This window comes from Mytilus edulis, chromosome 9 (assembly GCF_963676685.1).
Source record: "Mytilus edulis chromosome 9, xbMytEdul2.2, whole genome shotgun sequence".
Taxonomy (NCBI): Eukaryota; Metazoa; Mollusca; class Bivalvia; order Mytilida; family Mytilidae; genus Mytilus; species Mytilus edulis.
Window position 1 is genome coordinate 70,624,832 of NC_092352.1, and position 144,179 is coordinate 70,769,010.

Sequence of the window (144,179 nt, forward strand, 5' to 3'; positions counted from 1 at the left end):
TTACAATTATGAAATATTTACTAATGTCAATTTATATTTAAGAACCAAAGTAGTATTTTGTGTCTTTTAATTGATATCTAAAATTGTTTGTTTCGCCTTTTATTAAAAAATTGATATGCATGTAATCATAAATACTACATACTTGCGCGACGCCTTTTACTTTTACTGAAAACTGCGCAGACTATGAAATGTTTTTAAAGGTGGAAAATGTTCTTTGATAGATATCATTTTGTCAGACACTTTTCTTTTTTTGATTTAATTCTTATAATATTCCAAAAATCTGTATATTTGATCGAGTTTAACATTAAATTGTGCGTTTTACTCTTAACAGACGTATAGCCAACCCGATTAACAGACCCACTGCCGATATAGCCACATACTCAATATAGATTAACCGACCAATCTCTCGGTTAGCCGAGTGTCGGCCGTGAAAGGTAAACATTTTGTTTATCACTATTAATACCCGATACCTTCTTCAAACATATCTTTGGACAGTTATTAAGTACATTTATATGCGTTTATATGCGGCCAAGGTTAGCGAAAGGTAGTGCGACGTAATCAGTCAAACAAACTTGATTAGTTAGTTAAATAGAACACGCGTACTATAAGTTGAATGGACTGATTCACGTCTCAGATTCACGTAGCCGTTCAAGGTTGTTAATTCCTCCATCGTCGTATTCACGTACATTATTGTGTTCTTGATTATCCCATAGCAATTCTAGCTTTTCAATGATACATGTATGTGCATGTAAAATTCATTGAATTTATAATTTTGTGCACTAGTAAAATTTTAAACTTTAAAATCTTAAGGTTTCACATCGAAATGTTTAATTTAACTTTCTCCTCTCAGTTGTTTCTGGATTAAGAGATCTACTATTTTATTTTGATGGGAGGGTGGACTTTGATGAAACAGTTAGTTCTTTTTTCTAAGTTGTATTTTCTGTCCTGTCTTTCTATGTTTAGTCTATTTGGTCCTGCCCATAATGGCATTTAGTTTTTATTAGTTTGTCCGTCGTCCGTCGTCGTCGTCCGTCGTCGTCGTCCGTCGTCCGTCGTCGTCGTCCGTCGTCGTCGTCGTCCGTCGTCGTCGTCCGTCGTCGTCGTCGTCGTCGTTAACTTTTTACATGTTGAACTTCTTCTAGAGAACCACTTAGTGGAATGAAACCAAACATGGCATGAATGTTCCTTATGAGGTGCTGACCAAGTGTTTTTACTTTGTAGCCGATCCATCATCCAAGATGGCCTCCAGCAGGGGACTTAGTTTAACATAGGACCTGATGGGAAATGCATACAAATGACTTCTTTTAGAGAAGCACTGAATGGAATGAAACCAAACATGGCATGAAGTTCCCTATGGGGTGCTGACCAAGTGTTGTTACTTTGTAGCCGATCCATCATCCAAGATGGCTGCCAGCGGGGGACTTAGTTTAACATAGGACCCTACGGGAAATGCATACAAATGACTTCTTCTAGAGAACCACTGAATGGAATGAAACCAAACATGACAAGAATGTTCCTTATGAGCTGATGACCAAGTGTTGTTACTTTGTAGCCGATCCACCATCCAAGATGGCTGCCAGCGGGGGACTTAGTTTAACATAGGACCCTACGGGAAATGCATACAAATGACTTCTTCTAGAGAACCACTGAATGGAATGAAACCAAACATGACATGAATGTTCCTTATGAGGTGCTGACCAAGTGTTGTTACTTTGCAGTTGATCCATCATCTAAGTTGGCCGCCAGCGGGGGGACTTAGTTTAACATAGGACCCTATGGGAAATGCATACAAATGACATCTTTTAGAGAACCACTGAATGGAATGAAACCAAACATATCATGAATGTTCCTTATGAGATGCTGACCAAGTGTTGTTACTTTATAGCCGATCCATCATCCAAGATGGCTGCCAGCGGGAGGCTTAGTTTAACATAGGACCCTATATATGGGAAATGCATACAACAGTCGTCTTCTAGAGAACCACAGAATTGAATGAAATCAAGCATAGCATGAATAGTCCTTTCTTTATGAGGTGCTGGCCAAGTGTTGTTACTTTGTAGCCAAATTTTATCTGTTCTTATATGATTTCAAACCCAAGTAGAGTCAGGTGAGCGATACAGGCTCTGGAGAGCCTCTAGTTTTTTTTGTTTTTTTGTTGTTTTTTTTACAAAAATCGGTATTCGGCCTGCTCATTCTGCCTTTTTATATCTTTCGCAAGTTTTAGGTATTCGACTAAGAATAGTGTGATTTTTTTGTAATTCAGTTTTGCATGCATGTGAGTTGGATGTTAGTATCATAAAAAAAGGTTTTATTTTTTACTATATTTAGAATAGACCCTCCTTTCTAAAAGTTGTCACATCGATGCTAAAATCTCGTGAATTTAAAAACATTATATAAACCTATTTCAGAACTAATAGTTTTGAACTTGTTGTATTGAACAAATATATTTAGACAAAAATTTAAGTCCGGATACGTCACAATGTAAAGAATGTCACACTCCTTCAAATACTACTAAAAGTAAAAAATTTACATAGCGGAATTTAAAACTTTTATCTATATTAGAATGACAGTGTCAAAACATTTCCAACTCTGACAAGCTGGTCCTGAAAGGTGTTACGTACCATGTATATATTTTTATTGTGATGTCCTCCAGCATTTTTATGTTACATATATATATATATACGTACATATATAACCGTGATAAATAAAACCGCGTATCGAAATAATCTAAATTTGTCTGATCTATCTTTTTCTTGAAATCAATAAAAACTCAATTATAGATAAACACATGTAGACTTAAAAAAAGGAGTGTACTTATAGTTTCTTCACGCACTGAAAACTATTTCTACTGTCCGCATTGAAACTACAGTTATATCGACAATCACAATTCTCTTTTTGGGATTTACCATCCTAAAAATAAATAAATAAACATATCACAGATAATGGTGTAATATATATTTTTGTGGAGCCTGTGATTTTTGTAGAATAGCGAGACAAGGCGATCATACATTCTCCACAAATACAATCTAATTGCCACAAATATTCACTCTGTGGTTATTTAAAAAAAATAATGTTAATCACTTTCTTAAAATACCCTTGATCTGTACCAAACTTGGACAGAAGCTTGTTTGTTGTTTATGATAAAAAGCTATAGTATCTAATAGAAAATTTTGTAAAACTTTATTTCCTGTTCTTCAGTTATATTACTTATATAAATGGACTTAGATTTTCATCCAGTTAACATTACATACAGTCTGCGGTTAAAGTTTTAAAAACATTTTTTAAATTCATAAACCATCCTGGATTTTTACCAAACTTGGACAGAAGCTTGTCTTCTTACAATCAAACGATAGAATCTAGAGGGAAACAGCTTATTTTTTTCCTATTTTTGTTGAGCCTGGGACTAATAACAAAAGAAGGCAAGTGGGTTTCGTCGTACTCTTACGATTTTTAAAATGACTGAATGAGCAATTGATTTCAAAATCCTCATTTTTTATAAATTGTCACTATCAGCAGAGATTTCATATAGTACGAAAGTTCATCCCGCTCCACACTTTCCCTTTCGAATGCGGTCTTCAACATTAAACTAAACCTCAAGCAGTGATGGCAGTTTCGGATTCTTATTATTTTTTTTTAATTTCATGTGTGCAGTGAAACAAAGTCAACAGGGAAAGGGGTAAAGCTGTTTTGCATATAGTTATATTTTCAAATTTGATCAAATTGATCTGAAACATTTTCAAAATAAGCCGAGCCCCCTTTCCATATGTCTTACTTAATCAATCTCTCCTGACGACCACAAAGACTTATATCATAGATCTACAAATCATGAAATTTGTTTTTTTTATTTGAACTTATTCACGTTATTCCAATATTTTCGCGTATGCTTATAACTCCCCCCAAACCGAAGTTGAAATAAAACGCGTTCGAAAATACCATTGAGAAATCGAACGATATACATTGTCTGTAAAATTTTTATGATTAACAGATCAAGCATGATAACGGTAGAGGTCTCAAAACTTTTCTGATCGTCTACATTGTCTTGTTTCTTAATGAGATGTTGGTTTAAACTGAGGTAGGCATTGAACATGTTGAAGGCCCACGATTTGGTTTTCTGTTCAGTAAAAAGTTTACTCATCACATTGCAATGATCCCATATTTTCTTATTTTTATTTGTAAGGTATCTGACCAATTGCAAACTGATGTCTGTTAGACATTATAATAATTCTGCCAATAATTTCATAGTTATTCATTTAAGTTAATTGTTATCATAATGGTCACATCAACGATTTTGACTCATCCACTTTCACACTTAGGTACTTTCAGTTTGGGACAGGACAGTTTTTTTCGGCCCTAACCCTTTTTCAATATAAGTTATTTTTTCGTTTTCTATTAGTTTCAATTATTTTCGCGCTTTTCTGTATCACGAGAACATAAATATACTACAAATAACTTGTATTTGCTATTTACTATCAATTCCAAGAAAGTGACCGATGTGGATATATATATATATATAGTAAACTATATGCCGCTTTCACACTAAATATAATTTTATCATCTGTGATCATCAGTCAAATAAAGTTTCTGAGAGTATAACCACTTTATTTTATACTTCCTTTAATTCGATTTACAGAATAACAATACTTCAAGAAAACCAATGTACCATACTCAAATTTAACACAATTTACGTCCGGTTGTCATATGATGAGATCTTTATTTTAATAGCTATATAGACATTGTTCCATTTGTTCACACGCAAATCGGAATCGTAAGTCCGGAACCGATTATTTTTTATACACGCTCCTCCAACTTCCTATGGAAAATGCCAAATCTCACTCTCATCAACAGTTGACAAAAAATGACAATGGAAAGTGACACAGGGTTTTGTGATTCTCCATTTTTGGTAAGTAATTCACGAAATAACATTATGTAATACGAAAAGTTGACATACTTTACGTTCATGACGAAATGCTGACAAAAACACTAGTATCATCCCATCATGTTTCCATAATTTTGCCGGCATCGAGGAAACAAGAGAAACCATAATTTACCGCCTCTTTTCTGGAACAGATTATATAAAATGTTTGTTAAATAGTTTTCGATCTATTGGTTAATTTTTTGTTGTTGTTAATTTCTGATTAACCAACAATTAGATAACAACAGAACTGTAGTGTGTAAGGTCATAATGACATTTAATCTTCCAACACATGGGGTCCTCTTTATTTTAGATGACCCAACAAAATTTGGAATATGGTAGATTAAAACCAGTGCCTATACTTAACCAAATAAAGGAATACTATGACCTTCATCCTTCAGGCTGTGTCCCTCTGTCTTCAAACATGAAGAAAATGTGCCCTTGTAATTTGTTACCAAATACACCTTATCGCTATTTGTCTGCCATTACTGGATATCACACAGGTTCCTGTAAAGTTTTGACGGTATTAAACAAAATGTCTGACACCACAATGGAAAAGTGATTGTTGTATGTGTCAAAAGTTCAAGTTTAAAGTGACAGAAATATTTAAAATATACATTGAGTAATTATTAGAAGAATCATCATACCATTTTCTTTGAAATAAATGTTTACTGATAAACATGATAAATTGATACATAAACATGATAAACATAATAAACCAATTACATTAAAACAATTAATTTTATTTTTTTAAACATTAATTTTAATTTTATTTAATTTAGGCAAAGAAAATAACCATTTATGAACAAAAAAAGCAAATAAAGGGACTATTACACATTTGTGTGTATTAGTCAATGTAAGAAAAAAGTATGTTATAAAAAAGATTGCTGTGCTTAGGGGACTTTTTTCTAAGACTGCCCTCTGCTCACAGTTTCTACATTTTTGTAGCTAGACCACTGAACATCAACGCTTACCAATACATGTGCACTACCTACATGACCTAGCTGTAAATCCTAAACCTTTAAGGTGGTACCTAACACTACAGGGAGATAACTCTGTAAAATCAGCTAAACGTTTTAATTACGTTGTGTTGTTAAAGGGAAAATTCGTGATTTTTTACTTATGGTTTAAATATGTTCATTATGACATAATATATATATATTCACAAAGTTTTATCGCTATAATTGCAGTAATAAAGGAGAAATTCAATAATCAATGAAAAATATTAACAACTTCCTGTAGGTCGTGACGTTTTCTCCTGGTTTTTGCATGCCGGGATTTAAAATACAATCATTAAAAGTCTTGGTTTTTAATCATATTTTAACGTTATCGTAAGCGCGTCGATGACTTCTGCTTTATCTAATAACCAGCCGATAATAAGAAGATAAAACGCACAGACGTGCAATTGTACATATTCATGAGATAAATTTTCTATGTTAAACATATATATTCAAATTAATTTTTTAGACAACACAAAATGTTATAAATTTATTTTTAATTAATACATTTTCGGACTGATAAGGTGAACAAATTAAAGTACAATAATCTGTAGAGACAATATGTTGGTGTACTCTTATTGACCTTTTACTGTCTCTGCTATGACTAGGTTTATACGATGTGTGTATTCACGGTTCTGTGGCAAAACTCGTAGATGGCTTGTTGAAAGGTAAATTGTTATTTGCACTTCGGTATCATGTTAACCACGCCTTTAGGGCACACCTTGCCATTTGTGACTGTCTATTCGGATCAGTGGATTATAAAACAAGGGAGCATTTAATACACACATTTAAAATACATATTCAAGTTAGTGACAAATGAAAATAGATCGCCGTGGAATTATTTAATTATATTTGGTGCTATTATTTATTTGAATTCAAATAAATTAATTTACTAAGAAATAAACAATTTTCGGTTAAAGACAGGACTTAATTCATGTGTCAGAATGAAATGATATAAACCTCTTGTCCTTGATTTATGTCTCATAAAAAAGGGGAACTTAGAAATTAGAAATAGCTTTACCAAAGCATTTTGATTGTCTTTATTAGGCAAAAAAATGTACGAGAATACTTTCATTTAGACTTTTGAAAACCATGTATTAATTAATATCTGAAACTATTTGAAGATAACTCTACCAAAGCGGAATATAATACGTACAAATAAAGAAAAACTACTGTTGTTTTTTATTCTTTGCACATTAATGATTAATTATTGTTATCAATAATATTGTTCATTTAATTACTTAATTAGTACCTAAAATATGTCTACCGCTTGGCATTAAATCTCGGTGTGGTAGGAAACGATTATTACATATAGATTATATTATTTGGATGAGGATTTGAGCTAGTCTATAAAAACACATCAATTAGTTAACATACATTCGAGACCAAATACAGTTGTTGTAATAAAACTTATATTTTAGTCATGCACAGTGTTCTCCCCAGAAATTTTGGATAGCATCACATTTTGCGTAAAAAAAAACAAACTATTTTTTTAATGTCATTTGTCGCGTCGCGTCGATGTTCTTTTTCCTTTATATGTTTTAGTTTATATTGTTATATATTCATAACTGAGAATACAATTAAACTATAACCACAAAAACAGTTGTTTCAGTTTATGTTTTCTTTATTCATTTATAGTTACAGAATTATTTTTTTCCTCTTGTGGTTTCAGTTACCCAACAATAAGTCAAATGAATGAATGGTTCATTATAGTGCAAGCTGTATATATAGAAAACTAAATATCTAGTACACAAAATTAACTATTTATATTATATTAAATAAAGATAAAGTAGCAAAAGTGGCAAAAAAAAATCAATTTAAAAACTTTTTTTTGTTTTGTTTATGAAATTCATTGTTTCATGGCACTCAATCAATTAGTCCCAGTTGATTCTTATCTTTACATCAAAATGATATGTATTTTAAACAAAGTTATCTAACAAATACTAAGTCTGTTAATGCGTAGTTTTTTCTCTTGGTATATTTTTTCGATCTGTTGTCATTATCGTGAAAATGCGGATTTTTGTCATATCTGGTCCGGTTCCGATCCGTAGTTTTCCCAAAAATGTGCAATGGCGGCCGTGGAAAAACTTACGAAAATGAGTCCGAGAATAAACATTGTTTGACAAGAGATTGTGAATGAATAAGACGCTTTTAATGCATTAAATAGATTAAACATAAACTTAAGCCAATTATGATAACTTTTGAAAGAAGTATTAAACTTATTTTAGCTCTAAACCAAAATTCTCGCTCTCAAGAGAAAGAAAGTAATTTTTGGAGAGTTGCACAAATAAACGACCTTTTATTAAAAAAATAAAAATCGTTCCAATCTTTGCCAATTTCGTAATACAAAACGTAGATTTCGAATTGTTTTGTGATTGCATTTTTCCATGTCAAAATTGGTGATTGCAGACACGTGCCGTGGAATTAGTCATGTCATAAGTGTCAGCTTGGGATATTCGCATCCAAACAGTTATCACCCTGATGGCAATTAACACCTAGCTATTTAATCTCTTAATTGCCTGTAGTGTCCGGCTTAAAGGGATTACAATTAAAGGTGATATAATGTTTATGATCATAATCGATGATAGATGAAATTTCAAAATTGAAGACAAGTAAAAAAGCATCTTCAAAATAATTATAGCGTCGCGGGAATAATTATAGCGTCGCGGTAATTATTATAGCATCACGGTAAAAACATATAGCGTCGCGGTACCGCGACGCTAAAACGGCCTGGGGAGAACACTGATGCATTACGGATATTGACGAAATTAGAATAGTTCGTCCCTACATCGTTGTTCTTGAAACAATCATTATTAGTATACATGTAAGTTTCCTGACATATAAGCGCCATTGGGGATGAGCTCCAGAGAAAGCAGACTAGTAGCGTTTCGTTAGTTTGTTTGTTGGGAAAGGAGAGGAAATGCAACCAGTTGTACCGATAACTTGAACGACAGAATAACCATACAAGCATATATAGTCAACACAACCAGAAAGAGTTCCAATCGTTGGACGGGGAATATGAAGGCTTCCAAGACTATGAACAAGTGACATGTCTAACTCTGAACAGTTAGAAAACGGACTATCGACATCGACCGCTTGTTCTTGATATTTGAAACTGCATGCATATATACGTATACGTTTATGATAGTGATGAGTTCTTGCGTCTGACAAAAACTAAATTCCTTCAATCATGGTTATATCTTGCCATACGTTTATATTGGTTCGTTAGGGGATTACTCAAAATTGTTATTTAAACATCCTGTTTGTGAGATGTAGATTCATTTCAATACCGAAATTTCGTCTATATATTAAGGTTCTTGTGGCGTTCACCTTAGACATACATCTTTTTAACGATGTTTTAAAAAAAAAAGACAGAACCAATTTATTGTCATATTTCCCTATTTTTTTTAATATAACTAAAAGTCTTTTATCTGACAAGAATACCCCTATTTAGCGGACAAGAAATTTATTTTTATAATAAGTGTCCGTCCAGTGGCATATATAACAATTGTGATGACGAATTCCTTCCTTTGTTCGAGAACAATCTTATTGAAATATAAATCTGTGATTTTACTATGTCCACAACTTCGATGAACCAAAGCAAGTTATACATCGACCTGTATTTAAATCAAATTGGTTCTCTTCTTCTTCTTTTGGTATACAATAGTCTATCGACATTCGATGATTACATACTGTTGGCATACGTGGACTAGTCTATTTACAAAACTTTTACCCCAATTTATTCAAAATATATATTTTTTTCTTATGTTCAATGTATACATGTATATATTTTAAATTGCGCTATAGTTCCGTAACTTTCTACCCAGTCGTATAAACGAATCATCGACAAGTGCGTTCATTTTTTAAATCAATATTTCTGGTACGTTCCACTCTGTCCTTCACTATTGACAACGAGTATATATTACATTTTTCCAAATTCACCCTTGGAAAAAATATTTAAATAGATTTTAATTTCATCAAATCTTATTTTTTGGGGTATTATTTATATTTTTATGAATAATATTCTTTACACCAGAAATGTTATTTATAAACAAGCGTATGAGTTTAGTAATGACAAGTAAGACAGACTTGTATATTATACATCTGATAGATCAAAATGGAAAGTTATAAGTTATCGGCCGTGTACACTGATCAATACCTGCAGAAGTGAAACGATGCATGAACTTGCAAGCCCGACAGGAAATCGCTTGAATACCTGGACGTGTCACCTCACACCCCTCACAATACCTTTGGAAGTAATACCTTTAGCCATGCTGGTGATCAGATGAGGGAAGATCAGAATTTATTTGAAAAAAGTTTATTACTTTAAAGAATTATGAACAAATTAGATTTTCGAAAACAATTTTCACGGAACACTTATTTATGATTTCAACTTTGACTTTTTACCTAATTCCAATATTAACAGTTCAAAAACAACAGATCATGGTAATTAAAAAAAAAAAAGAATATTTTCCGTATCAAGTTAGTTAGTCGGATAAAACAACCGTACGAGTGACAAGATATCGTCACGCAATTACGACTACATCGGTTACTGTCGTTTTGTTCCTTTGTGGTTTATAGACATATCGTTGTTATTAATCGAGAAAGAAGACAAAATGGCCGAACGCAGAGAATTGATACCTTAAATTTAAAATCGATCGTGATCGCTTATCTAGCGGAATAAAACTTTAATATGTATCTATGAATTTGAGCATTTGTATACAGAATGAACATAATATCAATTTTTGATTTTTTTGCGAAGTTTCCCTTTAAGGGAATATTAAGCTTCTCAATGATCAAAATAAGTGTTTGTCAAACTGCTATTAACCAGTGTAATTTTTCTGATAAAATGGTTGGTTCAAATTTTATTTTTTTTTTATATTTTTGTCAAAGGGTCAAAGTAGATACTTTGTCAAAATTTCAAGCAAATTAAACGAGCCAAATTAATTTTAGTTCAAGTGTTGGGTACCACCTTAATATTGTGAAAATTCATTGAATGTTATAATATTATGATACAATTAGCTGCAATATTGTGATTTGAAGGGTGTGCTTTAAAGTAGTATCAAATTAATTCAAAATAAGATCTTCCTTAACTCAACTTTATTAGACTCCCTTTAAACCTACAATTGTACAGCAATAAGTGAAAGTCAAGGATGAATTGCACAGTACATATCAGTATCAAATAATTATAAAAATATGTACAATGTGTAATATTTCATGACAATGTACATGATGTATAATTGCCAAGGAGACAATTATACAAGTCAACAGTACCAATCATGCCAATGAAGCAGGTTTGATCTTGAAACTATATAGGTTTGGACGAATTCATGATAAAAAAAATATTGCCCCATGGCTTTTATGAGTATTTTTCATGTAAGAAACTTACTATAAGCTATACATGACATGCACCTTTGAACTCTTGACTGTACTATATCTTCTGTTTAGATTAAATGTTGTATGTTTCATCAGAAGTTTATAGATGTAAGAAGATGTGGTATGAGTGCCAATGAGACAACTCTCCATCCAAGTCACAATGTATAAAAGTAAACCATTATACATCATGTAGGTTAAAGTATGGTCTTTAACAGGGATCCTTTGCTCACACTGAACAGAAAGCTATGAAGGGCCCCAAAAATGTAAGGTATACAATGGAGTCTGGAAATATTTATTACAATATAAATGTTTTTCTTCTTCATAGATATAGGATGATGTGGTGTGAGTGCCAATGAGACAACTCTCCATCCAAATAATAATTATAAAAGTAAACCATTATAGGTCAATGTACGGCCTTCAACACGGAGTCTTGGCTCACACTGAACAATAAGCGATAAAGGGCCCCAAAATTACTAGTGTAAAACCATTCAAATGGGAAAACCAACGGACTAATCTATTTATAAACGAGAAAAGAGAAACACATATAAATTACATAAACAAACGACAACTACAGTACATCAGATTCCTGACTTAGGACAGGTGCAAACATTTGCAGTGGAATTAAACGTTTTGATGATACCAAACCTTCTCCCTTTTTCTACAACAATAGTATAACATCACAACATAGAAAAACACACAATAAAATATCAATTGGCAGGATTAACTCAATCAAAAAACATAAAAAACACACTATTATCGAATAAATTTGATCTGCGGTACCTGAATGCAAATACATCGTTAATAAAATATTAGGGACAAACATTAAAGGCCAAAAAGCAAACAAACAAGTCCAAACAAAGCCATGGCAAGACACCACCGGGAAATACTTAATAACCCTTAGAAAATAATCACTTTTGAAGAAAAAAAAAATGGTTTTCATAATATACAAAGTTAAATGAAAAATAATTGTCGTTTTAGGTTTACTACTTCTGTGTACCGGTATATAAAATTTTTCATAGTATGAGACGAGAAGTAAAAATTTATCATCATATTAATCACTTATCAAAGGTGGAAAACATTAGAAATAAGTAAACAGTAAACATGGTAAATAACAAAAATGCATTACAAATTGATCAACAGGTCAAATTAATGCAAAAATAAAATTTGAGAGTACTCACATTTACTGAAAGCAATTTAAAAGCAAAAAACAATAAAAAAAAATCATATATCAGAGACTGAAATCAACTAAACACATCCTTGGAATATTTTTATTTTTCAGGCTTTAAATGAAACATGGAACACTGTAGATCCAGATTTCTCACCCTGTTTTCAGAAGACAGTTATTTTATGGATACCATGTGCCATTCTAGTCTTAGGAACTCCAATACGTATATTCCAGCTGAGTAAAAGCCAAGTTCCTGCCTTGCCATTTACATGGCTTAATATAGGAAAAACAGTGAGTAAATCATAATGAAAAAATACCTTCACCTTGACAGCAACCAACCAATATAAAAAATCTGAAGGTTGCAATGTGCTGTTTGTCTGGACTGCAATAAATACATTTAAGCTCCATTATCAACCGAGGTTCATATTGGTAGTGAATAGATTTTTGGAGATTACTGAAATTTATTTCATAACCCCCATTCAAACTCTCACAAAACTGTGCATTTGAAGTCCTTAAAAAAATCCACTTATGTACTGGTCAGGCGATAAATAGATTGAAAGATTTTCCAAGTAACCAGTAAGTCAAAATTGGTTAATTTGACAACACTACTTTGAAGTCAACCAACCAACAGGGCATTGAAACCTCCATCAAAAATAGTGTAGAGAAAGTTATCAAAAGACTATCAAGATGAGATTTTGCATACATGAAATTATATAATTTTTGTCGAGCCTTGAACTTTTGTTGAAAAAGCAAGACATAGCGAATCTTCATTCAGTCGGCGGATGTGTCCAGAAATATCCACTCTGTGGTTAAAGTTTTTGAAATTTTTATAACTTTCTTAAACTAACCTGGTTTTCTATCAAAATTGGACAGAAGCTTGTTAATTAATGATCATAAGATAGTATCCAGATATATATATATTTTTAAAATCCATTTACCGTATTTATCTTATAATTAGACTTAGTTTTTCTACCAGGAAACAACATTCAATTCACTCTGTGGTTAAAGTTTTTGAAATTTTAATAACTTTCTTAAACCATCCTGGATTTGTACCAAACTTGGACAGAAACTTGTTTATGATCATAAGATACATGTAGTATCCAGATGTAAATTTAATAAAAAAAACAAAAAACATATCCCCCCCCCCCCATATTTTACTTACGGTATAAATGAACTTTCTTCCAGTTAAAATTACATACAGTCTGCAGTTAAAGTTTTTCAAAACATTTATTAGATTCATAAACTATCCTGGATTTTTACCAAACATGGACAGAAGCTTCTTACAATGAAAAATAGTATTTAGAGGAAATTGTTTTCCCTCGTTTTGGTTGAATATGCGATTAACAGCAAAAGTAGGCAAGACACTGGGTTCTGGGGAACCCTTACAAATTGTTGTATATTGAAGACTCACTATTGTTTTTGTACATTTCAGATTTTATCTATACTAATAGCCCTGTTAGCTGTAGCCAATATAGGGAAAAGTATACATGAGTTAGCCACTGGAGATTTAGTGCCAACAGTAGATTTTGTATCACCTTTAATTTTATGTCTTTGTATGGTAAGTATTGACTTGGAATTACATAAACTTAAATGTGTTAATTTGACAAATTTGCAATAAAGGGAAGTAAGATATCAATGCTAAATGTAAACTTATACAGTTGTCTCATTGGCAATCATACCACATCTTCTTTTTTTATATATTGGTCATGTTCCAAAGCATTTTGATAAGTCAAAGGTCCTGCATGCTTGCTTACATATCTGAAATTTTCTTATCTAATAATTATTAAAAATCAATCAAATTGTTTTAGAAATTATCTTACTAATACATATGGCATCAAAAAAGCTTGTGGATCCCAAATATTTAAAAAGATAAATGTTTACCATCTCTGGTATAAAGGTTTTTAACCGGATTTTTGTGACAAAAATGTCGGTTATTGATTTGGGGATGTACGGCGGGCGGGCGGGCGGCAATCAAATGTTGTCAGTGCATTAACTCATGAACCGTTCAACCAAAGCTTTTAAAATTTTAATATGTTATTACTGACAACTATACAAAGGTCAAGTTCAATAATGACGATTTTGACTTTTACCGTTCAGGAGTTATGGTTCTTGAAAGATTGAAAAATGGAGTTTTCAGTCGTGTCCGTGCATTTACTCATGAACTGTTCTACTAAAGCTTCCCAAATTTTAATATGTTGTTACTGATGACAGAATGGAGGTCAAGTTCAATAATGACGATTTTGACTATAACCGTTCAGGAGTTATGGTTCTTGAAAGATTGAAAAATGGAGTTTCCAGTCGTGTCCGTGCATTTATGCATGAACTGTTCTAGCAAAGCTTCCGAAATTTTAATATGCTGTTACTGATGACAAAATGGAGGTCAAGTTCAATAATGACGATTTTGACTTTTACCGTTCAGGAGTTATGGTTCTTGAAAGATTGAAAAATGGTGTTTCCCGTCGTGTCCGTGCATTTTCTCATGAACCATTCAACCAAAGCTTTTGAAATTTTAATATGTTGTTACTGATGACAAAATAGAGGTCAAGTTCCATAATGATGATTTTGACTTTTACTGTTCAGGAGTTATGGTTCTTGAAAGATCGTAAAATGGCGTTTCCATTCACGTTGTTGCATTTACTCATGAACCATTCAATCTAAGCTTTTCAAATATTATTATTTCAAAATGTTGATACTGATGACAAAATGGAGGTCAAATTTGATATTGATGATTTTCACTTTCACCATTCATCAGTAATGGTTCTTGTGATATTGCCAGGACACGAATAAATGTAAATAAATCCGGTTTGCTGTCGTTGTGACAGCCTCTTGTTAGCTTATTTAATGTTAGTGTGTCTTGTATATTTATATACTTTAAAGGAAACAACACAATTTTTTTGCAAGGTAGTTTTTCATGATTAATATAAATTCAATGTATATTACATCTAGAAATATTAACCCTCTTCTTGTTTCTGTTAAGGGAAATAATTCACCATTTTAGAATCTAATGCATTCTTGGTAATATTTTGGAAATCCTAAACAATGGACAGGGGCGGATCCAGCCATTAAAAAAAAGGGGGGGTTCTTTACCCAGGATAAGGGGGGGGGGGGGGGGGAGGGGGTGGGGGTTCCAACTACATGTTCCCATTTAAATGCATTGATCGTCCAAAAAAAAAGGGGGGTTCCAACACCCGGACCCCCCTGGATCCGCCACTGATGGGTATATAATTACCAATTGCATAATGCTATTTCCAATTTGAAATAATTGTCATTCCTTTAGACTTTGACATAGTAAATCTAAATATTTTTGTCAATTACTAGATGTCTAGTGAATTAAAGTTGATCTCAAGATTACATTAATGAGACAGCAACTGAACAACAGAAAAAAATAAATATAAGGTTTATTTGTACCAGATTTCAAACTCAAAATCGTCACAACTTGAAATGAAAAGGTATGACATCACAACCTCTTATGAAAAATAATCTATTTTTAAGATCTTAATATCCCCCTTGTTAATCTTGATCAGTGGGTCAACAAAAACACACAAAAAATACATTAAAAGTCAATACATGAAAGAAATATATTCATAATGTTTGATTATTTTTTTTTTATTATTTTACAGATATTAACAGTATTAGTGATACATCATGAAAGAAGAAGAGGTGTATTTTCTTCTGGATTTTTGTTGTTTTTCTGGTTGTTACTATTTATAGCAGGAATATTTACATTCCAGTCGTTAGTTAGATCAGCTGTTAAGGTAAGCATCAACAAGGTTATTATCTAAAACATTACCATATATGGTACTGGTCATTTAGATAATTCTGGGGTCAAGCTTTACATTTTAGATTTGAAACTTTAACTGTCTCTAAATGAGAAACATATCATATTTGATATAATAGAAGAATCTATGCATTTAAACCAGCTCTGACTTGTTAGGTAAATTTTGATAAACCACATGTTGATTAAATTATTCTCTTATAATTTTCTGTCATATCCAGTTGGAACAATGACTACATTTTCCTTTAAATTATTTTAATAAAATTCTAATTTTACTGTTGACTAAAATATTTGTTCACCACGATAAAACTTTAGAACTGAGGGTCTGACAAGCTTATGATTGAGTTTTTATTTAATAAATGAGAGTAAACATCTTCCTAGGTTTATATCTTTAATAATAAGGATGACTGATACCTGAAATATATATATATACACAGTACATTAGTAAATGATTAGTTATTTAACATAAATTTGTTAATTGAACTGTTAGAATATTTAGGAGATAACTGTATTGTATTTTAAGCTCCGAAGGCATCAGTTGGGGATTTGATGGTCGCAAATTAAGTTTACTGGCGACGCGTTAGCGGAGACAGTAAACAGGTATTTCCCACCATCAAATCCAAAATTGATGCCGTCGGAGCTTAAACAATATTGTTATTTCCATTCTAATGAAACTGACAGAAAACAACGTTAAAACATGTATTTAAAATCTGTCATATGCCATTTGCGCTTGCGCGTACGTCCCATAGCATCAATTGTAAATTGATGCCATGTAAGAAAGTGACGTTATCCAATCAAAATGAACGTTACAAACGTTGTTGCATTAGAAGTTCTAATACATGTATATTGTATTATATTGTATTTAATTGTATAATTGTTTGTTTGTATTGCTTGACCCTTATGGTGTAATTTTGCAATAAGGAAGATGTATACATGTAAACCATAAATTTCTTAGAAACACTTGTATATAAAAATAAGGAGATAATTTGGTATGACTGCAAATGAGTTTCCAACTTTTCACCAAAATTCAAATGAAGTGGATGTAAGCAATTCTAGGCAACAGTACAGCCGTCATCAATGAGAAATACCATAAAGTTGGCTATTTAATGGCCTGACATGAAATTTGTACAATTAAATTGAGAAAACCAACAAACAACCTAATTTATCATGTTTATAACAATATAATTTACAAAAAAAATATGACGTACCTGAACCAAAGACAACTACTGAACTACAGTCTCCAGACTTCAGATAGGCATATAAAGAATGAGTCAAGGTTAAACATGTTCATGTGTGCTCAACCCTCCCTTTATCTTCATGATCGAGGACAGTGGTGTATGCATATTTTGGCAAAAAACACAAAATTAAATTTCCATGAAACAAACAATTTTTCTCAATTCACCAAAATATATCAATCCATTAATGTATTTCATGTGTTCTGTATTTTCAGGATGGGGTATCAGATGTGTTCCGTTTTGTTATATTTTTTCTGTATTTTCCGTTAATTGTTGTACAGCTAGTTTTTTCAGCATTAGTAGATGGTGGAGATGGTATATATCAAGTTAGTCAAAGTGAAGTAAGTCACAAATCATTTATATACTGCAGGGTTTAAGCTAGGATTTTGAGGGCTTTAGTCACTTTTGCGCGCTATGAAAATCAATATGTTTTTTTGGTGTAACAGCAAGGGACCAAGGATTTATATTACTAGCTTCATCTTTAACTATGTAAAATTTTAAAGGACTTAGGCATGATTGGCAGTCAGTATTGTATGTTTTGACTATATTGGTCCTTATAATTATTATGAAAGATTCTGACATGGGATGTGGAAACTTAGTTCACAATTTCTCTCCAGTTTGTTCCAGAGGACATTCCTGATCAACAAAATTTGGTTCATTTTTTTTTAAACAAGGAATCACAGCAGAAATTAACTTGCAATGATTATATCACTGCATAATCCTTATCCTTATAAAACATCTAAATCTATATTTGGAAATCATTTCTATTAAGTTGGAACTGTATAAAATCCTTTTTGGTATGAGTATAATGACTGCAAGGAGGTTGTAAACAAATCAAGAATAGATCACATTTACTACTTTCAGTTTTAAAATGAAACGAAAACGGTAAGTCACATGTGGATGATAAATTAAAAATGAGTCAGGATTCATCAGGAAATTATCATTTTTCGGTTTAATTTCTTTTAGTAAGAGATATATTTGTCTCTCTCGTTTAATTGATTCTAAATGATTTCGTATTTTACATTTTAATCAGGTCATTAATACTTTCACGGATGCGTAGCACACAGCCAGTACAGGAAGCACCTGTTTAACTTGTGAAGAAGACTTCTCTAAACGTCTTGAATAAAGTTTTATATTTTAAATGGAAATAGTCGAAAGTTTTTGATGGCAATTTATATTAATTATGACGAAACACATTTTCGTTATGCTTTCAAATCACGAATCTACGACAAACGAACTTCAAATTGTGATTGTTTAAGAAATATTGAAATTCAAATGTGAACTGTCCTGGGGTAACAATTTCGATCAAATGATGAAACTATAGTATACTCCTGGTTGTTGAAATGCCAACTGACTGAATTTCCTGGGGAAATAACTATGATGGTCAATTAAGAGTTTTATTAATAATATTAACTGATTAGTGACCTATCTGGTCCGAGACCACAATTATTTCGTAGTGCATTTCTTTTAGAACATAAATGAAAATAAAAAAAATCCCACCTGCGCTTTCTCAAAGAAACTTTTACAGTGTGTTGTACTACTTTTGGAACAAATTATATCAAAATTATAGAAAACTTCATCGCCTCAAACTCAAAATATGGACAATTTTATCTTTAGGGCGTCTTGAAATCTTTTGACAGCTTGCGAAGTGCTATTTTTCAACCTTTTTAGCTCACCTAGCCCGAAGGGCCAAGTGAGCTATTCCCATCACTTTGCGTCCGGCGTCCGTCGTCGTCGTCCGTCGTCGTCGTCCGTCGTCGTTAACTTTTACAAAAATCTTCTCCTCTGAAACTACTGGGCCAAATTGAACCAAACTTGGCCACAATCATCATTGGGGTATCTAGTTTAAAAAATGTGTGGCATGACCCGGTCAACCAACCAAGATGGCCGCCACGGCTAAAAATAGAACATAGGGGTAAAATGCAGTTTTTGGCTTATAACTCAAAAACCAAAGCATTTAGAGGAAATCTGACATGGGGTAAATATGTTTATCAGGTCAAGATCTATCTGCCCTGAAATTTTCAGATGAATCGGTCAACCCGTTGTTGGGTTGCTGCCCCTGAATTGGTCATTTTGAGGAAATTTTACTGTTTTTGGTTATTATCTTGAATATTATTATAGATAGAGATAAACTGTAAACAGCAATAATGTTTAGCAAAGTTAGATTTACAAATAAGTCAACATGACCGAAATGGTCAGTTGACCCCTTTAGGAGTTATTGCCCTTTATAGTCAATTTTTAACCATTTTTCATAAATATAAGTAATCTTTTACAAAAATCTTCTCCTCTGAAACTACTGGGCCAAATTAATCCAAACTTTGCCACAATCATCTTTGGGGTATCTAGTTTAAAAAATGTGTGGCGTGACCCGGTCAACCAACCAAGATGGCCGCCACGGCTAAAAATAGAACATAGGGGTAAAATGCAGTTTTTGGCTTATTACTCAAAAACCAAAGCATTTAGAGGAAATCTGATGTGGGGTAAAAATGTTTATCAGGTCAAGATCTATCTGCCCTGAAATTTTCAGATGAATCGGTCAACCTGTTGTTGGGTTGCTGCCCCTGAATTGGTAATTTTGAGGAAATTTTTGCTGTTTTTGGTTATTATCTTGAATATTATTATAGATAGAGATAAACTGTAGACAGCAATAATGTTCAGCAAAGTTAGATTTACAAATAAGTCAACATGACCGAAATGGTCAGTTGACCCCTTAAGGAGTTATTGCCCTTTATAGTCAATTTTTAACCATTTTTCATAAATCTAAGTAATCTTTTACAAAAATCTTCTCCTCTGAAACTAATGGGCCAAATTAATCCAAAGTTGGCCACAATCATCTTTGGGGTATCTAGTTTAAAAAATGTGTGGCGTGACCCGGTCAACCAACCAAGATGGCCGCCACGGCTAAAAATAGAACATAGGGGTAAAATGCAGTTTTTGGCTTATAACTCTGAAACCCAAATCATTTAGAGGAAATCTGACAAGGAGTTAAATTGTTAATCAAGTCAATATATATCTGCCCTGAAATATTCAAATGAATTGGACAGCCGGTTGTTGGGTTGCTGCCCTCCAATTGGTAATTTTTAAAGAAATTTTGCTGTTTTTGGTTATTATCTTGAATACTATTATAGATAGCGATAAACTGTAAACAGCGATAATGTTCATCAAAGTAAGATCTACAAATAAGTCCACATGACCTAAATGGTCAATTGACCCCTTAAGGAGTTATTGCCCTTTATAGTCAATTTTTAACAATTTTCATTAATTTGGTAAATTTATGTAAATTTTTACCAAATATTTTTCTCTGTTACTAATGGGCAAAGTTCATTATAGATATAATTGTAAGAAGCAAGAATGTTCAGTAAAGTAAGAACTTCAAACACATCACCATCACCAAAATACAATTTTGTCATGAATCCATTTGTGTACTTTGTTTAATATGCACATAGACCAAGGTGAGCGACACAGGCTCTTTAGAGCCTCTAGTTTACCTGGACCAAATCACTACTTTCCTTTAAAATTCTGGACCCAAACAATTTGAGGCATAAAACATGGAGAAATAAATTTGGAAGGGGTATAAAAATTAATGGCAAGTAACCCACTGTCAACACTAGGGACTATATTTGTGAACAACGAAAATCAAGGGACGACAATGGTGGTCTCGGACCATCTGATGACGATAAGCATATTAGTTGTAATCACAACTTCTAACACCTGTTGAAATGTTAATGACCTCGGGGGCATAATCTTGTCAAAAACATAAAGACAAGTAGATTTATGGTATTTTAATGCGAAAATATTTCTACACTTTCAATATTTAAGTGACGAAATTGATTTGAACTACTTTCGTCAATGTGAAAATATTTCTACACTTTCAATATTTAAGTGACGAAATTGATTTGAACTACTTTCGTCAATGTGAAAACTCTTTCGTTAATTACAAAAGTGACGAGCGCTAGCAAAGTCACTGATATACTGTCAGGAAACTACAGTCAAATCTGTACATAATGGTCACCCTTCATGCACCCTTCAAACCAGATGAAATGACTTTATGATAGAGATGACCTTTCAATTGATTGATTGGTTTTTTATGCCATTTTCAACACTATTGTGATATTTCTTGGTGTCAGTTTTTATTAAGTGAATGAAGCTACATGTAGAATTCATAATTGTAGAATTTATGCAAACTATATGAATGGTAGAACGTTTTTGTTAAAATTCTAAAGTCAGTTTTCATTTGTATAGATACTTTTACAATTGAGGCAAATTAAAAATTTTGGAAAAAAAATGATATTAAACTTAAGGTAAAAAGCTAACTTCTCCCTTTTAAACCATAAAAAAGCGGAAAGATTCACTGTTTTACAACATTTTACCATTTTCCTTTTTCAGAATCCTTGTCCAGAAGAAAGATCTTCATTTTTATCAAGATTAATATTTTGGTGGTTTAATTCGTAAGTACTTTATCAGTGTATGTAGTGTATTAAATGTATTGAATGGGCTCTGTGTATTACTAAAAAAACTACACAGTAACTATTTATTAACTGTCAGTCTTATATATGTATAAGAAAATGGTAGAGATTAAAACTGCCATTTTTGGTAAAAATTTAAATAGCAGGTGTTTTATTCAGAATTCTCATAGTCAATAAACTCATCATAGATACCAGGATTGAAATTTTGTACTTGCGCCAGATGCATGTTTCATCTACAAAAAAAACCTCATCAGTGACACTCGAATCAAGAAAGGTTGAAAAGGCCAAATAAAGTTCGAAATTCAAGAGCAATTAGGACCAATAAGACAAATTTGTGGTCAGACACAAAAGGACCTTGAAACCAAATAAGTTTTAAAAGTTTTTGTCTTTTTAAATGCCTTTTTACTTTATTTTTCAGTATGGTCATACAAGGATATAAACGTGACATAAAGAGGGAGAATCTCTGGTCGTTAAATCACGAAGACAACTCATCTTCCGTGTTTCCTCGATTTGAAAAATACTGGAAGAAGGAAGAAGAAAGAGTTGAAAAGTAAGTTACTGCTTTAAAAAAAAAAAAAGAAGACATAAATGAAAATATGATTTTTCTCTCATTGTGGACCAGTTGGTAGCCTTCAGGTGTTTTCTGCTTTGGTTTGGTTGTTGTCTCTTTCATGCATTCCCCATTTCCAATTTGAATTTTATAAATAAAGATGAGATTACTATATATTTTGACCTGCAACATGACATATCCGTGTCATTATCCCAACTGGGCCTCAAAGTGACAAGCAAAAAATCTCCGTTCTTTCCATCACGATATTTGAAAATTACAAAAGTAATTACCCTGGTTTAATTATTAAGAAAAGCTCCTTTAAGTTTATTATATAAATTTCTGTTTTAACATTGAGGATAATGGAGCTTTATTTAATTGAAATTGTACAAGTCTTCCATTTTATTTTTACAGAAAAAAGCAAAGACGACCTGAGAATGGTGAGGTGGCTAACACCAATGGCATTGAAATGAAAACAAGAACAGAAGATGGACAATTATATACAGAGGTCGAGGTCAAAGATGGAGCAAACAAACCTCCAGAGAAGAAACTTCTAATCTGCTTCATCAAAGTGTTTGGACCTATCTGTCTCTTACATGCATTTTACAAGTTGTTATTTGATATACTCCAGTTTATTAGTCCACTTATTTTGAGGTAATTAAAAATAAGATGTTTTGGAAAAATTCTCATAAACCTTAAGAAATTTTAATTGCACGACCTTTTTATATACTAATATTATACTGTACTTGTTACAGTATATACTCCACCCCTTCTGATATAGGCTAAAGAAATATATCCTCTACTGTAATGTTATTTCAAAACACCAAACCATTTCATTGTTTTTTGATATTCATTTAATGGATGGATTTTGGATATAATAATATATCTGCACATCAGTCCACATATTTTTAATATTTTCTTGACAGGAAATGAACCAGTAAGCAATTACAATAACAAAAAAAAATATTGTTATGTCCAATTAATGGGCATTATGTTTTCTGGTCTGTGCGTCTGTTAGTTCATCTGTTCTTCCGTCCGTCTGCCCCGCTTCAGGTTAAAGTTTTTGTTCGAGGTAGTTTTTAATGAAGTTGAAGTCCAATCAACTTGAAACTTATTACACATGTTCCCTATGATATGATATTTCTAATGAACATAAAAATGGACACATTTTTGTTTTTCTAAGTTAAAAGGACCTATTTCCAAATAAATTGATATCTTTATTTCATTGTTTTTCTTTTTTAGTATTCACCTTTTAAACAACAGAAAAGATGTCGTCATGGTTACATATTTATTTTCAGATTGTTAATTCGGTTTACCAAAGACAAGGAAGAGTATGAATGGAGAGGATATTTATACAGTGTTTTAATGTTTCTTGTTGCTGTTGTACAGTCGTTAATTTTACATCAATATTTTCATGGTGCTCAGTTGGTTGGAATGAGATTGAGGACTTCTATTATAGCTGCTGTTTATAACAAGGTATGTTTCCCTAGGAAAACAGTATAAGAAAATCATTTATCCATGTTATCTCTGTAGTTCTTGTATACTGGTAAGTACTATGGAAGCATTACCAGTTTTTTGTTTGTTTAGAGACTGACCAATTTTTATACAACTGCAAAAAATAGTGAATTGCTCAAAGGCAGAAATTTTTTTTTAAGTTCATTAGACCACATTCATTCTGTGTCAGAAACCTATGCTGTGTCAACTATTTAATCACAATCCAAATTCAGAGCTGAATCCAGCTTGAATGTTGTGTCCATACTTGCTCCAACCGTTCAGGGTTCAACCTTTGCAGTCGTATAAAGCTGCGCCCTGCAGAGCATCTGGTCTTATGGTTTGTATCCATACTTTGGTGAAACTATGAATTCCAATATCCATGAAAATACAAAATTTCCATAATCAACATAAAAATGATACCCATGATGATGATAATTACTTCTGTGAAAGTACTTTTATTCGTGTGGTACCATTTTTTGTGGTTTTGTGGATGATTTTATCCACAAATTTAAGTGTTCAAGAAATTAAACAACCGATGTCAAATCAAAACATTGAAATATCCTTACGTAGGTTTGACTACTGATTTGATCTAGAGAATATATTGAATATCGCTAAATCTGAGAATTCTATAATAGTAGTCACAGAGCAAACGCACTACATGTATGAACTACAACTGATTGCAGGATTATACCCATTTAATCTTTTTTTTTTTTAAATAACCTAAACTGTACAACTTTTATCTTGTAATTCTCATAAAAAAATATTTTTGATGATGAAAGTCAGATTTCTGGTATTGATATGCTATGATAAAGTGTTCATTTTATATCCTCATAGTTCTTGTACATTGGGGAAATAATAATTTCATGCTAGGCTTGCTTTTGATAAGAAATATTTTCCAATTCACACCAAACAGCAAGCGATAAAGGGCCCAAAAATTACTAGTATAAAACCATTCACACAGGAAAACGAACGGTCTAATCTATATAAAAACTCATAAAGATGATTCTCCTTCGGAATAGTTTTATTTCTGATACAAAGATGTTCATAACAATTTAAGGTGGTACCTAACACTACAGGGATATAACTCTGTAAAGTCAGCTAAAGGTTTTAATTACGTTGTGTTGTAAAAGGAATATTAAGCTTCTCAATAATCAAAATTGTTGTTTGTCAAACTTTTATATAACCAGCGTAATTTTTCTGACCAAACCGTTGGTTCAAAATTTTGAAATTTTTATATTTTTGTTAAAGGGTCAAAGTAAATACTTTGACAAAATTAAACGAGCCAAATTAATTTTAGTTAAAGTGTTGGGTACCACCTTAAATAGCTCAAAGACCTTTAATCTATTAGTGTATTTGGGACACTTGACTTCAGAATTTCTACACTTGAACACTTGACATCATACAACAGTCACTTTCAATTTGTGGTGTCAAGTCTTAATTTTACAAGAAAGTCAGTGATGTCCATCAATGGTGAAAAAAATAGCGATAATTTGAATTCAAATGTTAAAGATAATATTTCTGATATAAAAGAATTTCCTTGTTCTATTTATAGATGTTGAAGTTATCCAGTTCTGCAAGGAGAGCTGCTACTGTTGGAGAAATAGTTAACTTAATGGCAGTCGATGCCCAGAGATTTATGGACCTGATGACCTACTTTCATACTATCTGGTCTGGACCATTTCAGATTGCTCTGTCTTTGTACTTCCTGTGGCAGCTTCTTGGACCGTCCATCTTGGCAGGTTTTGGTGTTATGGTGCTACTGATACCTATTAATGCAGTCATTGCCAAAAAGTCTAGAGATTTACAGGTATCATAGCTGTTTCATGAAAGTGTTTGAAAACTTGATGTATCGTTACAAAGTTATAAATAAATTGAAGGAAGGGATTCAATCAACCTCAAATTCTTTGAAGAAAAATTAAAGCATTAAGGTGGTAGACCTTGGTTCAGGGAGATAACTCTTTAAATCAGTCATGTGTTTTATAAAAGTTGAATTTCATCAATGTATTTTAAGCATTTGTCTAAAACAGATTGGAAAGAATCTATATAACCTAGAAACTTAGAATATATTGATGAAAACGGTTGACATTAACATACTGATGATTTTAAGAGTTAGTTATTTCCCTTAACCTAGGTATACCTCCTTAAGATATGAGTAATGTAAATCACTAACAAGGTTCATGGGATCGACCATAAAGCATGCTTTTATGAAATATTGTAATCTAACACTCGTGATATAGAAAATATAAAAATCTGTACCTCTCAGAACATTTCAGCAGGGTCATGAATAAATGAAATACACAAAGGAAACAAAACTTGTGTTTAAAATTTTATTGAAAGTTTATTTTCAGTTTTGTGTAACTTATTGTGTTTTCCACCTGAATTGATTGTCAAACTAAAGTATGTTCACTTGGTAATTTTGCTTAGAATTTGAAGGATTTTATTAACCAAAAGATGAACTTATATTTTTCCAGATGAAGCAAATGAGATTAAAAGATTCAAGAATCAAACTGATGAATGAAGTTTTAAATGGTATAAAAGTGAGTAAAGTTAACAGAATGGAATAAGAAATTGCGTATTGTTATGCGTTTACTTTTCTACGTTGACTAGAGGTATAGGGGAGGGTTGAGATCTCACAAACATGTTTAACCCCGCCGCATTTTTGCGCCTGTCCCAAGTCAGGAGCCTCTGGCCTTTGTTAGTCTTGTATTATTTTAATTTTAGTTTCTTGTGTACAATTTGGAAATTAGTATGGCGTTCATTATCACTGAACTAGTATATATTTGTTTAGGGGCCAGCTGAATGACGCCTCCGGGTGCGGGAATTTTTCGCTACATTGAAAACCTGTTGGTGACCTTTTGCTGTTGTTTTTTTCTATGGTCGGGTTGTTGTCTCTTTGGCACATTCCCCATTTCCATTCTCAATTTTATACATGTTGATAAAACACAATTTCTGCTATGATATACCACAATATGAATTATACCAACCTCTTGCTTTGACCTTAGTAAGTACAATGTATATATGATATAATATTTTGTTTACTGTAATAAAAATAAATCTTTGAAACGCCAGATTATAACTAGAATTCCTAAATCTAGATTGATGGGACCAAAAAAGTCAGCCATTTAAATACATTTATTTATTTGTTTATTTAACGAACAGAAATACAAAGATAAATTCACAATTTTTATTGGAAATGATATAAAACTCTTGACTGATTTAAAATAAAAAAATTCGGTATAGTTCTGCAAAAAGAGTTCAGGGAATTATATTGGCTTAGATAGTACTCTCAAGAGTTTTACCTTTCAAATAAAGGAAAACTTACAACATTGTATGTGACAAATAAAGTGGTATTTTTACTCTAGTTTGTATATGGCCTGTATTTAGGTATATAGCTAATGGAATAAAAGGAAATGAAAAATAACAACTTTTCACAATTAAAATTTTTCAAAGTGAGCTTTGAATTATAAACTTTTATTTCATTTTTAGGTTCTTAAACTGTATGCCTGGGAGCCGTCATTTGAGAAGCAGATTTTAGATATACGTAACAAAGAATTAGTTGTCCTAAGGAGAATGGCATATCTAAATGCTGTTGTGTCATTTACATGGACTACAGCCCCATTCTTGGTAAGATTGTCGTAGGATTAAAAAATGTCCAATAATAGCTGGTTGAACTTTGACCCTATTTTGGCCACGAGCATCACTGAAGAGACACGTATTGTCGAAATGCGCATCTAGTGCAAGAAAATTGGTACCGTTAATTTTATTGACCCTGTGACTGGGTGACTTGACCCCAAAAAGGATATCTTCATGATCTTAGAAATCAATCATAGGTTTCTATTAACAAAATGTGTTATGTATAACAAGACCTACCTATTGTATTTATTGTGAACTTGTTCTCGTCCTGAATATGCATGAAATATTTGCCACTGAACGTTAAGCAACCACCAATCAATCAATCAATGATAGGTATATGTTTATATGTTAATGAGAGAGAAACTTAACAGCATAGATACCAAAAACCAAAAGGCATTTGTTTATTTGGTACTGATAAACATGTATGCTTTTTATCAATAACCGTTTAAAGTCCATCTTGCACAAGGGAATTTATTTTATATCAAATAACACAATCATCACACAGACTCCCTGATGGATGATGGCTGTATCATCAATAGTTAGCTAATACTAGGAAAAATATAGAGATGCTATGAAATAACAGGACCTTAGTTTTAGTTTAAACAATATTTATTCAGATAATTCATCATGAAACGATATTATACAAATGAAATAATATTCAGGATTCAGAAACAAGCAATTTGCTTTTACAAATCTGTCTCCTTTTACAAAAATAATGCACTTATTGAACAATACATAAATATAAATACTGGCATGCTCTGTAATAAATATATGAATATGAAAATGGTGAAAGAAGAAGAAAAAAAAAAGATCTTTTTATGACCCATGTTTTCAGCTGTAGTGCAATATCAGACCAGCAAGCTTAGCTCTTTGTCTGACATCCTGTGTTGGTGTTCAATATCTCTTACCCTTGGTTAAGTTGTAAAAAATCAATGTGATTTTGCAATATTTTTTTTCCTTTCTGGATAGACAAGTTAACATTTTGATATGCTCACTAGAGCATGAATTTAAGGGAAAAAAAAGTTAGATACCTTCCTAACTGAGAGGAGTAATTTAGTATTTTACTCCCAACTAAAGTCAAATGTATATTAACTTTTTCTTATCAATTTGTGAAATGTATGTTTTAGGTGTCTTTGGTGACATTTGCTGTGTATGTAATGATAGACCCAGCTAATATCCTGGATGCTGACAAGGCTTTTGTCTCACTCTCTCTGTTTAACATTCTAAGATTTCCACTGTCTATGTTACCTCAGGTCATCTCAATGTTAGTACAGGTAAGTCAGATATTCTTAGATTTCCCCTGTCTATGTTACCTCAGGTCATCTCAATGTTAGTACAGGTAAGTCATACTTTGATATTTCACCTGTCTATGTTACCTCAGGTCATCTCAATGTTAGTCAATTGTAAAAAGAATTTTCCTCATTGAAAAAGTAAGTTGGTTACCCCTCAAACAGGTGCTTAATAAGAAGTTTTTCATCACGTCACTTTATGAGATACGGGGCATTGATTCTGTGATTTGTTGAAATGGGAAAAGTGTAATCAACACAGTATGACATTTAACATTCTATTCTTTTTGTGTGGATTTACTATTGTTTATAGATACCAGTATTTACTGATTTTGATTGATAAAGTAAATTACAAATTTTTATATTCAAGGAAGTACAAATTTTCTAAAGCATTGTCACAGGGCTTCCAAAAAAACATTTGAGCTAGCCGGACATTTTATATCTGATCCCGATTTTAATTCCTTAAGACTAAGTTACAAAAGGCAATTATGGTAATCAGATGGCCATTCCAATGATAATGACATAAAATTAAAAAAACGATTTTAAACTTTACTTTGTTTTGGATTTTTGGATGTAAACTGCTAAATTGGCAATCTAATTAAAAACCGATCTCTCATCCCTCGTGTTTCTGATATGTTGCGTGGGAGATCTAACGAAACCTGCACATGTGACCTCGTAGGTGTGTCTTTTTCGACCAATGATATTGAGTCTTCCACGATCTTGGAAGTTTAACGTAAGGCAAAGGGATGTAACTCCTTTTATTTACGACGAAATCGTCAGTCAAAATAATTCATAAACTTTTTTGATTGGCTTATTAATAGGTCGTCAACTCATTTGCATATCTTTATAAATTCATAACTTTTAGTTCACTCACATGTGACCTCAAAACCGGTTTCGTTAGATCTCCCACTCGACATATCAGAAACAGGAGCGATGAGAGATCGGTTTTTAATTAGATTGCTAAATTGGCAGTGCATCATTTAAATTGTGCACATCAGGGTGCTCATATCTGTCATAGACTCTTTATTTGTGCAAAATGACATGTCAAAAACTTCATTTTCGTTTTTAAAATCACGTGTTTCTAAAACCGGATGTTGACTTGACAATGGTAAAACATGGACCGTAAACGGATACAAAAAATCTGTGTACGTTTGCAAAGCATGACTGAGTGAAGAAGCTCTTTCCATGTTATTTGTTCAACAAAATGCTTGAAATGAACGTTAAGATACAGGTATCAATGATATTGATAATTTTAGCATTTCGAAGAAATAAAGGATGCATAATTAAATTTCCCACCTTTGCCCATGCGCACACATGTTCTAGTTCATTCGACGTAGTTCTGACGATTTTTCATTTAAACTTTTTAAATTTTTTTATCAAATCATGTAGATAAACTAATTTCTTATAATTTTAATCTTTTGGACTAAATCAATGAGCTACAAACCGCTGAAATGTAAGAAACTAATTGTGAATAGACCGATCAATTTATACGATGTCCGGTACTGAACATAGTTTACCTGTCACCTGAACAGGTAGATATCACTTGTCCAACAACTAATTAGCCTTGATTAAAATTAGAAAGTATTGAAGTAGGGGTTGTTTTGATAGTAATTAATCATCATGTCACTTTTATGAACGGAAATGTGTAGATGTTAAAGGCAAAAGGTTGGGTCAAAAAGATCTCAAAATGATCGTGACTTATGTTAAAATGACCGAAAAAGCCTTGAAAACAAAAATGTATATGACCGTTTCATGCTTTGCCCAGCCGGACTTTTACCGGACATTAATCAAATGACCGGAATATATGACCGTTTTGGAAGCCCTGCATTGTCAGACTTTTGCCAAACCACAAAATATCCACAAAAATACACTTGGTCATCAATCCATGAAAATTAATACCCCTGAAAAATAAAGAATAAACAGTATTAGATTTTATTGTATAAAACATTAAATTTGTGATAAAGTTTAGGGATAAGCACTAAAAATTAAGTATAGAAAAGGCAACTGATTTATCTTTTGTTATAGAATTATAATAATATTTACACTAAAAAAGAAAGGCTCATGACATACAATATGACATAGTTAAAGTAGTTTAATGAATGAATAATTCTCATATGTTGTTGAGTTACTGCCTCATTAGCATATCTTTTATGTAAATTGACTTGTTATTTTTCAGGCAAGTGTATCATTGAAGAGAATACAGACATTCCTTAACAATGATGAGTTAGATTATAGTGCATTCTCAAGGGATATCAATGCTAGTAAGTTATATTAAATGAGCCTCATCATGGGGTTCTTAATTAGTGTTTTACCTGGCTGTTTTTATAGTTATTATTTGATCATAAGACCAAATATTTCATGATTTTTTTAATTATTTGATAATCTAGAACTGTATTTTTGTTTATTTGATTACTTTGTTTAAAAAATGATTAATGATTATGTGATTCTATTGACAAAACATTTGTGATTATGTGATTACTTGGACACCCCATGAGGGACCTCTTAAACATTTGTGATTATGAGATTACTTGGACACCCCATGAGGGACCTCTTAAACATTTGTGATTATGTGACTACTTGGACACCCCATGAGGGACCTCTTAAACATTTGTGATTATGTGACTACTTGGACACCCCATGAGGGACCTCTTAAACATTTGTGATTATGTTATTACTTGGACACCCCATGAGGGATTTCTTAAACATTTGTGATTATGTGATTACTTGGACACCCCATGAGGGACCTCTTAAACATTTGTGATTATGTGGTTACTTGGACACCCCATGAGGGACCTCTTAAACATTTGTGATTATGTGATTACTTGGACACCCCATAAGGGACCTCTTAAACGTATCTTTTCTTTTCTTTGAAGATGTTATACAAAATTCTGTTTAATGACCAGCAGTCAATATAATGAAAATAGCACAAGAGATGGAAATGCTTACTCCTCTACACCTCCTAAGCTGGACATGCTTGATGAGAATCAGTATTGGTTAAAGTTTTGAATTCGATGCCCAGATATAAAGTTTCCTTTTCTTTTAATATCTATAGTCATTTATAGAGCTATTTCTCATATGTTCATGAATTTGTGTAGGAATACATCATGAAATTGGTTAATACACTTTTTAGAAGCAAAGTAATTTTGTATCTCCATTTTATATTACAGAACATGCCATTACCATAGAGAAAGGAGTATTCTCATGGGAGAAAGAGTCTAAAGCCACACTGAAAGAGTAAGTTTGAATTGTAGTTCTATAAATTAAAGTAGTATAAAAGCAGATATCAATATTTCAAGGGGCATTAGCTTAAAAATTCATGTTCACCAATTTGACTCCAATTCCAATATTGGATTGTTGTTTTTTTGTTTCTTAGCTTATCTTGACAAAATTGAACCAAACTTGGTAAAAGCAAATTATTATTTCACTATTTCACTTTCATTAAGGATTGGACAACATAAAAAAAAGTCCTATCTTTAAGGTGGTACCTAGCACTACAGGGAGATAACTCTGTAAAGTCAGCTAAACATTTTAATTACGTTGTGTTGTAAAAGGAATATTAAGCTTCTCAATGATCAAAATTTTTGTTGTCAAATTGCTATATAACCAGTGTAATTTTTCGGACAAAATGGTTGGTTCAAATTTTTTTTAAATTTTTATATTTTTGTTAAAGTGTCAAAGTAAATAATTTGACAAAATTTTATGAAAATTAAACTAACCAAACAATTTTGTCTAAGGTGTTGGGTATCACCTTAAGGTTAATAATACTATGATTACAGAAAATGCTACTTACAAATAATCCAATATGAATTAAAATTTTTAGTTTTTTTCTGACAAAAAAACTCTTTTGCTGTGCTCCAAATGATTAAATCACCACAAAATTTTGGAATTAGTAGTAATTATAGAATAAGTCAAATGTACACATCAGTTGAATAAGTTGCATCTGAGCATAACATATCTTTTATTTATATTTCAGGATGTCAATAGAGATACCTGATGGATCCTTGGTAGCAGTAGTGGGACAGGTGGGTTGTGGGAAATCGTCACTCCTGTCAGCCATATTGGGAGAAATGGATACTATTTCAGGAAAAGTTAATGTTAAGGTTTGTTTATTTACCAATGATTGAATAGAGAAATATATTGAAATTAGTTATTAAATGAATCCAAGAACTTATTATATAGTTTACAGTTTTGTAATTAAAGGATAATATATATTTATATAGATTTTCCATAATTTTGTGATTTGTCATTTTATGATAAGTTACAACAGACCAAACTAGATTTTCATCGTTTTGATAAACAAATAGAAAAATAGAAAAAGGTATACCTCTTCAGCTTGAACATGTCGAAGAACATATGTTTTCACATTTGTACATCTTGTTAAGTTACCAATTTGTGTTTTTGTTTCAGTTCAAACTTTCTATTGCATGTAGAAAAATATAATAATGTTCATTTTCAGATATTGCTGTAGTTGTTAATTGGAATTATTTATGAAATGATTTGGTTTTTTTTCAGGGAAGTATGGCTTATGTTGCCCAGCAAGCCTGGATTCAAAATACAACTCTACAAAACAACATCTTATTTGGTAAAAATCTAAACCAGAGTGAATATGATAAAGTTCTTGATGGCACAGCACTCAGACCTGATCTGGAGATCTTACCTGGGGGTGATCAAACAGAAATTGGTGAAAAGGTAGAATTAATAATTCAATGGTGTGACTTTTGTACTTAATTTTTTCTTCTAAATTTTTTTAAACATTGCAAAATATGCAGTATTTAGCTAAAGATTGACTAACATTAGTATTTTATACTTCATCCATGCTTAGGACTTTGAAAAAATGTGCAGTTTTAGGTGTTTGATAGACAGATATGAATAGTTCATCCACATTACCAGTTTCAACAAGGCCAAATAAAAATGTATGTGTGGTTCCAGTTACATACTTTTAAAAAATAGGGTCGGTAGGTCGGCAAATTTTTTTTTTTTTTTTTTATTTTTATTTTTGAATGTCAAAATCCGGGAAAAAATCGTGTGTTTACCGAAATTGTTTCCGGTATTAAACACGCCCCAACCGGAAGTCCACCATTTTTACATGTGTTTGGTTGTAAAATAAACAGTCATGATACGTTTTTAGTTAATTTTGTTGCATTCTGTTATGAATTGTTGCATTTTAGCCATAACAGATACTTGTGATGGAAATTCAAATGACAGAAATCTATGAATTTAATTATTTTAATTCACAATCCTCAAATTTGATCGTTTGAAAATTTATTTTTCAGAAATGAAAAAAAAAGTTCTAGGGTCGGGGGGTTTTAACTAGGGTCGGTCGGGTTACTGGAACCACACATATATTTTTATTTGGCCCAAACATATGAAAATTGACATTCAATTTATTCAATTCCCAACTCAACTCAACCATCAACAAATTTAGAAAAAGACTATATATATCCTATCACAATCACAATTTTGTTTCTTACAGGGTATAAATTTGAGTGGAGGTCAGAAGCAGAGAGTTAGTTTAGCCAGAGCTGTTTATCAAGATGCAGACGTGTATCTCCTTGACGACCCTCTCAGTGCTGTTGACTCTCATGTTGGAAAACACATCTTTGACGAAGTTTTGGGACCAAATGGACTTTTGAGAAATAAGGTAACTATTGACCCCAATTTATTGGTTGATGCCTTTTGATAATATCAGCATTTTCCACATATAAATTACTAAGTTTTCATGTCAATTAATATTTTTCTTTGGATTTTTCAGGCAATCTTTTTCAACTAATGACAATGAAATTTTTAAAGAAGTGTCATCCCATCCCCATCAATCAATTTGATACCAGCATTTTTAAAAGTAATGGATAACTTTTCTCCTAATACAATTTTATCTTTTCTTTTCAGACAAGAATTTTGGTAACGCATGGAATTAGTTTCTTATCTAAAGTAGATATAATTATAACCTTAGTGGATGGTAAAATAAGTGAGATGGGATCATACAGTGATCTGATCAGCCATGCTGGAGCATTTGCTGAGTTTCTCAAGAATTATCTTAATGAAGAATTAGAAAAAGAAGATCTAGAAGATGAAATTGAAGGTAAAGTATGATGCAGGGTATTATAAAACCAGTTGAATTAATAAAATAAATAAATTCCATTTTATAAAGATGAAAAAAAAAACAGAAATTGGGTGTTGATATTTTTAAAGCTTTATTTTTGTATTTTGGAATAAAATTGCAGTAGTAAATGCATACAATGATCACTGAGAACATAGAATACAAAGAAATTGAAAATGAAGCATGAAAATGAAGCATGAAAATGAAGCATGAAAATGAAACATGAAAATACCCTTAGATACTAATGATTGCCAGTAGCACAAGTTTATGGATACGTAATCTGATATTTTTCACCTAGTATAGGTATTCTCTGGGTTCTTGAATATTTTATACAATTATATTTGCATATACACATGCAATTCTTGCCATTTTTTTTATAAAATTTATATCAAAATATCTTCTGTAGTGTCTTGGAAGATCAGGACCAATGTCTATTTTTACTAGAATTATGCCCAAATGAAATTTAATCAATATGGAAATTTGTTATACATGTACAATATATTCATAAGGTATTAAACTAGTTTAGAAATCAGCACAGAAGAACTAATGTGAAAGAAGTTATGTCCCTTGAAAATATTAATTACATGGAAAATTGCATTGTAAGTAATTTCACAGCTACATTTTGTAGGACATTTTTACAGTTTATATTGCTGAGATACTCACCTTATTAAGGAAGCTTGCTTGTCATGTTTTGGAATTTTGGTGAGATTTTAGGAATCCTCTGGTTTTATTAATTTGAATGCCTTAACAAATTTTGCCCGGTGACTCCCATTTTTATACGACCCCAAAAAAATTTTGGGTTCGTATAATGGTATGATGTCGTCGTCTGTGTCGTCAGCGTTGTCTGCGTTGTCGTCCGAAGACACTTTGGTTTCCGGATAATAACTTTAGTTTAAGTGAATAGATCTTAATGAAATTTTTCCAGAAGGTTCAATACCACAAAAGGAAGGTTGGGATTTATTTTGGGGATGATGGTCCGAACCGTTTAGGAATTAGAGGCCCAAAAGGGGCCAAAACAAGCATTTTTCTAGTTTCAGGATAATAACTTGTTTACCAGTATTTCAATTGCTCTGAAAGTATACTGCAATGTTTAAAATCACAAGTAGAAGGTTTGGATTCATTTTAGGGGTTATGGGGCCAAAGTTTAGGAATTAAGGGCCAAAAAGGGGCCAAAACAAGCATGTTTCTAGTTTCCAGACAATACCTTGTGTGTAATTGCATGGATCTCTCTGAAATTGTACCACAATGTACCATATAACAAAGGGGAGGTTGGGATTAAGTTTTGGATTAATTGCCCAAAATATGTAGGAATTAAGGGCCAAAAAAGGGCCAAAAAGAAGCATGTTTCTAGTTTCCAATCAATCATGACAATAACTTGTGTTTAAGTGTATGGATCTCTCTGAAATCGTACTACAAGGTTCAAAATTACAAATGAAAGCATGGGATTGAGTTTAAGGGTTATTGCTCCAAGGGGGGGTTTCAATAAATTGGGGGGGGGGGGGGGATCTCAGTTTACCATTTTTTTAAGGGATTTTGTTTTTTTTCAACATTTTTCAAATTTCAAATTTTGAAAAGTTTCAAAAAGAAATATTTTATTGCACAGTATTGTGCAATAGATGTGTTTGATCTTGAACCACATTAATTTTGTGGCAAAAACCTATATTATGTCAAAAATTTGATCACAATCTAAATTCAGACAGTATCAAGCTTGAATATTGTGACCAAATTTGCCCCAACTGTTCAGGATTCGACCACTGGGGTCTTATAAAGCTGCGCCCTGTGGAGCACCTGGTTCTTTTTATAATTCTTTTACATGTATAATGATAAGCTGTCTGTTAAAGTCTTATAAAATTTTAATTAATTATTCTTTAATAGTTTTTGAGGACTTAAACCTGTCAATGATAAAGCTATGAAAAGTCAAGAGAGAACATTTTCCCACCAAAATTTCAAGGCTAATACCTCGAAAACAAGCATGGTGACTATATATTTTTTTTTCTCTTTTGATTCCTTTATTAATCCCCTATCAATATATGCTAGTGTTTTGAAAGTTAATTATTTTGAAACTGATAAGCCAACTCCCTTAAAAACTTTGTTATAATTTTTGAATTTACAGTAACTCAATTTTATTTTCAGATTTACAAATAGCTGAAGATATGGTTAACAAGTTAGAGAATGTAATGGACGACAATAAGACTAAGCTACTCAAACAGTAAGTGTCAGCAATGGTTCATTGATTGTTCAGGAAGTTATGTAAAAGCTAAAATTGCATTGGTGTTATACGTTCAGTAGCAAATATTACATGTTTTATCAGGACAAGAAAGTTCGAGGGGCTGATCTAAATTTGACCACTAAGGGGGAAGGGAGACACTCAAATTAATTAAATATTGGTGGTTGCATTTTCCTTAGAAATTATTAAAGTGAAATTTTATATTATAAGTGATTTGGTCGGGGAAAATTACCTCCCATGCTGCTGTACATCAAATTTAGGAAAAGCTTTCATAATTGGAAATGAATATGAACCCTGATTTGCACAATTAAAATAAATTAAGCAATATTATCATTGTGCTAGTTCACAAGGTAGCAGTCTTCAGGAGACTCCATTCTGATTAAATGAAAAGTCTCTCCTTTGTCTTAATTAAGAAATAACCTGTTGTCTGATAAAAAAATCTATCTATACTTTAATTTATATAGCAAATTGGAAACAGATATAGAGAGGTAGCTATGATTCACAATTTACAGCCACAGAAACATCATTATATCATATCATATTTGTTTTTAATTAGATTTGTTTTTGATTTAGTTTGTTTTTCCTAATTTTAACCCATTCAGTATTAGTCTGAATATTGGTGTTAGTGACAAGAGAAAATGTAGCTGTGTATACATATACTATAGAAAAAAACAATACTAGTATTAAAGAAAAATATCTTCTAAGGAGTCATGTATTCTCCCATTTTCTTTTTAAATGTGACAGGGTATTTATCAATTATCATTTTTTTGATGTTATTTTGTTTTAGTAGCATGAAAACACATGTTGTACGGAAATTATTTTAAGGTGGTACCCAACACCTTCACTAAAATTAATTTGGCTCTTTTAATTTTCATAAAATTTGAACAAAGTATTTACTTTGGCCCTTTGACAAAAATATAAAAATTTCAAAAAATTTAAACCAACAATTTATCAGAAAAAATACACTGGTTACATAGCAGTTTGACAAACTCTAATTTTGATCATTGAGAAGCTTAATATTCCCTTAACAACACAACGTAATTAAAACGTTTACCTGATTTTACAGAGTTATCTGCCTATAGTGTTAGGTACCACCTTTTTTTTTTTTTTTAAAGAAAACATTGTTGTTTTGCAATATTTAATTGCATCAATTAAAGATTATTGCAAATTGTTTACTGGAAATAAATAAACAGATTAAGAAAAAAGTAATTTGCTGCATTCAAATCAGATTGATGTGCACAATTTTTAAATGCAATACATTTATATCCGTTTCTAATTGAAGTTTGTTCACCATAACTAAGAGTGATGTTGACTAATGCAGAATATTTCATTGGTTCCAATTTTCCATTTTAATGTTTGTAGTTCCATTTTAATGTTTGTAGATTTATACACAATAATTAGAATTATTCCATTTAGGATATATATGTGACTTGTCATGAATGTCAGATGTTTGTAAAAAGGGCAACATTATAACTGAAAAAAATGAGGAAAGAAATACCAAAATATTGGCATCTTAAAGACTTTTGCTGTTTTGTATTTACAATTTTTGTTTGGTTTAAAAGTGTCTAATTGTTTAAGAAATATTCATATTTCATCTAAGCAGGAGACAATTTTTTTTAAAGTGAATTTATGACATTAGGCTGTTCCATATTTATGGCTATCTAAGCAGGAGACATTTTTTTAAAGTGAATTTATGGCATTAGGCTGTTCCATATTTATGTGCTATTCCTTTGAATTGAAAATGTGAGGGTTAGACTGTAAATTAAATCATTTGACATGAGTCATTGTGGTTAGATATCCATTGAATGGGTGCAAAATAAGATAGTTGATAGTTGAAAGGAGATTTTGAAAGTCTGCTATTTAAGATGGGAACCAGAATGTGTTGTGCAGTTAAATACCTAGGGTATTTGAAGTTCTTACTAAATATCATGCAAGTGATGATGAAAGTTTGAACAGGTCTGATACATTTGAAGTTTTCTCCAATCTGACGAGGCATGTCCAGAAATATTTAATTTTCAATATTTCAGATCTAGAGTAAAAGTAGTATAATACACATTCCAAATTTGTTCTAAATTTTAGCAGCTGTCCAAATAGTTTTTAGAATAAAAAAATTTACATGCCTTTAGCTTCCCAAATATCCTTTATTTATAGTATGAGGCAGGTTGTAGAATTTTTATCCTATACATTTTGTAGTTTTACAAAACAATTTTTATCATAAAAAAATTACATATATTAATTGAAGCAAGTATCCATTTTGTAATTTTTTTAATGTCAGGGTTAACTAATTTTCTAGTTTAGAATATACAGGTAACTTCATTGTTGGTACACCAAAATGAAAATAAGGACATTTCATTGGTTGAGTTTCCATTGTTTGAGATGTTTCTAGCCAACTGCAACGTTTTGATGTCTGATTTGGAAAATATTACCCAGAATGCAGCAAATTGTTTGATTACAGTAAAATATTGATTACAAAGTTTAAATCTTTTTTGTTTTGTTATTGTAGGCAAGTGTCTGTTCTTTCTCAGAGAACAAGGACGGAATCAGAAATGTCTGAAGGTCAAAAATCAGATATTTTAAGCACTTCATGGAAGGGTTCCCATGGAGCGCTGACATCTAAGATGGCACCTAAGAAACAGAAGTCAGTAATTGCTGCGGACACTGAAAATCAGAAATTGAAAAAACAAGTCAAAGAAAAGAAAAAGGAAGAAAAATTGATACAAGCTGAAGGTGTAGAGACTGGCAAGGTAAGTAGAATTAGGTGCAAGCATGGAAGTAGAATTAGATAATGTCTCAAACACAGACAATCAATCAATCAAGTTTAGACAAGTTCTGTAGGAGATAATCAGATCACAAATAACATTCTAACAGTGAACATAAAGAAACATCAACACAAACATGTATTAAGGAGGCTCGAGGGTATAAAAATTTCAGAAAAAAATTAAACATTTGTTTTTCATTACAAATTTTATTTGTTACCTTTTGTAGTTATTACTTTATCATATGGTACAAAAATCGTTCAAAACAATCACTTTGTGTTGGCCGCAGATGACTTTTAAAATGTATACATCATTGAAAAAGTTCCAAATTATCTCCCTTTGGTGGAAAAATGCCATTTTTTGGCTTTAAAATTGAAATACCTTTTTTAACTCATCGGTGACCTATATTTTTATGCCCCACCTACGATAGTAGTTTTCTGGTCTGTGCGTCCGTCCGTCCGTCCGTCTGTCCGTTCGTTCGTCCGTCCGTTCGTCCGTCCGTCTGTCCCGCTTCAGGTTAAAGTTTTTGGTCGAGGTAGTTTTTGATGAAGTTGAAGTCCAATCGACTTCAAACTTGGTACACATGTTCCCTATGATATGATCTTTCTAATTTTAATGCCAAATTAGAGATTTTACCCCAATTTCACGGTCCACTGAACATAGAAAATGATAGTGCGAGTGGGGCATTCGTGTACTGAGGACACATTCTTGTTTAATATAATTTCCATATAAGCTGTACTTAAACTTAATTATTGTAAAATTTGAGCGATTTCTGTTATAAATTTCTTTTTTTATTTCGATATTACCTTTATTTCTCTTATTACTTCAACAGAAAAAACCCACCTTTACAAAAATGTATGCTTCTTTCGAAGGCAGATTGTGAGGGCAAATGAACGGTGACCCCACTTTTTTATTTAATTTTCTATTAACTATAAGATAAAGTTTATTTATAGAAAAATATAGAGATATCCTATATAAATGATTTAGACCCGCAAACCCCCTTAAACAGAATTTGTTCAGGCTGTTCTCGACCTTGGAATAGCAAATAAACATATTTCAAGGTTAATTTAAGCTAGTTCTGTGATTATACAACTACTCCATCCTCTTGCTAAGACATTCATTCAAAATGTATTTACAAAAATTCTTAACGCCAATGTAAATTCATAAAGTCCATAAAACATGACAAAATCAAAGGCTCAGCTGTATCAACCAATCAAACTGCTGGAAAACAACTGACATACTGATGAAATAGGGGGGGTTTAACCTGGTTTTATAGCTAGCTAAACCTCCCTCTCATATGACAAATTATTGTAATATATTGTTTTAATGAGGATATTTGTGAATTGCTGTATTTCAGGTGAAGTTAAACGTGTTTATGGCATACCTGAGATCTGTTGGACTATTACTGAGTATGCTTATTATATTTTTCTACATATTATATAATGCTGCCAGCATTTACTCTAATATCTGGCTGGCTGAGTGGAGTAACGACAACACTACCTTAGTAAATGGAACATATGATACGGATCAAAGAGATCTGAGACTTGGTATCTACGGTCTTATTGGCATCATCCAAGGTAGGGACCATGAGCTATAAAAACTAAAATTTTACTCATTTATTGCATTAGTAAAAAATATATGTAGGGTTTCCTTACAAAATCCAAATTTGAAGGCTGACCCTAAAATTTTATGAGGATTGCTTTAAAAAAAGATTCCTGCATATCTGTCATTGTAACTTTACAGGGCTATTCTATTACTACATGTACCAAGGGAAGGGACTTTGGAATTGGGGTGACCATCGATGGAATTTTAAAATTATCATTTACACTTTTACTTTACAAAAACACCTATACCTAGGGAATATATTTAAGTGCTTTACCGGGGTCCCATGTATTTTTTGAAAGGAACACCCTTAGCTTGTGTCATCAAAATTTGAGGCAGAATTGATAAAAAATGTCACTTGGGATTATTTACAACTTACTAATTTCAGATGATTGTAATATTTAGATTTGGTTATTAGTCAATATTCTCAAAATTGTACCTAAAAAAATCCAGACATTGGCATTTTATAATTTTTGTGGAGGGAAACCCTAAACACACATGTGAAAAAATGAACTGATGTGAAACCCATTAAACGGAGCTTTAATTTTGTAATCTATATATTCTTTTATCACAGCATTTCCTAATAATAAATACAATACTTAATTCTATTCAACAAGTGGCAATTATAAATCCACAAAGTTATTTTCTTTGATTGCCATTTTATGTACATGAAATGCTGTTAATTCAGAAATTATTTCTAAGTTTTATAAATGGCAACAATGCTACTATCGCAATACATATTTGTAATAAGAACTCACATAATGATATTTAATACAAACATGAGTATGCAGATTTTTCTGAAGTTGCAATCATTAATCTTACATTTTTGTCCATTTCGTCAAAAAAACCAATAATAAATGTATGCAATAATTTCTGAGTTCAGTTAATATTATTTAAATGTTTGGCAGTTTTCTAATCATAACTAGCGATCCTTTTAAACTTTTTTTTTATGCCAAAAATCGATACTATTTATAGACATATTTTTCTATTGGGTATTGTTACTTTATAATAATAGTAGATATAAGTAAATTATGAAATGTAGCAATTTTTTTTAAAGTCACATGACCAGATAAGCTGGTGATTGTCTAGAGGTAGGTTGTTGTAGATTGTGTATTACCCTCAGCTTATACAGATAATCAGAACTATTTATTTTCAGGTATTTTCATTGTTATATCTTCTATCATGCTTTATGTCGGTAATGTAATGGCGGGCCAGCGATTACATGCTGGCATGTTACAAAACACAATGAAAGTGCCGATAGCATTTTACGACACGACACCTCTAGGACGGATCATGAACAGGTTCAGCAAAGATATAGATGTGTTAGACACAGTCATACCAAGAGTGGCTGAATCGTGGCTAGCTTGTCTGTTGAGAGTGGTCTCAGTGCCGTTAATTATTGGTTACACTACTCCTTGGTTTTTGGCGGTTCTATTCCCACTGACGGTTCTCTACATCATGGTCCAGGTCTGAATCTTTTGACCCTTTTGCATCATATTCTGGAGTCTAATTGTTGTTTTGTGTGTTTTACTAATAGCTGTATATCTGCTGTTTTGTTTATTTTTCTGATCTTTCTGTAGAAGTCTTGATATTTTAGATGCTTCATAGTGTGTTTATGCTTTAATTTTGATGACGCTTTTAGAAGAAAATAATTAATGCTTTAAAAGTGCTGTTTTCTTATTAAAAGAAATGATGAATAGAAACTCTTCATTTTATAAAAAAAAAGTGCATATTTATATGATACATATTCCATTAAATCAAATTATTCTTAATTTAAATTTTTTGGTATAGTAATTTGCAATAAGTAAAATCTCAGAATTTCTACACAACTTATATATCATGTATATTGTTTTATTTATTATGTTCACTCACTTGAGAATGGCATGGTGTATCTTTGTAAAAATCACTGAATTGAAGTGCACAAGTCGTTTGTCACACTGTTTTGTATATGGTACTAGGACAATGGTTAGATTTTTATCCTTTGAAAGCATTGAAATTTACTATAAACTTTCTTATTGTTTGTAATCATATTATCTCTCTGTCTCTTTCTCTCTCTCCTTCTCTCTTTCCACCTCCCTTTTTCTCTCCATCAGTTTATCAGTCCATTTGTCTGGTCAGAATATGCTTCACTGTGTTTTACAAGTTGAAATTGTCGTCTTTATATAGTATACCTAGATAGATTAGAAAATGCCTGTACCAAGTCAGGAATATGACAGTTGTCGTGGTCCAGTTTTTGGTTTACACATTTGATTAATAACTTTCCATTTTGAATTTTCCTCAGAGTTCAGTATTTTTGTTATTTTACTCTTTCATACACTGTTTTGGAGTATAGTTTTACTTATTCCTGTACATGTGTTAACATGTAGGAAGTAGCCCTTAAATGCATGTTTTAGTAAATTTTCTTTAAACTTTCACATATGCTGTGGACCTACACAATTTTGATATTTTGTAATAGAAATTAAAGTAAGGACCAGTAGAACCACCAGGGAAAAAAGATTTCAGGAACTCTTGGTCTATAGATATGACATGTTTTTTTTTTAAGGAAAACCACATGAAGTTATATTTCATTAAAACCACAGAGAAACCTCCCTTTCAGATATAGTTTTACTTTTCATATGTTGGTTTTATTCTTTGATAGAGAGATAATTTAAGCAGAGGATAGTTTTGATCTTTACCAGAGTATTTTAATTTACATAAGAAAATGAGACATAAGATCTTTTGTTTAAAAACATTTTGAAATTTCAGGTGGTGCAGTGTTTGCTATAGGCTGCACTGTCAATCTTGCTGGTGTTTATGCTGGAAAAATCCTCCATTGTAACCTACTCTCAACAATATTGGCAGCTCCAGCTTTTTTCTTTGATACCACACCAGTTGGAAGAATTCTAAACCGCTTTGCTCACGACACAGACGTGATTGATATAAATCTCCCACGGAACTTCCGGGGTTGGTGTTTCCAGTTCTTGAGGACTTTGACTGTTCCCATCGTGGTTGGATACAGTACCCCTCTTTTCCTCACAACAATCCCTCCAGCCATTATTGTTTATTATATAGCCCAGGTAAAAATAGGCAGGGGTGTCTGTCCATAAAACCCAGTGTTATTTCCCTTTAATGTTAGTAATTGTTTTTTGTGTTAAATTATTACCAGTTATAATTACCACCTGTGTGTATCTTAAGAACAGGAACGTATCTGAAAATTGGAAATGGAAAGAACTAGATTTCAAAATAAAATAAATCTAAAGTTTTCAATTTCCTTTCAAAAACTATTTTTCATATGCTAAAAGAGGTTGGTTGGGTCAGTACTTTATTTCGTCTGTAGAAATTTGAAATATTTTTAAACCTTGTAAAATTGAATTTTTGAAGTTTATTGCAACAAATTTCCTTTAAATCCATACAAAAATGTAAATGAGTCAATTGGCCTTTATACTGCTGTTGTAATAAAAATAAAAGGATTATAATATGAGATTTTCAGATTTTCTTGAAACAATTAATGGTCAATCCTGAAGAAGTTCTTATTACTATTTGTTGTCTATGTAAAACTCGTAGGTGGGTTGCATGTGGAAGCCATCACTGTTGCTTTATTTTCCCGAATTACAGTGTACTGCTGGTAGGCTAGAGAAAATGTAAAACTGTAAATTTGATCATTATATTTTGATCATGATTTGAAAAAGGTTAGTTCGGCCATATTGTGTAGGGGCAAATTTTCATAATGGAGGTAAAAATGGTCTGAAAAATATGTGAAAACATCATTAAAACAGAGCAGTTGCTTGGAGACATGCATAGGATTTCCCGTATTATCATAATTCAAAGTCTGAAGTAATATTTGGTTACTCAAATAGAATTGTTGATCAGAAAAGAAATAATAAGGTTTGGATTAAAAAAAAATAAAGAAATTTGGAAAATAGACTAAAGCATATATCAATTATGGATACTTTTAAGATGGATTGGGAGAAAGGGAGAATTTACATTGTTTAAGTATAGAATGTTATTAAGATTGCCTGTTTAAGTATAGAGTGTTATTAAGATTGCCTGTTTAAGTATAGAGTGTTATTAAGATTGCCTGTTTAAGTATAGAGTGTTATTAAGATTGCCTGTTTAAGTATAGAGTGTTATTAGTATAGAGTGTTATTATACGACCGCAAAATTTGAAAAATTTTTCGTCGTATATTGCTATCACGTTGGCGTCGGCGTTGGCGTCGTCGTCGTCGTCGTCGTCGTCGTCGTCCGGCGTCCGAATACTTTTAGTTTTCGCACTCTAACTTTAGTAAAAGTGAATGGAAATCTATGAAATTTTAACACAAGGTTTATGACCACAAAAGGAAGGTTGGTATTGATTTTGGGAGTTTTGGTCCCAACATTTTAGGAATTAGGGGCCAAAAAGGGTCCAAATAAGCATTTTCTTGGTTTTCGCACTATAACTTTAGTTTAAGTTAATAGAAATCTATGAAATTTTGACACAAGGTTTATGACCACAAAAGAACGGTTGGGATTGATTTTGGGAGTTTAGGTTTCAACAGTTTAGGAATTAGGGGCCAAAAAAGGGCCCAAATAAGCATTATTCTTGGTTTTCGCACAATAACTTTAGTTTAAGTAAATAGAAATCAATGAAATTTAAACACAATGTTAATGACTACAAAAGGAAGGTTGGTATTGATTTTGGGAGTTAAGGTCCCAACAGTTTAGGAATTAGGGGCCAAAAAGGGACCCAAATAAGCATTTTTCTTGGTTTTCGCACCATAACGTTAGTATAAGTAAATAGAAATCTATGAAATTTAAACACAAGGTTTATGACCATAAAAGGAAGGTTGGTATTGATTTTGGGAGTTTTGGTCCCAACAGAATAAGGGGCCCAAAGGGTCCAAAATTAAACTTTGTTTGATTTCATCAAAATTGAATAATTGGGGTTCTTTGATATGCCGAATCTAACTGTCATGACTGTGTATGTAGATTCTTAACTTTTGGTCCCGTTTTCAAATTGGTCTACATTAAGGTCCAAAGGGTCCAAAATTAAACTTAGTTTGATTTTGACAAAAAATGAATCAGTTAGGTTCTTTGATATGCTGAATCTAAAAATGTACTTAGATTCTTGATTATTGGCCCAGTTTTCAAGTTGGTCCAAATCGGGGTCCAAAATTAAACTTTGTTTGATTTCATCAAAAATTGAATAAATGGGGTTCTTTGATATACCAAATCTAACTGTGTATGTAGATTCTTCATTTTTGGTCCTGTTTTCAAATTGGTCTACACTAAAGTCCAAAGGGTCCAAAATTAAATTTAGTCTGATTTCAACAAAAATTGAAATCTTGGGGTTCTTTGCTATGCTGAATCCAAAAATGTACTTAGATTTTTTATTATGGGCCCAGTTTTCAAGTTGGTCCAAATCAGGATCTAAAATTATTATATTAAGTGTTGTGCAATAGCAAGTCTTTTCAATTGCACAGTATTGCGCAATGGCAAGAAATATCTAATTGCACAATATTGTGAAATAGCAAATTTTTTTTTAATTAGAGTTATCTTTCTTTGTCCAGAATAGTAAGCAAGAAATATTTAATTGCAAAATATTGTGCAATAGCAAGATTTTTTTTTAATTGGAGTTATCTTTCTTTGTCCAGAATCAACTTAAATCTTTGTTATATACAATATACAATGTATATTCACTTTTTACTACCAACTGATAAATTATAATAAATAACATTCAGTGATAACAAGCAGTTTTTTTTACATCTTAATATTTTATGATGTATTTAAATGAGTAGTTATTGTTGCAAACTCCATTAGAAATTTTAATTGAGATTAGTTTTGGAATAAGGGAAAGGGGGATGTGATTAAAAAAATTGGGTTCAATTTTTCTCATTTGAAATTTCATAAATAAAAAAGAAAATTTCTTCAAACATTTTTATGCCCCACCTACGATAGTAGAGGGGCATTATGTTTTCTGGTCTGTCCGTCCGTCCGTCCGTCCGTCCGTCTGACCGTTCGTTCGTCCGTCCGTTCGTCCGTCCGTCTGTCCCGCTTCAGGTTAAAGTTTTTGGTCAAGGTAGTTTTTGATGAAGTTTAAGTCCAATCGACTTCAAACTTAGTACACATGTCCCCTATGATATGATCTTTCTAATTTTAATGCCAAATTAGAGTTTTTACCCCAATTTCACGGTCCACTGAACATGGAAAATGATAGTGCGAGTGGGGCATTCGTGTACTGAGGACACATTCTTGTTTTGAGAGGATTAATATTCAACAGCATAGTGAATTGCTCTAAGAGAAAAATTTTAAGTTCATTAGAACACATTCATTCTGTGTCAGAAACCTATGCTGTGTCAACTATTTAATCACAATCCAAATTTAGAGCTGAATCCAGCTTGAATGTTGTGTCCATACTTGCCCCAACCGTTCAGGGTTCAACCTCTGCGGTCGTATAAAGCTACGCCCTGCGGAGCATCTGGTTAAGATTGCCTGTTTAAGTATAGAGTGTTATTAAGATTGCCTGTTTAAGTATAGAGTGTTATTAAGATTGCCTGTTTAAGTATAGAGTGTTATTAAGATTGCCATTCAGCTTGTAAGCTGTTCCTCCATTGTTTAAATTTAGTTTTCATATTTGCTGTACTTAACTAGATAAAAGCCTTTTAAAGAGATTCACTATAAAAAATATGCGGATTTTGAGAGCATCTAGATTGCAAGTCAGGTATATGGTTTGTCCTCAATATTTTTTGTGTTAGCGGATAAGCTAGCGTATATCACATTCACCTAAACCTCAAGACAATCAGGTGGTCCTTCAGTTGAAAACTGATAATTACTTGATGAAATTCTTAAACAGATTTAATATGATAGGTTAGGGGAGGGTTGGCCCCTGCAAACTAGTTTAACCCTGCCACATTCTATATTATGTCAGAAGTCAGGAGCCTGTAGATCTGTGGTTTTTGTTTGTGGCTGTATATCTTCTCTGTTATTCTTCCATCATCTTGTACTCAAAATCAGGCTGTTATTGTTCTCTTTTGAATTGATTTTCATTTGTCATTTCAGGGCCTTTTAAATCTGACTATGTCATATTAGGTTTAGCTCATTGTTGAAGGCAGTATGGTGACCTATCATTGTTTATTTCTGTGTAATTTGGTCTTTTGTGGGATATTTGTCTTATTGGCGATCATACCACATCTTATATATTTTTTTGTATCTAATATTGACATTCTGTATATTTAAGAATGTTGAGTAATGGATTTGAATAAATCAATTCCTTGTCTCTCTATTTCTCATGAGCCACCAGCACACTGAAACTGTCCTCACTTTTAGTTTGCAGCATGCTGTCATTTTCAATAGTAAATAACTAGTACTGTTTTCATGTTAAATACTTTATTTTGGCTGTAGGTAGCTCAAGTCAAAGGTCACAGTGCACTGATGCAGAGTCTGGCTCCAATTCTTGATTTTGAACAAATGGTCACACAAAATAATTAATAATTCTGTTTCCAGGTTTTGCCATTTTCCTTCAGGGCCTGATTCACTATACTGCTTGTGTTGATGCATCAAGGAAATTACATCTGGGTATACTACACAGAATTATGCAAGCGCCAATGATGTTTTTTGACAGAACTCCAACGGGCAGAATCATCAACCGATTTAGTAGAGATGTTGACGTAATAGATGTAGTCCTACCAGACAAGTTGAAATCCTGGTTTGGTTGCTTGTTGAAGTGTATCAGTGTACCAGTAGTGATAGGAGTCGTTACACCATTGATTTTTGCTCCTCTTGTTCCTCTAGCAGTGTTATATATTTTCGTACAGGTTCGATTTTATTCATCCCTCAATTTTGCAGGTTTGGAATGGAAGTAGTATTTCTTTTGTATTAGATTCATGTACACTTTTGTTTTTCCTCACATATTCCTCTGGTTTTCAAGGGTTTATATCTGTTGACTGTATGAACTGAGGTCAGAATAGATAATAAAGGTACCAGGATGTGTAGCAAGGAAATTGTTTGCTGCTTTGTTTCAAGATCATGAACTTTCATGCCAAAAAATCTGGAAAACTTTAACATTTTTACATGTGAAAATTTTATTAAACAAAACCACTTCAGGTTTTCAAGATCTCAATTTAGTATTTTATCTAAGAACATTAAAAGTCTGTAAAGACACTGACAACAAGATACAGCATTTGCAGTGAACAAATACCAAACTCAGCCAGGCTTTAACATGTTGTAGTTATTATAACAGCAACACTATTATCAGCTATATATATGGCGTGATTCTCTGTTTCTGTAGTGTGATTCAATATGAATTAGCAATTTTGGACATTTATTCTAACAAGAGGCTATTGAGGGTTCTAAATACTTGTGTTGAACCTTTCATCATCTCTAGAAATTACCCCGAAACTATAATTATAATTGGAAAAAAATTATATCAAATTCCGACAAAAAAATCTATATGCAAATACTAAAGACAGAATGTTGGAAAAAAAGTGATAATTCAGTCATTTAACTGCAATTTCTGGAGACGTAAAAATAAATGGAATTTAACTCTGAGCTTCACAATGTCATAACTGTTTGAATTGATTAAGAATATATTGATAAATATTTTCCTCTTTATGTTTTTCTGTCTCTTTCTTGCTATCAATTTCTCTATTAAAATATTCAAAGCAATATTAACGAAATGGATGATTTTTTTGCAGTTAAATCCTATTTAAAGAAAAGAAATATTTTATCTGATCTTTGTCCTTGTTTCATAGCCTTGTGCATGTTGTGCTATACATTAAAATGTTTGCATTTGGTGAATTTTGAGGCAAAATGTCCGCTATTGAACAAGTGGAAAATTAGCTGCATTCGATAATACAGGGTAAATTTTCTTTGAAATAGATGGCAACAAATTTTGTTTCAGTGTCCTAAATGTCAGCCTTTCATAATTAAGTTGCAAGTATGCTTTGAATTATATAAAAAAAGGTTTTCTAGCTTTAAGGATATACTTAGGTGAGCTAAGGTAAAATTAAATAAATCAAGAGTTCAAAATTGATACTTTAAGCTGGAAGAGTATAAGTTAAGGATTAAAATAAGCTAAAAATATTGATAGGTCATGGAGCTTCTTTTCGAGATATTTGATTTATAAAATATGGCTGAAAAATACTGACTCGGACTTCTACCTTATATTTGCATTGGTGTTATTTGGGTCTCAAATAAAAAGAATGAAAATCAAGAATCTGCTCAAATTTTGTCAAATGACCTTTTATGAGCTATTAAGTCTTATGTTAAAAGATAAATTCTCTATTGGGCAAAATATTTTACCTTGTATTGTATGGAAAAACACCAAGCAGTCTGAACATTTGACACTAATTCCAAAACCTCACCTAAATACATCCTTAAGGTCAACTTCTGCATTCATATTTTTGCAGTTGACCTTCCCCATGGTAGATATAGCTTCCCCGTCTTAATACTTTATCTTTATTACATGCAAATGTAAGGGGAAGATCTCATCTTTTTATACCACTGTTCTAAAGTAGGACGATTTGTGTTTTTGTTTATTTATCAACCTCCATCTCTCCATAATTTGGTCACATTTTCTCTGCAAGTCATAGCTTTTGATATAGGATGCCAATCTTTTCTTATGCATGCTTTATGGTGTGTCACAATTTGACATCTTTTCATCCGAGTCCAAGTAATCACATGATCACAATTTTTTGGCCAGTATAATCACACAATCATTAAGTATTTTTTAAACAAGATTATCAAATAATCATGAAACATGAGGCCAGGCCTTGAAGACATAAAACTTTTCTCAGTGCTCTGAGCACAAAACTCATGCTTGAAACATGAAATCCAGCAATTTGATTGGTTGATTTCCGAGTCTGAGTACAAAAATTATTCTCGAAAGTTTTATGACCGTGAGACCTGGTAATCACATAATCAAAAACCCCATGAGGAGGCTCATTTACATTGATGTTCTATTTTCTGTTTACCATAATCTGACATCTTTAAAAAAAATCATGCACATAGCATGGTTCTTTTAACATTTCTGTATCATTCATTTGTATATTGCTGCTAAATACACTCTTGCATTCTTTGAAACATGTGTATTTAATCACATGTTTTGTTGTGTTGTGTATATATATTTGATCCAAAAACATGAAATGCTTACAGAACAGTACCTTAAAAAAGGGTTAAGAGTTTGGTTTTCTGTAGAAAACCCAAGTTGTCTGTTTTAACTTGCTGGAGTAGTATGTTAAATATGTTGTCTAGTTGTGTCTGGGTAATTAGGCTATTATGTAACCTTAAATCATCCACCACAAATGTTGAGAGATAAATGTATTTTCTGATGTAAATTAGGTCCACATCTTTATGAGGCCTCTTTTTCTCTCTCACAGGTCTTTTGGTAATGTTGTCTGCATACGTGATGGCCATTGGTGGAGTCATTGCCTCCAGGAAGTTTTATCGTCGTCTGCTGTTTGTGTTGCTTCGGTCACCAATGTCATTCTTTGATCAGACACCAATGGGGCGTATCATGAACAGATACACGGCAGACATTTTAGAACTTGACCTTGTGGTGCCATTTACAATGAGGTCCATGTTGAATGTGATTCTACAAACCTTTTCAAATCTGGGTGTGATCATTTACACTACACCTTTGTTTGCAACAGTGCTGCCATTTTTTGGAGTTGTTTACTTTATCATTCAGGTAGTCTTGTCATCAGAGTTATCTCCCTTTCATAACCTCTTCAGCAGCATTTGATTTACTTACAAGTATAAATTAGAAAATAGACAAAATATCAAAAGAAAAGGATAGATTACTGAATGTAATTTACAAGATGTTAAGAAATATCATTGAAAGTTGATTATTTTTTTTAAAGATCAGCATAAATAGTTCTCTTGCTTAATAGTTGTTTTCATCATTGAATAAAATTTGCACATGACTGCAAATGATTTGCTATAATTTTATTGGGTCAAGTAAATTATGATTTGTAAATAAATAAGTAGGTATTGTGTTGCTACTCATATTTTCAACAATTTCTCTAATATATAAACCTTTTTTGGTTTAAGAACTGTTTATCAGATGTTGCTGTGGATGTTATTTGCACTCATGTACAGCTTCTTAACAAATATCAGCATTAATTTTAGTTAAATATAGACATGTCTGGAATGCTTAGCTGACTTATGCCCTTCCTGATCTTTTGTATATTTTATTTCATAGACATTTATTTTATTTACGGTTTTTAGTCAAGATTATTTCCTGAATTTGAATGTAATTTTTTATATCCACGTCCTTAATACCTAATGGCAGTGCACATAAATAAAACACTTGAAATATCAATGTAAAAAATGGTAATAACACTTTTGGTGTATACCTTTCAAATGTGTTATAAATCTTTTCAGGAAAAAACATTATTATGGCTATCATCCCATTCTTAGTTTCTTTTATAGTTTATTTTAAGTAATTGCTTTCCCTTCATTATTGAAGGCCTTAAATGACCGATAGCTGCTTTGGTCTCTGGTGTAAAGTTGTCTCATTGAAAGTCGTTCTACATCTCTTTATTTTCATGTGGATCCCATTTTGAAATTATTTATACCTATCTAACGGAGCTTTGGTAAATGCATTTGAAATTTAAGTTGAATCAACTAGTATTGTTAGTTTTTCTGCCAGAGGTTGTTGTCACTGGGCACCCTTTCTTCTTCCATCTGTAAAAACTGACAGTCGCCATATAATTAATATTGCTGTTATTGGCATTTAACACCAACAATCAATCAAATCTTTGAAAGACTTTAGATGATGTCAAACTTGACATGCCTATTGTTGAAGATCTTTTTCTGGAATGAAAAAAAGATAAATGTTTGAGCCCTGTCCCTGTCTGTATGACAGTTGTTTAGATGATTTATTTTGTTTGTTTGTGTTGTGTCAGAGACTCATGGTCATATTACTCACATCTCCTTTTAATCATACTAACTAATTTGATAGTTGATATAACTTCTAACATGGTGCTTTGTAGCTTAACATCATCATGACCAAAGCTTGAAATATTCAGCATGCTTGCTTTCAATGTGTTCCTCCAGCATTTTCCTTTCAGCAAGTAGAATATTGAATAATGCAAATGGTCTTTTTGATATTGGCAAACTATGTGAGAGAGCTGTCTACTTATTCCATTATCAATTAATGGGTCATTTTGGTCTCTTGTGGAGAGTTGTCTCATTGGTAATCATACCACATCTTTTTTTTGGTAATTAGTCCAATAAACTTTGTTCTAACAAGTAAAATATGGCTTTTTGCTGGACCATCATTGCAGTAAACATGAACTTCATACTATTACGATTATTTCTTATGAGTTCAGGTAGCTAGCTAGCCTGTGTATTTCTTGGATAAAATGTCATGTTAAAATGTATGTGAAACCTTTGAACTCGCTGTAGCATAGTTGATTTCAAATTGTTAATTTATCAGACGCTTTGTTTTTCTGTCTCTCTGTCTTACTTCATGTCTGTCTCTGTTTCTTTGTCTTACTTCATGTCTGTCTCATGTCATTTACAGTAGTTGGTTGAATCTTGTTTCAGTCATCTTGAAAGAAATGCAGGGTTTGTTTGTTAGACCATCAACATTAGTTATTTCTACTGTTAATCATGAAGTGAAGAAACCTAAGACAAGCTTTTTACAAAAGCTATATCAATTTCAATTTTGTACAAATTAATGAAAGACTGATAGAATTGAAATAGAAATAAGCACATGCTATAAAATTGGTTGACATTATTGAATTAGTGTGAAATGGAACAAAGATTAACTATCATAGAATAATGATTTTTGTCTCTCTTTTGAACATCATTACATTTTATTTTTCCATGCAGGCATCTTCACATTGTTAGCTGGAATCTGTTTAGCAGTTGGTTCCAACATGGCTACCTCAAAGCTTCACCGTTCTCTCCTGCTCGGCGTTCTTAGATCACCCATGTGCTTTTTCGATACAACACCACTTGGAAGAATTATAAATAGATTTTCAAAAGACGTGGATGCTATTGATATCCAAGTCCCGGAAATGTTTAAAAATTGGTTCTTGTGTTTTGTTAATGTGATAGGTGCCATGATTGTGATTACCATGGGAACACCATTGTTTATAATAGCTCTGATTCCAATGGGTGTTTTATATTTTTTTGTCATGGTAATTTTCTTCTTTTTTTTTATACAAATTTTGTTTTAATCTAGCTTAGATTTCTATATCTCTAGAGGGATGTTGTACACACTTATAAAACAAAACTAATTATTTGCACCCAGTTATTTGGATTATTTTGAGTGAAGAAATTTTAACTTTAGACATAAAACAGCTAAAACACTAAAAATTCAAAATTGTAGCAATATTTTCTGAAAACAAATTAAAAGAAATATAATAGCACATGTCACTCAATTGTGCATACCAATTTCCTAGCAACTGATCAGGTCTCATTATGATGTTACAAAATACTTGCTGTTGAAATCTGAATTATAGAAAAGTCAGACTTGTGTCTCGCCTAAGCAATTTGGATTTCAATATATAGCAATTAATATTTGCAATACCTTAATTTTGTAATAAACTGAACAGAAATGACCAGTTGCAAGACAATTTGTTAACTAATGAGTGTTTTTTGCTATAACTAATAAATGTATTTATTAATGTGACGCTTTTGAAATGCAATGATGTGCCTAATTGCTTTCTTCTGGAAGAGAAATTAAATCTTTTTAATATATGCTTTTATGGCTTAAAATTTGCATTTTGGGTCTTATGTTGTCAAAGTGTCTGCTGAAGAATAGATGAAGATCTCACTGCATGATTAATAAGAGCACTTATAATTAAAAAGCATGGTAGTTATCTTGTAGATTTTTTAAGGATCTAATTTTTTAATTTAAAAAAAACTGATGAAATTAGTTACTAATTCTGCTCCATTTATTTGTGATATATATTTGTAATTGGAAAACTCTTATTGATAGAAAAATCCCTACTTTTGAAATTATGAACAGACAATAACATAAAGTCACTGCAGAGCCCAATTAGAAACTCTGCAAACCTTAAAATAAGAAAATGTTAGAAAATGTATAAATATATATATATACGAGTCTAAATTGAAAACTATGTTCAAACCTATGATTGCGTTGGATAAAAAGCTCAACTTTTATACGTGTGCATGTAAAACAAATTTCGTTGTAGAAGGGTCTAAATACAGCACAAACAACATTTTCCAAAAGACCAAAAAAGTGAAAAGTATATTTAAACAAACACATTTGACTAACAGGTTGAACAACTATTAAGTGATGAGTTTGATCTCTCATTTTAGATTTTTCAATAAAGTTGTGAATAATAGAATTAAGAATTAAGACCCTCTCTGATTATGGATGAATGTTTTATCACTTGATATTAAATGCTTTGTTTGTCAAATAATTATAACAATCAGTTTCATTGATGATAGCTTCTTTCTTTTTATATCAGCAATTCATTAATTCCTATGATTGAAATGGTATAAATGTATATGGGATGAAGGAAAAAAGGGATCAAAGTGAACCCTTGTATAATATCCAGACATCAATACCTAATCCCCTGTTAGGGTTCTGACAAACGGAGTATGGCTTATCAGGAACAGGGTGTTGCCGTGTCCCAAAGCATAAGATAGAACCATATATTTTATATATTCCAAGTTTTCTCAAAAAATGATACACTTTGGAATGGATCATAAAACTTGGCAGAACCTTTATATTATTGTTTCTTTGTTATTTAGGAAGGAAAAGGGTTTGATATATAAATGCTTTGTGTTTAAAGAAAACTTTATATGATATCAGCTTTGTTTTGGGTTTTTCAGTTGCTTCATGCAAACAGACTTTTGTGCTCTTTCCCTTACCTGCTGACCTATTGTATGGGATAAATTCAGAAGCACTTATTTTGTATTTTGTCTTGAAAGTCTATTTGAATTAAATTTCAAGCTCAGTTTCCAGGTTTGTTTTGTCTAAACAGAAACACTAATTGTATGAACCTCATCAAAGTTAAATCATTCAAGTTGTATCATTAGTTTCATGTTGAAAAAATAGGTTTTCTTACTTTTCTTGTAATGAAATGTTATTCTTGCTTTTTGTGTCCGTCAGAATAAGCAATTGTATCTGATTGCTTGTTGCACTATTGAAATTTAAAACTTGTACTAAAAAGTTTTAAAATTTTTTCCATTTTTTTGCAAGATTGTTTCACATTTGTGTGATATTATAATTATTGATCCAGTATATTTTGAAAAATATAATTTAAGGTAGCCTAAGACAGTTTAAAACTATGATAAATTACTTCTTATACTAATTACTTCTTAGTACCGGCCATTGTTATATTTTACATATATATCTGTGCATGTGCATGTTTCTAATCGCGTATACAGTGAGAGAAGTATTCAAAATGTCATAGATACCAAAAATGTAATTTAAAAAATTCAGTTCTGGTATATTTTATTCGTTGATCCCAATGACCATAATAAAACATGGTGTTCACCATGTCTTATATAAAATGTTAGGACCATTTGTCAATGAATCTTTAATATAATCTTGTTACATAATGCACATCAGAATCAATCAGAATAATCAGCAGAGTTTTACACAGCTTATAATGGAGTCTGACAGTTGCTACGACAATACTTACATTGTATTTAAAGTTCGAATAGCAACGTTTTTAGCTCAGCTAAGTTTTTCTCTTGAACATTTTTCCTTTTCTGTCCCTCTCACTATTTTTTTTTTATATGTTAGCTTTTATAAATATTCTGCTCACTGTATATCTTTGTATTTATGCTTGTGTTTGATTTTCCTAGCTTTGCATGCTGCTTTATACTAACCCAAATATACCCTGCATCAATATATATCATGTGTATTCAATTTTTAAAATGATCAGTTTACAATTGTAGAAAGATAAATTGAAAGTGAAGTTAATTGCAATTATTGAATTTTTATAAATATTTCACTGTTTAATATACCGGTATATCATGATTCAAATGTGTTTTGAAATAGTTTTAGATTATATTTTGAATTTTAATTAATCAAAATACTTTATTATTTTATGATGTTATAATTAATGTTTTAGTTTTTGTAAATAGTTTTAGATTATATTTTGAATTTTCATGTATCAAATTTTTTTTTATAATGTAATATTTTAATTTGAAATTATAGAAAGAAACAATTTTAGTGTGATGTGAACATATTTAAATTAAGGCAAAAGTTAAATTTTTTTTTATAAATTAAATATTTATAATTTACAGAGGTTTTATGTTGCCACATCTCGGCAGTTGAAACGATTAGAGTCTGTGAGTCGATCCCCAATCTACTCACACTTTGGTGAAACAATAACTGGAGTAACAACAATCAGAGCATATCAACAACAACTAAGATTCATTGCAGAGTCAGAAGAAAGGGTGGATGAAAATAATATCTGCTATTTTCCCAGTGTTATAGCTAATAGGTTAGTATGAAACCACCATCTTTCTTTATGGGTTAAGATTGCATGAAAAACCTATGATACTGACTTGACATTATTTGCAAGATGCTATAGAAAATTACATTGGAGATACAAATACTGGTATTGTTGTATCAAGAGTTTTATTTTCAGAGATGATTATGTATATTCATGGAACTGTTCCATTTATATGTTGATGTTAAAAGTCTGGTTCTTTTTGTAAACCACCCTAGTCTAACTGTCATGACCTTCTGTTCATATATAAAAACCACAATATTTGCTTTTTTCTCTATTGACCGAATTTATATTTGTTCAATAGAGGAAATATTGTGTTTTTTTTTAATTTAATTTTCAACACAACAAAAGTAGAACAATAATGATTTTCAAGACTTAATGAAAATTTGATGCATTGTTTAACCAACAAATTAAAACTGTTATAAATGAATTAGAATTAAAGAATTAATTTCTGATGAAGATATGTCCACTATTAATGTGATTAGCTAGGTAATATTTTATATTAAAAATGCTATGTTCCTTTGTTTTTCAGATGGTTAGCCATACAGCTGGAGTTTGTTGGAAACTGTATTGTATTTTTTTCCCTTCTTGTTTTTCAGATGGTTAGCCATACGACTGGAGTTTGTTGGTAATTGTATTGTATTTTTTGCTTGTCTATTTGCTGTGGTTGGAAGAGATACCCTGACGGCAGGAATCGTTGGATTGTCTATAAGTTATGCTTTAAATGTAAGAACTTTTTATATTCATCTGACAACATAACATATTAAGCTACATAGGGCTCTGTAACAGTTTTAACAATGAGAAATACCCATACCCTGTACTGTATAGTCCACTATAAGAGGCCCCATTATGGGAAAATGTTAAACATTTAAAAAAAAAAAAAAAAAAAAACTAGTAGCCTGATTTATGACAAAAAGAATTATGGAAAAATTAATATGACAGACATCAACAACCACTGGATTACAGGAATCTGACTTTATAGGCATGTATAGAGTAGCTAGTGTAGCAGGTTAAACATGTTTATGAGCACTCAACTTGGGACAGTGGTGTTGCAGTATATTATAGGAACAAATTATAAAAATCTGTTGCCAATGGTTTGACTCATCAGATTGGTACAACGCCAAAGAAAACTAACATAAAAACTAAAGGCAAAAACTACTTATCACAGAGTACCTTTAATAACTGAATGCTAGTTTAAAGCCAGGATCAACTTATACATAAATCATGTTCTTCCAGACTAAAGTATCAATCTGTGCACATCCAATGGATATAGTGTAAAGAAGGTCACAAACAGTCTTAGAAAAGCATGACCTTGTGCAATGCCGAAATATAATTACAAAATGTAGGACCATACCTTTTCATAACTGCATAACAATATTTATCTTCAGTTGAGTTTTGATTTATTAGAAACAAAATCAATATAAGTACCAATAAAAAAATATTCAAAGATCGAACTATAGTGTTAAATTGGTACCTTTTAAAAAAAAGTATTTGTTATTTTTAAGTAAAAAATGTGACTTCTAATGTTTTTATGTGACACTTTTCATATTTGATACCAATATCGTATTAATTCTGTATATATTGGAGATTTATATATTACTACCATTACAGGTGACACAAACATTGAATTGGTTGGTGAGAATGACAACAGAATTAGAGACAAACATTGTGGCGGTAGAAAGAGTAAAGGAATACACAGAAACTCCTACAGAGGTAAATAGTTCTTATTTTATATATATCCCTACTCAAGGAGTAGTCAGTTAGAATGACGACAGAATTAGGGACAAACATTGTAGCTGTAGAAAGAGTAAAGGAATACACAGAAACTCCTACAGAGGTAAATTGTATACCACAAAACACATTGAGTACAAATTTAGGTGGTATCACTTTAACTGTTCTTGAGTTATGTCCCATTATAATCTTATAAAAGAGCAGCGCCATTATCTGTGTCCCATGGACACATTCCCAATTTATAATACTAATGTTGGTTATATTCTGCTTTTTTAGGCTGCCTGGGAGATAGAGGATAAGAAGCCAGCCTCCTCTTGGCCTGACAAGGGATGTGTAGAGTTCAATGACTATGGTGTCAGATACAGAGAAGGTCTGGACCTGGTACTCAAAGGAATATCATGTAAAATAGACCCAACTGAAAAGGTAAGTTTTTAAAAATGAACGCAGAACAAATACTTCAGATGAAGAACTCATTATATCTCTTATCCTACTGGGAGTTCCCATTGCAAAAGATTGACGTTGATATATCTATATTAATAAAAAAGGTAGCCATGTGTGTTCTTAATCGTCATAAATATAACATATTTCAATAAAATTTCTATAGAATATTTCAAACATTCTACTATGTCCATTTGCTAACATGGAATTTGCTGTTTCATACAAAAGAGGAGCAGCAGTAATGAATTTGAGCTTTTGTAACAGTATTTTGTAGTTTATGGTTCAATACACAACATTTGAATTTTTGTCGAGCCTGCAACTTTTGTTGCAGAAAGCTCGACATAGGGATAGTGATCCGGCGGCGGCGGCGGCTACGGCGGCGGCATTAGCTCACTTCTTTAAAGCTTTATATTTTAGAAGGTGGAAGACCTGGATGCTTCATACTTTGTATATAGATGCTTCATGTTACGAAGTTTCCGTCAGTCACATGTCCAATGTCCTTGACCTCATTTTCATGGTTCAGTGACCACTTGAAAAAAAAGTTCAAATTTTTTGTAATGTTGAATTCTCTCTTATTATAAGTAATAGGATAACTATATTTGATATGTGCGTACCTTGCAAGGTCCTCATGTCTGTCAGACAGTTTTCACTTGCCCTCGACCTCATTTCATGGATCAGTGAACAAGGTTAAGTTTTGGTGGTCAAGTCCATATCTCAGATACTATAAGCAATATGGCTAGTATATTCAGTATATGGAAGGACTGTAAGGTGTACATGTCCAACTGGCAGGTGTCATCTGACCTTGACCTCATTTTCATGGTTCAGTGGTTATAGTTAAATTTTTGTGTTTGGTCTGTTTTTCTCATACTATATGCAATAGGTCTACTATATTTGTTGTATGGAATGATTGTGAAGTGTACATGTCTAGCGGGCAGATGTCATGTGACCTTCACCTCATTTTCATGGTTCAGTGGTCAAAGTTAAGTTTTTAAGTTTTGGTCTTTTTATCTAATACTATATGCCATAGGTCAACTATATTTGGTGTATGGAAATATTTTATGATCTTTATGTCAGTCACGCAGGTTTTATTTGACCGCGACCTCATTTTCACGGTTCATTGCACAGTGTTTAGTTTTTGTGTTTTGGTCTATTTTTCTTAAACTATAAGTAATGTGTCAACTATGTATGTTGTATAGAAGCATTGTTAGATGTACATGTCTGCCTGGTTCATCTGACCTTGACCTCATTTTCAAGGTTCATTGGTCTTTGTTTAGTTATCTTGGTTAATGTTAAGCTTATGTGGCAGTTGTAATAAAGCTTAGCTTTATACTTAGGACTATCAACATAATATCAATGATTATTATAGAAGGCGAGACATTTCAGCGTGTGCACTCTTGTTTGATATAAGGACATATTCTAGTATACACAAAAGAAACGGGAACCAATCAACAAAATAACATACAGAGGGCGGCTTTCAGTCTTCATCAATGGACTGGAGTCAATACAATAATGCTATATGTCAAGCTTTTTAATTATTTATAAGGTCTAGAAAATTGTCAATAAGAATTAATAAAAACAATAGAAGATCTGCCATTGACACCACATGGTTAACTGTAGAAACATTGTATTTTCATGGATATTTGATTTCATGCTTTTAGCCAAAGTCTGTATACAAATCTATAGTATATATTTACTTCATTGATATTCACATAACAATTAATTATAATGTTGAGAATTTTTCGACTTTTTATTTACAGATTGGAATAGTTGGACGTACAGGTGCTGGTAAATCCTCCCTGACTTTAGCTCTGTTTCGAATTCTGGAGAAATCTCAGGGTAATATCATCATAGACGGTATAGACATATCAACCATAGGTCTTCATGACCTGAGGGCAAAGATCACCATTATACCTCAGGTAATAATTATTGAATTATCCTTATGATAGGATGTCACATTAAATATTGCTGTAATACTCTATAAGGGATCAAGTACCATTGTTATATTATCATTTGTATGAAATAACATGTCCTTATTACTGGTGATATTACTGGTACACCTTTTATTAGAAGTTAAAGATGGATTCATTGATTGTTGTTTTACACAGTGCAAACACACATATTTTGCAAGGGGCATATATGAATCACTGTGTCTTTGCATGGGCTTTTTTAGTCCCAACTATTTTGGAAGGACCAGATGGATATTGATGAAATTAAACTTTTCTGTTAATGAATCTGAAGATGTGCATATTAAAGGAATATAATGCTGCTTCAATATGCTAAAGGGTAGTCATCAAATTATTTTCTTTGATTAACTATAAATAGAATTTCAGATGTTTGGTATTTTTGTGAGTAAACCACTTCTTTTTTCAGGATCCAGTGTTATTTTCTGGAAGTCTGAGGATGAACATAGACCCATTTAGTTCCTACACAGATGCGGAACTATGGAAAGCTTTAGAGCATGCTCATCTTAAAACATTTGTCAGTAACCTGCCTGAAGGACTGCAGCATGAATGTAGTGAAGGTGGAGAAAACCTCAGGTAAAGTTATATGAAATGTTGGAGGTATTGCATTAAATGAGGGGAAACCCTTATAATGTTGGTTGGTTATATAATTACATGCCAGGCGGTTTCAACATGAACGCTGTAACAAAGGATACAACTTCAAAGCTTGTTGGTTTAGCAATGGAGGATTAAACCTCAGATGATACCTCACAATATATGCCAGACTGTCAGAAAAATCAAAACAATTTGCTGATTTTGAAACAAATATTGGCCATTCAGCAGTCGATATCCAGTAGCATAATTTGATAACCAAATGGGATAAATCACAAAGGATGTCATGCGCTTTGAACCATTTTTCCAAAATAACAAACAATTTTGAATTGTACATGAAAATATATTTGAGTAAAAGGGCCCATTTTGAAGTCATATTGGAACACCTATGACTTGTTGTTAAAGTTTAATCTAACTGGTTCTATGTTTTTTTTTATATGACTCCAAAATGTAAAGAATCTCTAGTAGATTTTCCTTAGACACTCTAGCAATATTTTCCAAAAAGACCATGAATCATGCAGTTTCCTGTTAGTATACAGTTTTTGATGAGATGATTAATTCAATTATTATTTCAGTGTTGGTCAGAGACAGTTGGTGTGTTTAGCCAGAGCCTTGTTGAGGAAGACCAAAATACTAGTTCTAGATGAGGCTACGGCAGCTGTTGACTTGGAGACAGATGACCTCATACAGAACACGATCAGGACAGAATTCTCTGATTGTACTATATTGACTATAGCTCATAGACTTAATACAATAATGGATTATACACGGTAAGAACAAGGGCTAGGGTCTTATTTAGCCTGGTTTTAAATAATGGGCAATGTAAAGTACCAGTATACATTGAGGAGAAAGCAACCAAATAAAAACTAAATGGTCAGCAAATGATTGAGCTAGGTTTTTAGCTGCAAATATTTTTTTTTTCTTCAAATTATAAGAATTTTTGAATGTGTCATCTCTTAATTTGCATAAGAAAGAAAAATAGAAAAAAATAAGGCTCATTTCAAGAAAATGATACATTGCAAAATAATTTTTTCCAAACTTTAAAAAAAAAAATCGCTGGTCCACACTTAGCCCTGACACTGGAATCTGACCACACTTTAATGAAAATTTTATTTTAAAGACCTTTTCAGACTTCTCAGGTTTTGTTTCAATGGTACAAGCCTTTGAAAATTTAGAGTAAGCCTTTTAATAAGTGAATAATATTTGTCCCAACACATATTATAATAGAATGTTGTCAGATTCTTGCAAGAGAAGCATTTGATCATATTTATTATAAAGCTTATTTATTTTACTTTCAGGGTAATGGTATTAGATGCTGGTGTCATCAAAGAATTTGATTCACCAAATAACTTACTGAAAGACTCTAACAGTTTATTCTTTGGTATGGCTAAGAATGCTGGACTTGTGGCTTGATAGAATATGGTGCAAGACAAGTTGAGCTTAAGCTGTACATGTTGAATGCCTATCATGGAGATCTCTTGTAACGCCAACAACTTGGATTTATACTTTAGAATGCATATGAAATACTGTAGAATTAATAATGAGAGTCGAGAAGGTTGAATGAATGGTGTGTTGAATTTTTTGAAAACATCTTTCAGTTTTGTATATGTTCCTGTTGTGTAAACGACCATCAAATGTTTGAACAGACAAGTATCATTGTAAACAATTTAATGTCAAATGTGAAGCCACATACATATGTTTAAAAGCAAAAAAATGTAGTTTAAGTTTGAGTTATTTTACTTGCATTAATTTTTGTTAAAGTGCTGGAAACATTCTGGCTCTTCATGTTGTATAAAGAGTGGAAGGTTCTTGCATTATCCATAATTTTTGAAATCCCTTTTTATTATTCATAATATTGTGTATTCTACAAAGTTATTAGAAGTTATCACCTATCCTTAAACATATAGATAACTAGTATCACAGGAACAAAGAGCTTAAATATCACATATCTCAATGAATATAGGAGTAAAGCAAAAACTTGTTAAGGCTATTCCATCAAAATGGATGTGGGACTGTCAAACTCTTCTACAACTTTAAAAATACTTTTGTAGTAATTTTGTATACATGAAATACTTTTGTAGTAATATTGTATACATGAAATACATTTGTGGTAATTTTGTAAACATCAATTGACATACTATCATAAATGACATATTACTTAAGTACATGTATACATCTTCCCTTCCTGGCTATTGTAATAGCCCTTAATAAGAGTCTGTTGTACATACACTTTTATTGTCTAGTCTATTACTGTGAATGAATTCAAATTGTCTGCATGAGAGGGGTCTTTAATGCTGTGAATTGTTTTGGATTGCTTAGAATAAAAGTCATTTGTTGATATACACGAGAGGGGCCTTTAATGCTGTGAATTGTTTTGGATTGTTAAGAATAAAAGTCATTTGTTGATATACATGAGAGGGGCCTTTTATGCTGTGAATTGTTTTGGATTGCTAAGAATAAAAGTTATTTGTTGATATACACGAGAGGGGCTTTTTATGCTGTGAATTGTTTTGGATTGCTAAGAATAAAAGTCATTTGTTGATATAGACGAGAAGGGCCTTTTATGATGCTGTGAATAGTTAAGAATAAAACTTATATATGTTGATCTGCACAAATGGAGTTTTTTTATGCTGGAAAATGTTTTGGATTGTTAAAGAATTAAAGTCATTTTATTGTACTTATTTTTGTTTATTTACTTATTGTTTGTTATGTTTATTATATAATTTGTTGTTTCAATTGTGAAATAATTGTTTCAGCCATGACATATTTAGCTTTAGGTTGACTTAAAAATCTAGTTTGGATTAAGTAGTGCACTAGTGCTTTAACTCTGTTGGTTGTAGCATAGATGGAATCTATGACCTGGCACACTATGAGGTAAAGAAATTAAGAAATTGTGTTAGACATTCTTGTATTGCACTGAGAAGTATAGACAATTAATTTGAAGATTTTTCCCATCCAAAAAAAAAAATTAAAATTTGTCAGAAGGGGTTATTACAAAGACACACTTAAAAAGTGATAACTTAATGTGTTTCTGTTAATTTTTGATATTTGAATTTTGTGTGTAAATTATAATATAATTTTTTTTCTTCATTTTTAGTAAATAGAGTTGAAATTGAGTACGAACTACCTGGTTTACCATTAAAATCTTGCTATTTCCTTTTGCAATGGATTTTTATTTTAAGATTGATACATATCATTTTAAACTGCAATTGTTTGAAAAGTTGTATGGCTTTTACAAATTTTTAAAGGTTATCATGTTTTTATATTGAAATGGTTGAAAGGCCTTAATACTTTAATAACAGAAGTTTTATTTGTTTTAATGTCATTTGGAGTTTTGATGATTTGTTGAAATGTCATTTGAAGTTTATTTACTCCTATCTATATAAATACAGGGTCTGATATTGCCCCATCTTGCCTGACTTTTCAGGGAAATTGGAACTTTTTATGTAAGATATTCATTAATGTATATTAATATGTTGACAATGTAAAAATAAAAACACATCAATTATATTTGTAAGCTATCCACATGATTTTCTATGTAATACTTCAATTTTAAGACAAAGTTGAGGACCTTAGTTTCATGGTTTTACAAGGGTAAATGTGAGTTGAAGCCAAGTTATTCTATAACTCTGTCTTTGGGTGATGGTGTATTAGTGAGTATAGTTTCATCAAATGAATGTAAGTGAAACAATATAAAAATTGAAGAATAATAAATACTTTTCGTTTTAGATTTTGTTTTATATTGTTTCTCCAGCAGTCATTAAAAGAAAAATGTCATTATTTTTAGAATTTTAATTTTTGTTATATTTTATCTTGAACTCTTAATAGTCCTCTGACAGTAGTTTTATTGGTTGTATATAATCGTGTATTTCTTTAAAAAAAATTGTCTGTGAATTGCTAGTAATGTAATACATGTATTCATATTCACATTATTGAAAGACTGGAGAAAAAGTCATGCATTTTTATTTTCTGTTCTTTCTGTTGAATTGGTTTCAAATTTCAACTTTCTTGAATGTACAGCTGCAAAGATATAACGTTCCATTTTATGTCTTACAAATTGTAGGTCAGAGCCTTTGATCTGGTAACTTCCTTATGTGTAAAAGCTTTTAAAATTGCATTTAATATGTTTCAATGATTTAAGAAACTAACCACTGCTGAAATCGTAATATGGAGGCATTCTACAAAATATTTTTAAAATCCTACACCAAAACATTTTCATTGTTGCTAACATCATATTACAGTGCAGATAAGATCAATAATAAGCAATTAGATTTTCTTGAAGCAAATTTTACCTTAGATAGAATGCAACTGTTTTATAAAGGTTGACATTTTTGGGCAGTGTTTTAACGGTTTATTTTTTTCTTGTGATCCAAAAATCTGCTTTAAGCATCCAATGCCTGTATAAGATTAATCCAGCAAATCTCTTTAAAGTAGAATTGGCCCTTGATCCATATAGTTTCATTTGTAATGGTCTTGAAATATTGTTTTCATAAAGTACTTTCACTGTCATAAATGAGCTTTAAGATATCATTGATCATTAATTAGACAGTGAATATTAAATGATATTTTTATATACAGTGAAGACAAGAACATGATATATATTTTAAGCATCAATTTGATCTTATTACATATACTTGTTTTGCTATTGCATATGTGCAGGTATTATATTTAAATTTTAATTTATTCATATTGAGTTGTCAGGGTTGTCAGGTTGCTGTTCTGAGTTTTAGTTTGATTACGTTTTGCTGAATGTGTTGTTGATTTTAATTTTATTAAATCATTTTTGGCATGTCAAGTACACTATTTTTATTAATTGTTTGGGCGTTTTTATAATATTTTTGAATAATAAGCATCCCTTACCTACAAATGATAAAGTACTCTAGCTGCTGAAACTGTTAGTGGAGTACTCATTTAAACAAATCATGGTTGAAATCATATTATTATCTTTAAATTATATTATATTTTTTTATTGAATTATTCCCCCCCCCCCCCCTGTTTATCATTTTTATTCATGAACCATTAAAGATTTATTAAAATACGGAAATCTGTACCAGTTTTGCTTGGTTCTTTCTCTTTTCCAGAGATATAGCTCAGGTTAATGAAATGTTTACCAACATAGGAATATTATATTTGTTTCTAATTTAATTTATAAATGTGAAGAGTTTCAGTTCATCTTTACTTAACTGCAGTCATATTGCGCATCTTTGAGTTCAAGAGTTGAATGTTAGTATTTCATCAATGGAAGATTGTTATCAGGAATAACTGGGTTGTGATGAATGCTTTGTATGATGCGAGCTTTACTAATAAAAAAGTTCTCTGTTTTTGCTTATCTTGTCATAAAAATAGACCGTTACCAAATGTCAAAAAATCAAAAAGGGGAGAGGATAAAAAGTCAGTTCAAAGACAAAAGAAGAACAATCAGCAATGGTCAACAAACTGTACACACATATCTTAAGATTATATCACAAATTCCTCACAAAAAAGGCTTAAACTCATGTGCTCTGGAAGAGTCCATTCTGCACTACTTTCATCTACTGTTACTCCTCAAAAATGAATTGATATGTTGCATCATATCCAGTGGTCAAGCATCTAATGGAAGTTGATTGATGAATTCTTCTTGTCATATAGGAAGCTTTAGGTTTTGATAAACTTGTGGTAGCCCACTATATATGACGTTCAATTCGCTTTACAAAAGAATATGATTTTTACCTCACCTGGCCCAATGGGACATGTGAGCATTTCTCATCACTTGGTGTCTGTCGTACGGCGTTCTTCGGCCGTTAACTTTTACAAAAATCTTCTCTGACACTACTGGGCCAAATTTAACCAAACTTGGCCACAATTATCATTGGGGTATATAGTTTTGATGCGTCACTGATGCGTCATTTATAGACGAAACACGAAATACAAAATTTCAATCCTGCTATCAATGATGACACTTTATTTTCATAACCTACATGTGATAAAGTATTTCTATTTAATTTTCAACATTTGCATTTTACTATCAAAATAACAAAAAGTCAAGACATATCTGGGTTTATAGTTTATGTCGTATTTCAACTCCCTTGAAAGTAAAGTTAATTAGTTATAACACGTTGATTTTACTCATTGTAGAACGAAAGCATGGATCTGATGTTAAAGTTAATGGCATTCTTATCAATTCTTAAACATGAAAGAGACTAATAGCTGTTGGAACACAATTCTGAAGCATTGTTAGTAATATTTTAAAATGAATACACATAATCATTTTCATATGCTACCAAAAAATGTGATGTAGTTTTCATATTTGGTTAAGAACAATATTCAATTGTTTTCAATTTTCTTGAGGTAAAGTTGATCTTAGAATGTGACTTATATTAAGACTGACTTTGTTTGGTCAGCTCTTTTAGAATTGTAATTCTTAAGGTTTCAATCTCTAGCTGTTAGCACGCTTGTTTATGGTTATAGAACAGTTGCATTCCTTTTAAGGTTAAGCCAGCTGATCACCATGAAACCAAGCTTCCTAAAGCACTTTCACAGCCTTGAATGAGATTATGGTATTTTTAATGATGCCAATGTATATGATATAATAGCAGGTAACACAGTAACCAGACATCTACCATGTCTTGTGAATTGAATGTTATATACTGTAGACTTATTAGTTTTATTTATGATCTTCTTAAAATGACGCCTTGAAAACTGAAAGTAGATGACTGTTTTATCCTTGCCCAGCCGGACTTTTACCGGACATTATACAAAATACCGGAATAAATGACCGTTTTGGAAGCCTTGCATCTTACTCATGTAAATGATACTGGTATAATATCAATTAGGGTATACTTTATTTAATGTGTGACATGATGTACATCTACACGAAGATCTGCTTCAATGGGATAAACTTCATTTTGATTAATTCTGCATATACATGTAGTTTACATTTTATCTGAATCTGAATATTATATTTAACACATGTATACATAATTATATGTATTTCTTTCAAAACATGTCAGAAAAAACCCACTGACCTGGCCATCCTATTTTGAAGTTATCCTGGTCCTGGGTTAGAATTGTTAGGTTTTTCAATTTTGTGTTTCTTGTATTTCAAGAAATCTATAGTGAACTTTTCATTAGATTGATTGCGAATTACAGATTTATCCATGTTTATCAATTATTAATGTCTAGTGTATTTTAACCAAATAATATATTGAAACACCAGGAGTTAGAAAAGGACATGAATGTTATATATGGCACCATTATACATTTTGAACTTGAGTGGGTGTTTTTGTCATGTTTTCTTAGGCAATTAAAGGCAACAGTAGTATACCATTGTTCAAAAGTCATAAATCTATTGACAGAAAGCAATCCGTGGGTTACAAACTAAAAGCGAGGGAAACACATTAACTATAAGAGGAAAACAATGAAACAATAGAAACACTGCAGTGGAACAAAAAACAAACGACAATGCAACAAACATAGAAACGATTTCCATGCCATATTCCTGACTTGGCACAGGACATTTTTAGAAGAAAAAAAATGGTGGGTTAAACCTGGTTTTATAGCTAGCTAAACCTCTCACTTGTATGATAGTCGTAAAAATTTCCATTATATTGACAATAATGTGTAAAATAAACAGAGAACTACTAGGTAAAAGTGTCGAAAAATAGGGGAACAGAAGTCAACATTGTGTCACTATTAAAAACGAATATGTCATCAAAGAAAAACGAGATTGGCTCTTAATAAACAGAGAGTAATGTTATAGAATCATTTCTTGTGTAAATTGTCATTTTACTTCAGAGGGTAAATCTAGCTAAAGGTAGATACCTCTTTACATCATTATTGCTTTTATATTTGTCAGTTTCATCAATGATTTTTTAGCACCATTTGCAACACAGAAATGAAAAACCTGTGTTACTAAGGTGTTTAGCATATGTTCATGAAAATATTTGACACAGACGTGCTAGGGATTCAAAGAGTTAGGTCCCTTGTTCTTGAAAACAGTTAACATGCAGCAGGCGCGTAGCAACCCGTACGCAAAAAACGGAGTTGCGTACACATCGAAAATTTCACAAAAATAAAAATATGGTAAATCTAGTAAGAATAAAACTAAAGTAATGAAGTTAATAATTTTTTTTTGCAAATATGTTAATGATCACTTTGTAGCTATATTCCATTCCGAAAACTAGTCTTCTCTTTCATTTACGAAACCAGCATTGTAATTCTGCTGCTGATGCAAACAATTTAAAATGGCTGAGTCCTCCGGGTGTCAAAACACAATTGTCGCGTCTTCTATGCCTCCTTACCCTGACATCTTTTTAGAAGATTCCAAAATAGCTGATGAAATAAAATGTGACATTCTTAAGAGACCATGGACATCAATTCATTCTTATGAATTTCCTGTGAGGTATGTATAAGTCTTAAACAGTCAATGGTTTACTTTTTTGAATTGTTATCTGGATGGAGAGTTGTCTCATTGGCACTCACACCACATGTTCCTATATCTATTAAACAGTCAAGTCCAACACAAGTTTAACGGGGTGGTAAAGATTAATTTCCGTGCAACTTTTTTTTTCATTTGACGTTCAACGTGTTTTCACGTTTTTTTTTTATTTTAGTGCAAGACGGGTGCCTCTTTCGTTCAACAAGTTACATGTTCCCAATTTTAAATAAAAGTGCGTATTTTCCATGCATTCAGTTTTAAAGGGTTTTTTTCCGTAACCCTAATTTGAATAAAAAAAACTTTGTTTCGCGAAGTACTGATCCACATGCATCCAATCCCCACCCTTTACCACCATTTTTAACCTTTACTAACTAGACCATTTTTAGAATTTTATCTTAAATTTGATTTAATATTGTTGAAGAGAAAAAATGATTTGATTTTGTTATGCCCTATCCACGATAATCGATGGTCATTGTGCTTTTTGGTCTGTTCATCCGTCTGTCGGTCCCGTCTGTGTGTTGGTCCGTCCGTCGCCGAACAGGAATAATTCTTTGGTCACTCAGGGTGACGTTGTAGTCCAATAATCTTGAGACTTAGTACATGTGCCTTATAAGAGGGTTCATCTAAATTGTATGCTTAATGAGGGGTTTTAAATTATCCCTTTGGAGGACTATTTCTTTTGAAATAAAATTTGCATAAAATACAGAGAAGATTGATATTTATTCCAGAGTGATTTCGAATTCTACTAGAAGAGCAAAGGCTAAATGGTTTCTGGAGCACACGTGGATGAAATATTCAAAAACCACGGATAGTGTCTACTGTGCACCATGTAGGTTCTTTGGTCCAAAAAGTGGAACGTCGAAGGAGAAGACTTTCGGAGTCAATCATGTTACCGACTGGAGCAACATAAGAAAACTTATACAGCGTCACATAACAATGAAAAGTCACGAAACTTCTTTGTCAGCTGCAGATGACTTTCTCGATGTTATGGAAGGTAAACCTAAGAGTGTTACTCGACAGATCTCAAGCCATTATGATAAAATTGTTACCAGGAATCGTCCAATTTTTGAAATAATCATAGAAACAATCATATTTTGTGGTCAACAAAATATTGCCTTACGTGGACACGAGGAAGATAAGGGCAATTTTATGACTCTACTGCAGTATAGAAGCAAGGACAATGACCTCCTACGGGAACACTTGGTATCACACAAGCTTGAGAATATTCAGTCAACTAATAAAACAACTTATCTTTCTCCAGAAATACAAAATGAAATAATTGAGATATGTGGGGAAATTATTAGTGATGATATAGTCAAAACTTGCAATGCAGCCCCATGTTTTGGATTTATGGCAGACGAGGCTACAGACGTTGACACGATAGAACAGATGGCGCTATGTCTGCGTTTTTATGATCCGAGCGAATTACGAATTCGAGAAGAGCTTATTGGTTTTGCAGAATGTAAAGCAACCACAGGAGAGTCTCTGACAGAGTCTTTTCTAGAGAACCTTAGAGCTAAAGGTGTTATTAAAAATAAAATGCGTGGTCAGGGCTATGACGGTGCTGCCAATATGGCCGGAAAATACAGAGGCGTACAGGCAAGAATTAAAGAAGTGGTACCTGGAGCAGTCTATACTCATTGTAAAGCACACAATCTTAATCTTTCAATCATTCACGCTTGTAAGGAGCCGTTAATCAGGAACGTGATGAATACCCTTCAGGAAATAGCATTCATGTTTGACTACTCCGCTAAGAAGCTTGGCATTTTCAAGAAGCATCTTGCTAATGACAACACTTCAAAAGACAATATTGAAGGACGCCAAAAGCTGAAAACGCTGTGTGAAACACGCTGGGCTGCAAGATCAGAAGCCCTTTTCACGTTCAAATCCGCCTTTTCAACAGCACATGCAGCTTTGGGAGAATTATCTTTACAACATGGTGATTCAAAGGCAGGTCCATATCAAGCTTCTATCGAAAAGTTTGACTTTATATTTACCCTTGTTGCTTCAGAACATGTTTTATCAGAACTTGTTGCATTGTTATGTCTCTTACAGAAAAAAAAATGTGACCTCTTTGTTGCTGCTGACGAATCCAAGGTTGTTGTCATGCAGCTAAATGACGAGAGAAACGACCCAGAAGTTTGGAACTCCTTGTAAGATTCTCCAGTTGAACTTGCCGCAACTGTCAATAATGATCCGTCAATGCCCAGAAACCGTGGAGCCCAACGTAATAGACCCAATGCACCAGCGCAAACCCCTTCTGAATACTGGAAACTGAACATGTATCTACCTTTCGTCATTCATTTGATAGAAGAGTTGAATACAAGACTTCTGACAGCAGAGCCGCGTTATGTCGCACAAAAGTTAATCCCCAAAAACATTGACCAACTTACTTAAGCTGTTGGGGACATAATCTTTAATGAATATGCAGATGATGCCCATGTTACAAAAGACAAATTTCGATCTGAAATTCGGAGGTGGTTAGCAAAATGAACTGGAGTTTTTGATAACATCCCTAACAACCTGCAGGAAACATTAAATGTTAAAGACAAGGATTTATACCCGGTAATCTTTCAGATACTTAATGTATTTGCATGTATTCCGGTCTCGACGGCAACGGCAGAACGGTCTTTTAGTACCACGAGAAGAGTGAAGACCTACTTGAGAAATACAATGAAAACGAATCGTTTATCTGGACTCGGTCTTTTGAACATATACCGAGAAAAAAAATTAAAGCAGACATTGTTTTGGACATCTTTAGTAGAAAAAAGGAAAGGAATTGGGCATTGATTTTTCAGAATTAACCTTCAGAGAAAAAAAGTTGAAAAACACTGCTTGTTCACTCATAAAATAAAACATAAAGAAATGTGATACGAATTTTAATTTATGTGTATTTTCTCAATAAAAAAAATACCATTTAAGTTGCAAAGAGTTGGCATAGAAATTAGTTTGTTTTCTAATGTGAAGTGGGTTCAGCATGATCAGGTAACAAATAAAATATATCTAATTAAGCCATTTTAACCCACTACGCATAAGAAAAAAAAACCAAATTGTTAAGCCAACAGTATGGGTTTCTTTGTTTTTCTCTGGTTATTTATTTCCAAAGTTGACTTGTTTCTTCTGAAAGTAAGATTTCTGTGAGGTCATTTTAAGTCCTCGGAAATTGCGAGAATGCAGGATTTTGCACCATTTACCCCAAAGCTTCTGGGGCGCCTTCAGCGGCCCCAGACCCCCTGCCGTATGACTTCCTTCTCCGGCTTGTGTACACATTAAAATTACCTAGCTACGCCCCTGAATGCATAACTTGCAATTAGTTTTGAACTCTTTCAAGATGGAGACGTTGTTCATTTTCATTCCAATTACAATTTAAATTTTATATTATTTTCTTTAACATTGGATTAACTCATTAAAACTTCCGGTACTCAATTTGGACCGAAGAGACACTTAAACATATTGATACGAAATTGGATAATATATTTTCAATGGTATTTTCATAGACCAATGTACAAGTGAAAATATGTCGTATGATGGCGTCCGTAAGATTTACGAAAGGATGATTTCAACTTCACCATTTGGAACTCTTGGTTTAATACCTTCCTTGTGAGCAGCAAACCTCTATCAAGAAAATCATGATAGGAAATGCAAGCACGGGAATATCGTCTCAATTGGGAGATATATACCCCGTATGTAGGTGCTGCTGGAACGTTGGTACTTAAAAATGGAAAGTTCACAATTGGAAAGCTGAAATCATCTCTTTTGTCGTAAAGTTTTGTTTTCAACCGACCCTCATAACTTTCTTTTAGTAATGGGTTTATGTTTCCAGTATTTAATCTATCCCAATTAAGAATTGCTTGTGTTTTATATATTTTTCTATTGGTATTTTACCAAGTTAGGCTTTAACCCCTAAATTAGCAGATGTTTTTTTGTACCTAGAATATATTTACAGAAATTAGCATGAACCTTTTCGAAAGGAGTCTTATACAAATATTAGATATTATCTATATCTTTGTTTTGGGATTTTAATCTGACTTTTGCTCTATAATAAGATTGATATGTATCCATGTATGATATTTCTGCATTATATGTTAAAATTGGTTTAATAAGAGAATAAAAAAGATTACAGGATACATTAAAAGGGAAATTTCCCAAAAAGGCTGCATGTGATTTTATTGAAAACAGAGCTTTTCTAGCTTTTTTGGCTAAATCTGTTAAAATTGCATTTAGATTTCCATTATTTTTTAGTAGAGTGCCCAGAAATTTATATTCAGTAACGTTATTAATTTTGTCATTGTTGAACCTAACTACGTATGGTTCCAGTTTTGTAGTTCTTTGTTAAATGATCTTGTTTTTGTTTTTGGGATACGATTGCTTTCAAGCAATCTGTAAACTTATACCGGCGGCTCAGAACAATTTCCCTCACGTCAATCGTTTTATTCTAAACATTAAGGAACATCTCAGATTCTTATGATTGTCCTGCTTTAAAAGGTAAAAACAAACAAAGGGATTGAACTTAATCAACTTTCCTATAATGTTCTTTTCATAATCTTCATGTTTGATAATTCCCTTGACTTCGATGCGTGTTTTTAACAACACGGAAAATCAGAATTAAGCAGTATTTATATTTAGTGTAGTTATAAATTTGGAAACACGTCAGAGGGAATTCCCAGTTTTGATAAAATGCGAGAGTTCTCTGAATACCGATAAATCTATTTCTGTCATATAAGAACTGAAGTGGAGGTTATGAAACTGATATTTGAGATTGTACGTCCATAAAGAAATTGAGAACCATATAGGTCGTTTAATAAGCATTTAACATATCTTGCCCCAGGGTTTGATTTGGAAATTATGCGGATGCGTATAGTTTTCTTGACTTTAAGGGGTTTTAGATTGAATGGTTGCTCTGGATTCCCCACTCAATTAATTAATTTATAACTCATGGGATCTTTTCTATGTATGTCTGCTATTGAGGGTTATTGTTGTTGCATAATTTTAAATCATATGCATCATTTAGATTAAAATAAATATATTCCACATCGTAGAACACCCCTTCAGGTGAAATGGAGTCTTCCATATTATCGTTTCGAGTTGTCTCCCTTCCGACAGTAACTTCCGTGAATTCTGAATATAAACAAGACGTCGAGTATTAGCTCGTTCTGTCAATAAACGTCGTATTATATTAAAAACGAATGCAATTTAAACCGATAAATGTGTACGGAAAGGAGCCATGATGACTGACCCAAAGGAAATTAAATATTTAAAGAGTTAGGAATGGGGTTCCTCCTAGAATTAACGTAGGAAAAAAAGGTGATAAGATACGAATTGAAATCTACATCTACATCTACATCATACGACGATCCATCAGCACATTGATGACTATACGTCGGCGCATCGCTAACAGACACTTAATAAAATATAATAACCAATGAGTGAAATAAAATACCTTCTCTGACATCTCTCACTCTGAGTCAGTCAGTAACTGCTGTGGAAAGTAAACTTGGTATTGATAGTACAAAAATAAAACACAATAGACCTAATTACATTGTTCATACACTTTTATCCGGGTTTGGCTATTTTGTAACTATTTTACATGTCTGTTTGTCAGTTGAATTAGTTTTGAAAATAATATTATCCAGCTACATGCATACATGTGTCAATGAAACAATTGATTTTTTTAATATTCAGACATAACTGCCATTTTTCACAGTAATTTGATAAGTTATTTAAGCTATTCTGAAGACCTTCTTTACTTTCATATAAAATGATCAGGTCATCAGCAAACAAACGATTTCCTATATCAGAATTGAATATTCTCAAGGGTTTTGAATCTTAATAGTCAAAATTTTCAACTATGTCATTTATAAATAAATTGAAGAGTAAAGGACTAATACTGTCCCTTTGTTTTACTCCTCGGTCAATAGAAAAGAATCTAGAATGTTTATCATTATATTTCAGTAACGTTATCAATTTGTTCATTGTTGAATCTAACTATGTATGGTTCCAATTTTTTAGTATTTAGACATAACTGCCATTTTTCACAGTAATTTGATTAGTTATTTAAGCTATTCTTAAGACCTTCTTTACTTTCAGATAAAATGATCAGGTCATCATCAAATAAAAGATTTCCTATATCAGAATTGAATATTCTCAATGGTTTTGAATCTTTGAGTTCAAAATTTTCAACTATGTCATTTATAAATATATTAAAGAGTGTAGGACTAATACTGTCCCCTTGTTTTACTCCTCGGTCAATAGAAAAGAATCTAGAATGTTGATCATTATATTTTAAAGATGCTTCAGTATGAATAAACTGTTGTTTCATAATTTCAAACATATGTTTTCCCACACCCATTTTATCTAATTTATAAAGCGTTCCAATTCTCCAAAGCGAATCAAAAGCCTTTTAAGATTACAAAACAGACATAAAGTTTTCTTTTATATTTATGAATATATTTATTAATTAAAGTTTTAAGGATAAATACACTGTCTGTAGTTCTATGATTAACTCTAAATCCAAACTGGGAATTAGTTATTTTTTTCCAAAGTTTTAATCATTCGGTGATTTAAGATACTGCTAAATAATTTGGATAAACAGTTGATTAAGGTTTATGTACCCTTCTGTAGCCATTTTTGTACGAACTTTTCAAACTTCAATTGTATCAAAACTACAGATATTATGAATAACAGAGATAGGCCATTTTGTACATATTCCAAGGGGAAACTTGATGCAAAGCATTATTTTTTACTGTTCCATTGCATTTAATAGAAAAAGAGGACTTTGTGGCAAATAAATCAAGATTTTTATAGAAAATCCACAGCCTTTATCCTTGTACTCTCATATTTGGCAATTTGATGACTGATAGATATAGGATTATTGCATGCAGTGCTAGCATTGATTTCCTTAAAACAAGTTTATAAATGTAGTTATTGGTTGACAAGTATAAATATGGCCAAAATCAAGTGCACCTTTTAGGGTGCGCTCGACTTAAGTGACTCAGCACGAGGTGTTTTGGAATTTACAGGTTACTTAGAACTTTTTGTAAAAAATAAACACTAGCACATCATAGAAAATCAAGTGAGTAATTTATGTTTCAAATTTTATAACAAAAATCTCTGTATTAAAGACTGTGGATTTTCTATAAAAATCTTGATTTCTTTGCCACAAAGTCCTCTTTTTCTATCAAATGCAATGAAACAGTAAAAAATAATGCTTTTCATCAAGTTTCCCCTTGGAACATGTACGAAATGGCCTATCTCTATTATTTATTATATCTTTAGTTTTGATACAATTGAGGTTTGAAAAATTCGTACAAAAATGGCTACAGAAGGGTACATAAACCTTAAAGAAATTCCTCTGTAATTGCTTGAATTACATTTGTCACCAGATTTATGTACTAAAGTTATGTATGCAGAATTTCACGAAGTTGGATAGTATCCTGTTTTTAACATTATATTAAATAATTTAGCATACGCTTTGGTAGTTACTGGACTACTCAATTTATTCATCTCATTCAACACGTAATCTTGACCGCTTGCTTTTCCATTTTTTAAGTTATAGGACTATCAGTGTCCGGGTTAAAAGAAATAGTATCTTCAATATTTTAAAAATTTTGCTTAAGGATTATGTTACTTTTGTTGATTCAATGCTAAACATATGGAAATTTTATAGAAAATCCACAGCCTTTATCCTTGTACTCTTATATTTGGCAATTTGATGACTGATAGAAATAGGATTATTGCATGCAGTGCTAGCATTGATTTCCTTAAAACAAGTTTATTAAAGTAGTTATTGGTTAAAACAAATAAAAATATGGACCAAATCAAGTACACCTTTTACGGTGCGCTCGACTTTAGTGACTCAGCACGAGGTATTTTGGTATTGACAGGTTGGTTAGAACATTTTGTAGAAAATAAACACTAGCACATCATAGAAAAGCAAGTGAGAAATCTTTATTTCAAATTTTATAACAAAAATTTTTGTATTAAAGGCTGTGGATTTTCTATAAAAATCTTGGTTTATTTGCTACAAAGTACTCTTTTTCTAGTAAATGCAATGAAACAGTAAATAATTATGCTTTCCATCAAGTTTCCCCTTGGTATATGTACTTAATGGCCTATCTCTATTATTCATTATATCTGTAGTTTTGATACAATTGAAGTTTGAAAAATTCGTACAAAAATGGCAACAGAAGGGGTCATAAACCTTAATTTTGGTTTGAAAATCATTATTTATTTTTGAAAACTTTCCTTGATTTTGGAAATGTTTTATTGGGCTTTTACTGCCCTTTAACATTGTTTAACATTTCTTTTAAATCATCATCTGCATCTATATTTTTGTTTTCTAGTGATTTAAGTATTTTCTAGTATTCTTGAGGATTTTTATTCATTGAACTTCTTTTCTTCGTATGAGTTTTCTCTGTTAGGAACACCCCTCTTTTGAGGGTAATATGGATAAAAGTCTTTAACTATGTACACACTCCGTGAATATATATACACTTGCTAAAATCTAAAATAGACTTAAGTTTTTAAGTTGAGTGATAGTTGTCAACAGCCATTACACACTTATCAGTTTTAGTCTTAAGTTATGCATCTTGTAGCACATATCTCTTGTGAGCATTTCTAGTTCTTCTTTTTTGAGCTTGCTTTCACTAAATATTTGTGTGAAGTTTGTACAGTCAATTATAAGGACTGTAATTTTATGTCTATCAGTGAATGTCTCTTTCCACTTCATTTCTACAATGAATTTGGTTACATAGGTTTTAATTCGGTTGAAATTTTCTTTTCTTGTCTCACTTAATGCTGAGCAGGTGGTAAGCATATGAGTATGGTCTTCTGGTTCTTGAATGCACATCGGACAAGTTGGAGCAATTTAATATCTGCTGAATTTATGACGATCAGCTTGTAGGGTATACGTTCGTGTCATCATCCTACTTTTGATTATACCTTTTCGAACATCAAGAATTGTAGGTTGAAATATGGTATAGGAGATATGCGGCCTTCCTTTTTTAATTTGATTTATAGTTAAATATTTAAGTGATGTCTTTTGGATTGTGTCAATTTGAAGAATATTATTCCAGTAGTTTGACATTTTGAGATTCACTAGTGTTTTCCAATTACATTTAGTAGGTAGACTGCTTTGAAGTTCCCATATATTTGGAAGATTATATATTTGTAGGGTTTCCATTGCACAAAAGAAGCTTTTTGGATTGTAAATTGATTGATGATTGTCTTTGTACAAGATCTTGAACAGTTTGGTTTTTGGCCGATAATAAAGAGTAGAGCATAGATAGTTGTCGCTTGTGAAGCTCTCCTTCAACTGGTATTGCACCTAAGAGTAGATATATTGCTGATGTAGCTGTTTTTTGCGGAAGAGATTGAATATGTCTCAAGGTATTTTTATGAAATTTTTCTAGTATTTCAATTTGTCCTTTTGTAAGTGGTAGTATTTCTAAACCATATAGGAGCCTTGTGAGAATAGATGTTTTATAGATGTTATATCCAGTAATTGGGTCAACCCCATTTGTTCCATGAAGACCGGAGCTCATTAAGGAGTATTTTGTTCTTCTTGCTACTTTTAAAATGCATATAATGCGGTCATCAATATTAATTTCATTTTCTCTTTTGTTTGTTCTTTGAAGACCTAAATGTGTTGTGGCATCTGTTGGTTCTATAGTTTTTCCTTTTAAAACCCAACTGTTTTCTTTTTCTTTTGTATTACACTGTACTATTTTGGTTTTTGTTAGATGGATGTTATATTGATGCTGATCAGCATATCTACCTATAATGTCAAGCATTAATTGCATTTCCGATGAGTCTGAGCTCAATAAGGCAATGTCATCTGCACGAGTAGGTGCACCAATGTAAATATTTCCTAGATGGGAGCCAATGGAGTTGTTTTTGAGTTCTTCAAGTAGATCTTTGACATACAATTTATAGAGGTGTGTAGATAAAATGCCTCCTTGTCTTACTCCTTGTCTTATATTAAAACTATCACTGATATCCCCCATCCACTTTATTTTTGGTTCTAAATCTGTGTATAGTCCCTTAATAAGCTGTAATAGATCAGGAGGAATATTTTGGTCTAGTAGTTTGTCCATAAGAATGATATGCTGTGAGTTTCTCAAAAGTTTCTTTGCTGTTTTTAATTCAGTATGTGACGGATGGTTTTGTGGCCTTCCCTGATTTTTCCATTGTGAATATAGCTGTTTACATGATTTCAGACGTTTTCGTACGGTTGGCGTTGCTTTCCATTTTGGCCCTTGTAATTTGATAGGTTTTGCTGAAACAGCTACCTTTGTTGCTTTCAGTAATTCATTTGTAAATGTTTGCAGTTGGTCTGAAGTTGAATCCTCAGGTTTATTTTTAAGGAGACCCTCTGATAAATTTGAGTTGTATATTTCAGTGTTTATTTCATCCCAAAGAAGTTTTTTGTATGAGGTTCCTTCAGATGGTTTTCTATTTGCCGTACTTGGAATTGTTACAGTGGTGTTTGTTTCAACTGGTACATGTGCTGAGCTATTTGTCGCTGAACGGTCCCAAATTTTGTGTTCTTTGAAGATTGATATATTTGTTGTTACAAATGTAATCGATTTGAGATGATGCTTGTCCAGAATGATGAAAGAAAGTCATTTTTGAGTCATAATTTCCAGCTGTTTGAAGGCCTAATTCTTGTACAAAGTTTTTCAGTAATTTATCATGCTTGTTTGATCTTGAATGTAATAAAGTTCCATTGAGATCCCCACAGAGGATTATTTCATAAAAGTCTTGATGTTTTTGTATTATATCAACGATTATATCTAGACATTCTGAATACTCATAAGCCGAGTCTTTATCATTATTTGAAAGATACGCATTGATTATGCAGATATTGTAGTTTGATGATAAGGTGATAGCTACAATTCTTTCATTTCCCTCTTTTAATTTCTTAACGTTCCTGCTCCATGAATCTGGCCATAAAATTGAGACCCCCGATTGTCCTTTTGGTAATTTTGATCCATCTATTAGATCGTTTGAGTCGTGATAGCATGTGAAGTTGTCGATATTTGGAAGTATATCAGAGAGAAATTGTTTTTGAAATTCCCATAAAAAATGTTCTTGAATACATATAATTTTGTTGTCCAATGCCAAAGAGACCAGAAATGCTGTGTTAGATGTAACGCCTTCAATGTTACATGTAACTATATCGATTGTCTCTTCTCTGATTCCATCATTTCTTCGAGTAGAGTTGTATTGTCTGGTGGTTTGTATTTGAGGCCTTTTTGCCGAAAAGGATGACTTTGGATTTGTGTGATTTTAGTTTCTTCGTCTTGATTGTTTGGGTCTTCCAATTGGGTGTGTGAAATGTGATCTAATATTTCAGCCCCACTATTTTTAGTCTGATGCTCTATGTTAATCTCTGAAGTACTAAGTGAATGGTTTGGATTGATAGTGTGTGGTTTTTCCTGTTGGTTGAGGTAGGTAATACTGTTTGTGAGTTGTTCGGAAGTATTTTCTTCATTTATACTTGAACTATAGGCATTTTTGTTCATAGGCTGAATATTATGGCTTAATTGAGGGGTTGATCTCAATGTTGTTGTTGGTTGAACAATTGATGATGATTGCCTTTGTTGGTAGTTTATATGAATTGGCCTAGTTTGTTGATCATGTTGGTATGTAGGCAGTTGATATGTTGGCGGACGATATGTTGGCGGACAAAATGTTGGAACTTGATGAAATGTTGGTACTTGATGACTTGTATGTGGTCTTGATATATTGATATTTTGATTTGGTAGTGTGCCAAAATGTGAGATCCCTCCTTGATTTAGATGGCAGGGGTTGTTGTATGTAGGATATCCAAATTGTGGAACACCTTGTTGGTACATCTGTCCTCCATTGAAATTATTAGGATGATATGTATTATACCCCATTTGATTCGAATAGGTGTTATGTCCCAGAAATTGTGGTGGTTGCACATAAGGTATTTGAGTTGGCTGTTGGTTTACTATTCTTGATTGTGATGAGATATGAAGATTTAGAGCCGTGCTGAGACTAATGTGGTTTTCTAGAGAGCGTAGACGTTGTTCCATTAGCTCTTGTTGGAGGTTGGAAGATTGTTGTCTATCATTGCACGAGTGGTGGGGGCAAGTATTACAGCTACTATATTGCTGATTTGGTATGTTGTTTTGGCAGTTGTTAGTTATAGAATTGCTTCCATGGTTTGTGTTTGGAGCTTCTACATGTATATTGTTGTTTGTGCCAATTGATGTATTTTGTATAGTCTCAATTACTCTCTTCAGTTGTAGAATTTCGTTTTCTAGACTCAATATTCTTGCTCTTTGAGAGTTAGAAATATTTCTTTCCTCTATTTTTGATTGGTTTTTCCTTATGTTCTTTCTGTTTTGAACACTCATATTTGGTGTAACAGTATTAGCTGGTTTTAAAGCAAGACCAGTTGTAGTATTGTCTTGTAATATTGTAGGCATTGTGTCTGGCTCAGCAGATATATTTTGTATTAGTATCTCTGTGTCAGGATTTTGTGGTACCCCAACATTTGGCTGTCTCATATTTTCTATTTCACTATCATGCTCTTGTCATGAAAATTTGGCATATTATTGTCTACTTGTTTTGGTGTGGTTTCATGTGTATCTAGATCTCTATCATGCTCTTGAGTAGGACAATTTGGTGTGTTTTTGTCTACATGTACATGCTTTGGTGTAGTTTCATGTGTATCTAGATCTCTATCATGCTCTTGAGTAGGACAATTTGGTGTGTTTTTGTCTACATGTACATGCTTTGGTGTAGTTTCATGTGTATCTAGATCTCTATCATGCTCTTGAGTAGGACAATTTGGTGTGTTTTTGTCTACATGTACATGCTTTGGTGTAGTTTCATGTGTATCTAGATTTCTATCATGCTCTTGAGTAGGACAATTTGGTGTGTTTTTGTCTACATGTACATGCTTTGGTGTAGTTTCATGTGTATCTAGATCTCTATCATGCTCTTGAGTAGGACAATTTGGTGTGTTTTTGTCTACATGTATATGCTTTGGTGTGGTTTCATGTGTATCTAGATCTCTATCATGCTCTTGAGTAGGACAATTTGGTGTGTTTTTGTCTACATGTACATGCTTTGGTGTAGTTTCATGTGTATCTAGATCTCTATCATGCTCTTGAGTAGGACAATTTGGTGTGTTTTTGTCTACATGTACATGCTTTGGTGTAGTTTCATGTGTATCTAGATCTCTATCATGCTCTTGAGTAGGACAAATTGATGTGTTTTTGTCTACATGTACATGCTTTGGTGTAGTTTCATGTGTTTCTAGATCTCTATCATGCTCTTGAGTAGGACAATTTTGTGTGTTTTTGTCTACATGTACATGCTTTGGTGTAGTTTCATGTGTTTCTAGATCTCTATCATGCTCTTGAGTAGGACAATTTGGTGTGTTTTTGTCTACATGTACATGCTTTGGTGTAGTTTCATGTGTATCTAGATCTCTATCATGCTCTTGAGTAGGACAAATTGATGTGTTTTTGTCTACATGTACATGCTTTGGTGTAGTTTCATGTGTATCTATATCTCTATCATGCTCTTGAGTAGGACAAATTGATGTGTTTTTGTCTACATGTACATGCTTTGGTGTAGTTTCATGTGTATCTAGATCTCTATCATGCTCTTGAGTAGGACAATTTGGTGTGTTTTTGTCTACATGTACATGCTTTGGTGTAGTTTCATGTGTATCTAGATCTCTATCATGCTCTTGAGTAGGACAAATTGATGTGTTTTTGTCTACATGTACATGCTTTGGTGTAGTTTCATGTGTATCTAGATCTCTATCATGCTCTTGAGTAGGACAAATTGATGTATTTTTGTCTACATGTACATGCTTTGGTGTAGTTTCATGTGTATCTAGATCTCTATCATGCTCTTGAGTAGGACAAATTGATGTGTTTTTGTCTACATGTACATGCTTTGGTGTAGTTTCATGTATATCAATGTTATCAAACAATAACTGATCGTTACACTGTGCACAATGAAATACAATTTCTTTATATATATTGTCAACAGCTGATGGAAGTATATTGGCACAATTGAAGTGAAACCATTGGTCACAAGAGTAACATGCTATACCCTCAACAGTTACATCGGATTCACAGAAAGGACATATGCATGAGTTGTTACTGTTCGTATTTAATGTTGTATTTGTATTTATTATACAATTTGTGTTGTCATCCTAAGGCTTGTATTCTAATAGTTGTCTAAATTTTGACATTGTTGTATCTGATTGTTGCTCTTTTTGCGAGTTTTTATCTTTGATAGGTAAATGATCAGATGTACTTGTTCTTGAAACATTAATCTCTTTTACATTTTGGTTGTTCAACTGTGTTGAGATGTTTTGGTTTATTACATCCAATGTTTTCAGATTTACTTTGAGAATATTGCATAATAGTTCTAATATGTCATTGACAAATATATCTACATGATTTCCATTTACGGTCATTGTATTGGTGGAATTGTAACAGTTTATTGTGAATTTTAACTGATTTCCAGGATGGCCGTTGTTTTTTCTATTGAAAACTTTGTAGCAATGATCTATGATTGAGTTTGAGTTGTCTATGCCAGTTTGTGTTTGGATAGTATAAGGGTCACTAAATTCCTTTGAATTTAAGATATCCATAATAGATGTTTTTGCTAACTCATATGCCGCTGTACTATATATAATTACAAAGGTTTTGCCCACTTTCATTTCATATTTGATATGCTCACGATGGCATGCTTTTTATCTAGAGTTTTTTGTTTGTTCAAGTGATATGGTCTGTTATGAGTTACAGAGTTTGTTGGCAATAGGCTGCTTGTAGATAGCGCTTTTGAGAGCTGTCTAGTCATTGAGCGTGACATCGTGATACCTGATGTTGTTGATATATTTATTGTGCAGGGACGTAATGGAAAGTCCCACGGTCGCCCTGCAAATATATATCTGTAGCGAAGAAATCAGGCAATTCATTGAGTGGTTCTTTTTCAGGGTCGTAGTGGAAAACCCACAGTCGCCCTGTGAACGGTTGAATTGTCTACCAACAGTCAACTTTTATTTGAGAGCTAAATTTTCGCAGCCGAACCCTAGACAGGTTTCTATTAGGCTCAGTCATTAATTAAATGTCAATCTCAAGAGATAACTTAAATGTTTTCTGGAAATTCCAAGATGGCTGCTGAAAATGGCTGCCGACAATGATCACTCACACATGTTCCATGATAAAGCTATCGGGGTAAAAAATATTTACAGTCATAAAAGGTAAAAAGTTCATGCGTTGGTAATTATATACACTGGTACTTAAAAGGAAGTGTGTAAATGTTAAAAATGTTCGTGATAAAACAATAAAAAGGATAAAATGATTAAAAGATTTAAGCCCAAGGCGAAGCAGAGGGCTTAAATTTTCATAAAACATGACCAAGTATTGTCTGACCAATTTAGAACATATTCACAATTTTGAGTGACCTTACAAAATTATCCTTTCCCATTGTAACATTTAGTCCGGCCGATTGGTGCAGATATAGAGCAGAATTGCTCACTTGATGAGGAAAGCATGAAACTTGGCATAGTAGTTCTTGATTATATACCCTATGATTTCAGCTATGGACCCACTCTGAAAAATTCAATATGGCTGCCATTTTCAAGATGGCGGAAAAACGATATAAATATCAATATTGTCCTAAATGAATTCTATATAATTTCGGAAATTAAAGTAATGATTCTTTAAAAATGTACTAAATGTTCTTGAATTTGTTATCAATCAATTTTAAAATATAAAAATAAAATAATTTGGTTATTTCTTTAACACATACATTTGCAAATATGACAGCATATATATACAAAAACAAATAGTGAAATATAAAATGTTAATCAATATGTTACATGTTATTGTAATTGTTCTTTAAACGCTTTTAGTTTTAATGGTTGGAATGAAATAGGTTGAAACGAGTCGATTGAACGTTAATATAGGTCGGTTAAATATCTTGGAATAGTAGGTATCATCTGAACTTTGAGGCAGTGCCGAGGGCACATTGTCTCGTGTCTCGTCAATGCCACGTCTTACGTCATTTATCGCGTTTTCATCTGCCGTATCCACTACATCGACAAATTATTCTATGCAATCAATAGGTGTACCTTTCTTTCAGGCTGATTAGACGATTGCCATCATTTAAAATGGTTAAGGGACAACTATTTCCTTTCCCAACTACGTGCGAAACTAATTCGCAACTATTCAGTGAACATGGTCCTAAAATGCACTCCTGGTCAGCACTTTTATTAGTTTTAATGGTAACAGTCATTTCTGAGTTTGGCGGAACTGTGATGGTTCGTTTAATGCAAACTTGCTGAGTTGAAATCTTGTTTCCACTGTTAACAAATGCTGCATTTGCTGCACGTTATTGTTGATGGTAAATGTGGGAGTACTCAGGTTGATCACTGCACTCAGTGTGTTCAAAATATCTAGCCTAAGTATACCATCGTCTGTTAACGGCTCTTTGCCTTACTAATCTTCCCAATAACAAGCTGTTAACCCAAACCACGTAGCGTTACAGTCTCCAAATCTCCATTTTCTGCCGGAATTTATTTCTCATTTACCATTGCAACAGTGTCCACAATCATGCACACATTCTGGTCATGTATAGTACCTCGTACTGCTAAGCTCTTTCAAATGGTTCGTCTGATGACAATAACGGACGAGGCCATGGGCTTCTGTTCGATTTGTGATGAGGTGATGTTTCATGGCCAATAGACTTTGGAATCGTGCGTTGGCCTACTGGCCCGACCTTTTGCTGTTTATAGACTCCATTATTGGGGTTGCACTTTGACTTGCTCTGTATCCTGGTGAAGGTGGCCGTTGTCCGAAATAACCGGAATTTCTGGACTTTGTCCGTGGAGATGCTAACAGATTTCTTTAGAGACTATTTGATCTCTAGCTTAGTGGGGGTGTTGCTCATCGATAGGCATTACGCTTGGGTGTATTTCTATCTGGCGATCTACCGCGATTGTATTTCTCAGGAGATCTTACACGTTTATATTGATCAGGTGATCTTCCATTGAACTGGTGATCATGCATGAGTATTTGATCAGAAGAACCGAGGTTATGTTGATCGGCCAATCCACGGTTATGCTGAGTAGTTGTTTTGGGACAATTTGTGTGAGGTTATGCACCTCGTTTTCCAAAGGACTGCTCATATTTCCTTTCTCGGTCGGTGATGCTGTGCCATCAGCAAAGTAGAATTGTCGATGCTCATTATAGGCACTTTTTGATCCAAATATCGCCATCTGGTTTGCTATTGTGGTTTTCAATTGTTTTAACTTCTTGTTAGATGTTTCTGGGTTCCTCACTATTATGATTACTGCTGTACCTATATTTTGACTATTTTATTTATTATGTCGGTTTAGTTCGCGCATCATTGTAAATATAACGGAATTTGATAAGACATTCGTACAAAGTGAGAGGGTTAGCGATTTAAAACCAGGTTTAATCCACCATTTTCTACATTTGAAAATGCCTGTACCAAGTCAGGAATATTACAGACGTTGTCAATTCGATTTTGATGTGTTTTTTCATTTGATTTTGCCAAGATTAGGGACTTTCCGAATTGATTTTCCTCTGAGTTCAGTAATTTTGTGATTGTCTTTACATACTCGGAGGAATGCTTCTGGTCCAATCTGGTTTGATCGTCTTTCCTGCTGAAGCACTGCTCCAATGTTTTTTTAAGGCCTTGGAATCATCATCTGTCTTTACCTTTCGAGCGTACTCAAAGCCAACATCGGCCTAGCAATCTGGGGCCTACACACAATTTTCCTGTTTTCCCATTGTCATCTACCGGCAGTTCGTTAAAACTGCTAAATGAACGCCTCCCAATTCAAGGATCCCCTTCAATTGAGTTTTTGCACTTTTGGCAGCTGTGGGCTTCGGCTCCGGTCCCTTGCACCAAGATTTTTCTGCCATCAGGTATATTCTCACTGCAATGAAAAGTCTGAAGAAGAGCTGTTGTCTCACTCTTTTGGTTTCCTCTGCACTTTCCTGGATCGGGCAGTGGAGTCAGCTTGCTGTTATGGGAAGCCTGTTAGAGCTCCAGGAGCTGACGAGGTTGTCATAATTGGAGTGATAAATCTGGGATTTGCCATTGACTCCACGGGGATGATACTGCAAGTAGGCACTGCATTCAGCATTGGAGAAACTTGATAGGATCCAAGCCTGTTAGAGCTCCAGGAGCTGACGAGGTTGTCATAATTGGAGTGATAAATGTGGGATTTGCCATTGACTCGACGGGGATGATACTGTAAGTAGGCACTGCATTCAGCATTGGAGAAACTTGATAGGATCCAATCCTGTTAGAGCTCTAGGAGCTGACGATGTTGTCATAATTAAAGTGAAAAATTTGGGACGTGCCATTGACTTAACGAGGATGATACCGTAAGTAGACACTGCATTCAGCATTTGAGAAACTTGATAGGATCCAAGCCTGTTAGAGCTCCAGGAGTTGACGAGGTTGTCATAATTGGAGTGATAAATGTGGGATTTGCCATTGACTCGAATTCGAAGGGGATGATACCGTAAGTAGGCACTGCATTCAGCATTGAAGAAACTTGATAGGATCCACTTGCAGCCAATTGTTTCTGTAATGGTGTGCTCCTCTGAACCAAATATTATTGACTCATAGTAGATGGTAGGTGTGCGTAAGAAGACACATAACCCTTTCCTGGTATCCTTTATTAGTACTAGAGGTTTATAGTATGTTCTTAAATGGAGATTGTTGTTGACTTATTTGACCTGTCCCATGCAGGGCCGAGAGCCCTAACATAGGACTGTTGACTTAAGGTGAAGACACTATCAACAGAGTTGGCGTGGTTGATGGTTCATGCGAACTACAATTGGGGAAAGAACCAAGGCATGGATTTTGTTGTGTACTTTTGGTAAACTTGCGTTGTACTGGGTAAATTTTGACTTAAATGACGTGTCTATTGCAGGAATTTTAACTTCTTTATTTCGATTGTCCATTAATTAATTTACAACATATACTAGTACCCTGCTGTCCAAATGCACTTTTAAATTGAACTTTGTCTCCTTCATCAGTTGTTGTCAGCTTGTCCATCCGTCTCACCACAACATTGAATATCTTATTGGTCTGACCATCAATTTCGTAAAGCAGTTACCACTAATCTTGTGTTCTATCCTGTCTTCAGACTGCTGAAATTGCTGAGATATTGCCCCCATCTGTTCTTTATTGATATGCATTGCTTCTTTCTGTTCAGCTTGAATCGTAATGAGACCAACACATGTTTTATCAATTCGCGCTTCGCTCTGTTTAATATTGCTGTAAATCTCACTTGTTCTTTGAGCATAAGATTTTCTATCTGCTAAAAATCCTTGGTACAATTGTTTAATAGTCATTTCTGAACTGTCCTCTGTTAAAGCGTCTTCAGCTGTTGATTTCTCCATATCCCTAAGTGGTTCAGTTTCTGTCATTTCAATGTTCTTGTCCTTGTTTTCCTCAATTCCTGCCATTTCACTGATATGTGTTTAAATGATTCTCAATTCACAGTATAATATCTCAAATTTTAAAATATTGCGACCAAGAAATAAGATAGGCACTGAATAATATCTTAAGGCAGATCAATCCCAAATCAAAGCTTTTATGTGTGACCCAAAACAACAAATATTGGAGCTTTTAATGAAATCTACTACTGCAGCTTTTTATGAAAGCTACTACTTTGTGTATGAAATCACAAGCAAGGCAAAATCAAAAAGGACAGAACTGGGACAGATACTAAGTGACACTATACATCAATAAAATGCTTATATTCAGGTCAATTCTCAATAATGAATATTTACTTATTTTTCAAGGCGGCCATTTTGAAAACAGCCATTTTGTTTTTCAAAATAGATTAAAACAAAATCTTGTTAAGTACGCCAAGTCATTCAAATATATTGATTTTTGTGCTTCTAGATCAAATCCACTGTGGTTTGTGCAATACTGGAAAATATTTTAGAACGTACGGCAGCCATCTTGAAATAAGCCGCCATATTGAATTTTGAGGGTGGGTCCATAGCTAATATTGTTCAGTACACAAAAATGTACCATCATGCAAAAAATGGTGCTTTCCTCATTATTTGAGCAATTATTTCACCTATCGGCCGGACTAATTCAAACCTTAATAAGAGTTCACTTTTTATAATGTACTAAACATAAAACATAGGTTATGATCATTTCAATGGATGAAATGAAATAGCACTGACATAGTTTGTGAAGAATAAATTGTTTTTCTTCTGCATGTTCTGCTTCAGGTAAAATTTAATGCTTATATATCTTTAGATTTTTTTTATCTTAAAAAGCAACATAACCATGACAATGTTATATAAATCCCCTTTTTGATATTTGATTTTTTTTATGAATATAAAACTCTCTGTATGGATATTTGAATTCAGACCATTCAACATTAAATGCTTACTTTTTATTGATAAATGTAAATGCGCTTTATATACCAGCAGACTGGCATTGTGTTTTTTGAAAGAAAAAGAAAATAATTCCCTTAAGTGGAAGGTATATAAATTAAATAAATATCATTTCATTTATCCTTACCATTTTTTATATTTTTTTGTGTATTCTATATATGTGTACCATTTGAAAATGCATAAAATTTTGCAAAATTCAAAATGTTTTTATTTTAATCTTTGCTCTTTCATCTTTAATCAGTAGGCTCTTTTCCCAAGGAAAATGCCTTTGGGGATTGTATACTTCGTTAGTCCAGCTATTTAGAGTTCACTTTCATAATTAACTGACAATGAAAAGTCATTCATGTATAGCATTTCATAGTGCATGGAAAACCTTGTACTATGAAAATAAGAGGGGGAAAACCGACTTTTCATTGGACGAGAAGGGGTGAGTCTGTTCTTATTAAACTGTATTTAACAAATATAAGTTATCTAAATTCTGAAGGAACATGAGGAATAAGATACACTTAATTTCTAATATTTTTCATTTTTTGCAGCATTAATTCTAACACTGGAAGTAAGCTGTCTTGACTGTTACTGTATTGTTGGTGGTTTACATTTTGGTACTGATTCTGCCCATTTTGATTGTTATAACTCATATTTCGGATTTGAGTATTGTTATCATTCTGCCAATTTTGATTGTTATAACTCGTATTTCTGTTTTGTGTATTGTTATCATTTGTATTTCTATTATGAAAACTATGTTTGTACCCTACATTTTCTGTTTTGTTTTGATATTGTTTGTTTCGATAGTTTTGGTTTCTATGCTGGTTATCTTGACTATATCTGTTGTAGTAATACCAAGTAACGGTTGGTAATTTTCTTGATACATTTCACCAAGATTCCTACTCATTGTACTTCTACTTCATTAAGATGAATTCCGTCAGTATAGTCTGTTGTTCTCATATTACTGACAGTCTGTATTCTACTAGTTGCATGTTTTTGTCAAAACAGTAATCCTTAAGTAAGGTATTAAACTGAAGTCTTTCTGTTCAAATTCTTTGGACTGATTTCGGTCTCTTAAAAACGATGTAGAATTTCTGCTAGGATGATCTTAGTTTCTGGTAGTATTTTTTGTGTTATATCTACTTAATGTTTTACTTCCTGTAATACTGCATCGGCTTCTTTTGTTTCAAGATCATTTGATCCTATCTGAAAAAGTACATTTTCAGCACTTACTTTTCCTAATTTGATAAATTGTGAAGCGCCATACACGGTTTTGTCTCTCACTGTATTAATTCTTGTATTTTTATTTCTATAAGTTCTTCTGCCATTCAAGTCCTTTACTATTGATGAACCTATTATACAAAGATTAGCTTTTGGAATATTGCCATTTGTTGAATTGTGTGTACTTCTAACATTTTCTACTTTTTCTTGAGAATTTAAAGCTTGTTATGTTCATTTACACTATGATCATTCCTATCACCTCTAAAATCTTCTGATTGATCATTTTGTGGTACTGATGTGTCATGTGACTTACACATTTGGTTTTTCCTTAAATCTGAATCAATTTTTTCTATTTTTTTGTTAGTTTCTCTTATTTAATTATGCCTGACTTACTCGTAACTCTTCAACAATATGGTTCATGTTAACGGCATTCATAGTCTGTGCTAATAGTTTGCGAGTTACTTCTATTCTGTTGAGAATAATCAATGAATCTTGGTGTACTTTCTTTGAATTTTCACATCTGTCTAAATCCATCTTAATATTCTCGCCTAACCATGCTAACTGCTTGACTACTGTTGACATTATTTCACTATTTATGTTGGTATCTAAACTCTGAACCACTTTTTCTATTTTTTCTACATCAGACTTAAGTTTTGTAATTTCTGATAATTTTTCATTCATTTCATTAAACACTTTAAGGACCTCATTTGTTTTAGCATCGGTCTCTATCAATTAACGTACGATCGAGTGCAAAACTTGTTTTATATCACTTATCTCTTTTTCTTTAGATTCGTGTGGAACTTGGACATTTACTTGTTCTTTATCAGAAATTGTTTCGGTAGGTTTGTTTTCTGACATTTACTGACACCTTGTTTGTAGAATTATTTTGTTCTTCATCTATAGATACATCATCTATTTCATCAGTATTTAAACTTGCTTTGTTGAAAGGTTCATAAAGTTTTATCTGTGTTAATAATTTGTCAACATTTGGGTGACCTCCCTTTGTCCGTTGGCTAACTAAGTTGTCAATCACCAACTACATTTCTTTGTATTCATTTTCTAACCATGTGTCTATAGTTTTACCTTGGATCACTGCATTTGTTGTGGTGTAAAAGAGAGTTACTACTAACAACTTTTTATTATTTAATGATATTTCAACAGCTGGTTTGTACAGCAAATCTGTAGGTAAGTTCCACGGGAAGGGCTTTTGTTCATCGTATATGGTAATTGATTTTGATTTAATGTAAAAATCTTTCCATTTTACTTCGTAATTTGGATTATCTCCCAATAATTTAAAGTATCGGATAAGCAATGCTCGTCGCCAAAGTTGTATAGTGTCCTTGTTGAGCTTAAAAGTTGCTTGTGATTTACCCCTTACTGTTTGATGTATGGGGATTTTACTGGACCTCGGTGCTTCAGGTGAATTTGAGGCCATTGTCACATCTAGGGTTAAACATATATATAAAATATAAAAAGCGTGTAAGGATTAGTTCATTGGATTAACTTGTTATGTGTTTTCAGCCATATTTCTCATTATTTAAACCTTTTTAGTCTTCTGGCACATTTGCAACATGGGGATCGCCATGTTACCGGAAGTTAATTCCATGAAACATTTTACCTGAATGAGAATATACCATTTATATTTAATTCAATGTATGACTGTTCAGAATTTTGTTTAAAACATCTGTTACGTTATTGCTGTCAGTTTGTTCATGTAAGTGTGTTAGTGTTAGGTATGTTAGTATTTCAGCAATGGGGATCTAAAAATAGTTTAACATTTACATCTCCGAAAGATGATATCTCATGGTACTAAGTTCAGAGAACCCCAACACATCAATTGGAACCATACATTCAAAATCATTATGGATTCTATTGAGGACCACGCCAAGGCATGAGCTAAAAGAGAAGTTTAACTATACAGTCTGTCAGAAAGGGTCAAACCAATTAAGTTTCTGATTAGACGTCAAATTTATTAGTTGAAAACCTGTGTGAATGATCGACGAAAGTCCGTTTTCAGAGATGAAGAAACTGTGAAATGTTTATCATCTCTTCACGATCAGTCTATATTTTAAGAAGACTGCTTCACGATAAATATGTTGTTGCTATTGCAGACTAAGCTTCAAATAATATTGTCTTTGTATGTAAATCGTACTACTACGAGTGTATCATGAAAGAATTAGGAATAATTGAGCATTCAGTTAATCCCGCACAAAAAAACATATCATTTGACAAGAATTAGATTTTGGCTAATCATAAGTCCTTCATGGCTTCATTTAAAATTACATCGAACAATACATCTGAGGACTTCCCTTGTTTGTATTGGATACATACGCCTCATAAAGTTCTGTACAAACAACGGTACATATGCATATTCTACAAAGGAAGTGTCCATTGGATTGACAAACATTCTGCCTGCAGTAAAATAGTGTCTTAATTGTGAAACTGTTTACTCGCGTAGTGGTATTAACCATATGTGGACTCTTAAAAAACTCTAGAGAACTTCTCGATCTTTCTCTGGAATTAATTCTATTAAAACTTTTGACTTTCAACCCTCTATATCACCATTCCCCATGAAAAATAAAAAAAAATGTCTAAAGAAATAATCCACAATACTTTTCAATATAAAATGGTAGCACACGCTATAAACTTATTACTTTGGGATACCATACGTCATATTCTGTTAATGGTGAACAAAAAGGTAAAACATGCTTTACAGAGGAACAAGTGATCAATATGCTGGATTTTCTATTCGACAACATATTTGTTGAATTTGGAAGTAGCCTTTTCCAACAAATTGTCGGCATTCATATGGGAACGAACTGTGCGCCTCTCCTTATTTTCTTATGAGTCGGAGCTTCTTCAGACACTTATTAAAATCAAGAAGATCGAATAAGACAGATAATTATTTAATTTCACATTCAGATATGTTAATGATGTTCTTTCCATTAACAATCCAAACTTTTCTGATTGGGTTCTATTCATATATATAGAGAGAAATTATATCGGTATTCAAGAGCTTGCAGCTGTCACCTAGACTTTATAAAACGTCACCAGCGTCTGAACAGAAATTAAAGAAACAACAGACATAGCTTCCTCAGCATCATTTTGAAACATATTCCTCTAATTTGACATCAGCGGTCATTTTAGTACCATAATCTATGACAAACGAGATGATTTAAATTTTATAATTACCAATTTCCCCCACCTTAGTAGCAATATACCAACTTCACCTGGATATAAAATATATATTTCCAAATCATTCGGTATTCAAGAGCTTGCAGCTGATACGCACTCTCTGAGCAGAAAGTTGATGAACCAGGGTTATGTAAAAGAACGTCTGTTTTTTTCTAAAATAATTTAATCGGAAGATACTAACCCCTTGTTGATAAAAATTCCATATCAATTTCTGAAATAATTCATAATGGTCTTGACGTATAGATTCTAGGTTAGAAGTTGTTTATCATCTTAATTACACGTTATAGCGTTCTTTTATTTGCCTTTGTAAATTATTAAACTTTACTATTGAGTCCATTTTTGGTAATACCCTTTTCAGTTGGCTCGGTCAATGAGTTGTTCTGCTAAAGTCATTTTTATGTATTCTTGTTTTACATTTTTGCTGATGTGCTTTGTTTATATACCATTTTGTTTTTCTTTCTTGACATTTTTGTTTTGTTTTTATGGTGATTGAGATAATAACACAATGTTGGTTGTTGTACCCTTATTTTTGACACGTTTGCCTATTGTGTCTGTTTGTTTTGTTCCCACATACAAGTGAGCGGTTTGGCTAGCTATTAGACCAGGTCTAATCTTCCATTTTCTACACAAGGAACTGCCTGTACCAAGTCAGGAATATGAAAATTGTTTTCTATTCGTTTGTTTATTTGTACTTTTGATTTTGTCATCTGATGATGGACGTTATGATTTGAATTTTTCTCGGAGTTCGGTATTTTTGTTTTCTTACCTTTTGTTATCAGAATAGTTGGACTGTAACGAATATTTTGTATGATGCGATTTATACTAATAAAAATGTCTTTGATTTGCCTATCTTGAAAATACCAAGGCTGCAACCGAAAACCATGACAACTTAAGTAGTTTACCGATGTTCAAATCTCGTAAACACAGATAACAAATAGAAACTGAGGGGATCACAAAGACTAAAAAAAAGAGCAAGACCGTGTGCATCGAAATGGTAAGCGTCTCCTGCTATGAATTCATCAACTACTATGCGAATTCAAATTCTAGTCAAATGTCAAAATCGTGAATAAACATTATCAGTAAAATTAAAGATCAAATGACGTGGATAGTATGAGACTGAAAAAACAAGTCATTAGTTAGTTTAGACACCGACACATCGTATCGGTCAACCAATTCGCGATGGTTACTGTAAAACTGATGTAGCGTCGATTTCAGTTGGTTCTTCATAACTCGTTTTGAAGTGTAAGGAGCACAACTCAGTTAATAAGTTCGTATAGTGTGACCATTCACGAGCGTAAAATCTTTACTGGGATATGTAAACACCATACGATGGAGTAGAGGGTATGTTTTGATGCGAAAAGGGATCGAAATCATCATGTTTGTCATAGATTCTAATTTGAAGTCTTTTATATGTGGTAATGTCGAGAAGAAGATCAAAATATGAAGCAGAATCTTCTACTTTCGGTTATATCCTTAATCTCAAGTTCACTAGAATGAGATTTATGCACTCAATGGAAATGTTGGACATTGAATGACAAAACATTATCAATGTATCTGAAACTTTGCAATATGCCATTTCTTTGTTTCTTTGCAAAGATTCTGCATGAGTTCTGCTTCATATGAGTACAAAAACAGTCGAACATTAGTGGTGCACAGTATGTACCCATTTGAATGCTGACCATCTGCGGGAAAATCGATCAACCACAGTCAATATGTTGCCTATCAAAAGGTCCAGCATTCTAATGATACTATCTTCGTTTTATTGTTTGAACATACAAATGTGGTCACTTCTTTTATGAAAATACCGATTTATCCGAAAAATATTTTTCATAAATTTGCACAGGCATTTCCTTATGTAGAAAATGTTGGAATGAAGATATGATGTTAGAGAGACAGAAGTGTTACTGGATATAAAAATATATAGAAAACTATTATGTTTTTCTTAGGTTGAAATGATATTGTGATGGATTTGAATAAGTTTGTTTTCCTCTGCAATGTATGTCAGCTTTTAACCAAATGTTTTTGTGTTTTCTATGATTAATTGATGAATCACTGTCCCAATATGATAGGGATGTGTTTTAAACTGACACGAACGTCTGATCGTCTGACGGTGATTATCCCATTATTTTCTGTTTTATAGAAGAAAAAAAAACTATTTACAATGCTAAACATTCAATTTATAAATGTTTTGAAAATTGTTAAATGTCATTCGTTGTTTTTCTTCTAAATTTATACATAGAAAAGTTTTGATATGATCTAATGGTGAACGTAAAGGTTGCTTGCTTTATTAAAATCCATACTTTTATTGTAGCTTCGAAGCAATTACATCAACGTAATTCGAAAAAATGAATAACGACAAAAAACAGTTCCACAAATAAAAAACCCTCTTAAGTGCTCAGTAAGATTACATAGACCTGCTCAACATGTGGGATCCGTCTTATTGTGTATATAAGTCTTTTACGATAGTATAAAGACATAATTTGAAATTTTATCGGTAACATATTATCCAGCCTGAAAATTTCAATAAACGTGAATATCAACTTGAACGGCAAATTATTGTATTTCAGCATATTAAACACACTTTGAGTGACCATGCTTAAAAACCATATACATAGTGTCTGTTCTATGTCACTTTTAACTTGATGCAACAAAACTTGCTTTTAAATATTTAATTCAAAGTTAAATATTCAATTTTTAAAACGACAGAAATTGATAGTTATGTTCTTCTTATCATCATAATACTAGAAACAGTAGACGGAAAAAATTGCGAATACAGATTTCCTTTCCGGTATACTTCATTGATTCCAAGATATCGACACATTCCGTACCACCATCCTCCATGATTTGATACGGCACAGTTCGTACCATTATATTGATCATTATCTCTGTCTTTTGTGGTAAACATATGCTTGTCACCACCACCTGAAGGACTCGAATTTCCATCGCTATTCATCGCATCATCTTGATAATAAAGCAAAAATGACAGTCGAAATAATGCTGATAATTTCTAAGTAAAACACACAATTCATTGTTGGAGGTGTATAGGAGGGGGTTCAATATACCATTGAAGGGGAAGGGTGGTCAAAATACAATGGCTAAGTAAATTTTCCAATTGTCTTTTCCTAAATTATGTAAAGGAGTTGGACAAGCTAGAATTTTTAAATTGGAGGTGTTAGGGCGGGGTGTCAATATACCATGTGGAAGAGTACAAATACCATGGCTAATCAAAAATTTTCCACACACTTTTCAAATTTTTTTTTATACATTCCACCTACTCATAGGAGTATCATTACTATTTAAAGGAGTTAGAATAGTTAAAATAAGTGATGGTGGGGGATACACTATAGCAGGTGGTGAACATACAATGGATAAGACCAAAATTTCAAAACATCTTTTCCACAAGTGTATCACATTCACACTAATTATTGAAGTATTATTAGAAGATCAATAAGTACACAAAGTGAAAGAGTTGGAATAGCTATATTTTTTTTTGAATTGGACGTCTATAGTAGTGGTTCAATATATCATGGCAGGGGGTCAAAATATCATGGCTAGGTAATATTTACCAAACATGTTAAATACATTCCAACAAGTTGTTGGAGTATTATAACTATGTTAAAGTGTTGGAATAGATATAATTTGTATAACTGGACGTGTATAGTAGGGTGTTCAGTATACCATGACAGGGGGTAAAAATACCATCGAAGTACAATTTTCCATACATCTTTTCTAGCATGTTAAATACATACAAACTTCTTATTTGAGTATTATTATGTAAAGGAATGATAATATTTAGAATTTCGGAAATTGAGGGTGTAATGAGGGGATCAATGTACAATGGTATGGGAGTCGAAATACCATGGCTAGATAATATTTTCCAAACGTCTTTTCAGAATGTAAAATACATATCAACTATTTATAGGAGTATTATGACCATGTTAAAGAGTTGGAATAGCTATGAGGAATTAGAAAAGCTAGAGTTTTTGAAATTGGAGGTGTATAAAGGGGGGCAATACTATACCATGACGGGGGTAGGGTCAAAATACCATGGCTAAGTAAAATTCCAACAGGTTTTATCCATTCCACCTACGTATAGGAGTATTATAACTATGTAAAGGAATTGGAATAGCTAAAATGTATGGAATAGTTTTTTTTATTGGAGATCTATAGAAGGAGGTTCAATATACCATGGCAGGGGGTCAAAATATCATATCTAGGTAAAATGTTCAAACATCTTTTCCAGCATGTTAAACACATTCCAACTATTTATTGGAGAGTTATTATTATGCAAAGGAGTAAGAATAGCTGGAATGTATTTATCATGTTGGAAAAAAATGTTTGGAAAATTTTACTTAGTAATGGTATATTGAACCCCATACTATACACGTACAAATTTAGAAATTCTGGCTATTTTTACTCCTTTACATAATAACAATACTGAAATATTTAAAGGGGCACACTTTGGCAAAATCTGTTCACCGATTTGACTCAAATTTTCAGAATAAGGTTTCTGCCTGTTAACATTACATTCACTTTCTTAAAATGACTAGGATTTGGACCAAATTTGGACAGAAGCTTGTTTTTGATCAAAAGCTAGTATCTAGAAGGATATGTTTAAAAAATGTATCTCCTGTTTTTCCGTATATTACTTATAAATGGACTTTCAGTTAACATTACATAAAGTCTGCAGTTAGAGATCTTAAAACATTTAAAATAAACTCATCCTAGATACCGTGATTGAAAATTTTTAATTACGCCAGACGGCGTTTCGTCTACAAAATACTCATCAGTGACGCTCGAATCAAAAAATGTAAAAAAAAAAATTAAAAATAAAGTACGAAGTCGAAGAGCATTGAGGACCAAAAATTCCTAAAAGTTTTGCCCAATACAGCTAGGGTAATCTATTCCTGAGGTAGAAAAGCCTTAGTATTTCAAAAATTCAAAGGTTCGTTAACAGTTAATTTATTATTATGAACATATCAATGATAACTCAAGTCAACACAGAACTGCTGACTACTGAACTGGTGATACCCTCGGGGATTTAAAACTCCACCAGCAGTGGCATCGACCCAGTGGTTGTAATTAAACTCACCATAGATACCAGGATTGAATTAGATTTATCACCCATCCTAGATTGTTACCAAACTTGATCAGAAGCTTCTTACAATCAAAAAGGAACATAGTTAATACTTTTTTCCCCATTTTTGTCGACCCTGCGACTTACAGCAAAAGAAGGCGAGACACTGGGTTCCGCAGAACCTTCGTAAATGTTTTAGATAATAATTTCTTCTCGTTCTGAAAGTAATATTTGCCAAACGAACATATAAGTCAATCAATCATTGGAAATGTTATGTCTCTTGTAATAATTGTTAAATCGACTTTTATTCCTCAAAAAGATTCAGTAAAAAGTATTAAACTCATGGTTTTGAAATTGCACATTATTTCATATATTATCTTCCTATATATACACTGCTATACTTACTACTAATTGTACCAGAGTAACCAGTTACATATAGAAGGTAATTGCTTTGTTCATCTTCAACAGAAAACTTCGAATAGTTTGCATATCCCTTTTCTCCAGTGCTATTTACCAATACTATACTGAGTTCGTGAGACCCATATGTTGACATATCGTGAATATGACCATTTCCTGCAAAAACAAAATGAGTTATATTAAACATTTCGCAATATAGGTATTGCCATATCATTTAAGACCTGTCGTTGAATTAGATATAATATCATCCCAATCAACTATATTACTTTCGAAGAACTATATTTGACATGACAAAAATTGACAAATTGATAAGTACTTGTCATATTAAAGCTCAACTATTTAACCAGACGATAAGTATTCATAATATCCTAAACTCAAATTTCAGTGGTTATAAGCTGATTCATAGTTACAACTTTAGCATATGTACCCTATTATTTGTCTTACATTTACCTAGCCAGTATTCTCCATATGCTGAACCAAAGCCTTCTTTATATTCATTCCATGTCCGGAAGAAATCAACACTTCCATTAATCCTTCTTTGAATCACCTGTTGGAAACAAACATCTACTGTATTACATAATGGTTAGAAAATATATTACAGAAAAATCGTCCGTTACAAAAAGTTTCTGACTCTGCAGGTAAAATACCTTGTCAGAAAATGTTAATATTAACTAAGCATGTCTGTGACATTATCAAAGTGGTGTCTATACAATACATCGTCCACAAAACATAAAAAAAAACACGTTGTAAATAGAAAAACAATCATCATTACGTTAAAAATCAAAGTGTAACAAATTCAAAATTCTAAGTTGAAAGCACAATTCAAAAGTAAAGGATTTAAAAGGCCATGTCAAATGGAAGCAGATCAGACGTATGCAGTTATTTATATTTATATCTAGTTGTATCAGATACATAAATGACTATATATGTCTTTGGTTATTTTATATAGATGTTTCTTGTATTGTTCGAAATCAAAGACGACGATCATTGCAAGATTATACAAACAACTGATTTCTTTTAAAGTACAATATGCAAATACAATGTAAATTACAGAAATGATTAAAACACTTGATTAACATATAAATAAATTTTTTATATATATTATCTACAATAATCACATTTGTAAATTACATCTGGCGAATTCGTGTCAATGTCACTCATTTCAAACTATATCAATGTATAAAACAATTATACAAGAAATCATTTTGTTTGCATGATTCATTCTTGGTTAATATGATTATCCCGATGTCAACGTGGTTTTGTATACAAAAAAACACAAACATTTCAAGAAAAAAAGGGGAATCTTATATTCAGGTTATTTTTAAAAGATCATAAAATATAATATTTATCGGCAAATTCAGACTTTGGTTGCATTTTAGATGATGCCCTGCAAACGATTCTCTGAAACTGACATTCTCAAGATGCTAAAATTCTTGATTGACAACATATTTGTCACGTTTAGAGGACGTGTTTTTCAACAAACTATCGGCATTCTAATGGGAAACAATTTTTTTGGCCGACTTTTTCCTTTCTTGATATGAGGCTGACTTTATACAGGAACTTCTTAAGAAGAAAAAAAAAGTTAGCAGTATCCTTTAACTTTACTTTGCGCTATAAAGATGATATTATCTCACTTAATAATTCCAAATTCGGTGATTATGTTAAATGCATCTATCTCACCGAGCTAGAGATAAAGAATACAACAGATACAGTTAAGTGTGCCTCATATCTTGACTTACATCTAGAAATTGACAATGAGGGTCGACTGAAAACAAAATTTTACGACAAAAGAGATGATTTCAGCTTTCAAATTGTGCACTTTCCATTTCTATGCAGCAACATTCCAGCAGTGCCTGCATACAGAGTATATATCTCCCAACTGATACGATATTCCCGGGTTCGTAATTTCTATCATGGTTTTTTTGAAAGAGGGTTACTGCTCACAGGGAATATATTTAACCAAGAGTTCCAAATGGTGAAATTACCCCGTCGTAAACGTTACGGACGCCATCACGAGTTGGTTGACCGTTATGGAATATCCGTTTCACAGATAATAGCGGATATTATCCTTATGTCGTAAAAACAATTTCGTTCCCTTTTCACGAATGTGACCTATCAAATTATACTTATTATCGGGTGTGTACTAACATGAGCAACATGACGGGTGGCACATGGGAAGCAGTATTTGCTCACCTTTTCGGAGCACCTCAGATTAACCCCAGTTTTTGTTGGGGTTCGTGTTCCTTAGTCTTTATTTTTCTATGTTGTGTTTTGTGTTCTTATGTTTGTATGTTTGTCTTTTTCTTTTTTAGCTATGGCTTTGTCTGTTTATTTTCGATTTATGAGTTTGAATGTCCCTTTGGTATCTTTCGCCCCTCTTCAACGTAAGTAGTGTATTAACATGTTATATACTGGTTAAGTCATATAATCCTGCAAATGTAACAAAAAAAGATGAGATGTGTATTATAACCGAATGGCAAATATTTATTACCAAACACGTGTACTTTTTTAAATGAAAGAAAAACAATCTTCAGAAAATGTACTACTTTTGATATATTCTCTCTTTCGTACTTTAATTCACTAGCTTTTATGTTTACAGTGACCGTAACATCATACCTCTCGTTAACTATTAGGCTATCGAACTGAGTGCAAATGCGAAGGAAAATTATGTGATGGAAGATAAAAGTAAACTAATGTGGAAGGAAGATAGTATTTACCGACTCTGAAAGAAAAAGAATATTACATCAGTTTATTTAACAACTGTTATGACAAAATTTAATTGAACAAATGAAAACGCAGGGAAAATATAAGAAACACCCCCACCCCTTCTCCCCCCCCCCCCCCCCAAAAAAAAACATTACTGTACCATCTCACTTATTAAACATGCACTCATCACAACATTCATCATTATGTGTTGATTGTTTTCCAAGATCACAATCTGTAAACTTCGAAACCAAAACTCGAAAGTTAATTTGATGCCAAAATTTACTAGAGATATGTGAAGAAGAGTATCTACTGTAAGAATAAAGAATATATCCTTGCGGAAAGAATGCATATTTGATAAACTGATACGTCTCCTCCAGAAACATCCACCTGGCTCCCATTTTGAATTTTTCTGATTATCGAACTCATCTGCAATTTTTATTAATGATGTTTCATGAAGATCGGAAACAAACAGCCTTAAAAGAAGGCAGCAAGAAACCACAAATTCAAAAATATTTACAAAGAACCAGACGAGTGTACCCGTTTTGACAAGTTGAATGGACCGATACTTACAGTCCATTTCTTGCCTTTTTCCATGATACAATACACATATACTGGATGATTTTGGCTTGATGGGTATATTCTGTAAACACCACAACTGTTACTCTGAATATCTTCACATTCTCTTGGAACTTAACAAGTATACAATAAACTAGTTATTATGCTAACGCAATTAATTTGCAATTTGAAAGGAAATCAAAGAGAAATAATCGGAAATCATGAAGTACCACTTTGAAACCGACATTATATCAATATTATTTTTTTGTTTAAATTCGGTTTTTAAAGTTCTGTGTATTAACATTATTTTCTATTTCCGAGAAATTGTTCCGATTGGATACTGAAAATTGAAATCTGGAAGATGACCTGGATTTCCTATTGGTATGCAATTATTTTTCAGTGTTAGTACTAAAGCAAGTAACATAAAATCTTTCGTTCGATTTCTAAACCAAATAACTCACATTGGCAATGTTTATCTTAAACGATTATAGCTGTTCTGGTCCGATAATTATGGTATATAACTCTGCAACTACGGGTGTCCTTTGCTCACGAAACACGAAAACATATTTTTTTTATTTGGAGTATCCTTTACTTTAAAAGTATAACTTTCCGATATTAAGTTTAACGTACATTTCTGTTGATTACCACATATCATATTCCCATTACAGTAGTTGCTATCCGCACAACAGGCTCCACATAGAAGATGTCTTCCTTCTGATGATCGACGCCCGAACAAATGTTTGTAGTTTTTCATACACATCTAAAATGAACATTTCGCCAAACATGTATAACGAAACTGTATTAATTGTTATTATATAACCACACAATGCTTAACACATGACAAAACAGTCTAGCTCTGTCAGATCACATCGGCATGTTTTGATTTAACACATTAATATGTGAATGCTGGATTTTGAATTTATGCTTTTAAATTTCTTATAATTCACTTTTTTTGTTACTAAATATTTTCTTCAAGAATATAAAACAAAACTATACATATAAGGTTGATTGAAATTTTTCAATTCAAATGATCATCCGCTGAATCAGGTAAATTAATTTCGGAAAAATATACGTCTAGTTTTATTGAAATCGTTTCATGGGCAAATTTTGAACATGAATTAATATAATTTTACAATATACATTAGTTTTGTAGGGTTAATTATCTTAAAATAATTGTAATAGGTAAAATAAATGCGCAGAAGACGACTCAATTTTTTGGCTTGGCGCTGGCAGTATCTAAGATATTTCGGGATATATCATTATGCAGATGAACTATCGCATGAACTATTATTATTATAACTGCTTACTGTTGCAGGTTTACAACCAAGATCATACAGCAAACGGGTGGACTCAGTCCTGAAGTAATGAACATAGCATACCTAGAAACGAAAGTTATTTATGATAAGAATGTTACTACATTGTATTGACCAGGCAATATGTACTTTGGAAACTGAATAACTGTTCCTCGATCTAATTACAAATTGACATATTTAGAATTTGCAACAGATGCATCAGTTTTCACCTATAAGGACGTTTCGCGGAATCGTTAACTATTTGTCAGGGAAGTGTAATGGTAAATACAGTTTGACATATTGCGTAATCATTCGAGTTACATCAGGATATTCAATGATCAATTAAATGTATGTATCTGAAGGTTGCAGTTAATAAAAAGATGGGCGTATTTTAGATATTAATTACCCCGTATGTAACAGACTAAATAACCTCGTGAATAATTTAAGTGTCAATTAATGTTGAAAATATTTGATGGTGTTAGTGATCTGTGATATCATTATTTAACTAGATTCATGTAATACTTTTAGGAATAGGTACAAAGAAAACCAGACTTATACTTTTTGGGGCGTTTTGTGAACTTAGATTGTAACACAATGTTGACTGTTGTACCCCTATTTTTGACATTTTTACCTTTCACACATTGTTTTAGACTTTTTAAAAGGGTTTAGCTAGCTAAAAAAGCAGATTTAATCCACCATTTTTATATAAGGAAATGCCTGTACCAATTCAGGTATATGACAGATGTTTTCTAGTCGTTTGAAATGTTGAAATTTTATGAATTGTCCTTGGAGTTCGGTATTTTTGTTACTTCACTTTTTACTGATCAGTGAACCTAGAATCGAAAAACTAACCAGTGAAACTGCGAGCTACTGCTCACTGATGACCCCCCCGCCGCAAGTGGATAATATTAATAGTGTAAAAATATGCAAGTGTTCGGTAAACAGGAAGTTGTCGAGTGATGAATCTGAAAACGCATCACACGGTATAGCTGACTTATATAAATCCTGAAACCAAATTTCAGAAATCCTTGTATTGTAGTTCCTGAGAAAAATGTGACGAAATTTTTTAACTTGGTTATCATGTGTAAAATCATACAAGTGTTGGTAAACAGGAAGTTGTCTAGTGATGAATCTGAAAACGCATCACACGGTATAGCTGACTTATATAAATCCTGAAACCAAATTTCAGAAATCCTTGTATTGTAGTTCCTGAGAAAAATGTGACGAAAATTTTCAACTTGGTTATCATGTGTAAAATCATACAAGTGTTCGGTAAACAGGAAGTTGTCGAGTGATGAATCTGAAAACGCATTACACGGTATAGCTGACTTATATAAATCCTGAAACCAAATTTCAGAAATCCTTATATTGTAGTTCCTGAGAAAAATGTGACGAACATTTTCAACTTGGCTATCATGTGTAAAATCAGACAAGTGTTCGGTAAACAGGAAGTTGTCAAGTGATGAATCTGAAAACGCATCACACGGTATGGCTGACATATATAAATGTTGATACCAAATTACAGAAAGGGTGGATGTGTAGTTCCTGAGAAAAATGTGACGAAAGTTTCATGGGACGGACTGACTGACTGACGGACGGACTGATGGACGGACGGACTGACAGACAGAGGTAAAACAGTATACCCTCCCTTTTTTAAAGCGGGGGTATAAAAACAAAAAAGTACGATGTTGAACAGCATTGAGGCCCGAATAAGGCTATGGTATATATATTCCTGGGGTAGAAGTGTGAAATTAAACTTTACTAAGACATTTGCAACAATGAACAATCCAACTATATTTATTTCTTTGACAAAACTGGCAACCGTCTAATCAAACATCAATTCACAAGTCAGATTGTTTCTTCTTTTACAGTGAGCATTTTAATCTTCAATGGAAATTTGGAAATTGAGGAAGATGTTTCCATCGAGATATGAATATTTTTTTAGAGTAATTGAGAGTACGTGAATGTTCTATTTTATTGTATTTCTTCAAATGCAGACAGTCTACAGTAGCTTTTTAGAAAGAATGACAAAGGCTATTATTATCTGTGTCCATACATACTTATGAATGATATCCTCTCTTTACGTAATATCAAGTTTGATGACTACGTTGAACGCAACTATCTCTTCGAAATTGAAATAAAAGATACCACAGATACAGTTAGGTCTAATTCATATCTTGAGTGACAGCTAAGAATTGAGAATAAGGGTATTTTGAGAGAAAAAAAAACACTTTTCCGACAAAATGGAAAATTTCATCTTTCCAATTGGGAACTTTCCATTTCTGCGTAGAAATATTCCAGTATCGACTGCATGTGGAGTATATATATATCATCTTGGAGCGTTACTGATGAAGATAGTTCTAGAAAAGCGCTTCGGACGCATGCAATTTTTAACGTTCTGTTTTCATTTTATATCGATTGCATGTCGATCATATAATTGTACATATAAGAAGATGTAGTATGAGTGCCAAAGAGACAACTCTCAATCCAAGTCATAATTTGTTAAAGTAAACCATTATAGGTCAAAGTACGGTCTTCAACACGGAGCATTGGTTCACACCGAAGAGCAAGCTATAAAGGGCATCAGTTCAAAGTATTGGTACGGTAAGAATACTGAATCCAATTGGGAACTTTCCATTTCTGCGTAGAAATATTCCAGTATCGACTGCATGTGGAGTATATATATATATATATATATTTAAGTTAATATTCCAGAGCTTGCGTTTCATTTTATGATTTCCCCTTCCGAGTAGCTGTCAACATAAATATATTAATCAAAGTTCCAAAAAGCAAAGTTGAGGTAATTCTTTCGATGATGCTATTGTCTCTTCATGGGTTGATTGACCATTATGGATTATCTGTTTCACAGATGACGACGGGTTATGTCCTGATTGCCGTTTCCAAAATCCACGACTCTTTTCTCTGAATGTGACGCCACCGAAAGGAGACTCGTCACCGAATGTGTACTTACATAAGAAGAAAAACGGGTGTGTTTTAATTTTTCTCGATTTTTTGGTGTAAAAATAGGCATCCCCGCGAATCCACGCAACTCATGATAATGATAAACACAAATCCTCCTCTCCCAATCAGTTCCTTGCGTCTGCAATCATTTTCCTTGTGATTGTGGTGTAGTTGGTAGTGGTTTGAGATGAATTGTTGAGGATAGTACATCACTGCTTCGAAAAGTGTATTTTGTATGGTAGATAGTCACCGAATCCAACACACAAAAGACCAAATGCCCACTGTATCGAGTAAAGTGTGTCGGTCGATATACAATTAATGTAGATGACATATTCCTAACCGCATTACAGTTATATTTGTTGAATATTATTTGTTTATTTAAATTATCTGTTTCATGAAATGTCATAATTCGACTAGAGTAAAGTACAAATGATAAATATGTATGCATTCATTTAATTAGCTCGATCTAATCATTATATTTAATAACTGAATCCATTGGTATGTATAACATTAAAAGTTAACAAATATGTAATCATCCATCTGTTGAAATGAATACCATTTTGAATGAATTATACACTTTATAAGTGTTGTGTGTCGAATTGCCTTTCGTGATTTACCTACAACGGGAATACTTAAATCTAAGCATTTGAAAACCAGTGCTGCATAAATACGTTTTGAGCACTGGTTTTCAAAAAGTAACATATGAGTTGACTCTAGTTGAGTGTCACTATAAGATTGTACGATCGATATTGAATTACCTCTCCTGATTTTCTTTCTTTAAATATCATTCTTACCAGATGCTTCAAATAAGGTAGAGAAATATATTCTTATAAAAAAAGAAGATGTGGCATGATTGCCAATGAGACAACTCCTCATTAGAGACAAAATGACACCGAAATTAAAAATTATAGGTTACCATGTTTGTTTAAGGTTTGTGATCCTTGTGTATTACGAAATTTCTAAAGTGCTACAATATAAAAACAGTAAAATTTCAGAATAAAAGTTGCGTGCCATTTTGTACAAAAACAAAGGGAATCATTGTTTAAATCAATACTGTTAAATAGTTCATTGCATCTTATAGAAAATTGGGATTTAGTGGCAAATTATGCCATTGTTACCTACGTCATTAATTCCACATGTTACTTTCGTCTGGCAGGCTGATGGGTCATCAACATCAGAACAGGAATAACAGTTTTGTCTTGAACCTAACAGTATATTAAAATAGAGTGTTAGCAAGCGCTATAGTAATTCAGTATTTAAAACATGTATCATAGAAAATCATATTTGAGACAAATATGCACCTTTCCTTTCATTTATAGGATACAAATCAGAATGACTTAAATAACTCCTTTTGATTTGGTTTGACTTTGAAGAATGAATATATTTCGAAAATAATTAATAGCAATGATTGATGTTATCCACCTCTTTGAAAAACAATTACCAAATATCATTAAATAGAAAAAAAGATGATCCAAAAGGGGCAATTCAAAACTATAAGTAAAAGGAATAACAGAAAGAATGAAGAACAAAAGTACACATAAGACTTAACTGAAAACTAAAGAACTTAAATGATTTCAATAAGTGAAATCAGGTGTTTCAAAAGAGTCAACAGTTTCAGTTCTGCGTCACATGCGTTTAGTAATCTTGTAAGTTGATTAGACAATTGATCATTTTGATAATAGCATATGTTTAAAAATTTAACTACTGACGCTAAGAGCAGTACGTGTTAAATTGTGCCTTTCGCCACTTTACACCATTCTTCTTTGGAAGATTGTACACTCAAGAACCTTTCTCCTACTTTAATCTTAAACGTTACACGATTCTGTATATGATACCAACTGACATGGCTCATTAGTGTAGGACTGTTTTTCCGTCGTATTTGAATTTACTGTTACCAAACTTTGATTTTTTCGAAGCACTAAGGATTTTCTAGACCAGAAAAAGAATACATAAGCTGCTTTACTTGGCAAAACCTTTCGGAATTTTGGATTCTAAATGCTCTTCAACTCAGTATTGTATTTGGCCTTTTTAACTTTATTGATTTGAGCGTCAATGATGAGTATTTTGCAGACGAAACATGCGTTTGGCGTATATTTTTGTTTTCTTCTCAATCGATTTATGACTTTCGAACAGCGATATACTACTATTGCCTTTATTAATCCTGGTACGTTTATATATGATAAATTATGTACTACTACAAAATAGCTAGACCAGATAATTTTATTTTACATATACTGTGGATTCATTTATTTCCGTGGGTACCAATTTTCGTGGATTGATGAAATTTTATATTTTCGTGGACATTTAATTTCGTGGTCTTGCCAAAGTCTGCCTACAACCTTATGGAAAATTTGTAATTCGTTGAACATTTGAATTTGTCCTTCACCTGTCCCCACGAAATCTACTGAAATTGTATCCAACGAATAATAATGAATCCACAGTATACATATATCATTACGTTTGACTGGATATACTGAGTTACATTTAAAAGCAATAATCCTGATACGTATAGGTGCCCCCTCATACAATTAACGATTCCTGAAATAAAAAGAAATACATCTCGTATTCAAACTGACGAGTTTTAAAGCCAGCTTTATGAATATTCTTACTATTATTCAGGTTGTCACAGGTAAGATCCGTATTACATATATGTGTATTATTACAACAGCGATGACATAATATATGACTATGGTCACTGGTTCTCTTTCCAAAAGTATTTTGCAAGTCCTGCGCTGGACACATCTGTAAAAAGTAAGACACAAAATGCAAAATAAAAAAAAAGAACCTGTCAAATCTTACAATGCATAACATTAGATTATACTGGTTTTTAAACCAGGACGAAATAAGTATGTTAATCTTGTATTTTAATTATTTTTAGACATATCCAATGGATTTCCAGAAACTGAACTTGTCACGTCGTCTGCAGTAATAAATGAGGTACTAAATCTTTTTAAGAATTTTCATTTAGTCGAATGCTCTTAACGTGTTTAGATACCAAGACATCATTTGGTTCAGATTTTTGCGTTTGGCAATTAAACATGTTAAAAGTTACAGTAAAATCAGAAAAACAATTCGGATATGACAAATGGTAATATTTTCATTTTCAAAAAATCCATTGATACTGAATCAAGTACCTACAATGTATTATAAGCGTATTGATACCAGTCGCACGATATGTGTGTCTGGTATAAAATCACCAGAATACCGAGACAATTTTTTTTTCAGCTTCACGACCATAAAAGGCCTTTACGAAATAGACAAGCTGTTTGAATTCTGCTTGAGTGAAATGCAACCTGAATGAAATGCAAGGACTACAAACGACAGAATATTAGAATATTACCTTATGGTCTGCACATCCAACATCATAACGTGTTTCACCATTTGATGTTGTATACTTCTCAAGAAAACAAACCTGAATAAATATGAATAGTCGTGTTTAATCAATTGAATTTTTTTCCATTTGATGTTATCAGTTTCAAACAAAAGAACACATTGACAGTGATTCATTAAGATAAGAACAAAACGCTTAACATTCTTACTAAATGCCGTTTACCCGTTAAAATTGAGGAACAAGCGTTGTTACAACTGCCTGTACAAACATATATTGATATATTGATGGGAAATCATTTAAGAGCATTGATGATGGCGGGAAATCTTAAACCTAAATTGGAAAAGTAAGGATTTGACATATTACCTCATTATCAGGACAGGTAACTATGTGCTGACATTGTTCACCTTCTTTCAAATCCGTACAAGAAAGGCATATTCTTGTGCATTCTGAAATGAAAATTATTTAATGTTTTACCAGTGTGCATGGTGTTTTTTTAGCATTATACTTATTTTTTGTCGCTCCAATGTGTAGCACAATATTGCCGGGTTTTTTTTAATAAACATTAAAAAAGAATAAAATAAGATTTAATACGTATTTTCATAATTTTTAACATCTATATGGTATTTTCTGCTATGGTGCAGCAACAAACTGATTTCTTCATTTCTAGTTTAACCGTTTATTTTATATGTACATATATCATGTAAATGTCATCATTAAGTACTACTTCATTTTACTTCTGTTTACCCTCAACTATTGTATTTGTATTTATATTGTAATTGTACTTTCTCTGTAAACTTGTATTTAGTTTTTAGAGAATAAATTATCTATCTATCACTAAATTTGATAAACAATGGAACTACGTTTATCTTAAATAGATAGTATATCTTAAACCTCCATAAAAATCCTTACCACAGACAAGTGCTAACGTTGTAAAAAGCAGGAATGTACATCTTATGACTGAAAACAAAAGAAGAATAGTTGAAAAATAAAATTCTAAAAACAAAATTCATTTAGTTAAACTCATCAAAGCTTATAATTTGGTACAACAAACGCGCGTGTCACTTTTGTCTTGACATGGATTATCATTGCTATGATCATGATAATTATTTAACTGTTTCCAAAATTTAAGTTTTCGAAATAGAAAGGTTTTTTTTATCCCCTGGAAAAGATAACCTCAGCATTATTAGCCTAAACTCTTGGTAATGTTTGGTTCTCAATGCACTTGAACTTCGTACTTATTTTGGTCTATTTAACTTTGTTGATTCTAATTCATCCTTTCTAGGCGAACAATATAATTAAAAACCGATCTCTCATCGCTCCTGTTTTCTGATATGCCACGCGACATATCAGAAAACGGGAGCGATGAGAGATCGGTTTTTAATTAGATTGGTAGGCGAATGGCGTGTCAGGCGGAAGCCTGGTATCTATGATGAGTTTATTTCTCTACACAAGTCTCACAAGTAGCGCACAAATCAAACAGTTTAAATGCAAAGTCAAAAACGAAGTTAAAACTCTAAAAACCAAAACTCCGAAATGTAATTAAATAAGTTGGTGATAAATAAAAATGATAAAAATAATCATAATGAATGCCTTTTTAATAGGTTTGTTTGGACTTACTATCATATTATTGTTTAACTGTAACAAAACAAAACTAATTTCTTGATGAAATAAACATTTTCTTATATATCCTAAATAAATCATATATAAAAACTGGAATTACATGTTTAAGTTATCATAAAGTAAATTGACGATACCTGTTTCTACATTCTGAAAACAAATCATCTTTATATTATGAACTGACTCGAACTGCGTTGTTACATTTGTAGCTAGTTCGTCTTGTTTGCGTTGTCTAATTTAATGGGTGGTATGGAAAAGCGAAAATAGAGAAAACTTACCACTAGTCATCTTGTAACTATATACACTCCTTTATAGATAGTCAGACACATTAGGCTTATCGTTTATATTTCTACATAAAATGGGACAAACCTTATCATGTGAACATCATATGATTCTAGATTATACATGTATAATTGTATGATTGCAAAATGTCAGTTCATAGTTTTACTAAAACTTTGCTTAAAGTTATATTTTGCTCCTCTGATACTCGGGGACACGACGTAAGCCCTAACGGAACTTTTTTTTTTCTCGTATTTTATGCTCTCGAATGGTGAATGCATCTTCGATTTTCGTGTTTGTACCCATACGTTTATATAAAAACATCAATTGGCGTGACGTAGTTAACCTTAAGGTGACTTTCTTGCTTGTGTTTTTGACTGTACAAAAACGAAAAAGGCACTTTTAGAGTTGAATTTTGTGGCTTTTTACTTTTGTTATTTGTTTTAATACTTAGTGCTAATCAGATAAGTTAAGTACTTTCAAATCGATTTTTGCAATTTGCAATTATTTTTTTTTATTTTGTGATGTTACAGTTGACTTCATTGTAGTTTATATAATAGTAAAAATGTTTGTCATTCCAGGGTTTTATTCCTTACTACACATTATGGATTTTCCTTATCGTCAAGCCCGTAAATACGGTTAATATCCTCACCACGGCCGACACTCGGCTAACCGAGAGATTGGTCGGTTAATCTATATTAAGTATGCGGCTATATGGGCGATTGGTCTGTTAATCGGGTTGGTTATACGTCTGTTAAGAGTAAAACCATTAATTTAATGTTAAACTCTATTTAATATACAGATTTTTGGCATTTTATAAGAGCCAAATAAAAAAAAGAAAAGTGTCTGACAAAATGATATCTATCATGGAACATTTTGCACTTGTAAAAACATTTCTTAGTCTGCGCAGTTTTCAGTAAAACTAAAAGGCGTCGTGCAAGTATGTAGCATTTATGCATAGCATAGCAATTTTTTTAATAAAAGGCGAAACAAACGAATTTAGATATCATTTAAAGGACAAAAAATAGTACTGTGGTTCTAAAAAATAAATTGACATTAGTAAATATTTCATAATTGTGAAATAACGTGTATAATACCACGTTTTAGTGAAAATTATGGGAATAAAGTCTGTTAATGGGTTGGACAATTGAAATTGTGTCAGTTAAGAGTTATTTAGCAACGACAATAATTTTGCTACCTTTATATTTTCCCCTTTAAAAATTTAAGAATGAGATGTTCCTGAGTAAACAAAAATGACAATACGGTGCCACAGTATCCTAGAAAGAGCATTTTTATTTTGACTTTTTTTGTATTTTATTGAAGGGTGTGTCACTTCAATATAGCGTGATATGGAATGGTTTCTGGAATATGCATGAATTTTTATTGACGTTTTCAATCAGCCTTTATTTTTGTGTCTATTCGAAGTAGCACGTTCTCAATTCCGACTGAAAGTGTCTTTCTAATACAACACAGGGTACATATAACGTGTTCTCGTTCACATATGAACATGATATTTGTCAGTGGACGTTAAACCCTAATTTGTCAGCATCATCCAATTGGTTCTTTTCTTCTATTACTTAATCATTAGTTGTTTACAAATCACTCTAAAGAAGTAATCAGAAAGGAGCGAATGCAGCTACATTTGGTTATTTTATGTTTCAATTCATTTTATTCCATTTAATTCCTTTCTACATAAGTGCAGAGGAGAACTACAGTTGTCTATGGTGTCAGGTGAAGTCCATTTCGCGTTTTCTCGATTTCGTCTTTCATATTCTATAGGGTGAAAACGCGAAATCGCGAAGTCGAAAACGAGAAATCGGTTTCGCGTTTTCGACTTCGTAATTTCGCGTTTTCGCCATATAGAATATGTAAGGCGAAAACGCTAAAGCGCTAAAACGCAAAATGGCATTAACCTGCCACCATAGTTGTCCGCATGTAAACTTCTAGAATTTGTCACCAATATAAGTACATCGCAATCCGTTACTGTTTCAACAGCCATTGGTGTTTCATGTGTGTATTCTTAAACAAGTATTATTTTTCTCTCGTTTTTAGCCAGGTGTCACTCTCTACTGTCCTTATATATTATTCTATATTCTGCGTTTTCATCCAGATTCCTGTGTATACCATGAGGGTCCGGATTGGGGGTATTGTTTTTTTCTGTATTCTTTAAATTGTTATGTCATTTTTTCTACATTTTATTTATCTTACTCATTATTCTTTCTTTATTTTTCATATTTTGTCATCCCAATATATTCTACTTACTGATGTCTAGTTACATTACGACGTATATCTCTGATTTATATACTGGTTAACAATGTAGATGACAAATTTGTGTCATTCATGACAATTAAACAGAATCAACATGATATATGCGATCATTCTTGGATGAAATTAATATTACTTTAATATTACACTTTTTGAAACCATTTTTATCAATTTTCAATTTCATGTGTTGTTTCCGTATATGTTATGTTTCATTGCTCATGTGTTGTTTTTGTTTATTTTAGCCGCTCGTCTTGAACCTTTAGTCACGTTTCTCCAACATTTGATAATTAGACTAAAACAACATAAGGGATTAGGGGGTCCTCATAAGGACTGGCATCGTGATAATTACCTGTAATTCAACTATATCAGGTCTTAACTAAAATATTGTAAAAAGGGATATTGTTTAAAAATATTTATATCAAAACATTAACAAACCATATATTTTTGGTCGAGTATAACAAGAAACGGTTACGTAATTATTTTCATCCGCCGTATTTGATTTACAAAATTAAAAAGGTTATCCAACAAAAAAAATCCTTAAATAAACAAGGGAAATTCTAATCAAACTGAAAATTTCATAAAAAATTATGAAGAAATAATACCAGACTCAAGCTAGCGACCAATCCTAGCGACCAATCAAGCTAGCGACCAATTCTAGCGACCACTGAAGAACACAATGAGAATCAACTTGTCAAAGAATCATAATGTGGTATATGAGAAAACCACAAAACGACATAATGAAACAACGTTCCGTTAAAAATAAAATATGGCTACCAATACGGTTTATATTGTTTTTTAACCTTTAAATAACTAGAGATATCCACCATATCAAGTCAGAAGGGACACTACAACATCAATGTTGTCTGTAGCCTAATGTACTGACTAGTTTGCTTGCTAAATGTCTGCATCAATATAAATTAGTAAAGGGAGAACGTCCCAGAAAATCGTAAAACCTCAAAATATCGTAATACAATAGAACAACAAAGGAGATAGGATATCTTTAATCAGAAAATGCACAGCGAAAAATACACAAAAAGCAAAGGAACAATCTTTTTTAGCGAACGATTTTATTCCCCTACATAAACACATACTTTATGTTATTATATATGTACATGTATTTATAGAATGGAACGTGCGCTCCTCTACGTATTTTACTCTATAGAGAAGGGCATATACTATATTTTGAGGTTTTCTTTACGTTTTCTCGGTTTTCCAAACTATTAACCTAGATGGTAAACAAAAATCAAGGATTGCAAATAAACTATTAAAAACGGATCGTATATCCCCCATCACATAATAGTTATTTAGTAATTTACGGATACGAAATGAGAATAAAAAGTAAACGAATTGAATTAGAAAAAAAAACCAACAGTGTTTGTCTATGATAATTATTTTGCTCGCACAATTATTTTCCATATTCAGAGAACCGTAAATAATTTTAAAAAGAACATATTTTAATAAACATGTGTACCTAGTTTCAACTTGATCTGACTACAATGTCGTCTTAGATTCAGTCAAACAATGTGGTCTAAAATTCAGTCTAATACAGTATAAATGGATGGATACACGGAAAAACGAACGGACAAACAAACCTACAGATCAGATAACATTACGGTCTTTACTGTTGTAGGCGTAGCATAGAATAACTATTTAATGTGAGTTGACTTAGACTCGTTCCTGTGTACAATGTATAAGCTTTCAAATAAACGAAATAAAAAATATCTTATGTTCGAAAGAATTTACTATATACTGGCTTTCTATACATTCGGACGCCTCAAATGGTCCGAGTACGATACACAGTTATCGTCTTTTGATTTTTCGTTGTCCACGAATATATAGTCCTTAGTGTGGACAGTGTGTTACTTGCCATTTTTTTTTATACCCCTTCCAAATGTATTTCTTCATGTTCTATGCCTCAAATAGCAAGTAAGGGGGGTTAAAGCATACTGTAAAAAAAAATTGGGTCATCAATTTTAAAGTATTACTAATTCAAAAGTAGTGATTTGGTCCGATTAATTAGAAAAGGTTAAAAAATAGCACATCGGAAGCTTTCAAAAGATTTCAGGACCCCTTTAACATAAAATTGTCCTTATTTGGAGTTAGAGCCAAGGAATTTTTCTTTAATATTTGGATGTTATTGAGAAAGTGTCGGTAGGATTCAATTCACAAAAGGTTTTAACCCCCAAAAACTCATTTCAGTGGGCCCTGCTCTGATTTATTACCTTTCATTTGATCCCTAACCGGTGGCAAACTTTACCGTATGGAGCTTGCGAGGCTTACCGAAAGAATGTACGTTGGACACGAAAAAAAAACAACATCGCTACGTGTGGGAAAAAACTTTGCGTTAGGGAACTGTACAGAAAGACTGAAAAATGAGCCCATACCCATAACTGTATAGGTACCTCAGACTTTGGATGGCCAGTGAAATCTTCAGGTGCACTTTCCCACCCAGGGATTGATACGAGTTGAAGATATGGATAATAGCTTTCAATCTAACCACCTGCGGTCAAGAACTTTGCCGTAGGGGGATGGGAGTAAAGCGACTGCTGCCACCACCCAGAATGGACCAAAATGAGAAATTGAGTATGTTGTTGTCAGCTTCCGGTGCACTTTCCCACCTGGGCATTTTCATGAATAAAAGGGTCTGGGACAAGCTTTCAATCCCACTAGGTGTGGGGAAAAACTTTCCCGTAGGGAACTGTACAGAAAGACTGAAAAATGAGCCCATACCCATAACTGTATAGGTACCTCAGACTTTGTATGGCCAGTGAAATCTTCAGGTGCACTTTCCCACCCAGGGATTGATACGAGTTGAAGATATAGATAAAAGCTTTCAATCTAACCACCTGCGGTCAAGAACTTTGCCGTAGGGGGATGAGAGTAAAGCGACTGCTGCCACCACCCAGAATGGACCAAAATGAGAAATTGAGTATGTTGTTGTCAGCTTCCGGTGCACTTTCCCACCTGGGCATTTTCATGAATAAAATGGTCTGGGACAAGCTTTCAATCCCACTAAGTGTGGGGAAAAACTTTTTGTAGGGAACTGTACAGAAAGACTGAAAAATGAGCCCATACCCATAACTGTATAGGTACCTCAGACTTTGGATGGCCAGTGAAATCTTCAGGTGCACTTTCCCACCCAGGGATTAATACGAGTTGAAGATATGGATAATAGCTTTCAATCTAACCACCTGCGGTCAAGAACTTTGCCGTAGGGGGATGGGAGTAAAGCGACTGCTGCCACCACCCAGAATGGACCAAAATGAGAAATTGAGTATGTTGTTGTCAGCTTCCGGTGCACTTTCTCACCTGGGCATTTTCATGAATAAAAGGGTCTGGGACAAGCTTTGAATCCCACTAGGTGTGGGAAAAAACTTTGCCGTAGGGAACTGTACAGAAAGACTGAAAAATGAGCCTATACCCATAACTGTATAGGTACCTCAGACTTTGGATGGCCAGTGAAATCTTCAGGTGCACTTTCCCACCCAGGGATTGATACGAGTTGAAGATATGGATAAAAGCTTTCAATCTAACCACCTGCGGTCAAGAACTTTGCCGTAGGGGGATGGGAGTAAAGCGACTGCTGCCACCACCCAGAATGGACCAAAATGAGAAATTGAGTATGTTGTTGTCAGCTTCCGGTGCACTTTCCCAACTGGGCATTTTCATGAATAAAATGGTCTGGGACAAGCTTTCAATCCCACTAGGTGTGGGGAAAAACTTTGCCGAAGGGAACTGTACAGAAAGACTGAAAAATGAGCCCATACCCATAACTGTATAGGTACCTCAGACTTTGGATGGCCAGTGAAATCTTCAGGTGCACTTTCACACCGAGGGATTGATACGAGTTGAAGATATGGATAATAGCTTTCAATCTAACCACCTGCGGTCAAGAACTTTGCCGTAGGGGGATGGGAGTAAAGCGACTGCTGCCACCACCCAGAATGGACCAAAATGAGAAATTGAGTATGTTGTTGTCAGCTTCCGGTGCATTTTCCCACCTGGGCATTTTCATGAATAAAAGGGTCTCGGACAAGCTTTCAATCGCACTAGGTGTGGGAAAAAACTTTGCCGTAGGGAACTGTACAGAAAGACTGAAAAATGAGCCTATACCCATAACTGTATAGGTACCTCAGACTTTGTATGGCCGGTGAAAACTGCAGGTGCACTTTCCTTCCCAGGGATTGATACGAGTTGAAGATATGGATAATAGCTTTCAATCTAACCACCTGCGGTCAAGAACTTTGCCGTAGGGGGATGGGAGTAAAGCGACTGCTGCCACCACCCAGAATGGATCAAAATGAGAAATTGAGTATGTTGTTGTCAGCTTCCGGTGCACTTTCCCACCTGGGCATTTTCATGAATAAAATGGTCTGGGACAAGCTTTCAATCCCACTAGGTATGGGGAAAAACTTTGCCGTAGGGAACTGTACAGAAAGACTGAAAAATGAGCCCATACCCATAACTGTATAGGTACCTCAGACTTTGGATGGCCAGTGAAATCTTCAGGTGCACTTTCCCATCCAGGGATTGATACGAGTTAAAGATATGGATAATAGCATTCAATCTAACCACCTGCGGTCAAGAACTTTGCCGTAGGGGGATGGGAGTAAAGCGACTGCTGCCACCACCCAGAATGGACCAAAATGAGAAATTGAGTATGTTGTTGTCAGCTTCCGGTGCACTTTCCCACCTGGGCATTTTCATGAATAAAATGGTCTGGGACAAACTTTCAATCCCACTAAGTGTGGGGAAAAACTTTTTGTAGGGAACTGTACAGAAAGACTGAAAAATGAGCCCATACCCATAACTGTATAGGTACCTCAGACTTTGGATGGCCAGTGAAATCTTCAGGTGCACTTTCCCACCCAGGGATTGATACGAGTTGAAGACATGGATAATAGTTTTCAATCTAACCACCTGCAGTCAAGAACTTTGCCGTAGGGGGATGGGAGTAAAGCGACTGCTGCCACCACCCAGAATGGACCAAAATGAGAAATTGAGTATGTTGTTGTCAGCTTCCGGTGCACTTTCTCACCTGGGCATTTTCATGAATAAAATGGTCTGGGACAAGCTTTTAATCCCACTAGGTGTGGGGAAAAACTTTGCCGTAGGGAACTGTACAGAAAGACTGAAAAATGAGCCCATACCCATAACTGTATAGGTACCTCAGACTTTGGATGGCCAGTGAAATCTTCAGGTGCACTTTCACACCCAGGGATTGATACGAGTTGAAGATATGGATAATAGCTTTCAATCTAACCACCTGCGGTCAAGAACTTTGCCGTAGGGGGATGGGAGTAAAGCGACTGCTGCCACCACCCAGAATGGACCAAAATGAGAAATTGAGTATGTTGTTGTCAGCTTCCGGTGCACTTTCCCACCTGGGCATTTTCATGAATAAAAGGGTCTGGGACAAGCTTTCAATCCCACTAGGTGTGGGAAAAAACTTTGCCGTAGGGAACTGTACAGAAAGACTGAAAAATGAGCCTATACCCATAACTGTATAGGTACCTCAGACTTTGTATGGCCGGTGAAAACTGCAGGTGCACTTTCCTTCCCAGGGATTGATACGAGTTGAAGATATGGATAATAGCTTTCAATCTAACCACCTGCGGTCAAGAACTTTGCCGTAGGGGGATGGTAGTAAAGCGACTGCTGCCACCACCCATAATGGACCAAAATGAGAAATTGAGTATGTTGTTGTCAGCTTCCGGTGCACTTTCTCACCTGGGCATTTTCATGAATAAAATGGTCTGGGACAAGCTTTCAATCCCACTAGGTGTGGGGAAAAACCTTGCGTTAGGGAACTGTACAGAAAGACTGAAAAATGAGCCCATACCCATAACTGTATAGGTACCTCAGACTTTGTATGGCCAGTGAAATCTTCAGGTGCACTTTCCCACCCAGGGATTGATACGAGTTGAAGATATGGATAGTAGCTTTCAATCTAACCACCTGCGGTCAAGAACTTTGCCGTAGGGGGATGGGAGTTAAGCGACTGCTGCCACCACCCATAATGGACCAAAATGAGAAATTGAGTATGTTGTTGTCAGCTTCCGGTGCACTTTCCCACCTGGGCATTTTCATGAATAAAATGGTCTGGGACAAGCTTTCAATCCCACTAGGTGTGGAGAAAAACTTTGCCATAGGGAACTGTACAGAAAGACTGAAAAATGAGCCCATACCCATAACTGTATAGGTACCTCAGACTTTGGATGGCCAGTAACATCTTCAGGTGCACTTTCCCACCCAGGGATTGATACGAGTTGAAGATATGGATAATAGCTTTCAATCTAACCATCTGCGGTCAAGAACTTTGCCGTAGGGGGATGGGAGGAAAGCGACTGCTGCCACCACCCAGAATGGACCAAAATGAGAAATTGGGTATGTTGTTATGAGCTTCGTGTACACTTACTGTAAGGGCTGCGTCTTATAACACCATTAAAATGAAAGAACTGTGGATTCATTATTATTCGTTGGATACGAATTTTCGTGGACTTCGTAGTTAAAGGTGAACCACGAAATTAAATGTTCAACGAATGCCAGATTTCCTATTGGCTTGTATGCAATCTTAAGCGAAAACCACGAAATTAAAAATCAACGAACATATAAGTTTTCCTTAATCCACGAAAATTGGTACCCAAGAATATAAGTGAATCCACAGTAAATAAAAAGGTTGATGCCTCTATTCACATAGATCGAAAAAACAATTCATTGATAGTATGTCATTAGTGAAATGATTTACACTGAATCATCAATAAATTAAAGGTTGATTAAGCACAAAAAATGAGTAAACGTTAGTCAATTTTAAAACGGCATGATAGTAATAGTTAAAAAGAATTCAAATTAAGAGATGTAGGATCTCCTTTTTGCCGACAAGCTGACGTTATCGTATATCTTCGCCCTCAAATTTAAATCATTACATACATCGGATATTCGTTTTTACAATGTATGACATGAATATTTTTATTAACAAAAAAATAATCTGAGATGTTCATTTAAAAGATGATATTTTGACAAAAAGTAAAAAACAGCAACGTCGCTCTAGTAAGACTAGAAAATATGATTTGAAAAGTTATGGAAAGCCAAACGTAAATATATTCTTGATTGGCTAAATAATAATTCTTGATCTTCCGGATCTCTCAATCTTCCTAAACTTATATGTAGAGTTAGTTGATATATATAGATATAAATGATATAAAAATGAATTTTTATACACTTTTTCTTCTATATTTCTGGAGGACTCAAAGTGCTAGTTTGATATTTTAAGTACATAGCGAAAATCTAACAGAGACCGCTGGAGTGAGACCTCCTGGTCTTTCATTATACATAACCATTGTTGCCTATTTCGTCTATAAATTGATGCTATCAAAAGGATTTTCCAGAAAATACCATCTCCGATATGTACGGAGGGCTTAATGTGTTACTTTTCAAATGAAAATCGTAAAAATTCAGATAGATGGGTACAAGTCGTTGGCTAAATCTTCCTGATCTACCAATTTTCCTAATATCACACATAGAGTTGGTAAATATATAGATATACATGATATAACAAGGCATTTGAAAATACTTATGTCCATTACGGGTGGTGGCAGCAGTGGCTTTACTGCCATCCCCCTACGGCAAAGTTCTTGACCGCAGGTGGTTAGATTGATAGCTTTTATCCATATCTTCAACTCGTATCAATTCCAGGGTGGGAAAGTGCACCTGAAGACGTCACTGTCCATCCAAAGTATGATGTACCTATACAGTAATGGGTATGGGCTTATTTTTTCACTCTTTCTGTACAGTTCCCTACGGCAAAGTTTTTACCCACACCTAGTGGGATTGAAAGCTTGTCCCAGACCCTTTTATTCATGAAAATGCCCGGGTGGGAAAGTGCACCAGAAATATGACATTAATTTCTGGAACTATGGCTGGTATAGCTATGAAAATACGGAAAGTCAAACAGAAAATAGCCCATTAAACATGTAAAAATAACATTGATGTGTTTATAAACCATCTTTGAAGGCTAAATTAATAGTCAGCTGTCTGAAAATGAATTTTATTGCACAACAACTTTCATATATAAAAAATCCACAGGGGCCAAAATGCGAAACCAAACTCCTAATTGCTGTCTTCTGGTTCCCAGAAATTCCAGAATAAAAAACCGGTACTAATCCAACTGTACAACGGGGGGAATTTGCCCTGTTTTTTATTAATTTTTTTCTGATTATTATTCAACACGGGTCTTTAGTGATCCCAAGTGAATACGCTTTCATTTGATACCAAAATGAACTAAATATTATACTTATTGACAAAGATTTATAAATATGCATAGTAACTATTTTGTTTGATATAATGTACTACTTTGTATGTTCTCTTGATCGGGCCGATATAGTAATTTTTATAAATGTAATAGGACTAGATTGTTTCCCTTTACAGTTATCAATTATTTTCGACTGTTTTTTTTTATTTGCTTATCATATTATATTTTCATTTTCAGTTTCGAGAACCACTCCCCTCAAACCTAAACGGTTTTTAGGAAATACTCGATATTTGACAATGCCGCGGATATAGAAACCCTTACATGATTATTCTAGTTCCTTGTTCACTTAAACATTTTATTTATCTCACCGTAAGTTGACATTTGAACGGCTGTACTTAGATTTTCTATATTCTGTTTTACAATACTTACGAATATGTTCCAAACCATATCAATATTTGGACCATATGCGTGCGGTCATGACCATATGCATATACTCATATGGTCTGACCGTACGCGTATGATTGGACCATATCAGTATTATACTCGTTTTATTATCAACGGGCCGGACCATATGAGGTATTTGGACCATAAGGTTTTTTTTTAAATATCCAATCTGGAAACAGTAGATCTAGTTAAAACTAAAATCTCGATTTGAAATAAATGTGTATAATAATACCATGTAATATAAAGTCTTCAAAAACTGAATAACTGATTTAGATTATTAGACTCCAGCAAGCAAGCACGCTTCTCATGTTTATTTGTTGGAATCCAAAATTAATTTCAATAGCGATACATCACGTATTAAATATTAGTAGAACGTTGTAGTATAATGTCATTTTGTGACTTTCAGACATATCTCGAAATGGTTCTGTTACGTGTTTATGCTCAGTGTTAACTTAAGTGGTCGATGGAATTGGTCGCTAGCTTGATTGGTCGATAGAATTGGTCGCTAGCTTGAGTCTGTTAGAAATAATCTCGAAATTATTTTTTTTTAAAATATTTTTTTTTATTAAAAGTAACACGAAAAATCGAAATGTTCACTGACTGTACCTCATTTTAGTAATGTATTCTATTACTTGATATATTTTTGTATTTGTGTTACATGTTGATGTTAAAATCTAAACCGATGCAAAACAGCCAAAAGCGATTGTCTTCTATTGCGAAGAACCATATATCTACCTAGTCGTTCTGTCTGTATATCACTAGAGCCGAAGCCAGTTTACGTGGTATGTTGTCTTAGCAGATGAAATAGTCAGTCGTATATCTGTCCACTTTTTCTACGAAAACGGAGCTAATACAAATTGGGTACATCACGTCGCGTCGTGATCTATATAGTGTTTAACTGTGGGAACTGGCTTGGTGAATATTGTGCACTTAGTCTACTACTAATAGTATTTTCGATTTGTTACTTGAGCTTTGGACAATTAATGCAAGTTGACTAAGAATTTTGAATAAAGTCTCAAGATAAGGGGGAGTGTTGGATCCTGTAATTCGGTGGTTGTCGTTGCTGTGTAATATATTCGTTTTTCGTTCATTATATTGTACATAAATTAGGCCGTTAGTTTTCTCGTTTGAATTATTAAACATTTGTTTTCTCGGGTCCTTTTAAGGCTGACTATGCGGTATGACTTTGATCATTGTTGAAGGCCGTACGGTGATCTATATTTGTTAATGTCTGTGTCATTTGGTCTCTTGTGAATAGTTGTCTCATTGGCAATCATACCACATCTTCTTTTTTATGTATAATTGTTAACTTCTGTTTCATTTTGTCTCTTGTAGAGAGTTGTCTCATTGTCTATCATACACATCTTTTTTTTTTTATATAAAATGAAAAATTACATCACTGTGTTAGACTATATGGACTTTTACAATTTTGGGAGACTATTAAAAAATATATATATATCTTTAAAAAATATATACCTTTTTAAGAATATTTTGGTCAAGAACAGGTGAATTACAGGTAGATATCAAGATCCAGTCCTTAAGAGGACCCCATAATCCCTAATGTTGTTTTAGTCTAATTACCAAATGTTGGAGAAACGTGACCACACCATACCACCAACCTACTCATTTGATCCGCTGACACCCCATATAGCAATAAAATTATACTTTTATTGCCATTCATAACTCTTAACAGACCAATTAACAGACCGGGTTTTATACATCCGACCCATTAACAGACCAGGTTTTAAATAAAGATTGACTTATGTCACCAAAATACAGATTTTCGTGTAGATTTTCCACACAATGATATCAATATGGTTAACAAACATAATGCCTTTCTTTTTTCGATGTTCAAAATATTGAATGCAAGTAAATTTAACCAATTTGTCATTTTGTGTACATTTTATGTGTGTAAAATGCGTATAAATTTATTGATGAGTAACCCGCCTTTTCATTTTATAGATCGTACATCAAAGCTAGAAAAATAATAATTACACCACTGAATTCAGTACATTGAATTGTTTTGTTAGACATGAATACTTTTTATGATGAAAATATATTTAGAAAGTTATACAATGAAACATGCTGAACTTTCAATCATTATGATTTTCTCGATAACACCTGATTAACAGACTTTAGCCAACCCGATTAACAGACCAATCACCGATATAGCCGCATACTCAATATAGATTAACCGACCAATCTCTCGGTTAGCCGAGTGTCGGCCGTGATCAACATATTACATCGGGACCTCCTTTTCTTGCAAGAACGATAATTTTACAGGTGAATAATCTTCAGAAAGTTAAAGGCGGGATATTTAAAATTTGAATAAAGGAAAATAAGAAAAACCCGCCTTTCACAAGTTTTAAATCTTTTTTTTTTTTTATTAAAAAAAAACTGTACGTCCATATCGGCCAATGACTTAACATTTTACGTGGTACAAAATGTATCGGGAACATATATATATCTGCAGATGGTATACAGTATAAATATATAAAACAATTAAAATAAACATAGTTACAAGGATATAAAATTAGGAAGAGATTTGTATTTTTTTATTTGAATAGATTAAATGTGATAAGGGAACGACCATTTAACTTCACAAAAGGGGGGGGGGGGGTATGTTTTTTGCTCGAAAAAAAAATCTGACCTACAATTTGATGATTTTTTTAAATTTTGGTCAGGCAGGTGACAAATAAAAACATTCTGTATCAAGATTTTCCAAAATAATTTGATGATATAGCGCCGAAGAACTAAATACAAAAAACATCTGACACAGAAAATTAAAGACCCTCTCTTTTTTAACTTGCAAGTTTTTTTTAATATTAATGATTATATATTTTTTTATATATATCTTTTCTTCTAAAGTAACGCGTTCTAATTTAAATTGTTAGCCAATCGGTCAATACTACTCAAATAACGAGGTCCAATTTGTTACCTGGTATGACATAAAAACTACAAATCAAAGCATTGGTACTTTATATATATAACTAATACACCCACAAAAATAACCAATAATTAACAAGGTTTGGGTAGAATCCGATACCGATACCAATAGTACCTACTAGAACCTTAATTATAACCACATCGCCAGACGGCGACAGAAATTAAGTAACCATGCCTTATTTTTACCCTGGATCTTTAGTGTTCGTATTGTCCTCTGATAAAGTTAATATGCTGGTTAAAAGGAGCACAGCATTCGTCTCAACTCGGCCGATTCCGTACCCTCATCTAGGAGAGTAGCGGATTCTACCGAGGATTGCCGAATGAGGAGCACAGTTTTCTCAGCTTTCAAAACGTTCTATTTGACCCCGTCCTGGTTTATTTACTACACGTAAAACCGCAAACGAATGAATTTAGTAGTGTCAACCCCTGAATAATAACAAAGTTAAGTAGTGCTATAATGACCCGTATATAACAAATCTCCAAAACACCGTTTGCATGGTGGAGCGCCCGACCGATTATTTAGTCCAGTTAAAAAAGTAAAAAGAATATTATATTATATAGAGATGGTATACTTCTCTATAGTTTTAATATAATTTGTCCCCAAATAGGTACATGTACCACACTGTTTAAATCTTATAAGATAGGTGAGATGCGATTTGTATGCTCCCGCCGTAGGCATCGATGGCTTGTAGTGTTACTCTTGACTGGCAGTCTGCCCTTCCATCCGTCGCTTTTTCGTGCCCGCACTCTAACATAAGTTTGTCAAATCCAGATTTTGTGAACGTCATACACAATGCTAAGTATCAAAACTTTCAGAGTTCTTTTTTAGACAGCGAGTCACTAATTACACATGTACTGTTTTATAGAATTTTTAAAATTACTTTTGGTTTTTGTTTTCACACTTTTAACTTAAGTTGCCTCATCTAAATATTATGGAGTTCAATGCTAAAAACCACAACACACAGACATGATTCGGATTTTTGCAGTGTGTCATTTTCCGTTCTATGTCCCTTTTTAACATGGAAAATTGACATTTATTCCACATTTAATTCTGCATTTATTTTATTTTTGATTGATTGTTCTTAAAAGTAATCCACCACGAAATAACTATTTTCTAGGGACAAAAACAGTTACTGCTCGTAGTCAGGATGATAATTTGTGTTTTCTCTCAATAAGTTTTAATGCAGTACTGCATTACTAATTTTCAACCACTGTATAAATGTGTCGAAGGAAAACATGACAAAAACTAAGTAACTTTTGTACTTAGTATAGAAAGACGAACAGAGTGGGTCCAGGAACGGTCATACTTGGTCAGGCACGATCTTGCTTATGGCGATGCAGGTCAAAATAATAGGCATCCTTGCAAACGTAATATCTGTTTTAACAAACAAGTCTATAAAATGTTTGATGTCAAATTTATAGTCAAAATTGTAAAAGAGATGCTAAATTAGTCAGAAAAAATATAGAATTAATTAGTTGCTGCCGTTTTGTCAACTTTTGGTATATCTAATAAAGGTTTTAATTTGACATTTGTTCCGTAACATGATAACAGAAACTGTTTCATAATTTTAGAAATAAATGTCATATAAAACGTAGATCATTTATGTATTCATTAGAAGCAAAATTTAAGTGAAATGAACCTATTAAAATTCATATTTAATTTGAAATTCTTGATTATTCTTTGCGATGTAAAAATTATTGCAAAGAAATTACTTTGAAACGAAGCATGCAATGTATTAAATTACTCGCATTTTTGTTAATTTTCAATGTAACTTTACTATATAAAATTATATTGTATCTAAAACATTAAAATTTAATATCAACATGTAACCCGATTAATAGCTTTATTTTAGATTCATCCATTACCTCAGATATACTGCACAGTTCAAATGTACTTTTACCTTTAGGGGCTGATCCTAGACTTTAAAAGGGGTGTAATTCCATAAAATAAAAATTCATTCATCACATTCACGTCTCAGTCATTACAGCTGAACGGACGTGCTGGGCCAGTTCTCCTTTACCCGCTATCTTCGATGAGGGTTTACAGTTAGATATCAACGACTTACTACTTAAGATGATAGAAACCAATCCATGCCGTACAGATAGACGTAGTAGTTGGCGTACCTGCGTTAACATGCACTCCAAAACCATTGTATCATGGGGAGTGTTATGCCGATTAACGTCCGAGGGCTGTATCCTAGGCTGAACAACTCACCAAAACCAAGATGGCGGTCTACATATTGCGACCTCCACTACCTGTTCCTGACCCACGGCATCAAAATATGTTAAAGCTCACCAAACGTCTTCGGGCACCGAGCCGACTGTGCGAGGGCTGTATAGCCAGTCAAGGTCGTTAAACACTTCCATATATATAAATAAAAATTAACAGCTGCGCCATGAGCGCATGTTACACCCGTCGCTTTTTCAAAGAATAAAGTTTAATAACTTCTCAATTTCATATCACAATTCATGAAAAACTAAAGGGAGGTTATGTTAATAGATATAAAACCGTCTCCAAAAGTTTCATAACTGCTCAAAGCATTGTCTGACAACTGGAATATCCCCCCTTTTTTATGAATAAAATCACATTTCTCCGTAATCTAAAACGTATACAAATTTAAAGTGAGCTCCCGTCAATAAAAATAAACAATTCACCAAAGTTTTATGAAAACTGCTAAAAGCATTTTTGAGTTATTGAACAAAAAATGGAAAAAATAGGGAGAGTTTAAGATTGGAAAGTGAAACCTTTTTTCTGTTTATTTACCTTTCTAAATTGAGGTACATTTCTCCTTTGTTCATCTTTCTCTAAGCATATTATTGAGGGAAAAAAAATCTATATTCAGTTATGATTTTTCATACACCTATTTGAAAGTACACCATAACGGAACTAAAACTGTAGATGTAGGTTATACGTCAATAACAGCAATCAAACGACAAAAACAACTAATGACATTTAGCTGGCAACATACAGATTTCAACAATACTAGTAGTTATAGGTGTCTACACAATATGTCAAATTCTTAATCATTACTAATTTATCTATATAAAGATTTACTTGAGAATGAATTGATACATAGTTAGGATCCTGCTAACATATTTAACCCCGCCACACTCTCTATGTATGTGTCTGTCCCAAGACAGGAGGCTGTAATTCAATGGTTGTCGTCTGTTTATGTGTTACATATTTGTTTTTCGTTCACTTTTTGTACATAAATTAGGCCGCTAGGTTTTCTTGTTTGAATTGTTTTACATCGTCATTTCGGGATCTTTTACAGCTGACTATGCGGCATGGGCTTTGCTCATTGTTGAAGGACGTATGATACTCTATATATCTGTGTTATGTTGGTCTCTTGTGAAGAGTTGTCTCATTGGCAATTATACCACATCTTCTTTTTTATATTAACAGAAATGATAAAAAAAAAATCTACATGAAAGTCGAAAAATATTATGTGGTATGTATGATAGAAAAAAAGGACTCCAGAAGGTTTTCCTAAGATCAAATGTTCACTTTAAGAGATTTCTTCAGTTAACCAGGCCATTTAAGGCAAACTATACAGTTCTAAACTAATCTGGTTCTCGGTTTTAACCATTTTTAAAGTATCAAACGAAGACAAGTAAAGCAAAACGGGCATTACTTTGGAACAGTTAAAGTGACGCCAACAAAAATTTAAACTTGATCTCTGTTTTGTGGCAATAAGCATTGTGTATATGTTTCATAACATTTGGTTGAGGCAAACTAAAATAAGAAAATGGAAACAAACTTCGTGACGACCTATGTACTGCGGACATGGGTGAAACTTGCTCCCCCGCCCAAGACTTTGAGTTGGGCAGATCAACAGTAAAATAACAATGTATATCAATAGATGTGTTACTGGAAAATTGTTTCTCAATTGTACTGTAAATTCAGAAATTAGAAAATTTCAAACAACACGTTTTACAAGTTTTAGCTTTCTAAAAAGCTATGGACTGCTTCGCTCTAAACTAATTTAAGGTTATATGTGTGCATGTGGTTGTTAAATTAGTATTGGAAATGTGGTATGTTTAGATATTGATTAATATAAAATGGATGTACTTTTAGAGGGTGCGTTATACACAACCATGCTTTAAAAATAAATTCTTGTTGAAAATTAAAACAATTATAACATTTAGACACGACTCTTGAGGTGTGCCTTTCTGGAGGTGTGCCTATATTGTCAGAAGTTATAAAATACATATAATGGATATTTGTAAACATTGTATAGGAACATTGTTTAGCAAAGCAAAGCGTGCAAATTGCAGCGTTACAAAGCAATTAAACACGTATTAATAATTGATATTTCAATATTGAATTTATCTGTGAAATGTATGCATACTAAAACGAACATGAATTAATGACAGTTGATCAGAACTGAAATACACATAGTTAACTTTCCGGCAATTGATGTCTTATCCTGGACGAGAAAAGTCTGTTATTCTTTATCTCATTTAAGCCAATAGCTGTTGCTTTATTTCAGCCTCATTTTAATGCAACCAATCAGAATCTATACGTGATAAGTAATTTATTCAAGATCGCGTGTATTTCGACTGAAACTAATAGTTACGCACCGTGATGCGGAGCAATAATTTCTTGCGTCGGAAGCGCCTTTCTGGATTTACCTTCACCAGTAACGCTCAAAGCCAAACATTTGAAATCCAAAGATGTATAAGTACCACATGCATTTACTGTACGATTCTAGAACAAAATGCAATTTGAGTTTTGAGATATTGAGAAAAATACAGGAATACAAATTTTTGAGGAACCACCAAATTTAGCAGTCCTACATTATTAACTCTGTCGCTCCATCTAAAACTTCTATGCCATACATTGTTATTACAATAACCAAATGACCCTTTCATGAAATTAAGAGATACGAGTTGTAAATATAGAGAAATATAATTGCTTGTTGATTATGATTGAAAGAAGTCCATTTACAGTGCTGCAAAACAGATATTATAAGGTACATAATGGTATGTATCAAATCTGAACTTTTTTGTTCTTCTCACTAAAGATTTTTGAACGCGTATGCATAAAATTACTAACGTTAAGATATCCAGTCGGAGTACTAATTTATCGTAGGACATGTAGAAAAATCTGTCCGTTCGGAACAAATCTTAACTTAAAAGTAGCGGGCCAGAATTGTTATATTCCATATGATATTAATGAGCCACCGGATCACTATCTCTACGTCTCGCTTTCTGGGACAAAAGTAGCAGGCGAGACAATAATGCACGTCTCATCAGTATTACTCTTTTTAAATTATATATAATTATATGTATTTCAAAACTTTTCGAACTGTTACTTTCGTATGATCTTCCGACCTTTTTTTAAGTAGCATGATTGGGCACATATTTGAATTCGACATCACGCTGCGAATAAAAGTCAAAATGAAAGGAATAAGACGTAGCAATCTAATGACAGTATTAACCAAAATACAAAGTTCTAAAATCAAAATATACACAAACGAATATGTGGTCAATGAAACTTTAGTAAAAATCGATCTGCTTAAATCATGTAAATACGACCCTATTGTGAAGTTAATTCAGAAGATGTTTCCCGCCTTTTTCAATGTCGTCAGCCATTTAACAAACTCTTAAGTCTTCTTAACATTTTTTCTAGTGTGTGTTTCCAAATGTCTCCTCATGTCTCTTCCATCAATAAACCGTTTACCACACTCATCACACATATGAGGTTTTTCACCCGTATGGATTTTTATGTGCCTATTCAAATGTTGTCGTTGACCGAATCGCTTCCCGCATTCCGAACACATGTATGGTTTTTCACCAGTATGCGTTCTCATATGTGCCTTCATGCTTTCAATAAAAGTAAACTCCTTCCCACAGATATTGCATGTGTGTTTCTCTCCTGTATGTATTCTTCTGTGCCTTTTTAAGCCTTTTATTTCAGCAAAGCGTTTGTTGCATACATCGCATTCAAACTGGTCTTCGGTCGAATGTATTCTTGCATGATTTTGTAAGTGTGCCCACTTCTTAAATGTTTTGTTACATATAACACACTTAAAAGGTCTCTCACTAGAATGCGTTATCAAGTGTGCCTTTAAAGAACTTTTTGTTATGAATCTTTTACCACATTCATCGCACTTAAATGGTCTATCTCCTGAATGTACTAAATAGTGTGACTTCAATGGTTTTTCTCCCATAAACCCTTTGCCACACTCTTTGCACTTAAAAGGTTTCTCTCCTGAATGCTGGATCATATGTGTCTGCAAACTGTTCTCCTTCCAAAACTCTTTCCCGCAATCCTTACACTTGAAAGGTTTTAAGCTAGAATATATTTTCAAGTGTGCCTGTATCTTTTCCTTTTCATTTTGTCCTTCACCCTTAACATCAGTTGTGTGTGTGTAACCATTAACTGTTCCCGTATGATTCTTTGAAGTTGGACATGAATCGTCTAATTTATTGATTTCATTGTTACATTTAAAAGATTCGCCATTTGTAATAAGCGTTTGTGTTTTCTCATGTTCTTTCAGTTGTGAATTACCAGCTTCATCACATTTAGAAGAGTTTTCCTCCTTAGATATTAGAACAGCCTTATTCTCTTCGGAATGCATGTTACTAGAGACACTTTGAAGTTTTTCAGTATGTGTTTTCATATCATGACGTTTTAAGTCAGATTTCTCAATAAATCCTTTCCCACACTTATTACACACGTATGGTCTTTCACCAGTATGTATTTTCATATGTCGTGACAAATGTGGACTATGATTAAACCTTTTTCCACAGACTTCGCATTCGAACGGTTTTTCGCCAGTATGTGTTCTCATGTGAACCTTTAAATTCGAATTAGAAATAAACTCCTTGCCACACGTATTACATTTATAAAGTTTTTCACTAGTGTGTATTTCTATGTGCGCTTGTAACTCAATATTTTGTGGAAAGCCATTACCACACACATCACATTTTAATTCTTCATCGTCAGTCTTGTGTGTTTTCTGGTGTGCATACATATTTCCTTTTTGGCTAAATGCTTCATCACAAAAATTACATTTGTGAAGTATAATTTTAATGTCAATAGAGGGTTTACTCTTACGCATTTCTTGACTTTTATCAGATGTTTTTATTTTGAGAAAGTCATGTGCTTTCATATGCTTTATCATTATTTTTTCATACCTAAAGCATTTACCACACACATCACACTTATACGGTTTTTCACCCACATTACTGGTGTCCTTGGTCTCTGAGTCCTCGGTGTGTTTTATCATGTGTCGTTTTAAATCTGCTCTCTCAATATATCGTTTCCCACACTCATTACACACGTACGGTCTGTCATTAGTGTGTATTTTTATGTGTCTTAACAAATGTGAACTATGATTAAATCGTCTTTCGCATACTATACATCTAAACGGCTTCTCACCCGTATGAATTCTCTTGTGAGATTTTAAAGATTCATTTGAATTTAAACCTTGACCACACACGTCACATATATAAGGCCTCTCACCAGTGTGCATTCTCGTGTGTACATTTAAAGCTTTGATTGCGTGAAAAGCTTTATCACATAGGTTGCATTTATATTTTCCAACAGTATGAGTTTTAACATGTTTACGTAAAAGAGAGCTGAGACTAAAATTCAAACCACACAAACCACAAGAGAACTGGTTTACGTCACTGTTTTCAGCAATCTCCATAACGGCCATGAAAAACGAAGTTTCTCCTCTGAAAGTAAATAAAATAAATTAATATTTTAGAATAATTTGATATCAACCATGCATATTGCATTGCTATGACGAGATTATAATTGTTATTAAGTACACACCAAGTTAACTTAATCAATGTTTAGATATAATAAAATTCAACTTTCGTTTAAGACAATAACATTATCTTTTGTATATCCTCAGTAAAAAAAAAGCAGGCATTTATCACCGACAAAAATAACATACCTTTAATACATTAAAAGAATATTTTTTTTTTTTCAGAAACAAATAAACCCTACGTGTCTGACTAAAATAGTAAAAAACGAAGTCTCCAATAGCGTTCCATACATGATCAATACAGTTGTGATCATTTAGATGTATATACAAAAATACACACTAGGCACCAACTCCAGGGGCGAATCCAGCCATTATTTAAAGAGGGGGTTCCTAACCCAGGAGAAAAAGGGGGTTCCTACCATATGTCCCCATTCAAATAAATTTGATCGTCCAAAAAAGGGGGTTCCAACCCCCGGAACCCCTATCTGTGTCCGCCACTAGCATGACTAGTGCAACACCCATCCTACAACAAAACACGACACCTGACAGTGCAATCCGTATGATGCAATGTATAGAAGAATATGTCCAACAGCTAATAGTAATAAATGTTTATAAACATGTGTGTTTGCCTATATAAATATGATGAATGCGTCTGTTTATACCTGTGTAGAATACATGTGCTGGTAGTAAAATGTAAAGCGGTGTTTTAACAATAATTATGTGTAGTCAAGGATTAAATATTACTGTTTGAATTGTAATCGTAATTGTATTGACAGGAATAATCGCGTGCAAATTATATTAGTGTTTGCAAAATGTTCGTATATAAATTATACTTACAATAAAGAAAACGATTCAATATTTAGGACGTCAACATATCAGGTAATCCAAAGAACGATAATTTTACAGGTGAATAAACTTCAGAAATGAAGGCGGGAAATTTAAAATATTTAAAGGCAAAGAACTTTTTTTATTTTTGCTAAAATGTAAATCATTAACTTTAGGTTAAAGCCATAATCAGCTTACTGTTAAATTATTAAACCAGGGATATCGTTACCATAAATTACTTAAATCTTTACTAATTTTTTCCATAGATATAAAGATTTGGTTTTGAAGCAGGGCCGTAACTTCATTGAGGCAAATGAGGCAAATGCCTCATGTTTTAAATTTCCAAAAAAAAAAAAAAAAAAATTAAAACAAAAGATTGTCTTCATATTATTGGCTTCATATCAAATTGTTTTCACTAAAAGTGTCTTGCAAGAAGCAAGTTCTCTTCACTCTCTGATGTCGCCTCTGCATATTTTTCGTAATCCATGTTTCTATTTTATTTTTGGTTTTCAGAGTTGATGGTCTATTGTTTGTATTTCTGTGTCCCGGGTTTGTCTTTTCTTTATTTATTGTCCTACTTAATGACTAGTCTAAGTGTTGATTTTCAATTGTAAACGTGTCACACTGTGTAATGTTGCATGTCCACCTATGTCCAGGCATTTTGCGAAAAAATGTTTTAAGAATATACGATGCTACTGGACACAGAAAAAAGTGGTCGTTTCTGCATGGAGAATTGAACTTGATATCAAAGAATACGAAACTGCCTTTCTTGTATATAAAACCATACCCAATTTTTCTTAGTATGGATTGCAAAATTAGGTATTTTCTGTAGGTGAGATATGCACAGAAGTGATATATATGTATTAAAAATATAGAAAATTGAATATCTTAATCAACAACAAAATTTAAAAAAAAATAACTGTATCATATATCCAAGCGCCTGTGGATAAAAGTAGATAGCTGACATGGTTTAAATTAAAGTAAGACCACCAATTTCCCGGTATCAAATCATTTGTTGAAAAAAACATCAATGTATTGCTATATGACCTTTTACATTCAAGGGTTAAATTTGCATTAAGTCGTGTTCAGACCCTTGAACAGAAAATAAAGGAATATGAAGTACACGTGCACAGGAGCTGATCGCACACAATGTCAATGTATAGAAAAAAATACAAATGATCAATGGTCAAAGTTTTTATTCCTGTTCTTCATCTTGATAGTTGCTGGAGGGTCTTCAATAACGAAAGAATCATAAATACCGTAAAACGAGGTTAATATGGTCCCTAGTGTCGACTTGAGCAGTACCAGTATTTAACGTATATATATTACTGCACTAATGACTGTCACTATATTTAAATCTAGTCATAAAAAATCTCAAGTCAGCACAATACAAACAAGAACAGACAGACAGATCCGGTATTAATGATTATGAGAATTAAGATTTTAGCTTTATCCTACATATCGGTCTTTTAATGTTCTGAATTTCCCTAAAACTTTAAAGTCTTTAATAACAATGAATCTATGTTTTTGCTTTGAGACCAGAATATTGTCGAAAAAATAGCTAAAAATGATTTGCGTTTCTATGTAAAAAAGAGTCCGGGAACGCTCAGAATTCACGATTTTGCGTTATTTTTCTCAGAGCTTCTGGGGGCTCGATACGCTCGGCGAAAATATTTTGCCTCAGTATTAAAAGGGGCTAGTTACGGCCCTGTGAAGTTTGGTTGTACCTGTAGAAAACTTATTTCCAACGGGATAGCACATCCTCATTTTTACAGAAGGTTTGTTAACCGTGCCCGGAAATTTAAAAATGATCCATGTAAACTTGTCGCTCCTTTAAATAAACTTATTCTAAAAGGTTACGTATTCAACACTGTAGTAAGACCATTGAATATTGTTTTTATTGGTATAAATATTGATTTTGTTATCAGTAAATTAAAAGCTAACTAAATATTACTAGTATGTTATATACATATATATATTCATGGATCTACAATCTGTCGATACCTGTAACTTGGCATTGCACAAGGTCATGTTTTTCTCTGGCTGTTTATGACGTCTTTACGCTAAATCCATTGGATGTTGGATGTGTACGGATTGATTGTTTAGTCTTAGATGCATGATTTTTTATTAGTTGTTAGTGGCTTTGAACTAGCTGTCAGATGACTGCGAGTACTCTCAGATCTGTCCATTGCGTCTTTTTGTGTCGGGATGTATAAGTACGGGCACGTCTACTTGTATCTTTGTCCATCTGATGAGTTAAGCCTTTTTCAACTGATTTTTATAGTTCGTTTTTATGTTGTACTGTTATACCACTGTCCCAGGTTAGGGGGAGGGTTGGGATCCCGCTAACATGTTTAACCCCGCCACATTATTTATGTATGTGCCTGTCCCAAGTCAGGAGCCTGTAATTCAGTGGTTGTCGTTTGTTTATGTGTTACATATTTGTTTTTCGTTCATTTTTTTTACATAAATAAGGCCGTTAGTTTTCTCGTTGGAATTGTTTTACATTGTCTTATCGGGGCCTATTATAGCTGACTATGCGGTATGGGCTTTGCTCATTGTTGAAGGCCGTACGGTGACCTATAGTTGTTAATGTCTGTGTCATTTTGGTCTTTTGTGGATAGTTGTCTCATTGGCAATCATACCACATCTTCTTTTTTATATTACATCTAAGCCCTTCAGAGTGAAATTTCATATCTTCTCTCTATTATAAAATGGGTAACTTGAGCTCTAAATATGTCATATTATAAATAAATGGTAATAAAGGGACAGACTCGAGGGATAGATATTCAAAACAGGAAAAAATGAGTTTGATATATATTTCTTAAAGGGAAACTCCGCAAAATAATGAAAAAAATAATATTTTGTTCTTTAAGGATAAAAAAACACATAATTTAAACAAACTTTTATTCTCTATGTAAAGAGATCAAAATCGATTTTTGAAATTCACTATCAGTTCTCGACACATCGCCATCTTGTCAACAATTACCGTCTATTATATATATGAAGTGACAATATTATTTTTTTTTAAAGTGGCGTAGCTTACGTTGAGGCTACAGAAAAAAAAAAATTTTTTCCTTCACTGTATTTTCTTTTAAATGATTATTGCAGCAAACTGGCTACTAAACAATAATGTAGCAACTTCTATAATACTAAAATTACGAGGTCCAGTTTGTCAGCCGTCATCACGTAAAAACGACGAATCAAAGAATTCAACTTTATATACAACTAATATAGTACAAAGGTGTAGATTAAAAATTACACCACTCCAGGCCCTTTTGTTTTCCACGTAATTACTATTGCCAATAATTAGGAAGTTCCGGGTCGAGTCCTATATCGATACCAATAGTATAATCACCTGTTACCTATTACCTTATCTGTACGTTCCGCATCTGACAGGCGCACCACCAAACGGTGTATTCAGGATTAATATGCTATATAAACGGGTCATAATCACAGGGTTGACACTACTAAATTGTCAAATTGTTACCTATTGTAGTATTTTAATCCGTAAGACTTTCTAAGATAACAATACGAATACTAAGAATCTGGACTAAAAATAAGTTTCAATTTGTTAGCGTGCATGACGTAAAACAGCGAATCAAAGAATTCAACTTTATTTATAACTATTATAGGACAATGCTGCTGATTAAAAAATACTCCATTCCAGGACCTTTTGTTTTCCAAATATTTAATATTACCAATAATTGATAAGTCCCAGTTCGACGGGTTCAAACAGAAAGATTTGAAAGCAGAGAAAATTGTATATCTTATAATCGGCATGACTTTATCAGATGACAGTACTAATACTAAGATAAGGCTTGCGCATAGTTATATACTTTAATTCAGTCACGGACCCGCGATATCACGGGTGTGTTCTAGTGTTATATATAATTTATGTCTTGTTGGCGCGGTTATTGATTCATACCCTTTACGAATTATTCAAGACTTATGGGAACATTTGAATTAATTTTCCCTCCTCTACTTGGAAATACCCTTTACGGTAGTTTTCTGTAATTCAAGTTTGTCAGAGTAAAAGGAAATCGACAACAGATTTATTTTGTCCTACCCCATTGCAAGCGAAAACAGTGAGTAGAATAGATGAGGATGCAACTCACGAGTTACCCGATCAAAAAACTTTACCATTGAATTAGGTCAATTAGTTAATTTTGTGTCAGAATAATTTCTAGTATATGAGGGCCTGGGTGAGGTTTTAAGAAAACAGAAAAATCGGCCCTGAAATTAATTTAAATTTAAAAGACTATGGATTTAAAATGGTGCTAAATTATAAAATAAAGGAAAATCAAATTATGGGCGACAATGATTAAAAAATAAATATTTGATAATCCCATTCTAAGCATTCAAACCCTCATTTTTAACCGTTGACATGTTCCCCTACGACTATGTTCATTGACTTTGGTACTAAACAAAACTTAATATGCATTTATATATTATAGTGCACAGAAAATAATTTATATGTTGTGGTTCTTAAGTTTTATTCTCGCTATTTCAAATTCATAGTACGTTTTCACAAGCAGGGAATTTAAAATATGTAAAGGAATCACTAATTCCAGAGAAATATGTCTGTTAGTTAATACATAATGTCAGTTTATATATAAAAAAAATCAACCAAATACTGTTCATTTATAATGAAGACTTCAGAATAAAGTTGAAATAAATGTTAGTTATTCGCCGGTTGTCATGTTCATCGTGAATGAAAAAAAAGTTAAAAATCATTCAATAATGTAATTTCAAGACCTTCAAAGGAATTCACTACTAAAACAAGTGCCGTGCTACACTTTACATGTAGCATATGTTTTTCTCCTAGTTTATCCTGAAATTCGTTTGTTCAATCCCGCGGTCATTTTGTGGTGATTATCTATAATTCGTTGATTCGTGACCTACGACCAAATAAATGATCATCACAAAAACTTATTACAAATAAACCTTAATATTTGCGTTTGTTTTTTTTTCCTGTATAGAACATTTTGTACAGGTTTCTTCTATCCACCGAACAAGGTCTTATGTTCTAATTCGTAACCTCAACCGAACATAAAACATTTATCAATATAATACAAAACTCTCACATGGGAGTAGCCACTTGCAAAAGTCAAGTGCATTTTTATTCAGGTAATAAGTACACGTAAATCATTGATTATCAATGAGAATCATGAAAATTGTCTTGTCTCTATAACTAGCACTGCAACATCAAAATTTGCGACTCTTCTTGGACTATCAACCTGTAAATAAATAATTTTCATAATTATTTATTTGGAAAAAGCATCTAGAGCACTTGACTGCAATGACTCGAATGACTTTAACTACTATCAAACCACCCGTGCATGAAATTCTTCCCGCATACTTTATATATCCAATCCAACAGACCTTTCTATAAATAGCATAAACACATGTTCCTTACCTAACAAAACAAACTAGCATCGATATATGTCAAGGGGTACAATCAAAATCACGTGATGGATATACACACACCGGAAGTTACAGTCGAACTCGCCGCTTGAAAGGTTAGTAGTTGCATTTTCTTGTTTATATCAATTAAATTTTGATTAATAAGTTGGCACACCGAATGCCGGATAGTATGTAGATTTAAAATACACAATTGTTTTTGCTAGAAAGCGTGCAGTTATTGCAAACACTTCGACGGTGAAATTTTGGAACTGTGTCGAAGTGTTCGCATTAACTGCACGCTTTCCAGCAAGGATAATTGTGTATTTCAAAACTAGATAGTATCCTACATTCGGTGCACTACCTTATTTATTAAATTTTATTGATATAAACAAGTAAATACGACTACTTACCTTTCAAGCGGTCTGCTCGACTGTTACTTCCGGTGTGTGTATATCCATCACGTGATTTTGATTGTACCCCTTGTATGTACAACTTTGATAAATATAAATGATTTCTTGTGATATGACGTGTGAGGTACAGCCAACTATATTCACGGTGGGTATGGTTGTCCTGCGAGAGAACGTACTGTGCTGGTGATTTGGTCCTGACGGGTGCTGGTGATCAATGAAAAAATGTAAACAAAGACGAAAATAATGATTTTTGACGTTTTCACTCATAAAAAATGGAAGAAAACGGTTGAGATTTTTCAATTTTGTTTCTTATGGGTTCATATGTAAACCATTAAAAAGTTGACCCTCTAAACTTTTTCAATAAGCGTAATACAGAAATGCTCATTTTCAGAAAATCTCGAACTGAAAAAATAAAACTAAAATGCTCATAGAGTCCGCTTTCTATACCGCAATCCACGCGACAAAACTATTTTGTGAAAAAACATTGCAATTTATTAAAATTTAGCATTTTCTCAATTTATTCATGTCCTGATACTGTGCTGGTGGGTCCTGTCATTGTGCTGGTGGGTCCTGATACGGTGCTGGTGATTTTGGATAAGAAGTTGGTCATATTTGAAACAAATGTTACAAAATCAATAAAATTGGGCAGATAATTGTTGTCAATAGGATCTATGACTCCTATTTTAGCTCTTGTGCATCCATTTGGCTGTTTAATATGTGTTTTGAAATGATCGTAACTTGTATTAAATAATTACATAAAAGGGCAACATCTTTCGTCCAATATCAGATAACAATATATAGTATCTAAAATAAGAATAGTTTTATTAAGATATTTTAAATGCCCCTTACATTGATGCTTCAACAAATTTCAATGATCAAAGCCAATGCCGCATAGACATGTTTGTTAGCGCTCCGCATACCCCTCCCCACTTCCACCCAACCAACCCTCCTCATTTCCTCCTTCATTGTTACAGTGGTGTATCAACACAACAATTTATTACATAAAATAATAACACAAAGACACACATTATTGAATAACGAATGCTTACAGGTACTGAAAGTTAGTTCAAAGCCGCATTTTCAACTAATAGATAAACCATGTTCTCATATACAAAAATTCCAATCGTGTAGATTAAAAAAGTCTCAAAACTTAAGTTCACATTTTAATGTTTGATGAAGCAGAACTTTAAAAGTGTGCAGTGAATCTTGTTCTCACAACAGTTATTGTCATAATTATGTTTACATAAGACTCATAAAGGAATTAAGAAGGTACCAAGAATTTTTTTACAGTTCAATTTAATGATCATGAATGGAAGGAAATGGTACGGAAGTTTAAATAGGACAAAAAGAAATTGATAGTATTTTTTGACGAAAGACGTAAACGCTTCCTTGCATTATATAGTACAGCTCTTCTATAAAAGCATGCAAAAAAAAACTTTGATTGACTTGCTTGCTATGTTCGCTTGGATGTTTTCAAACAATAGGTAGGCGGAGTTTCAATACATACTGGGATTTGATTGGACAAATACAAACTGACAGGAATTGAAGTTAATGTTTATTTTCCAAACAAATTGTAGTATATAGACTACTTACCTGTCGTTTACAAACATCCAAACAATCATAGCAAGCAATTTAATCAATGGTTTGCTTTGCATATATTTATAGAAGAGCTGTAAATTCTAAAAAAAAAAAAAAATTGTT

The 144,179-nt window shown here is 32.9% G+C and overlaps 6 protein-coding genes across 7 annotated transcripts; 2 read left to right on the forward strand and 4 right to left on the reverse strand.

Annotated features, from left to right (window-relative positions):
- The first annotated feature begins 4,770 nt into the window (after positions 1 to 4,770).
- On the forward strand, positions 4,771 to 66,473 carry LOC139488938 (multidrug resistance-associated protein 1-like). The gene is made up of 32 exons (XM_071274921.1): positions 4,771 to 4,900; positions 12,566 to 12,742; positions 13,884 to 14,009; positions 16,072 to 16,206; positions 17,677 to 17,802; positions 21,848 to 21,909; positions 22,346 to 22,477; positions 22,889 to 23,128; positions 23,773 to 23,950; positions 25,521 to 25,775; positions 26,440 to 26,505; positions 27,455 to 27,592; positions 28,729 to 28,875; positions 31,064 to 31,148; positions 32,055 to 32,121; positions 32,861 to 32,987; positions 33,400 to 33,576; positions 34,361 to 34,528; positions 34,774 to 34,966; positions 37,118 to 37,193; positions 37,676 to 37,699; positions 39,715 to 39,955; positions 41,325 to 41,544; positions 49,028 to 49,338; positions 57,764 to 57,963; positions 58,572 to 58,698; positions 59,584 to 59,685; positions 59,980 to 60,126; positions 61,899 to 62,057; positions 62,512 to 62,678; positions 63,269 to 63,463; positions 63,992 to 66,473. Exons 1-32 carry the CDS (start codon positions 4,856 to 4,858, stop codon positions 64,104 to 64,106), a joined length of 4,728 nt encoding a protein of 1,575 aa, XP_071131022.1. The 5' UTR covers positions 4,771 to 4,855; the 3' UTR covers positions 64,107 to 66,473.
- A 4,442-nt stretch (positions 66,474 to 70,915) lies between these two features.
- Positions 70,916 to 73,266, forward strand: LOC139490141 (zinc finger MYM-type protein 1-like). Its single transcript, XM_071276991.1, has 2 exons — positions 70,916 to 71,073; positions 71,838 to 73,266. Exons 1-2 carry the CDS (start codon positions 70,916 to 70,918, stop codon positions 73,264 to 73,266), a joined length of 1,587 nt encoding a protein of 528 aa, XP_071133092.1.
- Positions 73,267 to 82,283: 9,017 nt separating this feature from the next.
- On the reverse strand, positions 82,284 to 83,648 carry LOC139490142 (myb-like protein I). The gene has a single exon (XM_071276993.1). It carries the CDS (start codon positions 83,646 to 83,648, stop codon positions 82,284 to 82,286), a length of 1,365 nt encoding a protein of 454 aa, XP_071133094.1.
- A 5-nt stretch (positions 83,649 to 83,653) lies between these two features.
- LOC139490143 (involucrin-like) lies at positions 83,654 to 88,390 on the reverse strand. The gene is made up of 2 exons (XM_071276994.1): positions 88,277 to 88,390; positions 83,654 to 85,105 (listed from the first exon to the last, which is right to left on the reverse strand). Exons 1-2 carry the CDS (start codon positions 88,388 to 88,390, stop codon positions 83,654 to 83,656), a joined length of 1,566 nt encoding a protein of 521 aa, XP_071133095.1.
- A 10,236-nt stretch (positions 88,391 to 98,626) lies between these two features.
- LOC139490418 (uncharacterized) lies at positions 98,627 to 114,271 on the reverse strand. Of its 2 annotated transcripts, none has more exons than XM_071277217.1 (12): positions 114,207 to 114,271; positions 113,221 to 113,268; positions 112,675 to 112,757; positions 112,321 to 112,392; positions 111,590 to 111,722; positions 110,103 to 110,185; positions 106,035 to 106,106; positions 105,358 to 105,487; positions 104,743 to 104,861; positions 101,917 to 102,013; positions 101,455 to 101,622; positions 98,627 to 98,933 (listed from the first exon to the last, which is right to left on the reverse strand). In XM_071277217.1, the coding sequence occupies exons 1-12, from the start codon at positions 114,214 to 114,216 to the stop codon at positions 98,689 to 98,691; spliced, it is 1,260 nt and encodes a 419-aa protein (XP_071133318.1). In that variant the 5' UTR covers positions 114,217 to 114,271; the 3' UTR covers positions 98,627 to 98,688. The 2 variants fall into 2 exon arrangements, with proteins under 2 accessions (XP_071133318.1, XP_071133317.1); XM_071277216.1 differs by lacking the exon at positions 114,207 to 114,271 and adding an exon at positions 114,066 to 114,202.
- A 19,265-nt stretch (positions 114,272 to 133,536) lies between these two features.
- LOC139488955 (zinc finger protein 665-like) lies at positions 133,537 to 136,735 on the reverse strand. Its single transcript, XM_071274942.1, has 2 exons — positions 136,675 to 136,735; positions 133,537 to 135,802 (listed from the first exon to the last, which is right to left on the reverse strand). Exon 2 carries the CDS (start codon positions 135,781 to 135,783, stop codon positions 133,723 to 133,725), a length of 2,061 nt encoding a protein of 686 aa, XP_071131043.1. The 5' UTR covers positions 135,784 to 135,802; positions 136,675 to 136,735; the 3' UTR covers positions 133,537 to 133,722.
- Positions 136,736 to 144,179: the final 7,444 nt, after the last annotated feature.

What these genes read in the sequence shown, in the direction of transcription:
- LOC139488938 (XM_071274921.1), top strand. Translation starts at nt 4,856, where the DNA reads ATGACAATGGAAAGTGACACAGGGTTTTGTGATTCTCCATTTTTG. An exon ending in TAATTTTATGTCTTTGTATG is followed by an intron (nt 14,010 to 16,071) that starts GTAAGTATTGAC and finishes ATTATTTTACAG; the next exon opens with ATATTAACAGTATTAGTGAT. An exon ending in ACAATAATGGATTATACACG is followed by an intron (nt 63,464 to 63,991) that starts GTAAGAACAAGG and finishes TTTTACTTTCAG; the next exon opens with GGTAATGGTATTAGATGCTG.
- LOC139490141 (XM_071276991.1), top strand. Translation starts at nt 70,916, where the DNA reads ATGGCTGAGTCCTCCGGGTGTCAAAACACAATTGTCGCGTCTTCTATG. An exon ending in TCTTATGAATTTCCTGTGAG is followed by an intron (nt 71,074 to 71,837) that starts GTATGTATAAGT and finishes TATTTATTCCAG; the next exon opens with AGTGATTTCGAATTCTACTA.
- LOC139490142 (XM_071276993.1), bottom strand. Translation starts at nt 83,648, where the DNA reads ATGAGACAGCCAAATGTTGGGGTACCACAAAATCCTGACACAGAGATA.
- LOC139490143 (XM_071276994.1), bottom strand. Translation starts at nt 88,390, where the DNA reads ATGGCGATATTTGGATCAAAAAGTGCCTATAATGAGCATCGACAATTC. An exon ending in GCAGTCCTTTGGAAAACGAG is followed by an intron (nt 85,106 to 88,276) that starts GTGCATAACCTC and finishes CATTGTGCACAG; the next exon opens with TGTAACGATCAGTTATTGTT.
- LOC139490418 (XM_071277216.1), bottom strand. Translation starts at nt 114,093, where the DNA reads ATGATTTGTTTTCAGAATGTAGAAACAG. An exon ending in TTGGATGTGCAGACCATAAG is followed by an intron (nt 111,723 to 112,320) that starts GTAATATTCTAA and finishes TACTTTTTACAG; the next exon opens with ATGTGTCCAGCGCAGGACTT. An exon ending in ATATGGAGAATACTGGCTAG is followed by an intron (nt 101,623 to 101,916) that starts GTAAATGTAAGA and finishes TTGTTTTTGCAG; the next exon opens with GAAATGGTCATATTCACGAT.
- LOC139488955 (XM_071274942.1), bottom strand. Translation starts at nt 135,783, where the DNA reads ATGGCCGTTATGGAGATTGCTGAAAACAGTGACGTAAACCAGTTCTCT.